Raw genomic sequence first — 136,341 nt, forward strand, 5'->3', positions numbered from 1 at the left:
CAAAGTTTGGAAGCAGAACAGGATCTTTTCAGCTTCTGTCACCAGAATGTCTCTTCTAGGGCTATGGGCACACTAAAATGTAAATATACTGCCTTCAACTTGATTCTGACTTAGGCACACTAGTCGCTTCAAAAGCCTGGTGCAAGGATGTTGTTTCAGCACTCTCTGTCCAGAAAGGAAGGCTTTTAAGCATGAGCCTCAAGAGGACCACCCTTGGCCCCTAAATTGGAACTCCCTCCCCATTGAGGTACATCTGGCAATTTCACTGTATAGTTTAGCTGAATTCCAAAGACTCACCTCTGTACGCTGGCATTCAACATCTGATCTGTATATTTTATGATCCACCTTTTCTGTGATTTTAGCATGTTTCTGATGAAACTGAGGTTATCATACTTTGGACACATAATGACAAGACATGATTCACTAGAGAAGACAATTTGTTGTTGTTATGTGTCTTCAAGTTGACTACAACTTATGGCAATCCTATGAATCAGCGACCTCCAATAGCATGTTAGAACAAATTAAACCAGAACTATCATTAGAAGATAAAATGATGAAACTGAGGTTATCATACTTTGGACACATCATGAGAAGACACGATTCACTAGAAAAGACAATAATGCTGGGAAAAACAGAAGGGAGTAGAAAAAGAGGAAGACCAAACAAGAGATGGATTGATTCCATAAAGGAAGCCACAGACCTGAACTTACAAGATCTGGTGGCTCATGACAGATGCTACTGGAGGTCACTGATTCATAGGATCACTGTAAAATGCCCAGAGAGCTTTGGCTATGGGGGGGGTATACAAATGTAATAAATAAATAAGTAAGCAATAATCGACTTGAAGGCATATAACAACAACAGGTTGTTTTTAACTTTTTGAAGGCTGTATGTTAAATTGTTGTAACCTGCCCTGGGACTTTTTGGTGAAGGAAGGTAATCAATGTTCACCATCATATAGCTGCAGGCCATTTGGGTTGATTGAGGAGCTTGGTCTACTCACAAGGAGCAATCCATTACACCCAAGAGATCTTAGTCTTCAGGTGGGCATTACAGGGAGATTATTTTGAGTCTCCTGTCCAACAGTCAGTGGAAGCTGGTGTCTCTATGTCACCTAGGTTTCAACATCTTGGACAACTCCTTCAGAGCTCTGACTAAAATCTAGAGTGGATTCCACAGTCCCAATTACATGGAGCCCCCACTGCTGACAGCCTCAGGAGCAGAGGTCTTTCTCTGAGCCCTGAACTTGACCTGGCTCCTTAGTTGGTGGTCCTACAGCTTTGGACTAGAGTCAATGGTCATAACAGCACCTACATAGGGTTGCCAGGTTCAAGACCTGAGACTGATCCTGTATCTTTCAGAGAAGAGAAAATTCAGCCAAGTGCAGGTTTTCTTGCAACACTCTAATGAGAAAAACCACAAGGTGGAATTCTCCCTTCCCCCTGCACAACTTTTAAAGATACAGAAGACCTCCTGGAGGCCGGGCCCGGCAACCAAGAGGTCTTCTGTATCTTTAAAAGATGTGCAGGGGGAAGGGAGAATCCCACCTTGTGGTTTGTCCCCTTACAGTGTTGCAAGAACACCTGCACTTGGCTGAATTTTCTCTTCTCTTAAAGATACAGAATCATTCTCAGGCCCTGAGCCTGGCAACCCTACTGCACTCCCAGTTTTCACTCTGACAAGAGACTTGTTGGGAAACAGCACCCAACTCTCAATATTGTAGTTGCCTGGCAGCTCCCCATTCTCATCCAAATCCAGTCCACCAATTGAAATGTGTAAAAAACCTGGATTTCTCTTAAGAATAAATAAATAAATAAATAAATACATACATAAATAAATACATAAATAAATACATAAATAAATAAATAATGATTGTCCAAAGTGTAATAGAGGCCTGGTGTGGATGTGGCAGGGACAGCTTTGCTTTAAATTCAGTCAGAACTAGGGTTGCCAGGTTCAGGGCCTGAGACTGATCCTGTATCTTTAGGAGAAGAGAAAGTCAGCCAAGTGCAGGTGTTCTTGCAACATTGTAATGGGAAAAACCTCCAAGAAGTCTTCTGTATCTTTAAAAGTTGTGCAGGGGGAAGGGAGAATTCCACCTTGTGGTTTTTCCCATTACAGCCATGAACCTGGCAACCCTACACCTAGAGGATCCAACAACCCACACACCCCCTCAGAATAAGAGAGACCTTGTGGAAGGTGGAACCTAGGCATGTGCCTGTGTAGCCCCCCAGTGAGGAAGGAAAAAGGCTTTGAGAAAGCCTGCAAAATCTCCCCTGCCCAAGGGAACTTGATTGCAGGGGGAGGGAGGAAGAACTTGCTCCAGATGGGTCCCCGCAGGCAATAGGAAAGTAATGCCAGTGACGGGAGCTGTGCCATTTGAGGCCACAACAAGGGACCGATTCAGGATGCTTCACAACTGGGTTTGCAAAACTGCACATTTCACATGTTCTCCAATTATAGCTCCAAGGCAAGCATTATGGAATTGTACAGACAGTTGCCATGTTCAACTGAGATGCCTGTGATGAAAAAGGAAATACCTGCCATGGCTGTAGCCTTTGAACTTCCAGCCTGCTTTCACCCTTCATCGCTCTCTGCTTAGATCTAGAGGAATACGTGACATCTAAAGCACGAGCCATGGCTTGGACAGTGGTATAAATCCTGTAGCTGTCAAGAGAGAGGATCCTTTCTAGATCTTCTTGGGGCAACATATCCAGATTCTCTCTCTCTCTGCATCTTGTCCAGCCTTTCACCGACAATGCATGCTTTGAATAGGAACAATTAAAAGCTTTCTCGAGAAACTGCTTCATAGCAAGGAAAAAAGGGAGAAAATCATCATAGTTTGTCTTTTTATTTGTCTTCATAAAGAAGGAAAAAAATCCATGGATGTTTTGGAAGGATAAGGAAGTGTGCATTAATTCAAAGGAGATGTCCCACATGGCTGTTGTGATCCAGACTTTCCCTGCAAAGGATTTTATCACATTGTCAAATAATGGTTGTATCATTAATATTCCCTCTAAAACATGTGCAGTCTCTGCATAGTAAACAAATACACGGACTTGTTTCCACTTGAGGAATGAAAGAGGTTTGATCTTCATTTCATCTGTATTGATTTTTGGGAAGCTTTCTGAGATGGCAACACAAATGCCACTCCTGAGGAGCAGAGGCGTCAAGGTCTTCATGAACCTCTCTCCATTGTCAGTGTCAAAAGCAAGGAGACCAATGAAGGTCCATCTGAAGTGCAGGAGCAGCTTGACAATCCCTGGGTACTGGGCTTCTTCTTTGGGGAACATCCGGTAGAAAAAAGGGAACTGCGTCTTATCATAGAGATCACGAGAGACAAAAGCATAACTGACCTGGAAAGGAAAGGAAGATGGGTGGCTTGCATTGTTTGAATCAAGACCCAAATAGTTATTACCCCAAAATGATTATTAAGGACTGGAAAGATCCTGGCTGAGATTAAGAAGGGAGGTTCCATTAGGGATGGGAAGAAATTCATAAGAATGTATGCATTCATGTAATCAAATTCCTACTTGGGGGATTTTATAGATTTCCAACAAGCTTGAAATCTGGATAGAGATTTCAGAGTCAGCCCCCTCAAGAACAGCCAGTAAATTATTCCGCCTTCCACAGTTGTAGTTTGGAATGTTTGCCTCCCCAGTAGACAGCAGGTCTAACAAAGCATCGTATGTCACCCTTCCATAAAAAAAGTTCTCATGGATGTTGTAGCCCAGGGTGATGTTGGGTAAGAGCTTGAGGTTCTGATAGATCTCCTGAATGGCAAACGAGAAGGAAAGGAGCTGCCAGGACTTTGTTGCTAATTTCCTAAAAGAATATACATATTGCATCACCATCCTGAATTCACTGAATATAAACAAATTAGATTCTTGCTTCTCTGACAATATCTTAGAATCATAGAATACCAGAGTTGGAAGAAACTTATAAGGCCATCGGGTCCAACCCCATTCCCGTGTCCTGCACGGACATACAGTAATATAAACACTGGATTTAATTTCTAGAACTTTGATTACGTTGAGCCAAAGCCACAAGACCAAACACCAAATTTCCCTTGATGGTGTGTGTCTCTGTGTGTGTGTGTGTGTGTGTGCATGCTCGCACAAATTACTGTGGAAGCTTGATTTAACACTGGAAAAATGAGCAACTGAGACAAACAGAAACTAACAGATTTGTCCATCCCTCACAGCAGAAAGTAAGTAGAAAGTTCACCAATGATGTCAGCCAATGGTTTAAGCAAAATGGCCTGGCGGGCTCAGCTTGTACTTCCTGGTGTGCCAGGATTGGCCCATGGACTGCAGCTTGCCCACTCCTGGGATAGGCAATGGCAGTGCATTTTTGCTAAATAGAAGGTGATGGTACTCATATCTTGATAAGTGTTGTGGGTGCCAGTGTTGGGCTGTTGACTAATAGGCATTACTGTCTCTCGTTGTTTTCCATGAAGACTACAAGTCTGGGGAAGTTTGGGAAAGGAAAGGCCTTATCTGCTTTGCTGGCCTGAGAGCCAAGGCCAGACAGGTTGCTATGGTAATGGGAGATAACAGCTGGGAAAGTTGTAACTGCTGTTAGTTCTTTCTTCTTCTGTGTCTTGTCTCTGAAATGGAAGCTTCTCTCCTTGAAGGGGGGAGAACTTTAACATGTAATCTACCTTGAAGCCTTTGGGCCATAATGTCTTCTAATAAAGACTCTTAACTTGATCTAATGCTCATGAGGAGTTTCTTGCTCAACTTAACTCCAAAGTAATGTATGCTGTGTCACGCAAGAACCGCCACCATCAACAGGGTTATGGGCCCAGATCCACAGCGCATTACACAGGAGTAAGTTGCTGGTCTGAACGGCAGACGGAGTTCCAGAGAGGGCAGCTTGATTGATTGTGCCAGACAGAGGTGAGCAGGATGGCTGTAAACATGTCTGGAGGCTTGCCGATGGAACGACTTCATGAAAAGAATTATGGCATTTGGAAGCCAAGGATGCGTGCTTTCCTAGTAAAGGAGGATTTATGGGAAGCTATTGATGGTACGCCCCCTGCACCCCTTACAGCGGCCTGGACACGGAACAATGAGAGGGCACAAGCTTTTATTACTCTAGCTCTATCAGACTCTCAACTACTACACGAGAGAGATGTTACAAACGCCAAACAGATGTGGGACCGGTTGGAAGGCATTCATGTGCAACAGACAGCGGGATCTAAATTGTGTTTGGCACGGAAGCTGTACCAGATGCGCTTCACGGGTGAGTGCGAAATGAGTGAGCATCTCATGGAATTCAGGTGCCTATTTGCTGAGCTGCAGGATCGAGGCATGGAACACTCTGTCCTTCAGAAGACCTATCTGATCCTGGCTTCACTCGCTGAGACTTGGAATAATTTTGTCATGGGCATCGAAGCCATGCCTGAAGGAGGCCTGACCGTTGAATTTATTGAAGAAAAGCTGACCCAGGAATGGCAGCGGAGGCAGGAGGCAAAGAAAAGTGCCGTGCCGAAGGAGGCTGTTGAAAGCAAACAGGATTACAAGCAGCAGCGGCTAAAGGCTTGTTATGGTTGTGGAGCTCGTGGGCATCTCCAGAAAGACTGTGCAGTCAAGAGAAACTCCAGGGACGGAGGTTGGAAACAGGGAAGTGTGAACTTAGTTTGTAAACAGAAGTCTCAAGATTTAGGACCTATTGACTGGATTCTTGACAGCGGGGTGAGCCATATATTAATCACAGACAGGAGTTTGTTTTACACTTCAGAAGATGTGCAGGACTTTGTTTTACTTGCTGATGGATCACGTAAGAACGTGGAAGCTCGAGGACTGGTGAGATTTGATAAACTTGGAATACTGTCAGATTGTTTGTTTGTACCAGAACTGTCTCATAACATGTTATCTGTGAGAAAACTGACCAGTTGTGGATTTTCAGTGTTGTTTGACAAAGACGAATGTTTTGTATTGAGGGGGAATGAAGTGTGCATGCAGGGAAGCCTTAATGATTCACAGTTTGTAATAAAGAGCAGTCAAGCAGAGTGTGCTGTGTTAAACGCTGAGGCACAGACACATCAGGGCTGCGTCCATGAATGGCATCAGAGGCTGGGGCATGCAAACTTTGACACGATAAAGAAAACGCCAATGCATAGTGAAAACATGCGTTTGAGAAATTGTGGACAGTTAATGTTGGATTGTGATGCATGTCATAAAGCGAAAATGACAATTGCACCAATTAACCGGGAGGCTGAGAGAACCACAACAGCTCCCTATCAGCTAGTTCATGTTGATTTATCAGGGCCAATAAATGCTTCACGCGGAGGTGCAAGATTCTTTATGGTAATCGTAGATGACTTTTCAAGATTTTGTCATGTTTTTCTGTTAAAGCATAAAAGTGAAGCTGAGCAGAAGCTGAAACTGTTCATTAAGAGAATTGAAACTCAACATGGCGTTACTGTGAAAGCGATACACTCAGACCAGGTGGGGGGAATTCACAAGCAAAGTATTGAGTGACTCCCTCGAGAATAAGGGAATACGCCAGACTTTCACAGCTCCTTTTAGCCTGTTTTCCAATGGGTCTGCTGAGAGAAAAAATAGGGTGCTTCAGGAAGCAATGAGAGCCATGCTGATGGATTGCAGTTTAGGGAATTCTTTCTGGGCAGAGGCAATTTTGTATGTGAATTATATTCACAACAGGGTGTTTCACAGTGCCATTGGAATGTCTCCTTATGAGAAAATCACTGGTAGAAAGCCTAAAATACAACACGTTCAAAAATTCGGGGCACGTTGCTGGGTCCACATTCCACAGGGAAAACAAAGAGGTAAACTTGCACCCAGAGCACAGCAAGGTTTTGTTTTGGGATTTCAGAATGCATATTTCAGAGTTTGGTGTCCAGAAACACAGCAATTAATCCTGAGCAGAAGCATTAAAGTTGCAGAGAAGCCGTGGGATCAAAGGCAAACTGTCATTCTCACAGGGTCAAGTGACACACAAGCACAAACACAAGCGCAAACATTTAAGCCAAATCTTGACATAAAAGTGGAAGGCACACAAATTCCACTTAGGGATGCTTTAAATGAACTCATTTGTGGGAAACGAAGCTCGAAGAAACGCAAGGTTGAGGAAATGGAAGATCCTGGGCACGCTGTGCCAAGCACAAGCACAAATGGGGGGGCAGAGAGAGCAGAAGTCCTAGTTCCTTTAAGACGTTCTACAAGATCAAACATAGGTAAACCGCCTGAAGGATTTACTGTGGGGGTAATTACCAGCCCAGGTATGCATAAACAAGTTGAGATGGATCCTGAGACACTGTGTTCAGCCGAAATTTGATTGAATAAAGTTTTAGCTAAATGTACAGAGATGTTCTGAAATGTACTGATATGTACTGATATGTAAATTGGATCTGTATGATGCAATGTATTGAAATGTATTACCTTTGTATTGTAGAAATGTATTGCTGAAATGGAAATGTTATAGATGCAATTGAAGGTTTTGCAGTCTTAATGGAAAAAGGGGAATATGTTGGGCTGTTGACTAATAGGCATTACTGTCTCTCGTTGTTTTCCATGAAGACTACAAGTCTGGGGAAGTTTGGGAAAGGAAAGGCCTTATCTGCTTTGCTGGCCTGAGAGCCAAGGCCAGACAGGTTGCTATGGTAATGGGAGATAACAGCTGGGAAAGCTGTAACTGCTGTTAGTTCTTTCTTCTTCTGTGTCTTGTCTCTGAAATGGAAGCTTCTCTCCTTGAAGGGGGGAGAACTTTAACATGTAATCTACCTTGAAGCCTTTGGGCCATAATGTCTTCTAATAAAGACTCTTAACTTGATCTAATGCTCATGAGGAGTTTCTTGCTCAACTTAACTCCAAAGTAATGTATGCTGTGTCACGCAAGAACCGCCACCATCAACAGCCAGCACAAAATCCTTGTCATGGGGAGCCAAAAATAAAAAAGAGGTCATGTTACTCTGTAAATGTGAGTACTGTCACCTTTATAGTTAGTCTTGCCATGCATGTGTGTCTTAAAAGGTGAGAATAACTCTCCTTGGAGACTGGAAAATATTTCTTCTTTATCTTTCCACTCTTGAATTAACATCTCCACATTTCCAGAAGAGTTTGCATTATGGATAGAATCTTTTCCTAATATGCTCATTATATACACACACAATATAAAGATTTCAGCAAAGCAATTTCCTTTATTCAACACATTTTTGTATGTCATTTTTATGAATCTGTGCATTTTAATGCTCACTATGCTAGTATATGCATGGCTGGAGAACTGCATTGCAAACTTCTGAGAGGTGTGAATTTTGAAGGACAGATGTGTTTCAGAAAGTGTGGATTGGGGTACTTTTGCCTTCGCATGTGAACTGAATCCCTCATGATCACAAACACTACAGATCAAGTGATGCCATAGCAGATACATTCACATGCAGATGCACTTTAGCTATGATCACACACAGAGGCTGGAATCACACACCTATCTCTAATAGATGAAATTACATGTAACCCCCTCCCCTAATTCTCACACCAAGGCTCACTGCCTCTCTGGGCTGCCTCCCCTCTGGTTGTTCTCCCTTGTTGATCATTGCTCTGCTGATTCCCTTGCCTCCAGCTGCACAATTAAAGTGGATCTGAGCTCTTTCAAACGAAGAACACCCTCCACTTCCAACCACCATCACGCCCCAAAAACAAAGCGATGTGAAAATGCACCGCAAGCATATCCAAATGAATTCTCAGTAAACAGTAGCCATTCTCTAAACTCCCTTCAAACTTTGTGCAAAATAAAAAAAAAATAGAATGAATGCCCAATGAACAGGTTGTGTGGCTGGGAGTAGCCTATAATAGTTTCTTTCTTTGATTAGTTATGAATGGCCGATACGGTGTTTCATTGCAGAGTGGATTTGGTCTGACTTTACTGCAGAAAAGCTGCCATTTGGCGACATTTACAGATTTAATGGGCACCTGTGGTGGGGAACTACAAGAGACAGCAAAGGGGAATGTGCTCTGGCCTTCTCCATGTGCAAAACCAAGAAAGAACCACCGTAGCCCCAGGCCTATGCCTGTTCACAGGTATTTTATTATTATTATTATTATTATAGTTGAAATAGCTCAAAGTGGACAAATAATAATAATAATAATAATAAAACAATACTAAAGACCATGACAACCCTATGGATTTATCCAGAAAGATTCATAGGCTCGCCATAAGTCATAATTGACTTGAAGGCATATAACAACAATAAGCAATTTAATAAAAACATACCAAAAAACAGTTACAAATTAAAACATTCTAAAAAACAATAGCAGATAAAAATATTCTAAAAACAGCTTCAGATAAAAACATTTTCCATCCAATAATATCTGGGTTGCAGGAACAGTCTCCTTCAGTTATCAAATTCCTGCATAAGGAGGACTGTTTTCAAATTCCCCCCAAAATTCAATAATGTTGGAGACGGATGACATTCACTGGGGAGGATATTCCACAAATGGGGAGCCACCACTGAAATGACTCTGTCACAGGTCATCACCAACCTGGCTTTAGAGAAAAGGGGGTGGATCATATATTAAAGTTTGCAATTGTCCTATCCTGCTATATGTTGCTGTTGGAAAGGGACCTCTCCAGCAGCAGCATCGGAAAAGGCAGGCTAGAAAAGCTATGATGCCTTAGCACTGATGCATCCACTAAGACTCCCCTCCCCCGAAAGGCAGAACAGGACAAGAATTTAGTAGCAGCAGGAAGAGCCCTTATAGTTGGGGATGACTGAAGGTCATGAAATGGTAGCAAGTGAAGCAGGAGTCACTCCACTCGCAGAAAATGACTTACTGTTTAAAACTGATAGAGGGAGACTCATTGAAGACATGTGGATGAAATAAAGCTTTTGTGGGGGAGATGACTCCACCGATGAGGAGGTCTCCTGGCTTATAATAATTGAATGAGTCTATCTCATCTCTCTCCAGAGTCAAGGGGCATTTCGCCTTCAGCATCCCACAGTCTGCATAAGGCAGAAGTAGTAGCAGAAGCAGAAGCAGGAACATTCCCTTGTGGCTGATCCCCTCAACTACTTAGAAGAATCCTTGGATCAAGTCAAACCTTTTTTGCAAGGTTCAGTGGCTTTCCTAGCGCTGATGGAGCCCAGCCAAGACCTCAGTTCTGAAAGGGATGGAAGTCAACCTCTCTCACATATATTCCTCCTCACCTGTCCTTAATCTCAGCCAAAGCTCTCAAAGGCACAAGGAACATTTATTTATGAGTCTTTTCAGGCTCAAATGCAGGACATCACCTCATGTTGCTCTTGATAGTAAGGCTTATTTTTTGTGGACTCAGAGGCCAAATCCCTGAGGCCTTGGTGAGAAGATTTATGAAAAAAATCACTATGACTTTGATAATTATGGGTGGGGGATGCTTTGACAACATCCTGAATGCTTTATGTGGGTCCCTGCACAGATGCATGGCTGGAGAAAAACATGTTTACAAATCCTCCCAGATGTGGCTCCAAACTCTGAGATGGATAACAGTTGGGGAAAGTCAACATGTCATTGCTGATAAAGAAAAGGCAGGATCAAGATTTCTTTTTAGCCTACAAATGTTGGGATATTTTATTTTATTATTTTTATTATTTCGATTTATATACCGCCCTTAGCAAAAGTACCTCTCAGGGCGGTGAACAAACAAAGTAAAATACAATATATCATAATAAAAGACCACAAAAACATATACAAACAAACAACAAAAAACACGACAAAAACGAAATACAGCACAAATTAAAGAAAATACAGATTAAAAGATTAGCCGTCAGCCTCAAGTAACACATCATTGGCTGGCAGCAGTAGCTGGGAGGAACCAGCCACACATATAAAGTCAGAGCACCCTAGCGAGGGAGCCTGCTCCACGAGCTAGAGGGAGCCCCAGCTGACGAAGCGGCAAGGCAAGTTAAGCAGCAGACCGAAAAGAGGGTAAGTAGCTCCCATTTATTCCATTATTTAATTGAAGTAAAACAGCTCAGAGCAATAACTAAAAAGGGCAGCCCAAGGTCACCCTGAGCTAGGAGCCAAATCCTGAAAGAACCTATATCTTACGAGACAGATCCTAGGAGAAGGAAGCGTATAGAAAGCTAGTTTTCAACACCACCCTAGCAGGAAAGCTTCAGGGGACACTGTAAACAAGGTGGAGAGAAACAGTCATTGGCTGGCAGCAGTAGCTGGGAGGAACCAGCCACACATATAAAGTCAGGGCACCCTAGCGAGGGAGCCTGCTCCACGAGCTAGAGGGAGCCCCAGCTGACGAAGCGGCAAGGCGAGTTAAGCAGCAGAGCGAGTTCGGCAGCAGGCCGAGGAGGCCAGGGCCCCCCACTCTGCCCGTCTGTTCCCTGACCTCAACTAAACCGCGGTCTCCAACCCATTGACGTAATAAACCTTAAACAAAACTATGCAGGTAAGAAGCCAGCAGGGGTGTGGGGGCTTTCCAGTGTTTTGCACCGCCTGCAGCATGTACGACTATCTGCCTGTTGGACAGAAGTCGTGGGTGTGCTCTCGGTGCAATGAGCTCCTGGCTCTCCGGGAACGACTTCATTTCCTTGAGGCCAAGGTGGCGGACCTGGAAAAGCTGAGAGAGGCAGAGAGGTGTGTGGAGGAGGCCTTCAGGGACGTTAAAGCTGTGTCCCACTCCAACGATGATAGCTCTTCTGCTGTCATGGAGAATGATGGTCTCGGGGAAGGAGAGCATCCAGCTGAGGAAGAGGGAAACGATCCCTTAGAAGGGACCCATTCCTTGGGGGATGAGCAACTATCCTCTCGTGCCGAGGATATATCTCCAGGGGGTGGAGGGATCCTTGTAGTGGGTGATTCGATCATTAGGAACATAGACAGTGGGGTGTGTGATGGGTGTGTAGACCGCAAGGTGTTTTGCCTGCCTGGTGCGAAGGTTGTGGATATCGCCCGTCGTTTAGATAGTTTGGTAGACAGTGCTGGGAAGGAGTCAGTGGTCGTGGTGCACGTCGGCACCAACGACATGGGGAAATGCAGCCGTGAGGTCCTGGAAGCAAAATTTAGGTTGCTAGGTAGGATGATGAAAGCCAGGACCTCCAAGATGGCTTTCTCTGAAATGCTACCAGTTCCACGTGCAGGACCAGCCAGACAGGCCCAGCTTCGCAGTCTCAATGCGTGGATGAGACGATGGTGTCGGGTGGAAGGGTTCAGATTTGTTAGACACTGGGGAACATTTTGGGACAAGCCGGGCCTGTACAAAAGGGACGGGCTCCACTTGAACCAGAATGGAACCAGACTGCTGGCACTTAAAATTAAAAAGGTAGCAGAGCAGCTTTTAAACTGACTGAGGGGGGAAACCCGACAGGAGCTGAGAAAGGTCCGGTTCGGAATAAACCTCCCCCCTGGGATAAAAACCAAAGAAATGATGAAATTTTAAAAGGGGTAGGCCTAGAAGTAGGCATTGTGAGAGCAGGGGCACAGGATATAAATTCAGAAGAGCAAAATTACCACAGGCCTAACCACAAGTGCCAAAGACACTTGAAGAGAGACACTGCTTACAAGTGCCTGTACGCTAATGGTAGGAGCCTCCGAACCAAGATGGGAGAACTGGAGTGCTTGGTCTTAGAGAAGAGCATTGACATAGTGAGCATAACGGAGACCTGGTGGAATGGAGAAAACCAGTGGGATACGGTTATCCCTGGATATAAACTATATCGGAAGGACAGGGAAGGACGTATTGGTGGCGGAGTCGCTCTATACGTGAAAGAAGGCATTGAATCCAGCAAGCTCGAAACCCCCAAAGAGGCGGACTCCTCCACAGAATCGTTGTGGGTGGTGATACCGTGCCCCAGGAGGGACTTAATACTGGGAACGATCTATCGTCCCCCTGATCAAAATGCTCAGGGAGACCTTGAGATGAGATATGAAATTGAGGAAGCATCCAAACTAGGAAATGTGGTAGTAATGGGTGACTTCAACTACCCGGACATAGACTGGCTGCATATGTGTTCCAGTCATGACAAAGAAGCAAAATTTCTAGATATTCTAAATGACTATTCCCTAGATCAGTTGGTCATGGAACCTACCAGAGGGACGGCAACCCTGGACTTAATCCTCAGTGGGGACCGGGACCTGGTGCGAGATGTAAGTGTTGTTGAACCGATTGGGAGCAGTGACCACAGTGCTATTAAATTAAACATACATGTAACTGGCCAATTGCCAAGAAAATCCAACACGATCACATTTGACTTCAAAAGAGGAAACTTCACAAAAATGGGGGGATTGGTAAAAAGAAAGCTGAAAAACAAAGTCCAGAGAGTCACATCACTCGAAAATGCTTGGAAGTTGTTTAAAAACACTATATTAGAAGCTCAACTGGAGTGCATACCGCAGATCAGAAAAGGTACCGCCAGGGCCAAGAAGATGCCAGCATGGTTAACGAGCAAAGTCAAGGAATCTTTTAGAGGCAAAAAGTCTTCCTTCAGAAAATGGAAGTCTTGTCCGAATGAAGAAAATAAAAAAGAACACAAACTCTGGCAAAAGAAATGCAAGAAGACAATAAGGGATCCTAAAAAAGAATTTGAGGAGCACATTGCTAAGAACATAAAAACCAACAACAAAAAATTCTATAAATACATTCAAAGCAGGAGACAATCTAGGGAGACAATTGGACCCTTGGATGATAAGGGAGTCAAAGGTGTACTAAAGAACGATAAGGAGATTGCAGAGAAGCTAAATGAATTCTTTGCATCTGTCTTCACAGTGGAAGATATAGGGCAGATCCCTGAACCTGAACTAACATTTGCAGGAAGGGATTCTGAGGAACTGAGACAAATAGTGGTAACGAGAGAGGAAGTTCTAAGCTTAATGGACAATATAAAAACTGACAAATCACCGGGCCCGGATGGCATCCACCCGAGAGTTCTCAAAGAACTCAAAGGTGAAATTGCTGATCTGCTAACTAAAATATGTAACTTGTCCCTCGGGTCCTCCTCCGTGCCTGAGGACTGGAAAGTGGAAAATGTAACGCCAATCTTCAAAAAGGGATCCAGAGGGGATCCCGGAAATTACAGGCCAGTTAGCTTAGTTAGCCAGTTAGCAAGGTACCTCACCAAAGGCTTCTGAGGAAGCTTAGCAGTCATGGAATAAGAGGAGAGGTCCTCTTGTGGATAAGGCATTGGTTAAGAAGCAGAAAGCAGAGAGTAGGAATAAACAGACAGTTCTCCCAATGGAGGGCTGTAGAAAGTGGAGTCCCTCAAGGATCGGTATTGGGACCTGTACTTTTCAACTTGTTCATTAATGACCTAGAATTAGGAGTGAGCAGTGAAGTGGCCAAGTTTGCTGACGACACTAAATTGTTCAGGGTTGTTAAAACAAAAAGGGATTGCGAAGAGCTCCAAAAAGACCTCTCCAAACTGAGTGAATGGGCGGAAAAAATGGCAAATGCTATTCAATATAAACAAGTGTAAAATTATGCATATTGTAGCAAAAAATCTGAATTTCACATATACGCTCATGGGGTCTGAACTGGTGGTGACCGACCAGGAGAGAGACCTCGAGGTTGTAGTGGAGAGCACAATGAAAATGTCAACCCAGTGTGCGGAAGCTGTGAAAAAGGCAAATTCCATGCTAGGGATAATTAGGAAAGGTATTGAAAATAAAACAGCCGATATCATAATGCCGTTGTATAAATCTATGGTGCGGCTGCATTTGGAATACTGTGTACAGTTCTGGTCGCCTCATCTCAAAAAGGATATTATAGAGTTGGAAAAGGTTCAGAAGAGGGCAACCAGAATGATCAAGAGGATGGAGCGACTCCCTTACGAGGAAAGGCTGCAGCATTTGGGACTTTTTAGTTTAGAGAAAAGGCGGGTCAGAGGAGACATGATAGAAGTGTATAAAGTTATGCATGGCCTTGAGAAAGTGGATAGAGAAAAGTTCTTCTCCCTCTCTCATAATACTAGAACTCGTGGACATTCAAAGAAGCTGAATGTTGGAAGATTCAGGACAGACAAAAGGAAGTACTTCTTTACTCGGCGCATAGTTAAACTATGGAATTTGCTCCCACAAGATGCAGTAATGGCCACCAGCTTGGATGGCTTTAAAAGAAGATTAGACAAATTCATGGAGGACAGGGCTATCAATGGCTACTAGCCATGGTGGCTGTGCTCTGCCACCCTAGTCAGAGGCAGCATGCTTCTGAAAACCAGTTGCCGGAAGCCTCAGGAGGGGAGAGTGTTCTTGCACTCGGGTCCTGCTTGCGGGCTTCCCCCAGGCACCTGGTTGGCCACTGTGAGAACAGGATGCTGGACTAGATGGGCCACTGGCCTGATCCAGCAGGATCTTCTTATGTTCTTATGTTAAAGGTTAAGAAGATTAAAAGATTAAAATGCCTGGGAGCATAAAAAGGTCTTTACCTGGCACCGAAAAGATAGGAGTGTAGGCGCCAGGCGTACCTCTTTGGGGAGGCTGTTCCACAACTCAGGGGCCACCACAGAAAAGGCCCTAGATCTGGTGACCACCCTCCGGGCTTCCCGATGGGTTGGTACCTGGAGGAGGGCCTTAGATTCTGAACGAAGTGAACGGGTAGGTTCATAGCGAGAGAGGCGTTCCACAAGGTGTTGAGGTCCCACGCCGTGTAAGGCTTTATAGGTCAAAACCAGCACATTGAATCTCGCCCGGAAGCAAATAGGAAGCCAGTGCAGACGCGCCAGAATAGGTGTTATATGCGAAGACTTACTGGTCCTCGTCAATAGTCTGGCAGCCGCGTTCTGCACCAGCTGAAGCTTCCGAACTGTCTTCAAGGGCAGCCCTATGTAGAGAGCATTACAGTAATCTAATCTTGAAGTTACCAGAGCATGAACAAAGGAGGCAAGGTCGTCCCTGTCCAGATAGGGGCGTAGTTGGGCTACCAGATGAAGATGGTAAAATGCATTCTGTGCCACCGAGGCCACTTGGGCCTCGAGAGGCAAGGAAGAGTCGAAAAGAACCCCCAAACTACATACCTGTCCTATCAGGGGGAGTGTAACCCCATCCAGAACAGGGTGAACATCCACCATCTGAGCAGGGAAGGCACTCACCAACAGTGTCTCGGTCTTGTCAGGATTGAATCTCAGTTTATTAGCTCTCATCCAGTCCATTATCGCGGTCAGGCAACGGTTCAGCACATCAACAGACTCACCTGAAGAAGATGAAAAGGAGAAATAGAGCTGCGTGTCATCAGCATAATGATGGCAACGCACTCCAAAACTCCTGATGACCGCACCCAGCGGCTGCATGTAGATGTTGAAAAGCATGGGGGACAAGACCGACCCTTGGGGGACTCCACAATGGAGAGTCCATGGTGTCGAGTGATGTTCCCCAAGCACTACCTTCTGGTGACGATCCGCGAAATAGGAGCGGAACCACTGCCAAGCAGTGCCCCCGACACCCAACTCCGCGAGTCTCCCCAGAAGGATACCATGGTCGATGGTATCAAACGCCGCTGAGAGATCAAGAAGAATCAACAGCGTCACACTCCCCCTGTCCGTCTGCCGACAAAGGTCATCATACAGGGCGACCAAGGCTGTTTCAGTGCCAAAACCGGGCCTAAAACCGGATTGAAACGGATCTAGATAATCGGTTTCATCCAAGAGCGCCTGGAGCTGACTGGCAACCACCCGTTCCAAAACCTTGCCCAAAAAAGGGACATTCACCACCGGTCTATAGTTATTCAAATTATCTGGGTCCAAGGAGGGTTTCTTTAAAAGAGGTCTCACTACTGCCTCCTTGAGGCTACCAGGGACTACTCCCTCCCTCAAGGAGGCATTAACCACTTCCTTGGCCCAACCGGTGGTCCCAGCCCTGCTAGCTTTCACTAGCCAAGATGGGCAAGGATCCAGAACAGACGTGGTTGCCCGAACCATTACAAGCACCTTGTCCACTTCCTCGAGCTGCACCAACTGAAACTCATCCAATAATGAAGGACAAGGCCGTGCTCCGGACACTTCAATAGATTCATCTGTCACAACATCAGAGTCAAGATCCCTGTGGATACATGCGATCTTATCTTGAAAGTGTCCAGCAATTTTGTTGCAGCGGGCTTCCGATGTTTCCGTAGTATCGTGGGGGCCAGAGTGTAAAAGCCCACGCACGACTTTGAAAAGCTCCGCTGGGCGGCATAGAGATGATCTAATAGAGGCAGCAAAATAAAGCTTCTTTGCTGTCCTTACCGCTTTTGTATACAACTTATTGGTGGCACTTACCAAAGCATAATTGTATCCACTGGGAGTTTTCCTCCATCTGCACTCCAGCCTCCTCCTCTCATGTTTCATCGCTCTCAACTCCGGGGTATACCACGGAGCTGTATGAGCTCTACACCGGAGAGGGCGTGCGGGAGCGATCATGTCAATAGCCCGGGTCATTTCCGTATTCCACAGTGCGACCAGGGCCTCGACAGGAGCACCGGTGATATCAGCCGGAAAATCTCCCAGAGCCCTCTGAAAACCTACGGGATCCATCCGGCTCCGGGAGCAGATCAACTTAATAGATCCTCCACCTTTGCGGAGGGAAAGAGCTGCTGTAAGTCTAAATCTCAACAAGCGGTGATCTGTCCATGACAATGGGATAGATGAAAAACACCCTACCACCAGATCACCATCTCCATGTCCAGTGGCGAAGATCAAATCAAGAGTATGTCCCGACACATGCGTTGGGCCGGTAGAAAATTGAGACAGACCCATTGTTGTCATGGAGGCAATGAAGTCCTGAGCTGCGCCAGATAGGACAGCCTCAGCATGGACGTTGAAATCCCCCAGTACCAAAAGTCTAGGGGATCTCAACAGCACCTCCGAGACTACCTCTGTCAGCTCAGCTAAGGAAGCTGTTGGGCAGCAAGGTGGACAGTACACCAACAGTATTCCTAGTCTGTCTCCCTGGCCCAATACAAGGTGGAGAGATTCCAGACCAGTTGCTGTCTGGACAGGGTGCCTGGTGAGAGGGAAAAAACTCCTATAGACCACAGCGACCCCCCCTCCCCGGCCCTCAGATCTACCACAGTGCTGAACCAAATACCCAGGTGGACAAAGCTGGGAAAGAGCAACTCCTCCCTGATCAGCCACCCAGGTCTCGGTTATACATGCCAGGTCGGCATCCTCCTCCAGAATTAAATCATGGACAAGGGAGGTTTTGTTATGTACCGACCTGGCATTCAAAAGCAGCACTTGGAGATCCGAGAGCTGGCTGATAGGACCACCAACAATCCTGTGGATATGAGGAGAACGGGAACAAGGCACAGGCACAATTTGTCTGGGACGAGTTCCCCTTACCTGGCCTGTTCTCCTCCTAACACCATACCTCCCATTACCCATCACTACGTTGATTGGGGCCCCCGAAAGCCCCCCCACGAAGGATGGAATCTTTTCTCCCAGGCACATGTTAAAAATAAACAAATTCACACAGACAAACAATCATACAGATCATTCACCCGACAATAACGCGCACACACACACCCAACAAATAACATTAAAATTAGTTAGTCCTCTTCAGCAGCAATGGCAGTCTCGGGCCTCCCAGCCAAAAACGAGCCGCAGCAATGGCACCAGGACGGCACCACAGCCCCAAGCAGCGACAACAGCGCCCACACACGAGCAGAGAAGCGGCGAAGGCAGCGGAGATATAAGCCGTAGTGGTAGTATCCTGGGCAGCAGCACGTCCTCGGCAGACACACGGTCCCGGCAGCGACAAAAATGCCCCGCACGCAAGCGGGCAGGCGGCGGCAAAGGCGGCGACACGGGCCGCGGCAGCGGAGTCTCCAGCAGCGGCATGCCCCCCGGCAGCGACAACACATGCAAGCGGGCCAACGATGACAACGACGGGCAACAACACGAGCGGGCAAGCGGGCAGGCAACAAACAACAGCGGCGACACAACACCGCCCGGCAGCAGGGCCCAAACCGAAGGCCGCAACAACACACACACACACAACGGCGGCGGCTGTCGGGCAACGCGAAGGCCGAGCAACGAGCCCAAGCCGCGGAAGACAAAGCCACGGAAGGAGAAGCAAGGCACAGCCACGACAACAGCAAGGTAGGTAGTAGATGGTAGATGGTAACCAGGTAACCTCTCTAGTCTCAGTTAAAGATGTTAAAAAGATGTTAAAAAGACAAATGCCAGGAGCTTCAAACACAGGCTCCTCTGCCTAAGCCGCCATCTTCTTGTTATGTGCACAGATGGTCTGTTAGATCTCTGGCGTAAGAGCCAAATTAGGCTTGCCAGGCACCCCCTCCACCCATTTGGCCCATGGAGCTGCTATGGCCAAGCCATGCCCTCTGGACCTACAAACAAGATAATGGGGGGTTTGATGCCCCCCTCAGATCAGAGCTGGAAATGAAAGTCATTCCTATTAAGTATGTCTTCTGAGTAGACCTCCTTAGGCTGACATAACTTCATTATCGGTCATGCACAGCAGTCCTCCTTCATGGAGCTGCTGGCTTTTTTTGAAGACCCCTCTCAAGAAGTGGCTCCTCAGGCTCACCCATTCTCTGTTTGGGGCCAGGGGCACCCACTGACTCCTCCACACCAGCCCAGTAGCAAAGTGAGCAAGCGTATCTGCTGCTAACATGCTCAACAAAGATTGTCAATTGATGCTGCAAGCTCCTTTTTGGCACCAAGCCTCACAGCAGCCAGCTTCCACGTGAGCCCACAGCACAGCCACCATCCAAGGAAGTGGCTTCGCAGGGCAAAGCCCCCTCACATGTGGGCACAGTTGCTCCCCTTCATCCAAGCAAGCCTCCTCCAGTCCTGCTCACCATCATCCCCCTCATCAGGTTCCTCCATCCCCTCATCCAGTTCCTTCTCCCCACCACCACCCTGGCATCCTCCTCCACCTGGACATTCCGTGTCTCCTGTAGGCTACTGGACAGTTTAGTATTCTAGCTTTTCCAGAAAGACAGTAAAGAGTTAACATGTGCAGCAGCTGAAGGACAGCTCACAGAAGAAGCTGCAGCTGGCACAGAGTGAACCATGTGTATAAAGCCTTGGAAAAGAAACCGCAAGGTGTGTGGGGTGTTAGTAGAAGAAAGAGAGTTGAATCATTGAGTACTTTGCCTAAAGAAACAGTAAAGTTCTTTTCTACATGACTCGCTGTAGTTCATTTGGTTTATTCTACCTGGCTGTGGTCATAAGGGTGCGCTGGACATCGGGCATTTAGCTTCAGCATTTACACGCTACGCAACAAGGGTTATGGACCCAGAGTGCCCAGAGAGAGCCAAGATTGCCTAACCGGACTAATCAACGAATAGAGTCAAAGGAGGGCCGCTGGAGAGGACGTATCCGGAGAAATAAACAACTTGTCTGCAAGGATGGCAGTTTCGCTTTCAGCCGGGACGCCTCTCGAACGGCTGACAAAAACAAATTACTTCAGTTGGCATTTGAGAATGCAAGCATTTCTGACAAAGGAGGATTTATGGCAGGTGGTGATACACGAACCCCCATCTGTTTCACCAACAGAGCAATGGATTCGACTGGAGGAAAAGGCGAGATCATTTATAATCTTAGCAGTAGATGATTCCCAGTTACTGCACATACAAGATAAGCCGACAGCAAGGCTTATATGGACTGCTCTTAACGAGGTGCACGTAAGAAAAACAGCAAGCAGTAAAATTCATTTAGCGAGAAAGCTCTACCAAATGAGGCTGACCGATGACATAAAAATCTCAGCACATCTATTAGACATGAAGAAACTGTTTGCTGAGTTGCAAGAAAGGAACGTGATTCACTCACAAATGCAACAAGTGTATATTATCCTCTCTTCATTGAACACTTCATGGGACCCGGTAGTCTGTTCATTGGAAGCCATGTCAGACGAAGCACTGACTGTCCAATATGTATTGGGAAAGCTGATTCAAGAATGGGAAAGGCAGAAGGAAGCAGAGGACAGAGATCGAGAATCTGAGACAAGAGAAAGGAAAGAAAGAAGAACAGAAAGAACCGAGATGAGTACAAGGACTTTTGGAATAAAAGCATGTTATATCTGTGGTTCGCATACGCATCTACAAAGGGACTGTGAGTTGAGATGGAAAGGGCGAGGTAGAAAGCCATCGCAAGTACAGTTAGTGAGCTCTGATAAATGCAAGGACAAAAGCTGTGGAAACAGAGACAATATTGAGCGGGTAGTAGACTCAGGAGCTACTCACAGTATGATCACAGACAGAACATTGTTCAAAACCATGATTCCCACGACAGAGGATGTGGTACTTGCAGATGGTACGCACAGACAGGTACAGGGAAGGGGAACCGTACAATTATGTGTACTAAATACCGTAATGACTGATGTATTATATGTACCTGAATTGGAAAGTCATATATTGTCTGTTACAAAATTGAATTCCATGGGTTATGGGGTAATGTTTGATCATGGGATGTGTATAATAAGGAAAGGGGACAGAGTTTGTTTACAAGGTTATTTAAGGAATTCACTGTTTTATGTAACCTTGAGCCCCATTAGGTATAGTAAGAGAGTAGAAAATAAAGTAACAACACAAAAGGCTAACCGCGAGAGCCCAGAATGTATAACAATGATTGCGAATGAGAAATATCATGAGAGGTGCATTCATCTGTGGCATAGGAAACTAGGCCATGCTTATTTCAGTATAATTAAAAAGACGCCAGATAATAGTGAGGATGTAACGCTCAAGGAGTGCACCAAATACGTAGAATGTGAAGTATGTAACCAGACTAAGGCCACGGTAGCTCCCATACATAAAGAGGCTCAGAGTAACACACACAAACCATATCAAACCATACATGTCGACCTAGCAGGACCATTTCAAAGGTCGCAGGGTGAAGCTCGATATTACCTTGTAATAGTGGATGAGTACACCAGGTTTTGTACTGTCTATTTATTGAACTCTAAAGATGAAGCAGAAGGGAAAATGAAACTATTCATAAAGAAAGTTGAAGTACAACATAACACACACATCCGTCAAATATGCTCAGACCAAGGTGGGGAATTCACTGGTAAATCATTTGAGCAGTATCTGTTACAGAAAGGGATAGAACATGCTTTAACGGCTCCATTTTCTCTGTTTCAGAACGGGATAGCAGAGAGAAAGAATAGAACCCTGCAGGATGCGATAAGAGCCATGTTAAAGGATTCTGAGCTACCAAATGCATTTTGGAGAGAGAGTGTGTTATACGCCAATTACATACAAAACAGGTTATTTCACAGTGCAATACAAATGTCATCATATGAACGACTACATGGCAGGAAACCCAGACTACTACATATTGTAAGGTTCAGAGCAAAGTGCTGGGTGCACATTCCCAAAGGTAAACGAAAAGGGAAACTGGCTCCCAGAGCAGAGAGGGGATACATGCTGGGGTTCCAGAATGCATATTATCGAGTCTGGCTACCAAAGCAAAGAAGGGTTGTGCTCAGTAGAAGTGTCCAAGCCCAGGAACAAGAATGGGATGAAACAGTGTATGTAGAACTGGAACACTCACATAGCAACAACGAAACCATTAAAGGTGAAATAGAGACAGGGATAAAGCAGGAGGAAGAAGCACAGATTCTTGATAGTCCAAACACAAGCAGCAAACAAGAGATAGAGCCCCAGATGACGTTAAGAAGGTCGGAAAGAGCAAACAAAGGAAAACCACCAGAAAGGTTTCATGTTAGTGCTATACAAGCCCAAAACACAAAAGGGTATGAAGGGACTCCAGAAAAGAGTGATCAGCAATTAACAGGAGAAACTGTGTTTTTTGACTGTATAAAACCATATCATTGAAAGTACGAAACATGTACGAAAATGTATAACAAAATGGCTTTATGGAAAAGGTGGGAGCTGTAGGCTACTGGACAGTTTAGTATTCTAGCTTTTCCAGAAAGACAGTAAAGAGTTAACATGTGCAGCAGCTGAAGGACAGCTCACAGAAGAAGCTGCAGCTGGCACAGAGTGAACCATGTGTATAAAGCCTTGGAAAAGAAACCACAAAGTGTGGGGGGTGTTAGTAGAAGAAAGAGAGTTGAATCATTGAGTACTTTGCCTAAAGAAACAGTAAAGTTCTTTTCTACATGACTCGCTGTAGTTCGTTTGGTTTATTCTACCTGGCTGTGGTCATAAGGGTGCGCTGGACATCGGGCATTTAGCTTCGGCATTTACACGCTACGCAACAGAAAGTACTATCAAAATACTGGGAGCTCCTCTCCTTCTTGTTTGCTATTCAGGAGATCAACCAGGATCCCAGACTCTTACCCAACGTCACCCTGGGCTACAGCATCCATGAGAACTTTTTTAAAGGAAGGCTGACGTACGATGCTTTGTTAGACTTGCTGTCTCCTGGGCAGGCAAATGTTCCAAACTACAAGTGTGGAAGACAGAATAAGTTACTGACTGTTCTTGAAGGGGCTGACTCTGAAACCTCTACCCAAATTTCAAGCTTGTTGGGCATCTATAAAATCCCACAGGTAGGAATGGGGAGGGAGTGGGGCATTTGCACCCTCCATGTTATACCCTCCCCACAGAATTAGAAAAGGGAGTGGGGTGGAAGTCCAAAGTGAGACTAGAGACAGACTGCAGCTTTGAGGACTCACACAAGGATATTAGGGCAAGATACACACTGCTCTCAAAACTAGCGAGTCGCAGTTTTGATTCATCCTTCCAGAGCATTTTGCTGGGTGCCCTTTAAAAAGGTGATTACCCAAAATATGACAAGGGACACATTGACCCCAAGAAATATGTTTGCAATAGATGGGACTTAGGGATGGATGAATCTGTCAATCTCAGCTTCTCATTGTTCCATTCTGAAGTTCAGCTCTACACATTTCTTTAGCAATTTGGTTTTTTAAAAAAATACTTGATGAAAATTCATCAGCATAATATATACATTTTTGCACACAAATTTCCCTGAATATCCCTATTACATATTGCATGAATGCATGCATTTTTACAAATTTCTCCTCCATCCCTAAATGGACATCCCTCCTTCGTCATGGCCAGGATCTTTCCAGTCCTTAATAATCATCTTGGGGTAATAAATATTTGGGCCTTGATTCAAAACAGAGCAAGCCACCCATCTTCCTTTCCTTGCCAGGTCAGTTATGCTTTTGTCTCTCCTATTCTGAGTGATAAGACCCAGTTCCCTTTTTTCTATCAGATGGTCCCCAAAGAAGATGCCCAGTACCCAGGGATTGTCAAGCTGCTCCTGCACTTCAGATGGATGTTCACTGGTCTCATTGCTTTTGACACTGACAATGGAGAGAGGTTCATGAAGACCTTGACGCCTCTGCTCCTCAGGAGTGGCATTTGTGTTGCCATCTCAGAAAGCTTCCCAAGACTAAACACAAATGTAGGAAAGATCAATGATGATCCATTCCAAAAGTGGGAACAAGTTCATGTATTTGTTTACTATGCAGAGATTATGCGTATTATACAGGGAATATTAATGATACAATCATTATTTGACAAAGTGATAAAATCCATTGAAGGTCTGGATCACAACAGCTATGTGGGACATCTCTGTGGAATTAATGTACAGTCCGTTATCTTTCCAACACATTCATGGATTTTTTCCCTTCTTTATTGAGAGAAATAAAAGAACAAGGTATGATGATTTTCTGCCCTTCTCTTCTCCTATCATGCATTTTGAGAAGAAAGCTTTAATTGTTCCTATTCAAAGCATGCGTTGTCGGTGAAAGGCTGGACCAGATGCAGAGAGAGAGAGAATCTGGAGATGTTGCCCCAAGAAGAAATTCAAAGGCTACAGCCATGGCAGGTATTTCCTTTTCCCACCAAAGGCTTCACTGTTGAAAATGGCAATCGGATGTACAATTCCAGAATGATTGCCTTGGAATAAGAATCTGAGAAATTGTGGATTTTTGTAGGGAGGTGTAGTTAATGCAAACCCAGTTGGATAACACTCTGAATCACTCCCTCTTTGTGGCTTTAAAGGACACAGCCCCCATCACTGGCATAATTCTGATGTTGCCTGCAGTGGCCCATTTGGTGTAAGTCCCTCCCCCTGCCCCCTACAATGGAGTTCCCTTGGGCAGGGGAGATGACATTGTGCAGGCTCTCCCTGAGCTTTCTTCCCTGCTGACTGGGGGGCTACTATGGCCAGATTGAGTTCAAGGCTCTGAGCAAGGTGCTAGAGATCTGAAGACCTCTGCACCTGAGGCTGTCGGTAGTGGTGACGCCATGTCAGTGGGGTTGTAGAAACCACCCTGGATTTTAGTCAGAGCTTTGGAGCTGTCCAAGGTCCAACATGGAGCCATCAGCCACTACTGGCTAGTGAACAGGAGGCTCAAATGAATCTCCCATACCTGGGCCTGTAGGGGACAGAGCATGGACCCTAGTTGGGACTGTCATACCATTGCTGGAGGTATCCTGGCATTTCCCAAGACAAGCATCATCGGGGAACAGGTGGTGTCAGGGGACAGCGAGGCAGATCTGGGGACATCAGGGGTAAATGGCACCCCAACTTCTTCTGTGCCCTCTGTAAGACGCAGCTCCTAAAGGTGCAGACCCAGTCAGCTGTCAGATGCCATAGTGCCAGCCTGAGGAACAAGTTCTCCTTGGGAGTAATAGGCTGCTGGTGAGGAAGATGCTCCTCCTGAGTAGACCAAACTCCTCAGGCAATGGTCTGCACCTGTGCTATTATTATTATTATTATTATTATTATTATTATTATTATTATTATTATTATTATTATTGAGAGCCAGTGTGGCATAGTGGTTAGTATGTTGAACTACGACACCAGGGTTTGAATCCTCACACAGCCATGAAGCTCACTTGGGCTGGTCACTGACTCTCAGACTCAGAGGAAGGCAATGGTAAACCACCTCTGAATACCACTTACTATGAAAACCCTATTCATAGGGTTATTATTATTATTGTAGTAGTTGTTGTTATTAACATTGATTACCCATTCTTCACCCAAAAGTCCCAGGGCAAGTTACAACAATTTTAAAATACAGCCTTCAAAAAAATTAAAAACAACCTAAAATCACAGAAAAGGGTGGGTCATAAAAATATACATCTCAGGTGTCAAAGGTGCATCTTCAAAATTCAGCTACAACTGTACAATTAAGTGGCCAGACCCACCTCAGTGGGGAGGGAGTTCCAAGTTGGGGGGCAAGGGTGGCCTCTTGAGGCTCATGGTTAAAAGCCTAACACACACACACCCAAAACATTTGGCCAAAAAAAGTGAAGTATGAAAAAAGAGAGATTGGGAACTAAATACTCTGATTCAAAACTGCCTATAGTGTGGACGTGGATAATTTATGAAAAATTAAAAGCATATGGATAATATATACCCATCTATCATAGCTGAATCAGCAAAAATCAATATAACCAGAATATACAAACAAACTTTAAAGTACAATATCAAAACATTTGACCAAACACATTTCTACAAGGTCTTCTTCAGTGGTCAATCAATGCAAAAACACCAAATATACAATACAATTCAGCATAAATCTATGTAACAATACAATTCAGAATCAGTGACCTCCAAGAGCATCTGTCATGAACCACCCTGTTCAGATCTTGTAAGTTCAGGTCTGTGGCTTCCTTTATGGAATCAATCCATCTCTTGTTTGGCCTTACTCTTTTTCTACTCCCTTCTGTTTTTCCAAGCATTATTATCTTTTCTAATGAATCAGGTCTTCTCATGATGTGTCCAAAGTATAACCTCAGCTTCATCATTTTAGCTTCTAGTGACAGTTCTGGTTTAATTTGTTCTAACACCCAATTATTGGTCTTTTTCCATGGTATGTGCAAAGCTCTCCTCCAACACCACATTTCAAACGAGTTGATTTTTCTCTTATCCGCTTTTTTCACTGTCCAACTTTCACATCCATACATAGAGATCAGGAATACCATGGACTGAATGATCCTGACTTTAGTGTTCAGTGATACATCTTGGCATTTGAGGACCTTTTCTACTTCTCTCACAGCTGCCCTCCCCAGTCCTAGCCTTCTTCTGATTTCTTGACTATTGTCTCCATTTTGCTTAATGACTGTGCCGAGGTATTGATAATCCTTGACAAGTTCAAAAAATATTTAAAGACTGGAAATATAATGCAGATCTAAATATAAATAAAACTTTACATTTCATATACAGACTCTCCACTTTAAACTGCAAAAATAAGATCTGTAGGTTTCCTAAATGCCACACCAAAATATAAGATATTATCCAGCTATGTGAGCATGGTGAAACTGCTGGAACCACTTCCTTGCATCAGGTCCTTGTCTTGCTGTTATTTATTACCAGCCCTCCACCCAGAGGTGCTAGGGGAGGTTACAACAATTTTAAAACACATGAAAACAGCTATAAACAACAAAACAACATCACAGAAAACAGAGTGGGTCTACAAAATATTCATCTCAGGTGTCAAAGGCCAGGGTAAAGAGGTGTGTCTTGAGGCCTTTGTGTTGCCCTTTGCTGGACCTTGGACAGTTCCTGGAACCTGCCTTTTGCCTGGCACCTAGGATTTGACTTGGGACCGCTGGCTTTGGTGCCACCTGAAGCAGAACAGCTGCCTTTCTCTGAGGAAACGGAGGCCTCCCACCACTCTTCCCCTCTCCAGTGGTGCAGGGAACACACCAGGAGGGAGACTATGGAACAGAGGAGAAGGAGTGGCTCCCTTCAGGCCGGAGCATTGGCCATTTAAGGCTCTGAATATCTCTCCAAGGCCATGAAGCCTTGGGCAGAGAGGGAAGTGCAGTCATATTGGTTTCAATGTGTCTCATCCTCTATTTTCTGAAAATACAATGTTAGCCAAATTCTGCCCCTTTTTACTTCAAAATCAGGAAAAATTGTGATTGAGTGTGTTTTTCCTTGAAGCCAGCTTAACACTGATTTCAAAACTGTTTAGTAGATCAGCTCATTGCCACTCCAAAGTGCATCCAATGGAAATGCGTTGCTGTAACTTAGGCAGAGACAGTGACTGGCCCCATGCTTTGCTATGCACAGTCCCAAAAGGACTGACATCAGTAGTGGGAAAGGGAGATGTGTACAGCCGTGGGCAGATTTGTTTCAAATTGCGGCCAGACAACATGGTCTCTCTGCTTTTGAAGCGACTAGCGTGCACATATAGTCCTAGAAGAGGTAGTCTGGGGACAGAAGCTTAAAAGGTCCTGGTCTCCTTCCAGACTTTATTGGAGCAAGTTCTGCCTTAGAGCTACCCGTGGTCCTGCTGCCTTGCCTGCTGGATCTGACATCTGACCAGAACATGACAGGTCATGTGCTCATAATGATTAGGATTGATATCTACGTACATTTCTGATGATTTAACATTGTTGCAAAGGTACATTTCCCCATTTTGAATTAAAATGATCTTTTCATCTTAGATAGAGCAGAGGGTTTGTGTTTTTATAGAGGAAGGATGTGTTTCGATATTGAATATTTTATCTACATTTTGATAGCTGTTTATATCTGCTTTTGTTTAATGGTTGCCTTTCTTGGTAATATGAATATCATATTTTACGTGAACTGCTTAATGGATTCTGCTGATTAAGCAGTATACAAATCTCATTGAATAAAAATGTTAGAATGTGGGAACACTTTCATAAAAAGTGTTTACACTTTTATACAAGTGTCCCTTGTATTTATTCTTATGTAGAGAAGATAATACCTGTGTGTTGGGTAAATATTTAAATCAACCTGTACAATTTGATGGTGGGGCGAGAAATTCCGATGTCTCAGTCAATCACATAATAAAAATACAATATTTTACATCACTGCTTATGCAGGTCTAGCCAGAAGTCCATTTAAGTTTAGTGGGACATACTCCCAGGCAAGTGTATACAGGATGGCAGCCTAGGCTTACTTACCTGGGAGTAAGTCCCCTTGGGAATAAGTCTCAATGTAGCAAACATTTTGAAAACCACACACTAGTACTTGCAAACAGCCCAGAGTCAGAGGAGACAAACTCAAAATCAGGCTTAGCACCAGTAGATGACCAGATCAGGCACAGGCCCAAGGGCCCCTGCAGCTCAGAGGGGTCCCTCCTAAATTTATAGGCCTATCCCAGGCTACCAATTATGCCACATGGCCCAACAGTAGCAGGGATCACGGAGTGAGATCTCCACCCTCCCAGGCAACACCCTCCATGCAGCTGGTTACCTGTATTCTAAATGCTGCTGTTTCTGTTTCAGCTCCATCCTTTCCTAAGAACACCCCAGTTTTACAGTTCTTCCACGGACAGAGTGTATTTAGATGAGAATGGGGAACTGGCAGCAGACACGGACATCGTGAACTGGGTGAAGTTTCCCAATGACTGTTCTCAGGGTGAAGTTTGGGAGTTTATACAGACAGGGATCCCCAGACCTACAGTTCACCATCGACCAGGAGGCCATTGTGTGGCCCAAATGGCTCAACCAGGTGGGAGAAAAATCATGTTTTTCATTTCATTGTTATTTCCCATTGCTGAATCTCTAATAAGTGTGCCATGGTCTGTGTGGAGCTGCCTTCAAATGCCTGGCAACTCCAACGTAAAATCATAGAATAGTAGAGTTAGAAGGGGCCTATAAGGCCATCAAGTCCAACCCCCAACCCTCCATGAGTTCTTTAAGATCTAACAGTTGCTCCCAGTGAAAGCGCTGTATGGTTGGTTCAACTGTTTTGGGGAAGCATATTTGAAGGGCATCACTTCCCTTAGTAAGATGAGACGACCAAGAGCGCCCGCAGGCTCTGCGACATAGAATCATAGAATAGTAGAGTTGGAAGGGGCCTAAAAGCCACCAAGTCCAACCCCCTGCTCAATGCAGGAATCCAAATTTAACATTTAAATTTTAAAAAATCCTCATATCTGCAAGCGTGTGAGGCTTCCAGCAGCCTCCTGGCTGGCTGTGTTTTCTAACATGCTCCTAGGAACCAATGTTGTCTACTCTAATTTCACAGCAACATTCTAGGAAAGGTCGGGGAGAGCTTCCTGTGCATGGATGACAGCTGAACCCCTCCCTTGAACCCTTGAAGGAAATTTCACAATCCCCCAATGGCGGATATATCATCCCTCCCCCACCCTTGGTGAATGAAAAACTGTCCCAGCTCTAGTTCAAACACAGGTTGGGGGTGCGGGTGGGGAACCACTTTGCCAGTTATTTATTTATTTCAGGGGTGGTCAGAGGACTTATAGCAAGGGACTTAAATATGACAAATGGGGAAACATGGGGTGCTACAAAAACATTTTGGGGGTCTGGGTAAGGGCCATGGTTAGGTAGATTTGCCTTTCAGTGTAAAATGAATCAAATTTCACCCCCAGCCTTAGTGACAGAGGATCCCATTTCTCTACCCCACACTGGACAGCCTGGCACCCGCACTCTGCACCAGCTGCAACTTCTGCATTGTCTCCAAGGGTTGCCCCATGCAGAGTGTATTGCAACAGTACAATCGTGAGGTTATTGGAGCACAGAGAACTGAGGCCACACTAACCTTGTCCAAGAAATCCTTAGCTAGTGAATCTGCCACAGGTGAATTAGCCACCTGGGCCTTAAGCAACAATGTGGTGGTTTCAGTTTCGCAGGCTTCAATTTAGTTACAAGCTTCAAGTTAAACCTGCAAGTTCTTCTAAACCCTGTATCTTTTCATTTTCATAGATAAATTAGCCCTAACACATTCCCCTTGACTCTCCTTATCTTTTCTCTTAGCCCCTGCCTCCGTCCAGGTGCGTGGAAAGCTGCCAGCCCGGATTTGTCAAGGTGGTTCAGGAAGCAAAGCTACTTTGCTGCTATGACTGTGTTCCCTGCGTGGAAGGGACCATCTCCACTCAGGAAGGTGAGTGACTCCAGCAGAAAGGGGCACCGTTGGGAAGAGCGCGAAGGTCCATTCAGCTATCCAGAGCTTTTAAAAAGGGGACTATAGAACTGTCCCGTGATGTGTGATTATAATTCACATGCAAAATGCATGCAGCATTCCAGGTCCCTCACACTTGTCCTGGAAGCTTTCCCCGTTCACTCTCTCTGTTCATTCCCTCTGTTCACTCTCTCTCTCTCTCTGAGAGCTGGATCGTTTGTATCTCCTCTGGACCCGCTGATGCAGCTGCTCAGTTAGGAGTCAGGAAACAGAGTGAAAACTCCCAGCATGCACAGCTGCTCCTAGTTGCACTCAGCAGCTATCAGGCCACGCCCCTTCCAATCAAGCTACTATGGAGCCCTTCAGAGCACACGGCTTCAGAGCTCTCTTTGCCTTTGTCTGTCTCTTGGTTTCTTTGCATGGTTTTTGGTTTCCTTTGTGTTTGCAGGATATAGAACTGGAGGGCCCATGATCCCTTTTGACTAGTAGCTCAAGTCATAAGCTGACTCGGAAGGCCTGAGTTCAGTCCTTTTTCATTTATTTCAAAACTGTTCCATATATCAAATTGTTGTCATGATGATAGTTTATGGTATCATTTCAAAAACTGCTTGGAACAATAGGCTAGAAGTAAATCAACAGATCCCTGTGGAGCCTGGAGCAGGAATGACTAGAAGACCTTAGGATGATAAAAATGGACCGGCCTAAACCCCCTGACAGGGCGATTGTGAGGTGCAAAGGAAAACCATATCCATTGTGGTGCCCACACTTTCCCCATTGAGATGATATGAGCACCAACTGTGAAGTGTTTTTACCACCATTTGAAGACATACCTGTTTCCCCAGGTTTTCCTGGAACAGAAATATTATTAGCAGATTTTTCCTATAGCATGGACCACGTTGGTAGTTCTTTCTGCAAATGAAAAGCAGTACGGATGGACATAAGTTAGATATTATTATTCTTTGCAGATGCTGATCTTTGCATCAAATGTCCAGAAGATCAACATCCAAACAAGGACTGAGATCGATGTGTCCCCAAGATTATCACCTTCCTGACTTATGAGGAACATTTGGGGATCCTCCTGGCTTCCTTTGCCTTATTCTTGTCATTAACAACTGGCTTTGTTTTAGCAATCTTCATTAAATTCCTCGAAACTCCAATAGTCAAAGCCAACAACAGGGAACTCTCTTTCATCCTACTCATCTCCCTCCTATTTTCCTTTCTGTCTTCCTTCCTCTTCATTGGTCGACCATGGAATGCCACATGTCTTCTCCAACAAACTACCTTCAGCATCATCTTCTCAGTTGCCATCTCTTCTGTGTTGGCAAAAACCATCACTGTGGTGCTGGCCTTCCTGGCCACAAAGCCAGGGAACCGTGTGAGGAGATGGCTGGGGAAGGGTCTGGCCAACTCCATTGTCCCCTGTTCCAGTATCCAAGTTGTCATCTCCACCTTCTGGCTGGGAATGTATCCCCCATTCCCAGATTCCGACATGCTCTCCCAACCTGGACACATCATCCTGAAATGCTACTAAGGGTCTGTCGCCATGTTTTATGGTTCCCTTGGCTACATGGGCTTCCTGGCTGCCATCTGCTTCACAGTGGCTTTCCTAGCCAGGAAGCTGCCTGGGGCCTTCAATGAAGCCAAGCTGATCACCTTCAGCATGCTGGGCTTCTGCAGTGTTTGGGTGTCCTTTGTGCCCACCTACCTGAGCACGAAGGGGAAATACATGGTGGCCGTGCAGGTCTTCTCTATCTTGGCCTCCAGTGCTGGCCTTCTAGGCTGCATCTTCATTCCCAAGTGCTACCTTATTGTCCTGAGGCCTGATCTAAACACAAAGACACATTTAACAATAAAAACAAAAGCAGAAATCTGATTCTTATGAGACAGGTTTTCAGATACATGCAAGGTGAAACATCTTCTGTGTTTCCAACTATGTGAGGAAATTGTGCAGGAGAAATTGTATCTCTGGCTAATTTTGTGATTCCTGGCACTGAGTGACAAGTACATCAAATGTAAAACTGCATGCAGAACTATTTGTTTATAAACATTTTTTGAAAGTAATGAGAGAAATTAGGCAGACATCCTTTTGTAAAACGCTGTAACTCAGATCCAGGAATTGATTAATAAAATAGACTAAGGGCTCCTCCAGATCATGGGTGAACAGGATTTTCTGGGCCCGGTATACTGAACTCACAAGAAAGACATGCATTTGCAAATTTTCATTTGCAGATGTTTATACTCTTTTGCAAAACGAGGGGAGGACCCCAAAATAAATCAGGGGTCATACCCAAGTGATCAAATGCCCTACCTACAGAATATCATCAGGTGAAGCTTTCCCCATAATTGCAATTCCATATTACAAAAGGCATGCTCTGTTTCATATCTGCCTGCCATCTAGCTGTAAAGGTTCTCCTATAATGCCAACTCTAATCCATGCAAAGAAGTTAAATTTCATTAGTCGTGAATGAGTTATGTTGCTGTGAGGCTTTCCTTGCTGCTCTCAGGCTGTGAGACTAGGTGTGGCATTTCAGATAGTGATTTAAGTTTTACAGAAATTCTGCTCTGATGTTCATGCTGGGATAAAGTGAAGATTTATATAGTTCAAAAGCAAGCACTGCATTAATTTGTTGTGGTTATTTATTGATACCTCAAAATAGCTACAGCATTGGGTGGTGGTTGTTTTTTGAGGAAAAATGATTTGAAATCCACACTCAGCCACGAAGCTTACTAGGTGACCTTGGGCCGGTCACTGTCTCTTAGCCTAACCTACCCCACAGGGTTGTTGTGGGGGTTAAATGAGGAGGGGGAGAACCAGGTACGCCACTTTGAGTTCCTTGGAGAAAAAGGTGAGATGTAAATGCAATAAATATTTTTTTAAAATTGAGGGAGTTCTAGAGAGCTTATGAGTTTATTTACCATTATGTGACAGCTTGGTTGGTACTAATAAATTAACAAATGAATATAAGAGATCGAACATATTATCTTGCTCTGGTCCAGGAGGCCCCATGACATGTGGTGGAAAAGGCTAAGGGGATTACAGTGCTGGATGGCAAACAAAAGAAGTGATTGTGTGCAGTAGCTCTGAGACGGAAATGGAGTGCGTTTTCCCTCTCTCTCTCTCTCTCTCTCTCTCTCTCTCACACACACACACACACACACACACACGCCAGAGCAATCTCCATTCACTTTTTAAATCTTTTCATCTGATATTATTTATTATTTATTTATTTAAAATATTTATTTATTTTAAAATATTTCTATCCCACCCTTCTACCCTATAATAGGGCACCCAGGGCTGCTTACAAAAATCAAGCACGTACATCAAGCGACGACCTTGCTTCAGTTATCCATGCTCTGGTAACCTCAAGATTGGACTATTGCAATGCGCTTTACGTGGGGCTAAACGCTGCGGCCCGATTGTTGACTAGGACCAAACGATCCGAACATATAACACCTGTTCTGGCCCGTTTGCACTGGCTGCCTATATGTTTTCGGGCCAGATTCAAAGTGTGGGTTTTGACCTATAAAGCCTTACACAGCGCGGGCCCGCAATACCTGATGGAACGCCTCTCCCGATATGAAACTACCTGTACACTGCGTGCAACATCGAAGGCCCTCCTCCAGGTACCGACTCATAAAGAGGCCCGGAGGATGACGACAAGATCTAGGGCCTTCTCAGTGGTGGCCCCCAAACTATGGAATAGTCTTCCTGACAAGGTGCGCCTGGCGCCAACTTTGCTCTCTTTTCGGCGCCAGGTTAAAACGTACCTCTTTTCCCAGGCATTTTAATATTTTAATATTCTTAGTATATTTATTACATCTTAGTATACTAGAACAATTGTGTAATATGTTTTTAGTCCTTGAATTTTGTTATGTGTGTGGTATTGATATGTGATTTTATTATATTGTATTTTAAATTTATGCTGTTCACCGCCCAGAGAGCCGTTGGCTGTGAGCGGTATAAAAATTGAATTAAATAAATAAATAAATAAATAATAATAATAATAAAATTGTAAACAATAAAATCACAAAAACATTAAAACAAATTAAAATACTTAAAATACATAAAATACAACACACACACACACACACATATAGGGAGTGGTACTAAAGGGGGCTACAAGGGTAAAATTTAATGCAGAAGGCATAAAATCAGTGTCAGACTCCACACTATATGTGATATGTGGGGCATCTGGGCTTATTTAAGCTCACACCATTTTCAAGTCAGCATGTGATGGACTCACGTAAAAGACCCATCTTGCTAAGAGCATGTTGTGAGAGTCATGTGGGGGCATGCATGTTCTCACAGACAGCGTTTATTATTTCTATGAAAATAAATATGTAAGCAATATCCATCACGCAATTTGCAGCACATCATACAGGTGGCGCTGCCAACTATATCGCATCAGTGGAGGAGGGAGGAGGCATCTGGGAGCAGCTCAGGAAAGCCATCGAGGAACATTCCTGACAGGGAGTCTAAAAGAGGAGGGGGAAAACAAGAGGGCTCATCCAATTCTAAAGGGCAGGGGGGAGGTGGGGGTACTTAGCAATGTCTAAACCCCACACACTAAATCATTAGTCCAGCAATGGGGAGCCTTTTTTTGCTCCCAGCCTTTGCACCAGCTTTGATAGCTGTAACATTACACTTACATGTGGCATTACAGTCATGTTATGTGATTGACATTGGGGTTGCCTCACCCACCTGTTAATGTTGGTCCACAGGGTGACAGCAGAAAAGGTTCCTCACCCCTAGTTTAATGAGGTCATCAGGGAAGTTGGCGAGGTCTAAAGTTCCAGGGATTTGTGAGGGATTGTAGGTGGGGTTGGCAAGCAATACAAGCAGGGGAGGAGCCCCTAGTATTAATTATATTTATATTCTGCCCTTCCTCCCACAGCCCTTTCCCACCTGGGACCAGGAAACCTGAAAGTTCATTTAACCCCTTTTCTACCCAGTTGATTGCTTGCAGGTAAGGGCCTGCTGATATCATCATATCAGGACGTCTGTCTGCAGAATATAGGCATCAAGTGTTTAGGGTCATGGCACCTAACCTTTGGAATGCTCAAATATTCGACAGGCACCATCTCTGTTGTCCTTTTGGTGCCTACTGAAGACCTTCCTCTTCCAACAAGCCTTTTAAGTACAGACCTTACCCCACTCTGTGTCTGTGCTGGAATTGTTTTTTTAAGATGTTTAAGATTTAAGATTTTTAAAGATGTTTTAAAAGATGTTTTATAGATGTTTATCTGAGAGCCAGTGTGGTGTAGTGGTTAAGGTGTTGGACTACGACCTGGGAGACCAGGGTTTGATTCCCCACACAGCCATGAAGCTCACTGGGTGATCTTGGGCTAGTCACTGCCTCTCAGCCTCAGAGGGAGGCAATGGTAAACCCCCTCTGAATACCGCTTACCATGAAACCCCTATTCATGGGGATGCCCATAAGGCAGAATTGACTTTAAGGCAGTCCATTTCCATTTTTAGTGTTTTATCACCTATTTGTCACCTTGGGCTCCTTTTAATACAACAATATATTTTCACAAATAAATTACAATGATGCTACTACAAGGACTAAAAAGAACAAATATAAAGCTATTTGCAATCAATCAATCAATGACAATCACTCATGACCGAGTAAGATTGTCTTTCAAAATAAAGTCTTTAACAGCAGGTCCATCGTTCCATGACTAGGGGCTTCTGGATTTCACAGTCTTATCCCCATCGCCAATTGCCACAGGATTTTCGTTTTGTTTTGGAAGTCGCCTGTGCATGAATTTGCTTTATGTGGGGAGATTGGTGCACAACAATCAACACACAATCTTGACAGAAAAAGGCTTTGATCCAATGGCATGGATACCACCACCATCCTCCTTCACAGCCTTTGTAACGTACACATTGTTATCCTCCACCTGTTCTGCCATTGAGGACATTCTTGGATCATTCTTTGCCTAGTTCCTCTCCCTTGACCTCACCGCCATGGGTGACCCTGCTGGGAGTACATGACTCCCGACAGCATCGCTCACAGGGTTCATTGGAACACGGAAGCCCACTCACCACTGCAAGGTGACAATCCAGCGAGTGGATATTTGCATTTGCTTCTTAAGGAATATAAAAAAGCAATTGTTTCCCAAGCACCCTTAATCCAGCTCAGCTAATTTAAAAGCAGTAGGAAAGTTTCACTCTGCTGTAAAGGCATTCTAAAAGCAATATAGGATTCACTAATATGCAAAAAACCTTGCGGTTTAAGAATGTACCTATAGCCCACAGATATTTCTGTCAAACTTTAAAAAGCAGGGAAATTGGGCAGCTATAGTGAATGCACCAGGGGAGCAGGAGACCTGACCTCCTCTCTGAGATATTGTACTGTCCTACAAATTTGTCAGAATGCAAACACAATTTGGGTTGGTCTTTTACAGTCCAATCCACTTGCTGTGTAGCTTGGGAGAATTTGGTAACATGCACCTCTGGGCATATGGTGAGTGGTGGCAACACCTGCCATCTCCAAAGATGGAGAATTATATTTTTGTATGTTTGTTGGTGTTCTTCTTACTTTGCTTCTTTCCTGTGTTACTAATGTTTCTACAGAGAATCTAAACTAGAAAACTTTATTTCCCTCATTATTCATCCTAGAAATCTGTGTCAAATTTATTTTTATTAATTTCAAAGCCTTTTTATTGGTTAATGTCATATGATGGTGAAGATAGCCTTTTTTGTTTCAAACTGGAGGTTATGGTCTATTTCTATTTTGGGTGCATTAACAGTTGGACCTGAAACTGCAGTTTAATGTAAAATCAGACTGATTCCAATATGCTGTTACTTTAGCAATGACTCTAGTTGTTGGAAAAAAAAGGATGCATGTTTTCAGCCTGCTATGTTTAAACCACTTCATTTAAGGCAAGGTGTTCACAATCAATTAAAAACATAGGGCACACCTAGAATTTTGCTAGAATATATTTCACCTTCCACTGTCTTATCTTGTGCAAATTGAGATACTTCTGAGGTCCACTGCAGACTATTTTGCAGAAGTCAGTGCCATTATTTGGAGTTTTTTTAGTATAAATTTTGCAAAGTGTTACTGTACTTCACATATTCATAGAAACAAAAGCAAAAGAAAATGATTTCCTATAAGAAACTTCACTAAAATTGCAAAGTAAATCAGACATATTTAAAGTGACCATCTCAACTATATAAACTGTCTTAATAATGTTGCTTCCTCCCGGCTAAAACAAGATCAGCACAGGACATATCTTCTTTCTATTATTTGGGCTGATTACAGGTGTTGCCACCACTCACCATATGCTCAGAGGCACATGTTACCAAATTCTTCCAAGCTACACAGCAAGTGGATTGGACTGTGAAAGACCAACCCAAATTGTGTTTGCATTTTGAGAACTTTGTAGGGCAGTACAATATCTCAGAGAGGAGTTCAGGTCTCCTGGTCCCCTGGTGCATTCACTATAGCTGCCCAGTTTCCGTGCTTTTTAAAGTTTGGTAGAAATATATGTGGGTTATAGGTACATTCTTAAACCGCAAGGTTTGCTGACAAGGACCAAGCGGTCCGAGCATATAACACCTGTTCTGGCCAGCTTGCACTGGTTGCCAATATGTTTCCGGGCTAGATTCAAAGTGTTGGTATTAACCTATAAAGCCTTATACGGTGCGGGACCATGATACCTTGCGGAACGCCTCTTCCGATATGAACCGGCCCGTGCACTACGTTCTGCTACGAAGGCCCTCCTCACAGGGAGGCCCGGAGGGTGATGACAAGATCTAGGGCCTTCTCAGTGGTGGCCCCCGAACTATGGAACAGTCTCCCCGAGGAAGTACGCCTGGTGCCAACTCTGCTCTCCTTCCGGCGCCAGGTCAAAACCTTCCTATTCTCTGAAGCATTTTAAGTTACACTGATTTACTTTTAAAAATGTTTATTGTATTGGATTGTTGATTGTATTTTAGTATTATTTTGTTATTCATTGTATTTTTATGCTATTTTATGTTCACCGCCCAGAGAGTTATTGCTAGTCGGGCGGTATATAAATTTAATAAATAATAATAATAATAATAATTTTGCCTATTAGTGAATTTCCTTGCTTTTTAATCTGGGAGGTAAGAAATGGGATCCTGCGCAAATTTGCTGAGAACAGTTTGATCATTTGCATGCTTATTGAGTTCAGTGGGATTTACACACACACACCAGGCAATCATGCTTAGGATAGGTGAAACTGACCACAGGGGATGGAGAAGAGAGGAGCAGGAGGGAGGGGTAGAAAGGCAGAGGGGAGGACTGGGATGGGAGCAGGCAGGAGGGGGAGGGGAGAAGAAGGACAGATGTGGTCATTTGCATGTTTATTGAGTTCAGTGGGATTTACTCCTGTGCAATCATGCTTAGGATAAGTAAAACTGACTGGGGGGCAGGGATGGAGGGCTGGAGTGGGCAGGGAAGGCGGAAGAAGGAAGAAGGGAGAAAAAAGGGAGAGGAAAGGGGAAGGAGGGAAAAGGCAGGTCTGATCATTTGTATGCAATCATGATTAGGATAGGTAAAACTGACCAGGCTGGGCCTGCCAACCAAGACGTCTTCTGTATCTTTCACAGTTGGGCAGGGGGAAGGGACAATTCTACCTTGTGGTTTTTCCCATTACAATGTTGCAAGAACACCGGCACTTGGCTGACTGTCTCTTCTCCTAAAGATACAGGATCAGTCTCAGGACCTGAACCTTGTAACCCTACCTCCCACCCAAATTTAAAACAAAGCTGTCCCTGGCCATATCCACACCAGACCTCTATTACACTTTGGACAATCATTATTTATTTATCTATTTATTTAGTGTATTTATATACCACCCCATAGCCGAAGCTCTCTGGGCGGTTTACAATAACTAAAAACATTAAAAACAAATATACAAATTTAAAAACACATCTTTTAAAAACAATTTAAAACAATTTATCATGGCTTCTCTCAAAGAATCCTGGGAAGTGTAGTTAGTGAAGGGTGCTGAGAGTTGCTAGGACATGCCCTGTTCCTCTCACAGACCTTCAATCAGAGTGGCTGACTGTTAACCATTCTCTCAGGGGAATAGGAGTCTCCTCTCAGCACCCTTCACAAACTACACTTCCCAGGATTATCTGAGGGAAGCCAGGACTGTCTCAGGAGAATTCAAAGTCAAAAATTCAATGGGTGTGGCCCTCTGATTAGCCAAGCCCAGCAGCTATGAGGCTTTTAGAACACTGACAGTTGGTCCTTACTGAGCATGCCCCGTGTTATAATAGGCTTCCAGCCAAAATTTCTTAAATTAATTAAAAATCAACCAGGCATTTTTTTAACTTTTAAACTGCAGTAGATGAAGGTCAGAGTATGGGGCAAGGTCAGTATTAGGATTACAGGTACTCTGTGAAAATGGCTGATTTTTAATGAATTTCAACAGATTATGGGAACTCTGGCAGAAAAAAGTCCAAAAGGGCTCTGAGGTTTTTCTCTCTCTTTTTAGACTTTGAACTCTCGATTCTCTCTGACTGTTTTGTGTATCACCATGAAAATTTAAAGTGTTGTTAATCAAGCGTTTCTGAGTTCAGAACTATAAGTTTTGTAAGGTTTTGTTTTGAAATGAGCTGATGGGAAGCATCAGAATGGCATGCGGGGGTATTTTCCATTTAACATTGCGGAATGTGAAAAATCCATGCTGACTATAGTATACAGCCAATCCCATGGCTGTATAAACAGATCCTTAAGACTTTAGAGTAAGAGAATTAGGGCTCAGTCCAACTCACATTTATGCCAGGCTTCGGGGAGTTGGATGTGGTGGATCCCTGGCTCAGCCAGCTGGCCAATCAAGTGGCAGCAGCAACAGGATCCAAACTGAGCATGCCCCAGCCCACCCTCACATCACTCACTCACATGCACAGCACAGCAAGCTGCTGGTTGGTCTCCCGATGTGGGGACTTTGATCTTAGGCGGGGGGGATTGGGTCACACAGCACAGGCTGCAGGGGTGAGACTGTGCTGGGACCATCAATGGGCAAGCTTTTCCACCTGCCTTGCCCCCCACCCCTGTTCTTAGTGACATTTTTCTGGGGACTGCCCTTTACCAGGAAGATAAATGCTTTTGGTTTGCTGTTATTGTTTTTTTAGAAATGTTAGGATTTTGTTCGTTCGATTTTTGTAAATTGTATTGCTTTTATTTGTAGTTGTATTTGTGTGTAAGCTGCCTGGGGGGGCTAATTGGGTGAAAGACGGCCTAGAAATAAAACATAACTCGGAGAAAAGACACCCACACTCACAAACACTGGGCACGTCTCCCACAAAATCCACACCTCCTCTAAAAGGGAGAGCCAACACGGCCTTCATACTAACACCCCTCTCTTTAGTCTGCCTCAACAGCAGGAACAGCAGAAGCACCACTGCTCCAGACAGCCAGCATCAGCCACCCATGTGCACAAGAAGAGCCTGCAAACAAGGTCAGTCTGGGAAGCCCCCCTCCCCGAAGAGGCTCCATCACCTCCACTATGGAAGACTGGGGGGCAGCCTTGGACACCCCTCCTACAAAGGCCGGCCTGGCCCTCCCACTTACCCAGCACTGGACAACCAGACCCTCTGGCTCCAATGGGGAGGGAGAGCCAACACACCCAGCTCCATATGCAGCCTCGTAAAATACTGGCCCAGAGTACCTCAGAACAGGGGAGGCAGCCCCATGGCCACAGTGTTAAGACTGCCAAGGGAAATTGCTGGGTTGAGAGGCCGTCAATCAACAGGCCACACTTCCCTCCTCCCATGCAGGTGATGTCACCAGATCGCCTCTCCCTCGGCCCCCCACTGTGCCTGCTCTTTGCCTTGCAGGTGTCGCCCCGATAATGCTGCAGTAACCGGCACCAGGAGACCTACTCCAGCAGCAGTGCCCGCCATAAGCTGCCAGCGTCCCCATGAATCTTACCCACAAGGAGGGGGAGGGGCCGGCTGGCAATGCAGCCAAGTGCTGAGAAGTGACAACCTGAAGCCCCCCCAGCTCAACTCGGTGCCTGCATGCCCCCTTCCCCCTGATGGTGTCGCCCACCCGTTTCCACAGGTCACCACCCACCTGGAGCAGTGCCCATGATGGAGGCTTCCAGTCCCACTGGAGTGGGGCCCTACAGTCCCTGAGACTCCCTCCACCTGACCGGTCAAGAGGCCTGCACCCCATTATGTCCAATAGTGTTCAGTTCTGTTGCTGCTAACCACTATGGAGTTCATTTTGGGGGTATTCTGCTTCGGAGGGCCATAGGGGAGGATGGCTAATGTGTATGCAGACCACAACCCCCAGGAGGGTGCACTGCTAGTTGAGCTCTGGAGGTGGGATCCGAAGAACCCACACTCCTACAACACACACAGACACACCTTGACCCACACAGAGGAGGGGCAGGCATACACTGGACTAAAGTCCTGGCTCTCCCAAGGCACAGGTGGGTGGGAGAGCTGGGAGGGAGGGGAGATGGGGAGGTGTGGCGGAAGCATGAAGCCTACATGGGGAGGTGGGAGGGGCACTTTGAAGGGAGACTGGCGGATGGGGTACTGAGTTGCTAGGCTACCATGTTTGACCAGCTCTAGGGACTGAGCTGGGCAGGAACATGTGGAAGGTAGCGGGTGAGAGTATCTTTGCATGGGCCGAAGAACTCCCTAGCAAGTTGGCCTTGCCTATCGTTGAAGATGTACTGTGAGGGAGGAGGGTGCACCTCCTGTGAGTATCCATTGGAATCGCAGCTTGTGAGTCACATTGCTCACAGACTGTTATCAACTTTGGCTTGGCACCTGGGAGGCTCTGATTCCCTCTGGGGCCCTGCATGTGAGAGGCATGGGATAGAGGATGCACAGGCACATTCCAGGCACCTACGGAAGGGGGCTGGTAGTACCACTGATAGCGAGCACTCTGCTGTGGGTGGCCGTTGCCTGGCTGGCGGCCACACCGACTCCAGAATGTTATGACAGATGCGAGGGAAGGGCTGTCTGGCCACTGCGCCCCCTCCAAGGAGTGTGAGTCTAACTGGCACGCCGAAGAGAAATCCCTGCTGTACCAGCTGGTGGTGGCTGATGCGACTGCTGTGCTCAGCACCCGGGGAGGGGTCCTGCTGAGGAGCCTTCACCACGGCCAACATCAGTGCTCCAGACAAGGCAGAGTGAACCCAAGAGTCTTGCTGTGAGCATTGAAATGACACCTTCTCCAACACCCACTGGGAGTTCATGTGAAGTGGAGTGCACACCCAGGAGGCCATGGCTCAGGTTCCCACCCCAGAGGTGGAGATCCTTGGCCCAATCGTGGCAGCCAAGACCATCTGTGGACCTGAGAAGGACTCCCTAACAGGTGGGCATGGGTAGTGGTGGATGAGCAGGTGGGCATCATGCAGGGTGGCAGGCTCCCTCCCCTCCTGCAGCTCCCAATGTCCAACCTGCCCCAGAGGTGGGAAGTGATGCCAGCCAAGTGCAGCGGCCCGAGCTGACCCCTCCCACAAAGTGCCAGGGAGCTCCTAGGGATATGCAATCGAGCATTACAGGTGGGGGGGGGCAAGAGATACCACTTGATGCACAAGGAGCAGCTAGACCAAGCGCGCTGTTCCCTGGTGTCAGAAGGAGAAGCAGCGACCATGGATGCGGCAACAGAAGCCCACGGGTGGCGCCCACTGGATGTTGGAACTGCAACACCGGTTGCCTTGGACGGTGGCTGTGTTTTGGGCTCAAGTGGAGGATGGCCATCGTCAGCCTGGCTGCCTCTGGTCGGACAGCGTCATGCAAGTGGCATCTGTATGTGTGCGTGCAGGCTTTGATGGATGGGAGTGTGGCGGCTGCCACTAGGAACTCCTTGGGAGATGCATAATGTTATGTGCAGTTATGTTAATGTTTATTTATACCCCACCTTTCGGCCGCAAGGCCCTCAAAGCGGCTTAATAGAAAAAGTAAACACAAATACACCACCAAGGCAATACATAAAAAGCAATACATTGTACAACAAATTAAATTAAATAGCAAATAACATTATATTAACAAAAATATATATCCAGGAAAGGCATTCTGTCTCGCCTGAGCTTACAACTATTTCAAGGAGTGGTACAGCAGTCCAAAACGGCGACGGCCTGTGGCTCAGGCCAAGAGTAGTACAGCTTAACACTGAAGGTCACCATCTGCATGCCCTGGCCCAGGATGACGATGCCGCCGCTGGTGGGGTGGAAGCAGGGCGGCGACATAGCAATGGTGGCAGCAGAGGTGTCTGCCCTCCTCTGTGCGTTGCAGGAGGCTGTGCGAGGCGAATGGGATGCCCGTGTCCACGCGTGCGCGGCTGAGGGTGTCCGCAGCAGGTACCGGATGGGGCCCCGCTGCCATTGCCGTGGATAAGGAGGAGGAGGGGGTAGCTTGCGGTGCCTGTTCCCAGGGCCGCCCCAGCCTGAGGCATCTGTGTGGATGGGCCTAGTGTTTCTGGGGCATCCATGGTCCTTGATTTCGTGCCTGGCTGCCATCTGTGCCAGGGCTGTGGGGATGTTCCTGTGCTTGGTGCCTTTCAATAAACTGCCTCTAAGTATCTGCCCGGGTGTGGTGAGTGCTCTTTGGGGTGGCGAGTGGCTGCGTGTTCTGGTGGGGGTGCATTGGGGTGTGAGGTGTGGGCATGATTGGTGTCTGTGTGTGGGCTGGCCCTACCATTGGGCAGAGTGAGGTAGCCCCCTCAGATGGCAGCTGTGTAGCTCGCCTGGCCTGCACAGTCTGTCTGGCCTAGTCGCCTTTCCCTGACACATCGCAGACGGTGCCCTTGGGGAAGTGCCCTGATCATGTGAGCAGGAGGAGAAGCATCCAGGCCACAGGCCATACACTCTGTATGTGTAGCTCTGTTCATGTGATGTGTGAAGGGAATCCATCTGGAGGGCACCAGGTTAGGGGAGACTGTATGTTGCATGTGGGGCCACCCTAAAAATTAGGGGGGAAGCTGCATCCAGTACAGAATGTGGCTGCAAGGCTTTTAACTGGGACAGCTCACTGGGAACATCTCTCACTAATATGGAGAGAACTTCACTGGTTGCCACCAGCTGGTTCCCGAGATCCTGCTGCTGACCTTTGAGGCCCTATACGGCTTGAACCAAGGACTTAAGGCAGTGGTGCCTTCAGGTCTGGGCTCTGGGGCAGATGTCCATGGGCCCCAACAGCCCCCCCCATAAGATTCCTTAACCTGTCCCTGCCTCCCTGCTTTTCCTATGGGAAAAGGAGATTCCAGCCTCAACTGACCATCTTTGCTGCCCACATTAGCAGCAGGTACTTTGCCACTGAGCGGGTGTTGAGGAGACAGTGGGCACCCCTGGCCCCAAGCAGAAAAGGGAGGAACCTCAGGAGCTGCTTCTTGACAGAGATCTTCAGAAAAAGCCAGCCAGCTTCATGAAGGACAGCTGCTGTGTGTGAGTGAGAATGAAGTTATGGCCACCTAGGGAGGTCTAACTCAGAAGACACGCGCAGGAGAAATGGCCTTCCTTTCTAGCTCTGCTCTGAGGGGACATCACCTCTACCCCCCCAAAATTTGTAGGGCCGGTGGGCATGGCATGGGCTAGTGGGGGGGAGGGGTCTGGCAGGACTTATTTGGCTCGCACCAGAAATTCCCCATCACTATGGGCTGAAAGGAAATCTTGATCCTGACTTGTGTTTATCGGCAAAGTTAGACATGGTTGCTTTCCCCAACTGTTATCCACATCAGAGTTTGGAGCCACATCTGGAGGTTTTGCAAACATATATTTTTCTCCAGCCATGCATCTGCGTAGGGAGCTGCGTAAAGCATTCCGGATGTTGCAGAAGCATCTTCCCCCTCCCATAATTATCAAAATCATAGTGATTTTTTTTACTATCTTGTTCTCATCAAAGCCCCAGGGATTTGTTCAAAGAGAACCTTTGAGTCCACAAAAATAAGCCTTACAATCAAGAGCAACATGAGGTGACGTCCTGCATTTGAGCCTGAAAAGACTTGCGAATAAATGTCTCTTGTGCCGTTGAGAGCTTGGACTGAGATTTAGGGCAGGTGAGGAGGACGGTGTGTGTGTGAGGTTGACTTCCATCCCTTTCAGAATTGATATCTTGGCTGGGCTCCATCAGCGCTAGGAAAGCCACAGAACCTTGCAAAAATGGTTTGACTTCATCTAAGGATTCTTTTAATTAGTTGAGAGGAGCAGCCACAAGGGAATGGTGTCGCTTTTGTTTCTGCTGCTGCTGCTGCTGTCTTATGCAGACTGTGGGACACTGAAGGCAAAGTGCCCCTTGACTCTGGAGGAAGATCAGATAGACTTGATCAATTATTACAGGCCAGGAGACCACCTCATTAGCGGGGTCATTTCTCCCACAAAAGCTTTATTTCCTCCACATATTTTCAAACAACCTCCCTCTAACAGTTTTAAGCAGTAAGTCAATTTCTGGGGGTGGAGTGATTATTGCTCCACTTGCTACCATTTCATGACTTCCAATTATCCCCAAGTATTAGGGACTTTCCTATTCTTGCTAAATCACTGACTTGTTTTACCTTCAGGGGGAGACTTTGGGGAGGCAAATCCATCATTAATTTTGTAGCTGGCCATTTCCAATGATGCTGCTGGCATGGTCCCTTTCCAACAGTAAAATATAGTAGCACAAGACAATGAGAAACTTTTATAGAAAAATATCCTCCACTTTTCTTTTAAGCCTAGTTGGTGATGACCCATGACAGAGCCTTTTCAGTGGTGGCTCCCCATTTTGAAATGCCCTCCCCAGTGAAGCTCATGCATCTCTAACATTATTGACTTTTGGGAGGAATTTGAAAACATTCCTGTTTATCTAAGTATTTGATAGCTGCAGGAGACTGTTCCTGGCAACCCAAATGCTATTGGATGGATTTTTTCCCCGAAGCCATTTTCAGAATGCTTTTATCTGCTGTTGTTTTTTAGAACGTTTTAATCTGAACTGTTTTTAGTATATTTTTTATTAAATTGTTTAGAATGCTTTATTGTTGTTTTAAAATTGTTTTGTTTTCTGCTCTGGGCTGCTTGTGGAGGAAGGGCAGGACATAACTTTAATAATAATAACAGGAGCAGCAGCAGCAGCAGCAATAATAACACTATCTGTGAACAGATATGGGCCTGGGGCTAAGGAAGTTCTTTCTTGGTTTTGCAAGTGGAGAAGGCCAGAGCACTTTCCTCTTTGCTGCTACTGGTGATTCCCCTCTACAGGTGCCTATTAAGTCAGTAGACGTTGGCAAATAGCAGCTTTTCTGTAGTAAAGTTAGACGAAATCCACTCTGCAATTAAGCACTTCATCAGCTCTTCTTAACTTTTCAAAGAAAGCAACTATTATAGACCACTTCCAGCCAGGCAACCTGTTTATTGAGCACTCACTATAATTTTTATTTTGCACAGAGTTTGAAGGGAGGTTAGAAAACAGCCACTGTTGGCTAAGATTTCATGATGTTGCATTAAGCAATTGCTATCCTACAGTTCAGTGCATTTTCACACCACTTTTCCTTGGTTTTCAGGTGGTGGTGTTTGGAAGTGGGGGGATGGTTGTGCAAGAGCTAAAACCCAATTTACCTGTGCAGCTGGAAGCAAAGGAATCAGCAGATTAATGATCAGCCAGGGAGAACAGCCAGCCAGAAGGGAGGCGGCCCAGAGAGGCAGTGAGCCTTGGTGGGAGAATGGAGGGGGGGGTGTATGTAATTTCATCTATGAGAGATAGGAGGGTGTATGATTTCAGCCTCTGTGTGTATTTGAAGGTGAAATGCATCTGCCTGTGAGTGTAGCTGGTAGGGCATCACTTGATCTGTACTGTGTGATAACTAGGGATTCAGTTCACATTTAAAGGCAAGGTTTCTAATTCACCCTAATTCGCACCCTAATTCAGACAGGGTCTGGCAACCAAGAGGTCTTCTGCATCTTTAAAAGTTGTGCAAGGAGAAGGGAGAATTCCACCTTGTGGTTTTTTGCATTGCAGAGTTGCAAGAACACCTGCACTTGGCCGACTTTCTCTTCTCCTAAAGATACAGGATCAGTCTCAGGCCATGAACCTGGCAACCCTACTCCTAAGTCTTCCTTTGAGCATGGGGGCAAAGAAATATACTCCAGTCTCCAAAGAGAGTTATTCTCTCTCACCTTTTAACACCCACAGGCACGGACAAGACTAGACTACACTGTCTCCCAGTTACTCAATGCTTTTTATTTATTTATTTATTACATTTATATACCGCCCCATAGCCGAAGCTCTCTGGGCGGTTTTGGGGGGACAGTACCCACCTTTACAGAGTAGTTACCTTTTTTTGCTGCCCATGACAACAGCTGTGCCAGGGATGGGGAACTTCCAGACTGTGGGCCGATCTTGGCATGCCAGGGGGTCCAATTTCCCCCCCCAGACATTTTCCTTAGACCATGCCCACCTCCCATCAGCTGACAACACTGGTGAACTTTCTCCTTAGGTTCAGTGGTGAGGGATGGACAAATCTGTCAATTTCCATTTCTCTCAGGTTTTCAGGTTTTCATTTGGGCTTGCGGCTTTGACTCTAGAGCAGTGCTACCTTAAGTAAAGCTGTAGAAATTAAACCAAGAGTTTATCTTGTCAAAGAAGAATCAAATATGTTTATACTCAGTAACCTCAGGATGATGATGTGATCTGTATATTCTTGTAGGAAAACATCCACAAAGTGCTGGCAGATCCTCTCCTTCTTGTTTGCCATCGAGGAGATCAACCAGAATCCCAGGCTCTTACCCAACATCACCCTGGGCTACAGCATCCATCAGAACTTTTTTGACGGAAGGGTGACGTACGATGTTTTGTTAGACCTGCTGTCCGCTGGGGAGGCAAATGTTCCAAACTACAACTGGGGTAGACAGAATAACTTACTGGCAGTTCTTGAAGGGTCTGACTCTGAAATCTCCATCCAGATTTCAAGCTTGTTGACCACCTATAAAATACCCCAGGTAGGAATGGAGAGGGAGTGGGGCATTTACTGACTGAGCTAAATTCCCTTTTCCAATCTCTCCAGAGGATTCGAAAAGGGAGTGGGGTGGGTATCCAAAGTGAGACTGGAGACAGACTGCATGCCTGAGGACTCACACAAGAATATTAGGGCAAGATACACACTGCTCACAAAACTAGTAAGTCCCTATTAGGATTCCCCCTTCCAGAGCATCTTGCTGGCCTTTCTTTTTTTTTAAAGTGATCCCCCAAAATACTGCAAGGGAAGCCCTGTCCTCAGCAAATATGCTTGTAAGAGATGTGTCTTAGGGATGTATGACTCATTTTTGCAATCAAAGTTCAATTCTCCACTTGTCTGCAGCAAGCCATCATAATAATACAAATATTCCTGCACACAAATTTCCCTGATATATAACATATTTTGTTACGCGAATGCATGCATTTTATGAATTTCTCCCTCATCTCTAATGGAGACCTCCCTCCTTCATCATGGCAAGGATCTTTCCAGTCCTTAGTAATCATTTTGGTGTAATAAATATTTGGGCCTTGACCAAAACAAAGCAAGCCACCCATCTTCCTTTCCTTGCCAGGTCAGTTATGCTTTTACATCTCCTGTTCTGAGCGATGAGACGCAGTTCCCTTTTTTCTACCGGATGGTCCCCAAAGAAGATGCCCAGTACCCAGGGATTGTCAAGCTGCTCCTGCACTTCAGGTGGACGTTCATTGGTCTCATTGCTTTTGACACCGACAACGGAGAGAGGTTCATGAAGACCTTGACGCCTCTGCTCCTCAGGAGTGGCATTTGTGTTGCCATCTCAGGAAGCTTCCCACGATTCAACACAAATGAAGTAAAGGTCAATCATTTTCCGTTCCAAAAGTGGGGACAAGTCCATGTGTTTGTTTACTGTGCAGAGACAGCACATGTTTTAGAGGGGATAGTAATAGTACAACTATTATTTGACAAGGTGATAAAATCCATTGCAGGGAAAATCTGGATCACAACCTCTATGTGGGACATCTCCTTTGAATTAATCCACACTTCCTTATCTTTGCAACACATCCAGGGTATTTTTTCCTTCTTTATTGAGACAAATAAACGGACAAAATATGACGATTTACGATATTTTGTCTTTGTTATGAACCAGTTTGGGGAGAAAGCTTTTAATTGTTCCTATTCAAAGCATGCAATGTCAGTGAAAGGCTGGATAAGATGCAGAGAGACAGAGAACCTGGAGATGTTGCCCCAAGATGATCTAGAAAGAGTCCTCTCTCTCGACAGCTACAGGATTTATACCACTGTCCAAGCCATGGCTCATGCTTTAGATGTCGCATATTCATCTAGATCTAAGTGGAGAGCGATGGAAGGTGGAAACAAGCTGGAAGCTGAAATTCTACAGCCATGGCAGGTATTTCCTTTTTTCATCACAGGCATCTCTGCCGAACATGGCTACCTGTTGTACAATTTCAGAATGATTGCCTTGGAATTGGAATTGGAGAAAATGTGGAATGTTGTGGGGAGGTGGTTTTGCAAACCCAGTTGGGAAACACCCTGAATTGACTTCTCTTTGTGGGCTGAAAAGAAACCGCTGCCCCCATCACTGGCACCACTCCCCCTTTGCCTGCAGGGGCCCATACGGAGTAAATCCCTCCCCCCGGTCCTACAATGGAGTTCCTTTGGGCAGGGGAGACGCATTGTGCAGGCTCTCCCAACTGGGGATCTACACTGGGGGACTACACTGACTGGGGGGCTACACTGGCACGTACCTAGCTCCCCTGAGGCACCTCCCTCCTTCCACCAAACTCTCTCTTTTTCCCAAGGGAGTGTGTGGGTCGCTGGATCCTGCAGCCAGGGCTGTGGAGTCAGTACATCAAACCTTCAACTCCGACTCCTCTATTTTTCTACTGTCCAACTCTGACTCCGACTCCAACTCCGACTCCTTCATAAATTGCAAATGTATATAGAATCATAGAATCATAGAGTTGGAAGGGGCCTTGTAGGCCATCGAGTCCAACCCCCTGCTCACAGCAGGAAATTCACAGCTACAGCATCTCCCGCAGATAGCTGTCCAGCCTCTGCTTGAAGACATCCAGCGCAGGGGATCCCACCACCTCCCTAGGCGGTCGCTTCCATTGCCGAACTGCCCTTACTGTCAAGAAGTTCCTTCTAATGTCCAATTAATTTATTAATATTAATATTAACATTAAAATATTTATTTTATTTTTTTATTTTGAAATGGAGTCGGAGTTGGTACATTTCTACCGACTCCGACTCCACCAAAAATTGCTTCCGACTCCAAGACTCTGACTCCACAGTCAGGATTGACTTGAAGGCAGTCCATTATTATTATTACTCTTACTATTGTTGTTGTTGTTGCTTCTACTACCTGCCCTTCACCCAAAGGTCCCAGAGCAGGTTAAGGCAGGATTAAAAAGCTAAAAATAGCCTAAGATCACAGAATCGGGTGGGTCATAAAAATGTACACCGCAGGTGTTAAAAGGCCAGGGTAAAGAGGTGCATCTTCAGAATTCACCTGAAACTGTATGATGAAGTTGCAAGAGGCACCTCGGTGGGGAGGGAGTTCCACAACTTAAGGGCCAAGGGTGGCCTCTTGAGGCTCATGGTTAAAAGCTTCTATTCCTGACAGAGAGTGCTGGAACAATATCCTTGCACCAGGTCCTTCTCTTGTGATCTAGGTGGCTCTTGCGTTGCCCCTTTGCTTGACCTGGGAATGTTCCTGGAATCTGGCTTTTGTATAGCACCTAGGATTTGACTTTGGGCTGCTGTATTTGGTGCCACCTGAAACAGTACAGCTGCCTTTCCCTGAGGAAACAGACCCCCCACCACCACACTTCACCTGTCCAGTGGTGCAGAGAACTCACCAGGAGGGAGACCATGCAAGAGAGGAAGAGGACCATTGGCCATTTAAGGCTCTGAAGGTCTCTCCATGGAGTTTAAGGGTAGAGATGCATGCTGTTGCACCAATTTTAGTGTATCTCCACCTCTGTTTTTTGGAAGCAGGGGCACATGATATTAGCCAAACTGTGCCCCTTTTTACTCCAAAATGAGGGAACTTTGTGATTGGATGTGTTTCTCATTGAAGCCAGCTTAACACTAACTTAACACTGTTTGGTAGATCAACCCATTGCCACTCCAAGGTGTGTCCAATGGAAATGCTTTGCTGTAACTTAGGCAGAGATACTGATTGTCCCCATGCTTTCCTGTGTGCGCAGTCCCGAAAGGACAGATATTAGTACTGGGAAAGGGAGATGTGTACAGCGGTGGGAAGAACTGTTTCAAATTGCTGCCAGACAATATTGTCTCGCTGCTTGTGAAGCAACTAGTGTGCCCATAGCCCTAGAAGAGGTATGCTTCCAAATTTTGTTGGAGCTGTGGTCTTGCTGACTTGCCTGCCGGGTCTGACGTATGACCAGAACATGACAGGCATCTGGGTGGCTCATGTGCTTGTAATGATTTGGTTTGATATTTATATAGATTTCTGATGTTTTAATATTGTTGCAAAGCTGCATTATCTCCTTTTGCATTAAAATTATTTTTTCATCTTATATACAGTAGATGTTTTGTGTTATTGTAAAGAACAGATAAGATGTGTTTCAGTATTGGAGATTTTATCTACATTTTAACAACTGTTTAATGTCTGCTGGTGTTTAATGGTTGCCTTTATATGTATTATGAATATCATATCATGTGAACCACTTAGAGGATTCTGCTGATGAAGCAGTATACAAACCTTGTTAAATGAAAATTTCAAAAAGTAGGAACACTTTTTGAAAAAACAATTCACTTTTTATATATCAGAATTCCTTATATTTATTTTTACGGAGAGTAGATAAGAGCCGTGTGTTGGGAAAATATTTTAAATCAACCTGTACAATTTGATGCTGAGGCAAGAAATTCTGATGTCTCAGCCATACTTAACAAAAATACAATATTTTACAGCACTGCTTATGCAGGTCTAGCCAGAAGTCCTGTTACGTTTAATGGGACATACTCCCAGGTAAGTATATACAGGATGGCAGCCTAGGCTTACTTACCTGGCAGTAAGTCCCATTGGGAGTCTCAATGTAGCAAATGTTTTGAAAAGCATACACCTACTTGCAACCAACCCCAAGAAAACAAAATCAGGTCTGGCACCAGTGGATGGTCAGGCCAGGCACAGGCCCAAGGGCCCCTCTAGTTCAGAAGGGCCCCTCCTAATTTTATAGGCTTACCGCAGGCTGCAAATCATGCCCAATATTAGTATGGATAATGGAGTGGGGGCTCCACACCCCCAGGTAACCCTGCCCCATGCAGCTGGTGTGGGCTTAAATAGAACCTACACCCCCTGCTTTGCCATGTCAGCAGGGGTGGATGCCCCTGCCGCCATCTTGGGTTATGGCAGGTGTGCATATTAACCATATGGAACTGCTATTTAAGCCCACACCAGCTGTGTCAGAGGGGGTGTTGCCTGGGAGCCAAGAGCACACTGAATCCTGGTGCCCAAGGGCCCACTCATGCCTGGTGCCAGCCCTGCACATAATAGGAAGAACTGGATAAGCAGTGTGGCTACCTGTATTCTAAATGCTGCTCTTTCTCTTTCAGCTACACCCTTTCCTAAGAACCCCCCAGTATTCAAATTCGTCAATGGCTGGAGTATATTTGGATGAGAACGGGGAACCCGCAGCCGACTTAGACATTGTGAACTGGGTGGTGTTTCCCAATAGGTCCGTCCTCAGGGTGAAGTTTGGGACTTTTTACAGACAGGGATCTCCAGACCTACAGTTCACCATCAACCAGGAGGCCATTGTGTGGCCCAAATGGCTCAACCAGGTGGGGGGCGGAATCATGTCTCACTTTATTGTATTTCCCATCCCTTCATCTCTAACAAGTGAATCATGCTCTGTTTAAAGCTGCCTTCCAATACCTGTCCACTCAAATGTTCAGCAGTTCTTCAAGTTCTATCAGTGGGTCAGTGGATTCAAGAGTTTGGGGAGAAGAAACTGCTAGGGGATTGCTTCCCTTAGTATCTAGATGACCAAGAGCTCCCCCAGGCCCTGCCGCATATAAACTATAAAAAAAATCCTCATATCTGCAGCAGAGTGAGACTTCCAGCAGCGTTCTGGCTGGCTGAGTTTTCTGAAATGCTCCTAGGAACCAATGTTGTCTACTGTCATTTCACAGCCACATTCTAGGAAAGGGAGGGGAGAGCTTCACGTGCATGGATGACAGCTGACCCCACCCCTCACTTGAACCCTTCAAGGAAAATTCACCATACCCCAACTTCTGAGAATATATCATCTCTCCCTCTCCCCCCACCTTTGATGAATGAAAACAGATTGGATGGAAAAACTGTCCCAGGTCTAGTTCAAACACTGATTTGGGGGGGGGCACCATTTTGCCAGTTATTTATTCATTCATTTCAGGCATGTGCAGGGGACTTAAATATGACAAATTGGGGACCTTTGGGAGGCCACAAAAACCATTTTGCGGTCCGGATAAGGACCATGGTTAGGTAGATTTGCCTTTTAATATAAACTGAAAGCAATTGCTCTCCCAGCCAGTATTAATTTATTTATTTATTGTATTTATACACCGCCCCATAGCCAAAGCTGTCTGGGCGGTTTACAGTAACTAAAAACATTAAAAACAATATACAAATTTAAAACACATCTTTTAAAAACAATTTAAAACACAATCAGGCTTCAAGTTAAACCCACAAGTAGAGATCCCCCTGGGTTCTTCCAAACCCTGCATCTCAAAATTTTCATAGCTAAAGCATCCCCAACACATTTTCCTTGATCCTCCTTGTCTTTATGCTTAGACCCTGCCTCCTTCCAGGTGTGTGGAAAGCTGCCGCCCCGGATTCATCAAGGTGGTTCAAGAAGGAAATCCACTTTGCTGCTACGACTGCCTTCCCTGTGCGGAAGGGACCATGTCCACTGACGAAGGTGGGTGACTCCAGTGGAAAGGGGCGCCTTTGGGCAAAACTTCACTCAGCTATCATGGACTTTCTAAAAGGGGAATATAGAACTGTCCAGTGATGTGTGATTATAATTCACATGCAGAATGCATGCCAGTTCAATAGACTTCTGCATTTTCCTTGTGTGTGCATGCACAGTTTCTTGCGTAAAGTCATATTTCATGACATTTAGAAGCCTGCACAGTTGCAAAAAATCCTCAAAACTGGGCACTGGACAGCACAAACTTATTTATGTATTAAATATGTATCCCGCCCTTCCTCCCAAAGGGAGCCCAGAAAACGAGTGCAGAAGAGTGTTAGCCAAGCTTCACACAAGAGGCACCATGAACTTCAACTTACAATGAGTGTCATAGCGGACATTAAGGGCCTTATTATGGGATCGACTTCTCAGGAAAGGGGTCTCCATGTTCTAGCATTCCTCCCTTCACTCAACATTAGTGAATACTCTGTGGAGACTCATACTGGAGTCTGTGCGGAGCATATTTAGCAGGAGGAGGAGAAATGGGCATGCTTCATCAGGGACTGGCTTGTAGGAGAGCCTGGACTTCTCAGTTTAGTTTTCACGCTTTTATCAGTCGCTTTTTACATCACGGAACATAATACAATTTTTGCATGTTTTTTGTTTCTGTTTGTCGGTTCTTGCAGGAAATAGAACTAGATGGCCCACAATCCCTTTTGACTAGTAGCTCAAGCAAAAGACTGACGGGCCTGAGTTCAGTCCTTAGTTTCATTTATTTTATAACTGTTCCATATATCACATTTTTGTCATGATAATGGCTTATGATGTCAGTTCAAAAGCTGCTTGGAAACCTAGGCTAGAAGTAATTCAATATATATCTGTCCAGCCTGGAGCAGGAATGACTGGGGGACCTTAGGGTGAGAAAATGGATGGGCCTAAACCACCTGGGAGGGCAATTGTGAGGTGCAAAGGAAAACCATACCCATTGTAGTGCCCTTGTTGAGATCATATGAGCACTGTGAAGTGTTTTTACCATCATGTGAAGACATACCTGCTCCCCCAGGTTTTCCTTGAATAGTAACATTATTAGTAGATGTTTTCTTAAGAGCATGAACCAGTTTGGTAGTTCTTTCTGTAAATGAAAAGCAGGACAGATGGACATCAGGAAGATATTACTCTTCTTCTTTGCAGATGCAGATCTTTGCATCAAATGTCCAGAGAGTCAACATCCAAACAAGGACCGAGTTGGATGTGTGCCCAAAATTATCACCTTCCTGGCTTACAAGGAACATTTGGGGATCATTCTGGCTTCCTTTGCCCTTTTCTTGTCCTTAATTACAGGCTTCGTTTTAGCAATCTTCATTCAGTACCTAGACACTCCCATAGTCAAAGCCAACAACCGGGACCTCTCCTACATCCTCCTCGTCTCCCTCCTGCTTTCCTTTTTGTCTTCCTTCCTCTTCATTGGCCGACCAAGGAAAATGACCTGCCTTCTCCGACAAACAGCCTTCAGCATCATCTTCTCAGTTGCCGTCTCTTCGGTCTTGGCCAAAACCATCACTGTGGTGCTGGCTTTTCTGGCGACAAAGCCAGGGAACAGAGCGAGGAGATGGCTGGGGAAGGGTCTGGCCAATTCTATTATCATTTCCTGTTCCAGTGTCCAAGTTGTCATCTGCACCATCTGGCTGGGCATCTCTCCCCCATTCCCAGATTCCGATATGCACTCCCAGCCTGGACACATCATCTTGCAATGTAACGAAGGGTCTGTTGCCATGTTTTATGGTGCCCTTGGCTACATGGGCTTCCTGGCTGTCATCTGTTTCACGGTGGCTTTCCTAGCCAGAAAGCTGCCTGGGGCCTTCAATGAAGCCAAGCTAATCACCTTCAGCATGCTGGTCTTCTGCAGTGTTTGGGTCTCCTTTGTGCCCACCTACCTGAGCACGAAGGGGAAATATATGGTAGCCGTGCAGGTCTTCTCCATCTTGGCCTCCAGTGCTGGCCTTCTGGGCTGCATCTTCATGCCCAAGTGCTACATTATTGTGCTGAGGCCTGATCTAAATACAAAGGCATATTTAACAAAAACAAAAGCAGAAATCTGATTCTTGTTAGACAGATATTCAGAGACATCCCTTAGCAAGTGCAAGGTGAAATCTCTTCTGTGTTCCCAATTATGTGAGACGATTCTGCAGGAGAAATTGTATCTCTAGCTACATTTCTGGTTCCTGGCATTTAGTGACAAGTACTTCGAATGCAAAAATGCATGGAGAATTATTTGTTCATAAATATTTTTGCAAAGTAATTAGAGAAGTTAGACAGATACTCTTTCGTAAAACACTGTAGCTCAGATCCAATAATTGATAAATAAAATAGACTAAGGGCTCCTCCAGATAATGGGTGACAACAGGATTTTCTGGGCCCAGTATACTCTGTGTAGATTGGGCCCTCTGCTGTACTCAGAAAAAAAATTGCATAAGAGTTGCATGCACTTTACGTCTTTTGCAAATGTTTACCCTCTTTTGCAAAAGTTGGAGGGCTCCAAAATAAGTCAGGAGTCATACCAAAGTGATAAATTGCCATACACATAGAATATCAACAAGTGAAACTTTCCCCATAATTGTACTGCCATGCTTGGAAAGGCCTACTCTGTTTCATAACTGCCTGCCACCTAGGTGTGATACATAGAAGAGCCCTTGTCACCTTCAACTCCAACCTTCATTCCGGCAAAGCAGTTGAATTTCATGAGTTGTGAATTACTTATATGACTGCTGGGTTTTCATCTGTTGCTCTTAGGCTGGCAAAACTACATTCAGCGTGAGACCAGGCCTGGTATTTCAGAAGCAGGGGTTAAACGTAATTGAAGTTTTACAACATGTATGCCTAAATAGAGAGCCAGTGTAGTGGTTAAGGCAGCCTTTTTCAACCAGTGTGCCTCCAGATGTTGTTGGACCACAACTGCCATCAGCCTCAGCCAGCATTGCCAACGGTCAGGTAAGATGGGAGTTGTGGTCCAACAACATCTGGAGGCACACTGGTTGGGAAAGGCTGGGTTAAGGTGCTGGACTACGACCTGGGAGACCAGAGTTCGAATCCCCACACAGCCATGAAGCTCACTGGGTGACCTTGGGCCAGTCACTGCCTCTCAGCCTCATGAAAACCCTCTTCATAGGGTCGCCATAAGTGGGAATCGACTTGAAGGCAGTACATTTACATTTATGCATAAACAAATAAATAAATAAATCACAGCAATTCTGATGCTCATGCTGGGATACATTCCAAGTTTTAAATAGTTGAAAAGCAGGCACTTTATTAATGTGTCATGGTTATTGATACCTCCTAACAGGAGGGTAGCGAGACAGTTTTTAATTGGTGGACAGGGACAAAAATTGGGCAGGGCAAAGGGTTGGGGCATCAATCACTATAAGGCAGCATCCTATGTTCATAGTCCAGCAGCTGAGCACTTTGCAGGCAGAGGGTCCCAGGTTCAATCCCCAATGGCAGCATCTCCAGGTCAGGCTGGGTGAGAGTCCTGCCTGAAATCCTGGACAGCCACTGACAGTCAGTGTATTTATTTCATAGAATCATAGAGTTGGAAGGGGCCTATAAGGCCATCAAGTCCAACCCCCTGCTCAATGCAGGGATCCAAATCAAATCATTCCCGACAGATGGCCATCCAGCTGCCTCTTCAAGGCCTCCAGTGTCGGAGAGCCCACTTCCTCTCTAGGTCATTGGTTCCATTGTCGTGTGGCTCTAACAGTTTTTCCTGATGTCCAGTTGAAATCTGGCTTCCTGCAACTTGAGCGCATTATTCCATGTCCTTCACTCTGGGATGTTTGAGAAGAGATCCCCACCCTCCTCTGTGTGACAACCTTTCATGTACTTGAGTACATGAAGAGTGCATTTATTTATTTATTACATTTATACCCCGCCTTTCTTTTTCCATGAATCCCAAGGCGGCTCACATATGGTTCCCAGGCAGTTTCCCATCCAGGCACTGACCAGACCTGACCCTGCTCAGCTTCAGCAGGGTGCTGGGCTCATGTGCCTTCAGACCATAGCCTGGGACAGGGTAGATAAAACTGAGCTAGATGCAGGGCTTAGTCTATGCTTCTCCTTCCCCCCCCCCCACTGCACAAACAGCCAGCACACTGCTGGCCCTCAAGCTAGTCAAGAAATTAGTCCCACAACATACAATTAACAGAAGGTCATGGAGATATTAAAGGAACCAATATTTGTCTTAGTTTCCCATTTCTTTTCTTTTTAAAAAACTACCTGGCTCCTTCTTAAATCCCATATGCCCAACCACACAGAAACTCCAGATCCTATGCCAGCAATTTATTGGGAACCCAACTCTCTGCTGGAGTCCCTCAGCCTTTCCACCCCCACAGCCCAGCACAAAACAAATGACCATCAGCTGGGAGGGCAACTGTGCGTCTCTGTCAGATCTGCTGCCAGAGCTGTTACATATATGCGATTCGAAGGAGTACTTCCCTTTTAAGTGCAAGTGATCCACCATAATGTTCTGTGGGAAAGACTCCAGGAGAGCGAGAGGAAGGCAGGGGAAGATCACCTCCAGCTAGACTACCTCCTCCCCACCCACCACACGGTGATCTACCACACAAGAGTGCAGTCGTCCAGGGTCTCAGGAGGTCTTAGACCCCTTACTTTTTTGGGAGCAGGGTCCCTATGTCTCCAGGATCTTATGAGCCAATCAGCATGAAAGGGGAGTGTGTTGGCCACTGCAGAGAGTCTTCTAACATGCTTCCATGTCCTTTCCTGCTGATTGGAGCCAATCAGAGCGAAAGGAGATATGAGAGCCACTGAGAAGACTCTTCACAGTAGTTAACACACTCCCCTTCCATGCTGATTGGCTTCTAGGGAAGCAGTGAGGAGTGTGGAGGTGACGATGGAGAGCAAGCAAGCGAGTGAGGGGATATGGCATGACTATCATGAGGGGACCCTGCACTTCTGGATTTCCCGCTACACTACTGCAACCACGTGGTAACAATACCAATGTGTTTTGATATGGTACTATTTATAATGGGGTTTTTTTTGTTTTTTTAAATGTCATTGGCTATGACTTATAAGCCACGTCGGTAGGCTTGAGATCCGGAAAGGTGGGATATAAGTGTGTGCAAAAAGCAAAGGAAAAGACCCTTGTTGCACGCTGCGCAAAAATTCCTGACGCTGCCTCGGTGCTCCTTAGAACCAACCCCGGCGTGAAGGGGCGGACGAGCGGCGGGCTCGGCATGGTTCGGCTTCCTCCGGCCCAGCTCAGCAAAGGGAAGCCGAGAGGCTCCCAGCCGCGGGGGAAGAGCCCCGCTGGGCCGCCGACAAGGCGCCCTTCCTTCGGCGAGTGCGGCTCAAGGCCTTCCGTGTCTGCCTACCTGCTCGCCTGGAGGGCCTGGCACTCTCCGACCCCGACGCTCCCCGGCCCGACGCGTGAGAAAATCCTCGGCTCCTTTCCCACGGGGCGGGGCTCCTCCAGGCTGTTCGCTCTCTCTAGGAATCGGCTCTCTCTCTCTCTCTCTCTCTCTCTCTCTCTCAGGACTCTCTAGGCGGGAAAACTCGCTGCTTGCGTTCCTAGAGAGGACACGGGGGTGTGGCCCGTGGCCAGTCACTTCCTCTCGCCTCCCCACACCCCCTCGCCTACCCTCCCGCCCCAATTCTTGGAAGGATTTGGTGAGTGCAAAGCGGGGCAGGTGCGCTTGCACCGGAGGGAGAGGCTGCCCCACCGCAGAGGGAGGGGGCTTGGCACAGAGGCACGCGCGCAAGGTCCCAGGGTCGACCCCCCCCCCCGGCGTGGCAGACAACAGGAGGGCGCAGGCCCAGGAGAAGGAGGCAGGTTTGTGGGCAGCCTTTGTGTGCATTCCGGGCGTGATCGGACTGCCACTCCCATCCGCCCAGGCAGCATGGCCCAACGGTCATGGGAATTGGGGTCCAGCAACGTCTTAAGCACACTCGGGTTGCAAAAAAGAAAAAAGAAAAGTTTGCCAGGCTTCCAGTAATTGTCAGTTTTCTGTCAATTAGAAGCTGCGGGTTGTATCCTGTGCTAGCCCTACCCAGAATAGTCCTATTGAAGTCAGGGAAGAGTAACTTAGGTCCATTCATTTCAGTGGGCCGTTTCTGAGTGGAACTTAGTAGTACGCAACCATGTGCCAATATTTTATGCCCCCCCCCCCAGTATAAATGTATTTTAAAAATCAGAAAGTGGTTTGCAGTCAGGAGGAATTTAAAAAGTCTGGCCTGCAGAGATATTGTCAATAGCTGGCTGTGTTTGAATGAAGCTTTGTTGAAGAGTTTCTGGATTCAGTTCTGAAATTTGGTGAAGGTATCCAATTTTTTTTTGTACTTTCATGTAGAAGGATAAACATTTATTTATTTATTATTTGATTTATATCCTGCCCTTCCTCCCAGCAGCAGCCCAGGGCAGAAACAAAAGCACTAAAAACACTTTAAAACATCATAAAAACAGACTTTAAAATACATTAAAAAAAAACAACTTTAAAAACATTTTTAAAAAAGCTTCAAACATCTTACTACTACTACTACTGATGCTGATGATGATGATGATGATGATAACAATAAAACATTGCTCAGGATAGGGCATCTTTACATGCAGAAGATCTGAGTTCCAATCTCTGGCATTTATTTTATTTATTTAATTACACTTTTAAACCGCCCTATAGCAACAAGCTCTCAGGGCGGTGTACAACAAGATAGAACTGGCATTTCCAGTTCACATCCTGCAGGGAGATGTTGCTGTCCATCAAGCGCATGAACAAATGACCCAGCAGACAAATTCACAGAAGACCTTTCAGGGAAGGGCCGTAGTTCAGCGGTAGAGAATCTGCCTTACATGCAGAAGGTCCCAAGTTAAGTCACCATTGTCTCCAGGGACAACATATACCAAATCAAACCATTTGCTTCATCTACCTTAGTGTTATAGTGACTGGAAGTGGCTCTTCGGGGTTTCAGGCAAGGGGTCTCTGACCCCCCTACCTGGAGATGCTGCTGGAGTTTGAACCTGGGATCTTCTGCATGCAAAGCCATGGCCCCTCCCCCGGCATTCTGTTCTCACAGTGGGCAACCAGATTCATTTATTTATTTATTTATTAAATTTATTAGTTGCCCATCTGGCTGGATAACCAGCCACTCTGGGCGACACAGGGACCCTGCTGCCAAAAACATATAATTTGCATTAAAACCTTAAAATTCCAACAATGTCACTAAAACTTAACCCACCCCAAAGGCCTACCTGAAGAGCCAGGTCTTCAGGTTTCATTAAAACTTATATCCCACCCTTCCAGTAGGAGCCCAGGGCGGCAAACAAAAACACTAAAAACACTCTGAAACATCTTTAAAACAGACATTAACATATATTCACTAATAGGCAAAAAACCTTGCGGTTTAAGAACATACCTATAGCCCACAGCTATTTCTATCAAACTTTAAAAAGCAGGGAAATTGGGCAGCTATAGTGAATGCACCAAGGGAGCAGGAGACCTGACCTTCTCTCTGAGATATTGAACTGCCCTACAAATTTGTCAGAATGCAAACACAATTTAGGTTGGTCTTTTACAGTCCAATCCACTTCCTGTGTAGCTTGGAAAAATTTGGTAACATGTGCCTCTAAACGGCAAACATCATAAAAACATATTAAAACAAATCTTTAAAAAATCTCTTTTTAAAAAGCTGTAAAAACATATTTGAAAAGCAATTCCAATACAGACACAGACTGGGATAAGGTCTCTACTAATATTGGGTGGGTGGGATTTTATCATTTGTGCCAGGGTTTATGCTTGTGCAATGGAACTTCCCCCCTCTCCACCCCCACACATCCCCTAAATCTGTTCTGGGGGTTCCTCCAACCCTCTGTAGCAGATTAAGGGAGCAGAGTGGAGAAGTGTCAGTCCTTGCACTAATGAAGCAAATGCATTTGGATACCTCCCTGAGCCCTTTTACAGCAATAGAAGCAGGTGCAGCCTCTTTATTAGCACGACCTGTGCTGCGAGATTTATTTATTTATTTATTATCATCATTATTTTTACCCCGTCCTTTTTCCAAAACTGGAACTCACGGTGGCTTCCAGATAAAAGCACACATATAATTAAAAACATACAAAAGTCTAGATTAAAATCGAATTAAACTATTTACAGTATTAAAACCATTCATATATACAGTTGAAATAATTCAAACTCAGTTTAAAATAATACAGTTAGACAATAGCAATGCAGCAGCCTTCAAGCCCTGTCCTTAACAGCTTTCAGTTCCAAAGGCTTGTTGGAATAAAGTCTTTACCTGCTGACGGAAGGACTGCAAGGAGGGGGCCATTCTTGCCTTCCTAGGAAGGGAATTCCAAAGCCTTGGGGCAGCCACCAAAAAGGCCCTATCTTGCGTCCCCACTAGTCGTGCTTGTGAGGACGTGGGTATTGAGAGAAGGGCCTCTCCTGAGGATCTCAGGGCCCGGGCAGGCTCATATAGGGAGATATGGTCTGACAGATAGCCTGGACCTAAGCCATATAGGGCTTTATAGGCCATCACCAGCACCTTTGAATTGTGTCTGGAAACAGAGTGGCAACCAGTGGAGCTTTTGTAACAGGGGAGTCATATAGTCCCTGTAACCAGCCCCAGTTAACATTCTGGCTGCAGCTCATTGCACCAACTGAAGTTTCCGAACAGTCTTCAGAAGCAGCCCCACGTAGAGCGCGTTACAGTAATCTAAATGGGATGTAACTAAGGCATGTGTTACCATGGCCAGATCAGACGGCTCAAGGAACGGGCACAGTTGGTTCACTAATTTTAATTGTGCAAAAGCACTCCTGGCCACCGCAGAAACCTGGGCCTCCAAATTTAAAGCTGAGTCCAGGAGCACACCCAAACTGTGAACCTGTGTCTTCAGGGGGAGTGTAACCCCATCCAGCACAGGCTGATTCCCTATTCCCTGATTTGCCCTGATGGTTCTCTGCTTAGATCAACCCGACCTTCTTCAGGAATTTCTTACTGTGAAGGTGTCTCAGGTCTTCCAGAGTCTTTTACAGTGGAGTCCTCAGAGTCAGACCCGTGTGTGTGTCATTGGGTAGCATTGTGTGAGGAAACAGGAAGGCAGGTGCAGCTTGTAGAAGGAAGAGATATACTAAACACATGAAGGATAAATCTTCCTGTTACCTTTGTAGGAAGTGGAAGAGCTCCGGTGTCGCCTTCTGCATTGTCTCCTCATAAAGGAGAAGAAGAAAAAACAATGACAGTGCAGCCTGCCCAGGTAAGTTGGGGGTGGGGATTAGGGTTGCCAGGTTCCTGGCTTGAGACTGATCCTGTCTCTTTAGGAGAAGAGAAAGTCAGCCAAGTGCAGGTGTTCTTGCAATACTGTAATGGGAAAAACCACAAGGTGGAATTCTCCCCTCCCCCTGCACAACTTTTAAAGATACAGAAGACCAGTGCCCCTATGGCACAGGGAGGGCTGGGAGAGATCCTCTGACTGAACCCTGGAGAGCCGCTGCCAGTCAGTAAGACGGACCGATGGTCTAACTCAATATAAGGCAACTTTCTGGAAACTTTCTGGGGAAATCCATGCAAGACCTTCCTTAGCAGCAGCATCTGCCCTCCTTTGTGCCCTGTTGGAGACACGTGGACCAGTTTCCACCAGCAGGCAATTTTTTGAAATGCTGAGCATGATGGGGAAGATGCATGAAGCAAACCTACCCACAGTCCTATCACAGGCTCAGTGCTAGAGCTATATAGGCCAGTGGTGGAGCCTGGCTCTTTGCATGCAGAAGGCCCGAGTTCAGCCTGTAGTTAAAAGGGAGGGTCAGGTAGCAGGTGTAGGGAAAGACCTTTCTACTTTTCCAGAGACTGTGGTGGTGCTCTGCATGGCCTCTATACCCTTAAAGAGGAGGAGTAGTGTTGTTATGTGCCTTCAAGTCGATCGCGACCTATGGTGACCCTGTGAATCAGCGACCTACAAAAGCATCTGTCTTGAACCGCCCTGTTCAGATCTTGTAAGTTCAGGTCTGCGGCTTCCTTGATGGAATCAATCCATCTCTTGTTTGGCCTTTCTCTTTTTCTACTCCCTGCTGTTTTTCCCAGCATTATTGTCTTTTCTAATGAATCAGGTCTTCTCATGCTGTGTCCAAAGTATGATAACCTCAGTTTCATCATTTTAGGTTCTAGTGATAGTTCTGGTTTAATTTGTTCTAACACCCAATTATTTGTTTTTTTCCATGGTATGTGCAAAGCTCTCCTCCAACACCACATTTCAAACGAGTTGATTTTTCTCTTATCCGCTTTTTTCACTGTCCAACTTTCACATCCATACATAGAGATCGGGAATACTGAATGATCCTGTCTTTAGTGTTCAGTGATACATCTTTGCATTTGAGGACCTTTTCTAGTTCTCTCATAGCTGCCCTCCCCAGTCCTAGCCTTCTTCTGATTTCTTGACTATTGTCTCCATTTTGCTTAATGACTGTGCCGAGGTATTGATAATCCTTGACAAGTTCAATGTCCTCGTTGTCAACTTTAAAGTTACATAAATAATCTGTTGTCCTTACTTTAGTCCTCTTGGCATTCAGCTGTAAGCTGGAAGGTGTGTGAGATAGCAATATAGGTATTGGCACAGTAAAGGCAGATCCACACCATACATCTAAAGCAACTCAGCTTGCACGGAAGGCTGCTGTGTCTGCATGGGGAAGAGTAGACAGAGAGAGGAACCTCCATGCTTCCTAGACTGTCCTTCCCCCTTTAACCTGTGTTGATCTTCCTTCCAGAGCTAGACTGATACTCTTAGGCTTGCTGATGTCACTTCCTGTTCCCTCTCTTTTTCCCACACCTCACTCGGAGAGGAGATCTTTTTGGATCTCTCTTCCCTTGAGATGCAGGAGCAAGCATGCCTTGTTGCTTCCCCACTGTAAGTAGCCAGAACTAGGGATCTATCCTATCAACATGTATTTCCTTTACTAAACACCAGCTTTATTTTTTGCTTAAAGCCAGAGTCTCGCTGTGACTGTATCCAGGATAAAGTGTGCTCCTTCAACAGGGATTCTGTTACAATTCAGCTTCTGCCAGCATTCAGCTCCAATGCTAACATAACTGGGAGAAAGGGGGAGGGGAAAAAATCTAATAAATAAATAATAAAGCACATCCAATGCACATTTAAAGCACAAGACTCCCCTCAAAGAATCAGGGGAATTGTACGTTTGTTGAAGTTGATGGGAAGTTGTAGCTCTGCCAGAGGGAAACCATAGTTCCCAGGATTCTTTAAATGTGCACTGGAAGTGATTTAAATGTTGTTGATGTGCCTTAAATGTCCAGTTCCTACATCGTACAGAACAGACCTCCTGATGAGATGGTATCTTCAAGGAAAGCCCTCTCCTTCATCGGTTGGCTATATAAGGGATGAGGTTATCTTTTAGGTACCCTGGTCCCAAGCTGTACAGGACTTGTACCAGCACGTGTGCTTTGAGTGTAACTCATTAGGGAAAAGAAGGCTTTCTTCAGATAATGGAAGTCCTGTCGAACCGAGAACAGAAAGGAACACAAACTTCGACAAAAGAAATGTAAGCCGGCAATATAGGATGTGAAGAAGAATTTGAGGAGTGCATTGCTGTAAAAACATTTTAAGACCACCAACAAAAATTGCTTTCAGTACAAGTTGGGAGAGTGCTGTTGGACTCGGGTGCCGCTTTCGGGCTTCCCATAATGAGCTACTGTGAGAACACAGGAATCTGCCTTATACTGAGTCAGATCCATTGGTCCGTCTAGCTCAGTACTGTCTGCACTGACTGGCAGCAGCTGTCTAGGCTTTCAGGCAGGAGTCTCTCCCAGAAGGTCCTCGGGTTCAGTCCCTGATGGCATATCTCCTATCTTCTGCAGGCGAGGCAGATGTTCTACCACTGAGCTACGGCCCTGTGCATCCTGGGACCAGGATACCTAATAGATGGGCCTTTGAGCGGATCCAGCAGAGCTTTTCATATGTTCTTGTGTTAATGCTTTCTTCTTTTTTCTAGGGTCTGCTGTCCTTTGAGGAGATGTCTGTGGACAAATGTGATAAGCTGGAGAATTGCGGAAATGCGGCCTCTCTGGGTAAGGATCTCTTTGCCCTTATGTGATATTGCTATGGATCTCTGTAAGGATTCCAGAGTGGATAACAATAACCCAGTAAAGCTAAAGTCACGCTGGGGACTGATTTGGCAGTAAAACAACTTGTACGTTCTTTTAATAGACATCAAGAGCCTACTGAAGCCATCCACCATCGCAACTCCCACTGACTTCGTAGAGATAATAAATAACACCAGTGATAAAACAGACTCCTGTGGAAGTCCAAACACCCTCAGTGAGTGATTTTTTTATACAAAGGACAAAACCACCCCAAGTTCTTATACCAACCCAGTGTTCAAGCCTTTGCAATAGGTCCATAGTAACAAGATGTGTTGAGTGGTCTGAGTCAGAGACTCACAGAATCGTAGAGTTGGAAGGGGGCTATCAGGCCAGTGAGTCCAACCCCCTGCTTGATGCAGGAATCCAAATTAAAGCTTCCCTGACAGGTGTCTATCCAGCTGCCTCTTGAATACCTCAAGTGTTGGAGAGCACACCCACCACCTCCTTAGGTCATTGGTTCCGTTGTCGTACCGCTCTTACAGTTAGGAAGTTTTCCCTGATGTTCAGTCAAAATTTGGCTCTCTGTAACTTGAGCCCATTCCATATCCTGCACTCTGGGACGATCAAGAAGAGATCCCGGCCCTCCTCTGTGCGGCAATGAGAGGCACCTGCCTTTTCAGTCCTCCAGGCAAAGATGCTTGCACTCGGGTCCTGCTTGCGGGCTTCCCCCAGGCACCTGGTTGGCCACTGTGAGAACAGGATGCTGGACTAGATGGGCCACTGGCCTGATCCAGCAGGCTCTTCTTATGTTCTTATGTTCTTATCTGGTGCTAAGAAGGTTCTTTTCATCCATGATCTGGTCAAGAACCAGACTTAAATGGGACAAAGAGAGGGCCACATTTAAAGTTGGATTTCCATGCCTGTGTGTGGAGTGCCTCTTGTGTAGGGTGAAAGGTGTAAGGGCACCCCTTGGTGAGAGAGTGAGTACCAGGGTGGCGTATATGCAGTTCCATCTGTCCTTGGGTGGGAGGTAACAACCTTGGGTGCATGTCAGATTGCCGTCAGGATCAGTTCATCGATGTGATAGATGGGTGGCAATTGGTTTTGACATTCTGTGTGGTTCAGTCAGTGAATGGTTTCCATGTCTCCTTGTGATGTTGCAGTACCTTTTTAATGGTGTAAGGAGTGATTGGTGACAGTGGTTTAGTGATTCAGAGGGAGATACTGGAATATTTGGGAGGATGTGTGTAAGGTGTGGGAGTAGAACGGGATGAGTAATACCTCAGTTAACAAAGTACATGCATCCCTGGACATTACTTCTTTAACAGAAACTTGGGTACCAGAGGTAGGAATAACTTGGAAATGATAGGGATAGGTTCCTACACCAGCTCATAGATGGTGGGGGTAGCTTCAGCAGGGGCCTTAAAGTGTGACTACCTAGCACCTACACACACTCTCTCCTTTGAATCGTATTGGATCCTTCCCTCCCCTCCCCAGCCCTGGGAGAAAGCAAGAGATCTCCTTAATGCAAAGCAAACACACAGGATTGTCAGTTTCACCATACCAAAGCAAAGGCAAAGGGGTATCAGTTTTATTGATAGGAAAGCAAAGATACAGTCTGGTCAGTTTCACCCTAAAACAAAGGCACAGGCTTGAAGGTTTATCCATAGCAAAGCAAAATTGGTCAGTTTCATCTTTTAAACTAAGCCTTTCTTAATAGGAGCTTCATTCCTGGAGGACTCCTTAACTGAGGTATTACGTCCATGTATTGGATGAGTAGTAGGCATTGTTGGATTTGTTGGATGTAAAAAATAATTTGGGCATATGTGTTAGTAGGCTGAGTGTTGCATTTTGTGAGTCAGATATGGCGTTGCAAGCAAGAGGCTGAAGAGGGAAGTCCCTGACTCTTAAGATGTTTCTAAACGGGCTGCTATGTTTTTACTTTTGGAAATTTATTGTTTTATACCGTTTTGTTGTTGTTGTGTCTTCAAGTTGATTATGACTTATGGCAACCCTATGAATCAGCGACCTCCAACAGCATCTGTCATGAACCACCCTTTTCAGATCTTGTAAGTTCAGGTCCGTGGCTTCCTTTATGGAATCAATCCATCTCTTGTTTGGTCTTCCTCTTTTTCTACCCCCTTCTGTTTTTCCCAACACGATTGTCTTTTCTAGTGAATCATGACTTCCCATGATGTTTCCAAAGTATGGTAATCTCAGTTTCATCATTTCAGCTTCTAGTGATGGTTCTGGTAACACCCAATTATTTGTCTTTTTCGCAGTCCATGGTATGTGCAAAGCTCTCCTCCAACACCAAATTTCAAATGAGTTGATTTTTCTCTTGTCTGCTTTTTTCACTGTCCAACTTTCACATCCATACATAGAGATCGGGAATACCATGATCTGAATGATCCTGACTTTAGTGTTCATTGATACAGTTTATCACTGTTTATACCTTTTATACAGTTACTGCATTATATTGTAAGTTTTGTACTATAATGTAATTCTTCGGTTTGTTATATTGTGAAGGCCCGTGGGAAAGCTCAGCCTCTTCACCAGCAGAATAGTTGCTTGTAGGCAAGGGGGGGCTTGTGTTCCCCCCACCTTAGTTCTTTCTAGTTTAGCATTCGGCGTCTAAGCATGCAAGGAGATGGGTCAAGGATGGCCTATGTGAGATCAGAGCCACCTGGGGTCTAATCTGGGTTGCTAAGACTGATCCTCTGCCGAAGAGTGCTGTGGGATGCTGGGAAGGTGCCTCGTTAACCAGATAGTGTAGACCTTGCAGCAGTTAATGCCTCACCAGGCAATTAGCCGCTTTGCTTATCAATTATTGTTATGTTGTATGATCCTGGGAAAGAGCCCCATCACTGGAGGGCTAAGTGGTGACTTAATCCTTTGTAGTAATTAGTAGCATGGTGTAGCCTTTTCTAGCAAGTTGCCTTGTTAATCCAAAGATGAATAGAATAGCTGCAATGATTTAATGCTTTACAATAATCAATCAGTTATGTAATCTCCTCTTTGAGCTGGTAAACATGTATCCTATAAAAGTGCTTCTTGTGCCCAATGGGTTGTTCAGAACTGGTCGCACTCTGTGCAAGACGTGCGGTCTGTTCTATGTTGGGTGCACCTGAGGGCTGAAAGTTACCCAATAAACTTTCTCTCCTTTTAAGTAAACTTGCTAAGTCTGCCTCGGAAACCTGAATGCCCATTGACCAGGGCATACATATATACATAACGCATTTGTTATTTTGTAAAGCACTTAGAGACTTTCTTAGTATTAAGCGGTATATAAATATCTGAAATAAATAAGTTAAAAAAATAGCTAACTGGTTTTTATTTTTCCATTGCACTCCTAATAACGATTCTCTTTTTATTCCAGCAGATAATGGACTGGAGAATTCTGATTATAGACAACTGGATCATGTGTCATCAGAACTAACTGTGCATGAATTAGAGGAAGAGACCTTTGATGCTCAAGATGGATCGAGGAGACAGGAAAGAAACCATACAGAGAACTTGAGGAATAAATCCATTGTTCGCCATGTCAATGCCTTCCATGAAATCCCAGTCCAACATGAACATCACAAGGGGGAAAAGAGGCATGAGTGCCCTCTGTGTGGGAAAACATTCAATTCTAAGTCTCACCTTGTTGTACATTGCAGAAACCACACGGGAGAGAAACCATACAAATGCTTGGAGTGTGGAAAGAGCTTCCGTCAGAGTAGAAACCTTACTTCCCATCAACGGATCCACACAGGGGAGAAACCATATAAGTGCATGGAATGTGGAAAGTGCTTTAGTTGGAATTCAAATCTTACTTCACATCAGAGGATCCATACAGGAGAGAAACCATACAAGTGCTTGGAGTGTGGAAAGAACTTCTGTGATAGCACACTTCTTACTAGACATCAAATAATCCACACAGGGGAGAAGCCATTTACATGCTTGGAATGTGGAAAGAGCTTTCGTCAGAGTAGAAACCTTACATTACATCAGAGAATTCACACAGGGGAGAAACCATATAAGTGCTTGGATTGTGGAAAGAACTTCCATCGGAGAACGCATCTTACTTCTCACCAGCGAGTCCACACAGGGGAGAAGCCCTTTAAATGCTCAGAATGTGGAATGAGCTTCAGCTGGAATTCAAATTTTACATCACATTACAGGATCCACACAGGAGAGAAACCACATAAATGCTCAGAGTGTGGAAAGAGCTTTTGTACTACCACACAACTTGCATCTCATCAGAAAACCCACACAGGAGAGAAACCTTTTAAGTGCTTGGAGTGTGGAAAGAGCTTCTGTGATAGCACACTCCTCACTAGGCATCAAATAATCCATACAGGAGAGAAACCATTCAAATGTTTGGAATGTGGAAAGTGCTATAGTCAGAGATCAAGTCTTACTTCACATCGGAGGATCCACAGAGACTCCATGAGACAGAAACCATATAAATGCTTGGAGTGTGGAAAATGCTTCAGTAATAGCACACAACTTATTTTACATCAGAGAACACACACAGGAGAGAAACCTTATAAATGTGTGGAGTGTGGAAAAAGCTTCAGTGATGGCACACTCCTTAATAGGCATCAAACAATCCACAAAGAGGAGAAACCATATAAGTGCTTGGAATGTGGAAAGAGCTTTCGTCAGAGCAGAAACCTTACTTTACATCAGAGAATTCATTCAGGGGAGAAACCATATAAGTGCTTGGAATGTGGAAAGAGCTTCCACCAGAGAACACACCTTACTTCCCATCAACGAATCCACACAGGGGCAAAACCATTTAAATGCTTGGAATGTGGAAAGACCTTTAGCTGGAATTCAAGTCTTACTTCACATCATAGAATCCACACAGGAGAGAAACCCTATAAATGCTTGGAGTGTGAAAAGAGCTTCTGTACTACCTCACAACTTACATCGCATCGGAAAACCCACACAGGAGAAAAACCTTACAAGTGTTTGGAGTGTGGAAAGAGCTTCTGTGACAGCACACTCCTTACTAGACATCAAATAATCCATTCAGGGGAGAAACCATTTAAGTGTTCGGAATGTGGAAAGAGCTACAGTCAGGTTTCAAGCCTTTCTTCTCATCGGAGAATTCACAGATAATCCATCATACAGAAACAGTATAAATGCTTGGAGTGTGGAAAGAGCTTCAGTAATAGCACACAATTTATTTTCCATCAAAGAATCCACACAGAAGAGAAACCTTAGGAATGTTTTGTAATGATGAACATAGATTTTAAAAGTTTGGAGTGTGGAGAGAACTTCAGAAGCAGCTCACTAGAAACCATATAAATGTTTGGAATGTAAAAAGAGTTTCTGGTGGAACACACACACCTTAATTTCTACAGACAAATGTACACAGGGGAGGCAGCATAAAATAATCAGACCACATTAGAAGCTTTATAATACTTCAAACTTTGGTAGACTTTAAATAATTCAAAGATATTAAGAAAGAATTTCTGTGAGTGTGAAGTTTTTGTAACAACCAGCTGGAATGGCAAAATCTGGAGAGGAGGGAACGAAAGTTGCTGTTTTTTTCAGCAGAGTCGATGGAGAGGCCCTGCAGTCCAGTCTCTTCCTCTCCTGCATCCTGATGAAATGACTGTGTAGACAGTTGAAAAAGTGATCCACTGTGGCTGGTCTTTCAGGAGAGCCAGTGGAGAAACCCTGCAGTGCCGTCTCGCTCTTCTGCAACTTGATGAAACTTTGACCGGTCTAGCAGCCATCCAGCTAAAGATGGTTTCAATGGGAGCTCCACTTTGCTTTTTTACTGAACAGCAGCATGCTGGGAAGAACTGCTTCTATGTCTTTTTCCTTAGATCCCTTTTGCTACCTCCAGTGGGGCCATTCTTGCAAATCCTGCCAATAACAGACAGGTCATGGGTTATTCCAGAAGGACAGCACATTGTCCATGCTTTACGTCACAAGTAAGGGATCCTTTTTTGCCTGAGAGCTGCATTCCTTTCTGGGTAACCGTGTGAGGGCTGCATGCCTATTGTGGGTGGGGTCAGAAGTGGGCAGAACAATTAATATAAATGTTACTTTTCATAAGATCCTCCACAGCGCAGAGTGGTAAGCGGCGGTAACGCAGCCGAAGCTCTGCTCACGGCCGGAGTGCTATTCCAACGGAAGGAGGAAGTCGAATCTCCGGTAAAAGGGGTTGAGGTCCACTCAGCCTTCCATCCATCCGTGGTCGGTAAAATCAGTACCCAGCATATGCTGGGGGGTAAAGAAAGGCCGGGGAAGGAACTGGCAATCCCACCCCGTATATACAGTCTGCCTAGTAAACGTCGCAAGATGTCACCCTAAGAGTCAGAAACGACTCGCACTACAAGTGCGGGTACACCTTTACCTTTTACTTTTCATATAGTAGACTAGTTTCTACACGTACTCACACATCTCCGTCCCTATCCTCAATTCAGACAAACGAAAGGTATTATCAAAGTTCATGGACACCTGCTAACCAGGGCAACAACATTTGGGATGCGAAGCAGAGCCATTAACAGGTGCGGTCTGGGGAGAGCCCTGGAAGCTCCTACTAGAAGGAAGTGCAGAATATAAATCAAATAAATAATAAAGCCACATTTTGGTCCCTGGACCTGAGGTTCCCCACCTCTGTTTTAATCTATCTTTTGACCACTGTGGGAGAGCACTAAAATAGCCTGGGCAACTTCTGATTCATGCTTATTTTTAATGTTACATCTATGGAGAAGCAGATAGAAGGAGATGCTCAGTGGTGTGGATTGCAGTGGAGCACTTGTTAAGGATACAATATTTTACATGGTTGTCATGATAGGCTTTCAGTGGACTGAAACAAACATAATCGCCAATCCACGGCATCCTTACTTGGACCTAAGCCATACTGGAACTTGCACCCACAGGGAAGTGCGCATAAGATTGCAGCCTACATGCGTGTTGTATTGGGACACTGAGGTTATCCTACTTTGGAAACATCATGAGAAGACATGATTCATTAGAAAAGATAATCATGCTGGGGAAAACAGAAAGGAGTAGAAAAAGAGGAAGGCCAAACAAGAGATGGATTGATTCCATCAAGGAAGCCACAGACCTGAACTTACAAGATCTGAATAGGGTGTCTCATGACATGCTATTGGAGGTCGCTGATTCATAGGGTCACCATACGTCGTAATCGACTTGAAGGCATATAACAACAAAGAGATTGAGTGAATTTCTAGATTTATGCTCTAATTATCTTTGTATTTGCATTTTAGTTTCTGTTGACCAGCATTTGCCTAAATAAAACTGAACTTGTCTTCATCTTCTGTGATCATTGCTAAGATCCAGTAATGCCTTTGTAGAAAGGCTCAGTGCGATTGTTTAGACTTGAAACAAAGAAAGTGATTTGTAATCTGTAAAAAAAAGTCATGCAGGAAATAAGCTTTGACTGGATGAGAATTGCTACACATGCAAACATACAGTATAACTATTTATTTATTTATTAAATTTATAACCCACCTTTCATCCGGGAAGGTGCCCGGGGACAAACAAAAACACTAAAAGCACTCAAACATCTTGGAACCAAAAGACTTTAAATCATATTAAAATAAACCATATTTAATAACACATTAAAGCAAAACATCTTAAAAACACCTTTTTAAAATAGTATAGAATAAAAAATAGTATAGCATCAACTAGAAGCCAACATGGATTTGTCAAGAACAAACCCTACCAGACTAATCTTATTTCTTTTTTTGATCGGGTAACCTCCCCGGTAGACTGTGGGAATGCTGTAGACATAATATATCTCGACTTCAGCAATGACAAAGTGCCTCATAATATTCTGGTTAGCAAGCTAGCTAAATGTGGGCTGGATGGAACAACTATCAGGTGAATCCACAGTTGGCTACACAATTGTACTCAGAGTGTTTATAAATGGTTCCTTCTCAAACTGGAGGGAGGTAACGGGCGGGGTAGCACAGGGCTTGGTCCTGGGCCTAGTGCTCTTCCACATTTTTTTTAATGACTTGGTTGAGGAGGTGCAAGGAATGCTTATCAAATTTGCAGATGATACAAAACTGGGAGGGATAGCTGATACCTTGGAAGACAGAAACAAAATTCAAAGGGATCTTGTTAGGCTGGAGCATTGGGCTGAAAACAACTTCATAGGGTAATTGCATAAAACTTTGCACTTAAAGGCCTCACATTGCTGCCTGTTACTGGGAGGAAGCAGATGATGGAGTATTTATTCCAGGACCCTTTGTGTGCCTTGGCCTACGTGCGCTCCTGCAGTTAGCTGAGGGTAGTGACCTTGAGTGCCAGGCTGAGACGAGATAACACAGCTTGTCCCAATCAAGCCCTAAGGAACTTCTGTCTCAGCTCATGAGAGCAGTCTGTTTCCCAGCTATGATCTTACCCTGCTTTTCCACACTAGATGTTTCGCACAATTCCTCATCGCAGAGCCATTTTGGTTTAGTCAAACCCAGGACTTCTTGACAGGAAGAAATGACAATAGAAAGCAAAATATCTTTTAATGATATTTTTATGAGTGGGTGGTGCCTTGTAAAAAATAACATGTTTGAATCATTTTTTTTGTGCCGTGAAATATTTTCTGGGGGGGAAAAGTTCCATAGAACGTGGATCCATGCACTATTGCTATCTTTTGATTGCATTCCGATATTCAGATCTTTCCAGAGCCGCTGAAGTGGACTGCCTTCAAGTGGATCCCGACTTATGGCGACCCTATGAATAGGGTTTTCATGGTAAGCGGTGTTCAGATGTGGTATACAATTGCCTTCCTCTGAGGCTGAGAGGCAGTGACAGGCCCGAGGTCACTTCATGGCTGTGTGGGGATTCGAATCCTGGTCTCCCAGGTCGTAGTCCAACACCTTAACCACTAGACCACACTGGCTCTACCACACCACAAAATCACAGGAGGCAAGGCATGGATCTTAAATTGGTATCTTACTGTTTTGTTTTCCATGGGATCTTCCCACAAACAACAAATCACTAAACAACTGCAGGGCAGGCAAAAGGCGGCCAGCAGACCTTGTGATCTGAAATGTGTGGGTGTGCCACCATGCCCTGAAAGATTATTAGCTGGGAGAGCATGTGATTTTTTTCAAATAGGTTTTGATTTGAATTCTAAAGTTTTAGGTCTGAACTGCTTTGCTGCCCTGGGCTCCTTCTTGAGGAAATTATTATTTATTAGATTTATTAGTCGCTTGATACCCAAAGGTCACCAAGCAACTTACACAATGTTCAAGCAAAACAAAGCAGACTATAAAAACATTACAAACAGCAAGATAGCAATACTGCCCCCACAGGAGGCAGGAGAGAAGGCAGCCAAAGGCAGGAAGGAAATCTAATCAGCCCTGAAGGGCGCTGTTGTGTCAAATGAACCTACTGTTCCCATTGCCCTTCTCCTCCTCATACGGTTGGACACAGCCACAGGGAATGCTCAGCTTTTATTCGGTGTAACCGCAGGCTCCAAACGCCCCAGTCCATGCCAGTGATTTCACTCAAGAGCTCCTCTGCAGACACGCAAGTGCAGCCCTTACTTTACTTGTTCAAGCAAGGCTGTTCCTTTCCAGGCAGCTCTTACCTCAGCCTTTATCTGGGGCAGACATGAAGAAGGGGGAAAATAATCCTCTTGCAGTTCCCTTCCTATGTTTCTAGGTAAATAAATGTTGAGGTGAAGGTGTCCCACTGAATGAGGTCTGCTTCCCTGTCTGCACTTACCCTCTCTTCAGGGACTCAGGCTAGCTCCTTCCCATAAGGACCGCAACTCACTGGGCATCCAGGTTCCTCCAGCAGGAGACCTCTCACTCTTACTTGATAGGGACTCTAGCTTGGCCATCTGGCACTAGGCTTCTTCCCTCTTGAGCTCCGTTTATAGGACTTGAAGCATTTTGAAGGTCATTCCACGCATCCAGCTAACGCCAACTATAGGAGTGGAAGCATTTTCATGCCATCTGTAGCTAACGCCAGCTGTTTTCTATCACAGTCCCCTGTGGAATGGTGCCCTGATTCTGCACCCAAATAGGTAGGAAGCAGGGTGGCCCCTTGTGGTCCTTCACAGGCACCGTCTCCTTAAAAGGGTTGGTTAAGGGGTGCAGATAACAGTTGGTATAGCACAGTGGGGAGGACAGCCTGGCTGGGAGTCCAGAGTCTGTGAGTTCAAATCCCTGCTCGTGTCTCCTGGGCGTCAAGGGCCAGCTAAAGATCACCCCCACAGTGAGTGGCTCAGGGGTTATGTGCCCTGCCACCTGTGCAGCCGTGGGCAAGCTGCATAGTCCCAAGGAGCCCAGTTGCCCCCCAGCTGGCACTTGCGGACAAGGAAGGGGCTGGCTTGTGCAGGTGTGGCAAGCTGAGCAGGTCCTAGCCAGCTGGGGAGGACTAGCCTCAGGGGGAGGCAATGGGAAACCCGCTTACCATGAAATCCCTATTCATAGGGTAGCCATAAGTTGGGATCGACTTGAAGGCAGTCCATTTCCAGGGGTACAGAAGACAGCCCAGGATGGGATCGTTCATAATATGAACTACAGCCTGGGATTTGAAAACTCTCTCTCTCTCTCACACACACACACACACACACACACACACAGAGAGAGAGAGAGAGAGAGAGAGAGGGTGGAACTGCTGGAACAATGTGCATTTTATTAGCAAGGACATTTTACAACAAGGTAGTAACAGACGACACAGAAGGTAACAACTGGCACCTTACACAGACTACCCCAAACAAAACGTTCACTATACACACAGCCACCACACAGAGCCTCCAGGCCAGAACTCCAAATACGGACGAAAAGGCAATTTATACTCTCAAGAGTTGGTAACTATGTGGGACTGATGCCTCATCGCTACACATTTAATCATGTTCATCAAACGTTCTGTTATCATTGCTGACGGGCGGGTGGTCCAGGGACGACAACAGCAGACAGAACAGCGTCCATCTTTCTTTCTATGCGGTGTAGTGCCTCCAAAATCTCCTCCTTCCATTTTTCCGTATTGTCCTTCAGCATTTCTGTGTCATTCCTCAGTTTTTTAAATTCTTCACCTTTTTAAACAAAAGAAAGGCATTCCGTTACTATAGCCCACAAAGGGGCAGGCAGGCATTACAGTGAGTGACTTGACGAAGAGTGCTGTAAAGAATACAATTCAATCCCCACCACGGCGGCTTGAAATTTTGTGTAGGCCAAGTCTCCAACTCACCAGTGTGAGAATGTCTAAGGCTGCATACATGCCATACTTTTAAGAAACTTGTAGTTTGTAAGGGTGCTAGGAATTGTACCTCTGCAAGGGGTAAACTAGAGTTCCCAGGATCCTTTGGAGGAAGTCATGTGCTTTGATTCCAGACAATGGTCGCTCTGCTGCAACAAAGTAGGGTGTAGACCTGGACTTCATGCTAATATTGCATGGTGTTAAAAAGATTGACATATGCATTGCACATCAATCAGATGGTATATCTGTACTTTACGGAAATATTTTTTGTTTTGATAAGCATTTCCAGCTGGATGAAAAGATCTCTGCCTTATGTTCGAAAACAGTACAAAATAAACATCTGTCGTGGCAGGGAGTGGGAAATCATACTGTTTTTAAAACTATTTTCAGACAAACATAAAAGGCAATTCATAACAATATGAATCCATACCTTGATAACTGTTTGAATTAGAAGACGTAGTTCAGTAAATTTACTTACTCAGCGTAGAACAAGCAGGGCACTGTTGGCTAACGTACCACTGCTGTACATGACTGTCAGTGGCAGATGCCGATCTACTAGTAACAGAGGTAGGACTAGCGAGAAGATCACCAGGACTACTTGCTGCTTGCTCCAGGGATGCTTCGAGGAGTCCTAGAGGAGGGCAACCCAAAGCAGAGTCAGTCATGGAAGCATCCAGATCCTCTTCCTCCTCCTTTATTTCTTCGAAATCGTTCTGCTGTTCTGGAAGGAAGAGGGCTTTCTCCTGGTGGGAGGAAGGACCGAGGAAAGATGGAAGAGAAGGAGGAATTCTTTTGAGTTCATCTTCAGATATCATTGGATCCTCCTGCTCATGTCCTTCAGCCTCTTCTCGATATCTTGTCAGCCTCCTCTTAGCTTCAACTGAAAAGGCAAATTGTAAGAGGTGTTTCAAAACATGGTTGCTTTTTATAACTCTAAGACACCGTGCAACTACTTCAATCATGCTATACATACAGAGTATTACGATTCTCATATTGTCTATAATTCACACAACACTTAAGCTCTCCACCTAAAGTTTTGCAATGTGAAAGGCGGAATAGCTTTCTTGAAAACAAGCAGGGGGAGTCCTTTCTCCGGTGTGGGGCAGTTGCAGCTTTTGTCTTGCAGCATTGTTCTCTGAACAGCGTTATCAATTTTAGAAAATAAGGTATCAAAAACTCAAAAATCTTCCAAAACTTCTAATGCTCCAAAAGGTTTTACCGCCCTCTCTTGTATGAGAACTCTGGGACAGACGATGAAGCTGAATTCTGGGAGATTCAGACCAGACAAAACAAACTATGGGATTTGCTTCCACAAGAGGCGGTTAGTCTACCAACTTGGATGGCTTTAAAAGATTAGACAAATTCATGGACAAGGAGAAGGCCATCAATGAGTACTTTTATTGTTGTCACTACAGTATTGTGCTTTCAGGCTGTATACTACCTTGCGATATTCTATATGAAAGTGAGGTCCATAAATATTTAAATAAAAACAAACTAGCAAGCTGTTTGAGACCTAAATACCTGAAGAGGCAACTTCCCCACTATCAACCATCTCAGGCCGTACAATAGGCAAGGGAGGCTCTGTTGGTGGGACAGCTTCTGGCTGTTGCTCGATGGGTGTTGGCCTGTGAGAGGGCATTGTCAATGACAGTTCTCCATTTGTGGAATTGCTTTCATTGTCTGTCTCCCACGCATCGACCACTGAAACAGAGAGAGAAAAACCAACATGAGTGGGGGGGGGGGGGAGAAAGGGACTGTCAAATCAAGAAAGCAACCAAATCAACTCCTGTGGACAATCCCAGAATGCAAAATCCCAGAATGCGCATGCCTTCACAGACATGCAAGGGAGGCCAATCCTGCCACAAATCAGACTCTCTTGCAGTCCATGCAGAATTACAATCATGGGAAATGCTTCACCATCACTACTCGCTAATTCTATGTTATGCCACATCAACATGGCAGCCATTTTGTGACTGGTGCCCCCCCAGAACTCTCTTAAAATTTGAAATGTGCCACCTGCTCCAAAAAGGTTGGCGACCTCTGTTCCAGATGTTGCTGAATTGCAACCCTTTCGCAAGTATGGCCAATTGCCAAGGGTGATGGGAGTTTTATTTATTTTTTTATTGAGAGCCAGTGTGGTGTAGTGGTTAGAGTGTTGGACTATGACCTGGGAGACCAGGGTTCTAATCCCCACACAGCCATGAAGCTCACTGGGTGACCTCGGGCCAGTCACTGCCTCTTGGCCTCAGAGGAAGGCAATGGTAAACCACCTCTGAGTAGTGTGGTGTAGTGGTTAGAGTGTTGGACTATGACCTGGGAGACCAGGGTTTGAATCCCCGCACAGTCATGAAGCTCACTGGGTGACCTTGGGCCAGTCACTGCCTCTCGGCCTCAGAGGAAGGCAATGGTATACCCGCTCTGAATACCGCTTACCACGAAAACCCTATTCATACAGTCGCCTTAAGTCGGGATCGACTTGAAGGCAGTACATTTACATTTTATTATTTGATTTAGATCCCACCCTTCCTCCCAGCAGAAGCCAAGGGCGGCAAGAGCCCGGTTGTAGTTCAGCACTGTCTGGAAAGCCAAAGGTTCCCTGCTCCTGATATAGTTAGATCATAACATGGAGAAAGTGATGGTCTTTCTATATTGGCCTTCCCCAACCTTGTATTCCCAAACATGTAGAGGATGCAACTTCCATCAACCCCAGTCCCAGTTTGGTGGAAGCTGCTTTAGACGTACCACCTGGGCCATGAGAGTCTTATATATAAACTTGTTTCATTGACTAAGCGAGAGTACTAAGTGCAAATGCCAAAATTTTTCATCTTGTCAATGTGTCCAATTATTATGGACAAGGTGCTTGGACAGGTACGTGCAACCACCTCGGTACTTGATCCTTGCCCCTCTTGGCTAATAAAAACTAGCAGGGATGGAACAGTTGGCTGGGCCAGGGAAGTGATAAATGCCTCTTTACGAGAGGGAGTGGTCCCTGGCTGTCTGAAAGAGGCGGCGGTGAGACCACTCCTGAAAAAACCTTCCTTGGACCCAGAAAATTTCAGCAGCTACAGACCAGTAGTGAATGTTCCATTCCTGGGCAAGATCTTGGAACGAGTGGTTGCTGGCCAGCTCCAGGCACCATTGGATGAAACCGATTATCTAGATCCATTTCAATCGGGTTTTAGGCCTGGTTTTGGCACTGAGATGGCCTTGGTCACCCTGTCTGATGACCTATGTCGGGAGAGAGACACAGGGAGTGTAACTCTGTTGATTCTCCTTGATCTCTCAGCAGCTTTTGATACCATCGACCATGGTATCCTTCTGGAGAGGCTCGCGGAGTTGGGAGTTGGAGGTACTGCTTGGCTGTGGTTCCGCTCCTACTTGGCTGGCCATCTCCACAAGGTAGTGCTTGGGGAACATTGCTCGACACCGTGGGTTCTCCAATGTGGGGTCCCGCAGGGGTCAGTTTTGTCTCCCATGCTCTTTAACATCTATATGAAGCCGTTGGGTGCGGTCATCAGGAGTTTTGGAGTGCGTTGTCATCAGTACGCTGATGACACGCAACTCTACTTCTCCTTTTCATCATCCTCAGGTGAGGCTGTCGATGTGCTGAACCGTTGCCTGGCCGCGACAATGGACTGGATGAGAACTAACAAACTGAGGCTCAATCCTGACAAGACTGAGATGCTGCTGGTGGATGGTTTCTCCGATCGGATGGTGGATACATACCCTGTCCTGGATGGGGTTACACTCCCCCTGAAGGAGCAGGTCCATAGTCCTCTTAGACTCTTCCCTCTCACTTGAGGCTCATGTAGCCTCGGTGACACAGAATGTGTTCTACCAACTCCGGTTGGTAGCCCAGCTACGTCCCTATTTGAGTAAGAAGGACCTCACATCAGTTGTACATGCTCTGGTAACCTCGCGTTTGGACTACTGCAACGCGCTCTACGTAGGGCTACCTTTGAAGACAGTTCGGAAGCTACAGCTAGTGCAAAATGCGGCAGCCAGATTGCTAACAAGGACCAAGCGGTCCGAGCATATAACACCTGTTCTGGCTTGCCTGCACTGGCTCCCAATATGCTTCCGGGCCAGATTCAAAGTGTTGGTATTGACCTATAAAGCCTTATACGGCACGGGACCACGATATCTGTCGGAACGCCTCTCCCGATATGAACCGGCCCGTACACTACGGTCTACTACGAAGGCCCTCCTCCGGGTTCCGTCTCATAAGGAGGCCTGGAGGGCGGTGACAAGATCTAGGGCCTTCTCAGTGGTGGCCCCCAAATTGTGGAACAGTCTCCCTGAGGAGGTGCGCTTGGCGCCGACACTACTATCCTTTCGGTGCCAAGTTAAAACCTTCCTCTTTTCCGAGGCATTTTAATTTAAGTTAACTTAATTTTAAATGTGTTGTAACTGATTTTAGATTATGTTGTTTTTACATGCTCTGTTGTATTATATTGTGTGATTTTATTGTACTCTTGTGTTCACCGCCCAGAGAGCTATTGCTAGTCGGGCGGTATAAAAGTGTAATAAATAATAAGAATTATTATTATTATTATTTAAAAATCCAGCTTAAAAAAAAACCTTGAACGATCAATATGAAAAGGTAAGCAGAAGACCCTGCAAATACAAAGATTTTTCTGTTAAAACTCACCGGGCTTTTTGCGTTCTCCAAAGGGCGGCTTCCCGGCCGCAATCCAGATCAAATTTACTTCTTTATAGAAGGGAGGAGGGTGCTTGACTCGGACTTGTCCGGTGGCCGCCTCTATGCCCTGATTGAAAAAGTCGATCTTCAGACGCTTCCATTTCGCACGGAGTTGACACGTGGATCTAACGTACCCCATGGCAAGCATATCATCCTGCAAGGCTCTCCAGTATTTCTCGTTAGTAGCTGTACTACTACTCATAAACACCTTGATGCCAGGGCTGCGTGCTATTATAGAGAGCATTTTTTGGGCTTCGTCTCTTGTCCATCTATGATAACATGCAAGAGTGAGACATTGCATTGACCATGTATATAATAAATTGACAAGCTATGTCTGTAGCAAACTTAATTGGTTTGGGGAGTCTGGTAGGTTAACTTCTGTGCACTTCCCCCAGAAACCAAGACAGTATATATACTCTAGCACTGACCTACACCCTGTATTCATCTCTTGTCCATCTGCAGTAACATGCAAGAGTGAGACACTCTCTCTAGCAAAACTAATTGGTTTGGGGAATCCTGTTGGTTAATCATTGCACACTTATTTTATTTATTTATTATTTGATTTATATCCCGCCCTTCCTCCCAGCAGGAGCCCAAGGCGGCAAACCAAAGCACTAAAAGCACTTTAAAACATCATAAAAACAAACTTTAAAACACATTAGAACAAAACAACTTTAAAAACATTTAAAAAAAAAAAAAAAAAAGCTTCCCACAGCATATATACTCTAGCACTGACCTACAGACTTTCTTGATCCTTGTGAACCACTGAGATGCTTAATGCTGGGAGGAAGGGCGGGATATAAATCTAATAAATAAAATAATTAACTAATTAATAACTATAATAATAATAATAATGTGAGGAAGTATGTGATATAAATCTAATTAACTAATTAACTACTACTACTACTAATAATAATAATAATTGGAATCAAAAAATCACAGTGGAGGCCAAACTTCAGAGTCAGCTGAACAAGAGAATACCACACAGAGAAATCATGCACGTCTGTGCACGTATCACAAAAGAACATGCATGTGAACTGCAGTCTTGTACGTATTTGCCTGTTATCTATGGGGTTGTTTTAAAACCAGCAACAGGTGCCAGTTGAGCTGTTTGATCCGACAGAAGACAAAGTTTGAGTTTCTCAGTCCACAAATCTGTACATAACCCCTTTGGAAACAAAATTCCTCAAGCACCCCTAGACCTGATGCTTTTTCCACACTCCAGACATCATTTATCTCCTGTGTGGGCTTCCATATGGATAGCAAGTGTTGTGCTTGTAAATCACCTTTTCCAACATGCAGGACACTCTTTCCTCTCCTCTCCCTTAGGAGTTTTTTCAGCTCGTAAGTGGGCTGGACTTTCATAGAAGTTGCTCTCCAGACGAGCAATGGATTTATTATTCATCTCACTGTTTTTATCTTGCTCTTGCTTCTTCATTCCTTCTTGATTCCAGACATCCTCTTCAACATCTGGACACTTATGGCTTTCTCCAAACACTGGCTGCGCTTTGCTTTCGTTAGCCATCTCCCACACATCCCCTCCTAAAATAAAGCAAACATTTACTATTGTTTATTCAACAAAAGCGAATCGCTTCCTACGTAGCATCTCAAAGCAATTTCACAATAAAAACAACTGCATTACAAAAACAGTAAAAATCATGTACATTTTGAATGCAGTGCTTCAAAAATTCCATTACTTCCAGTGATGCTACCGGTAAATGATGTTGCAAGTCGTTAACATTCATACGTACAATAAGCTTCCAATAAGTGGCAAAAAAAAAAAAAAAAAAAGGATCTGGTGTCTCAATATCCTTGAAGGCTCACAAATGGTGTTCAGGTTTCTCATAGATGGCAATCTTTTACTATTTTGTTTGTTAGATTTATAGCCCGCCCTTCCTCCCAGTAGGAGCCCAGGTCGGCAAATGTTCCAAATGTTATTGCAGTAAATTGGTAAGACACACATCTTTTAAAGATTGACAGCCTTGCAGCAATTAACAAAATATATTAATAAAGCTTTGGATCTAAAGCTCATGTTTGCATCCTCAAAAATGGACAAAATGTTGTTTATAAAATAAAAATATATTTTTTTTAAAAAATGGACAAAATGAAAACTGTGGAATAACTTGTATAGAAGTTATTAAGAAGTTATTAGGAATTGTATAGAAGTTATTAGGAATTCCATATTAGGAATTTCTTTGAAAACATTCATCTAAAAGGCCCTTACAAATGGGCATTCCCATCACAGAGGGCAATGGGTACCCCAATGACCACAAACATGCCAACATTCTGGAGCCAGACTGGAGATCATACAGGATACCGGAACCAGAGCCATGAATCATTTGTGACAAACTTCTCACCAAGGCAGAAATTGATTTTGTCGACTGGCTAGTCCAACGTTTCCCCATTTTTGCTCACTCACAGCACAACCAAGCTCCGTGTTTCGGATAGTTTTTAAACCTGTAAGAGGCCCTGTTCTCAGTTTAAGCAGCTTTCTGCAGAGTTCTGATACTAGGCCCTGGCCTCTTGTGTTAAAAGTATAGTCTCAAGCCAGGATGAAATTTCTATAAAAATCCCACAAATTGCACTAATTCCACAGCATAGGGGCAACAGCAAAAAAAGGCCTATTGTGGGGGTCACTGACCTAAGATATTCTCTAGGGTGCACTGCCACTATAGCAGAACTGATGGTAAGTGATATTACAGGTCTGTACAGTAGTATAACACAATGGGGAGAGCCTGGCTGTGAGTCCAGAGTCTGTGAGTTCAAATCCCCGCTCGTGTCTCCTGGGTGTCAAGGGCCAGCTAAAGATCACCCCCACGGGGAGTGGCTCAGGGGTTACGCGCCCTGCCACCTGTGCAGCCGTGGGCAAGCTGCAGAGTCGCAAGGAGCCCAGTTGCCCCCCAGCTGGCAGTTGCAGACAAGGAAGGGGCTGGCTTGTGCAGGTGTGGCAAGCTGAGCAGGCCCTGGGCAGCTGGGGAGGACTAGCCTCAGAGGGAGACAATGGGAAACCCCCTCTGAATACCGCTTACCATGAAAACCCTGTGAATACAACCAAAAAAAGGATTCATAGGGTTGCCATAAGTTGGAATCGACTTGAGGGCATATAACAACATACAGGGATAGGTGGTCCCTTTCAGGTAACTTGGTCCTGATTTGTTATCTGTTAACAAAGAGACATTAAAAATGGCCTGGTAGCTGATCGGCAGCTGCTGTAGTCCCCTCAGCACAGGTGTAAGATGGGCACATTCAGGTGCTTCACATTTACTGATGAACTTTATGATTTTATAGTTTTTACTGTTGAAGTTATGTGCCTTCAAGTGAATTATGACTTATGGTGACCCTATGAATCAGTGACCTCCAAGAGCATCTGTCATGAACCACCCTGTTCAGATCTTGTAAGTTCAGGTCTGTGGCTTCCTTTATGGAATCAATCCATCTCTTGTTTGGCCTTCTGCTTTTTCTACTCCCTTCTGGTTTTCCCCGCATTATTGACTTTTCTAGTGAATCATGTCTTCTCATGATGTGTCCAAAGTATGATAACCTCAGTTTCATCATTTTAGCTTCTAGTGACAGTTCTGGTTTCATTTGTTCTAACACCCAATTATTGGTCTTTTTCGCAGTCCATGGTATGTGCAAAGCTCTCCTCCAGCACCACATTTCAAAGGAGTTGATTTTTCTCTTATCCACCTTTTTCACTTTCCAACTTTCATATCCATACATGGAGATCATTCATGGTCTGAATGATCCTGACTTTTTGTTGTGTTTTTAGGTTGTATACCGCCTTGCAATATTTTATACGAAAGTATGGTATTTAAATATTGCTTCCAAGTACCTAAAGGAGCGACTTCCCCACTATCAACCATCTCGAGCTCTATGATTGGCAAGGGGGGCCCTGTTGGCAGTGCTGCTTCAAGCTGCTGCCCGAAGGATGTTGGCCTGTGACAGGGCACTCTTGGTGACGGCTCCCCATTTATGGAATTGCTTTCATTGTCTGTCTCGAACACGTCCACCACTGAAATCGAGAGAGAAACCGATGTGAGTGGGGTGTGGAAGAAAGGGGGGCTGTGAAATTAGGGAACAAACCAAATCAACTGCTGTGGAGAATCCAAGGATAGAAATCTGCCTCTGGCTGGACACGTTTTCAAAGACTTGCTGGGAGAGTCAATCCTGTCAATCATGAGACTGTACCGATTCACTTGCAAGTCCATATAGGATTAAATTGAGAATACTTTTTAGCCAGGGCAATCCTTAGCTAGGAGAGCTGAAACTGGTGATAAATGAAACCTAGGGAAGCTGCTAAAACTAGTACCATGAAGCCAATGTGTCTCTCTCCTGGCCCTGGTGCAATCCCCAACTCAGCCAATTGTCTTCTCTCTCTGGGCTTTCTTCTTCCCAGGGCTGTGCAATGACGGCAAAGGCTGCGCGGCTGCTCTGCCAGAAGATATGTTGCCTACATACATCCCCCTCTCTGTTCATTTGCTTCATGCCTCCATCCTGAACACAATAGCAAGCCTCAGCTAGCAGGAAGAATCTGCCTGAAAATCCCTTCCCTCAGTAGCCAAACTTCAGATTCTCTTCCCCCAATGCTGTCTCTCTTTCTTTCACTTACACTCTCTCTCATGCACACACATATATATACAGCTGTCCCTCTGCAGGTTCATGTGATGCCCCTGTATGTATAATGCTGTAAATATGGTAGGTGTGGGTATATGGTAAGTCGACTGAGTGAGAGGGGGGAGTACATGGGCTGGAATGCTGCAGAATGTATTATGATTGGCTGAGCGTTTGAGTGTCTGAAGGTATAAATGAGAGGATGACAGATTAGTGAGAGTTCAGTTGGTGGGAGTTCTGAGGGAGGTTGGAGTTGGTTTTGTGGGTTGGATTGGATTAGGCTGGTAGTGAGGCAGGTTATTGATGACTAGAAACATAAAGAGAAAAGCATCTGATGAAACCATACTCTTGTTAACTATACCTTTAAGTAATCTTGTTATTCCTGAGTATATAAATAAATATTTCTTGGTTTACCAGAACGCCTGATCCTTGGCTGGGGATATCACAGACCAGAAGGGTGGGCAGGGCATATACCAAGGTTGGGAAACAGTATCAATGGTGGCAGCGGTGAAGAGATAGTGTAACATCATCAGGTATCCAGAGCAACCCAGGGCTGTAATCTTTATAGGCCCAAAGATACAGGGGGGTTGTGGCCTGCAAGTGCACCCAGACACAAAGCAGCAATAAGCCAGGAGGAGACTAAGGCACAGTCTTAAGGCAATATTGTTTTACAGGGAGTGACTGGGGTGCTGCCTAGCAGTGGGATCTTGAGAGATCTTTGCTACAGCCGGTGAGAGAACCATTTAAAGACCAGGACCCTGAGGTGGGACCTTGACAAAGTAGTGACCACAGGTGGGATCCTGGCAGGTGGCGCCTGAGGTGGGATCCTGACAGGAAGGGGCCTGACAGTTCACTCACAGTTTCCAAAACCTATTGCCAGCATTATGATCAGGAGAAGGGCCTACAGAGCTAATCCCATGCCTCCCAGCAGTGTTTTCTTTTAAATGTGATACACTGTCCACCCACCCCATCTGAAGGACCCAGGCAGGAAAAATAAACAGCGCAAGGGGGCACTCAAAAAAAGTCTCCATAAGTACAGTAGCTGGGCTCCAGAAGCACAAGATGGGAGCCTATGGAGGCTGATGCATAACAGCAAACAGGGCTCTGCCCAAACTTAGCCACCACCTCCTGCATTCTTACTTATAACCAGGAGTGGTACTGCCTGTCAACTTCCTCTTTCTCAATCTGTGTTCTACCTAACAGGGGGGAGTTTGGGTACAAAACTAGACTTAGATGCTTCTGACTCTGTTTGGAGCTCTCTGCCGTCTGTCCCAGAAGCCACCAGTGATGATGGAAATGTGCCCATCTGCACTTCTTGCAAAACCAATGAAGAATCTTTTCATGGTTGCGTATATACAAATCCCAAGAAGACGGAAATGTAAAGGAAAAGGATGAGCACGGAAGATAAGGAGTAGCTATGAGCAGAAGAGAGCGATTATTGTGAATGTATGAGCCACTGACTGCAAATAAAAACAATTGTTTTTATGGCAGGTTAAAGATCATGATCATCCAGCTCTTCAACAACAATAAGGTAGAAGACATGAACCTTGTTATAGATAAGACTGTAGGTCAGGAGTAGGAAACCTGTGACCTTGCAGCTTGCATCACTGCTAGTAAGCATGACTAATGGCCAGGTATGATGGAAGTTGCAGTTCAGCACCATTTGAAGGACCAAAGGTTCCCCATACCCAATACTAGAAGGATCATCAAATGGAGAAAATGGGAGTCGTTCTATATCAGCCTTCCCCAACCTGGTGCTCTTCATATGTTTTTGAGCTACAACTTACATCAAGCCCAGGATGAAGGCTGCCTCAGATACACTTCCGGGGCCAGGAGAGTCTCATACAAATTCATTGACTTCGTTCGATGACTGAGAGGGAGTACTAACTGCAAATACCAAAACATTTGTTTTGGTCAATGTGTCCATTCATGGCAAGATGCTAGAATGACAAATATGAAAAAGGAACCAGAAGACCCTACAAAGGTTTTTCTGTTAAAACTCACCGGGCTTTTTGCGTTCTCCAAAGGGTGGCTTCCCGGCCGCAATCCAGATCAAATTTACTTCTTTATAGAAGGGAGGAGGGTGCTTGACTCGGACTTGTCCGGTGGCCGCCTCTATGCCCTGATTGAAAAAGTCGATCTTCAGACGCTTCCATTTTGCGCGGAGTTGACACGTGGATCTAACGTACCCCATGGCAAGCATATCATCCTGCAAGGCTCTCCAGTATTTCTCGTTAGTAGCTGTACTACTACTCATAAACACCTTGATGCCGGGGCTGCGTGCTATTATAGAGAGCATTTTTTGGGCTTCGTCTCTTGTCCATCTATGATAACATGCAAGAGTGAGACATTGCATTGACCATGTATATAATAAATTGACAAGACAAGCTATGTCTGTAGCAAACTTAATTGGTTTGGGGAGTCTGGTAGGTTAACTTCTGTGCACTTCCCCCAGAAACCAAGACAGTATATATACTCTAGCACTGACCTACACCCTGTATTGGAAAAAGGGTCTGTCAAATATATGCAATCCCCTAACTACCCCCTTTATGGTAGAATGAGTCAGACAGCATGACCTTGGCTGGCACACATCTTAATCTTGGGTTTATGACCTAATAGGAGTGCTGTGCCAACCTGCAGTGAAGGAGCTCCCAATAACAGGTAGCTTATCAATATTGTTATGACTACAGAAGATGAAGTCACTGGGGGGTGTTGGACTGACATAGTAAACACCCAGCAAGTGCTACATGGCAGTACCAACTATTGGACAGGAGTCTCTGCCTGGTTAAAAGCACAGAGGCTCAGAGCAAGGGAACACAAGCCATTGGACATCAGATACTGAACACTGATAATGCAGTGTCCTGAAGGCTCCCTTCCCTGTATTAGGGGATGGGGCCTTCCCCAGTCATTGAATCAGGTTGTATGTTATCTGCTGTATGTTGTTGTTGTTATATGCCTTCAAGTTGATTACGACTTATGGCGATACTATGAATCAGCGAACTCCAATAGCATGTTATAAATCACCCTGATCTTGCAAGTTCAGGTCCATGGCTTCCTTTATGGAATCAATCCATCTCTTGTTTGGTCTTCCTCTTTTTCGACTCCCTTATTTTGAGGCTGCTCTCGTTAGGCGGCATAGCTGATGATGCTGGAGGTGCTCCTTCAGATAGGCTGGGCCGAAACCGTGTAGGGATTTAAAGGTCGAAACCAACAACTGGAATTGGGCCCAGAAATCAACTGGTAGCCAGTGCAACTCTCTGAGCACTGGAGTTACGTGATCTCGCCGGCGGCTGCCTTTAATCAGGCGAGCCGCCACATTCTGTACCAGTTGCAGCTTCCAGACCGTTTTCAAGGGTAACCCCACGTACAGCGCATTACAGTTGTCAAGGCGAGAGGAGACCAGGGCATGTACCACCGATGGGAGCAGATGATTGGGAAGGTAGGGGTGCAGCTTCCATATCAGATGGAGTTGATACAGTGCTGCCCGGCTTCCATGGACAGTTGGGAGTCAAGAATGACCCCAAGGCTGCGGACCTGGTCTTTTAGGGGCAGTTGTACCCCATTGAGCACCAGGTCCAAGTCCCCTAACCTTCCCTTGTCTCCCACGAACAGTACCTCGGTTTTGTCAGGGTTTAGCTTCAGTTTATTCCTTCCCATCCAGGCACTCACCGAGTCCAGGCACTTGGACAGGGTTTCTACAGCCAACCTCGGTGAAGATTTAAATGAGAGATAGAACTGTGTGTCATCTGCATATTGGTGACACTGCAGCCCAAATCTCCTGATGATTGCCCCCAGCGGCTTTGTATAGATGTTAAATGGCATCGGGGAGAGGATGGAGCCCTGCGGCACCCCACAGGTGAGAGGCCAAGGATCCGAAACCTCATCCCCCAATGCCACTCTCTGGTACCTATCAGAGAGGAAGGAGCGGAACCACTGCAAAACAGTGCCCTCTATGCCTAACCTTATGGTTATGGTGACCCTATGAATCAGTGACCTCCAATAGCATAAACCACCCTGTTCAGATCTTTTCAGCTCAGGTCTGTGGCTTCCTTGATGGAATCAATCCATCTCTTGTTTGGCCTTCCTCTTTTTCTACTCCCTTCTTCCCCCCCCCCAGCATTACTATCTTTTCTAATGAATTATATCTTTTCATTATGTCTCCAAAGTATGATAACCTCAGTTTCATCATTTTAGCTTCTAGTGATAGTTCTGGTTTAATTTGTACATCATAACCCACCAAAACCATGTAAGAAGCCTTTGGCAACAGATTCCTCAAGCGTCCCTGGAAATAAGCAGGTTGCCCTGACCTGAATCTCTTGCCACATTCCAGACATGGTTTCTCTCCTGTGTGGGCTATTGCATGGATAGCACAGTGGGGAGGAGAGCCTGGCTGGGAGTCCAGAGTCTGTGAGTTCAAATCCCTGCTCCTGTCTCCTGGGTGTCAAGGGCCAGCTAAAGATCACCCCTACAGGGAGTGGCTCAGGGGTTACGTGCCCTGCCACCTGTGCGGCCTTGGGCAAGTTGCATAGTCCCAAGGAGCCCAGTTGCCCCCCAGCTGGCACTTGCAGACAAGGAAGGGGCCGGCTTGTGCAGCTGTGGCAACCTGAGCAGGCCCTAGCCAGCTGTGGAGGACTAGCCGCAGAGGGAGGCAATGGGAAAACCCCTCTGAATACCGCTTACCATGAAAACCCTATTCATAGGGTCGCCATAAGTCAGGATCGACTTGAAGGCAGTCCATTTCCATTTAGGTGTTGATTTAGAAAGCAAACCTTTTTCCACATGCAGGGCACTCTTTTCTTCCCTCTCTCCTATGAGTTTTCTGGGCTTGTAACTGGGCTGGGATTTCATGAAAGTCACTATCCAGACAAGCAATGGAGTTGTTATTCCTCTTGCTTATATCTTGTTCCTGCTTCTCCATCCCATCTTGATTCCAGACATCCTCTTCCATGCCTGGGCACTCACTGGGTCCCCCAAATACTGGATGTGGCTTGCTTTCGTTGTCTGTCTCCCACACATCCCCTCCTGAAACAAAGAGAGAAAGTAAGCATTACTATTATTTACTTAATTGCTATGTGCTATATCAGCTGTGTAGTCATTTCTATACTGCTTTATCTTTAAGTGGTGTACAGAAGATAAAACAGCGAATATTATAAAAACATACAATAAAACCACAATACAAACGCATACATAATACAAATCAACAAGTAAATATTAAAACACTTCTCCACTCAACATCTCTCAAACCTCCTGGTTCTCACTCAGGGTTCCACACACACAAATCACCCCCAAAGTCTCACAAGCTTCCCAAAAATGGTGAACAGAAGGATGCGGGGGCAGCTGGAAGATTTGTTGCAAGATTTTATATGGAAGTGCAGTCTATAAATATTTTCATTAAACAAACTGCTTGAGATCAAGTACCTAAAGCGGCGATTTCCCCACTATCAACCAGCTCAGGCCCTACAATCGGCAAGGGGGCCCCTGTTGGCAGTGCTGCTTCCGGCTGCTGCCCGAAGGATGTTGGCCTGTAACAGGGCATTCTTGGTGACGGCTCCCCATTTGTGGAATTGCTTTCATTGTCTGTCTCCCAAACGTCCACCACTGAAATTGAGAGAGAAACCAACGTGAGTCAGATAAAAAAAAAAGGGGGCTGTGAAATTTGGGAACAAAACAAATCAATTTCTATGGAGAATGCCAGAACACAAAAGCTGCCTCCAAGTGCGCATGCCTTCAAAATCTTGCTGGGAAGGCCAATCCTTCCAAATGTTAGACTCTCCTGATTAACTTACAGTTCCATATAGAATTACATTGAGAATACTGTTTAGACAGGATAGCCGCTAGCTAGGAGTGAATCTGGCGATAACTGATAGAGCTCTTAAAACTAATAGCATGAAGCCAATGAGTCTCTCCCCTGGCCCTGATCCAGCCACCAACTCAGCTGATTGGCTCTCCTCTCTGTGCTTTCTTCTTCCCAGGCCAGCGGGAGACTATGGGGCTGTGCAATTAATGCAAACGTTGCACGGCTGCTCTGCCAGGAAATGTTTAACCCACGTACTTCCCCTTTGCCTCTCTAGATGCTTTTGTCCCCTGCCGACCCCCCTCCTCGCAGTGCCATTTTAATTCATGGCTCGATCAGGAAGGAGGCCACTCAGTTTCCAAAACTTGTCTCCAGAACGTTGATCAGGAGCAGGGTCTGCAGAGCGAATTAGACGGTTGGACTCACTGTGATAAGCTCATTTTCTGCAGAGGATGTAGCGGGTTCGCTCCACTAGGCAGGATTATGTAAACGGAGGACAACCCAAGTGGATGGGAAGCCCACTCTCAGTTCACAAGTGCCACAGCTTAACAGAATAGTACCCAAGAATGCGAAGGCAACAATAAAAACAGTAGACATAGAAACAAAAGCATAGAGGAAGTACAAATAAGCTGCAGATGCCCTCCACTCCGGCCTTCAACTGGCTAGTTGCACAGTACTAAAAGCAGCATCCCCTGCAGAAGTTGAACTTATCACAGGAAGGCCCAAATTCTCTGCAGTGGAGGGGATCCTCAGATGGAATATACCAAAGTGATTCCCGTCAGGTGGGCACACTGGAGCCTCAACAGATGCGTACGTAGTTAGCTCGCAGTGCCTCATAAAGGTTTGATGTTGGAGATATAGGGTTGTATTCACCTAAGCCCTATCCCAAGTAATCCATTAAAATCAATGAACCTAAGTTAGAAATGTCTATTACTTTATTTATTTATTTTATCACATTTATATACTGCCCCATAGCCAAAGCTCTCTGGGCGGTTCACAAAAATTAAAAACAGACTGAACATTAAAACAAATATTTATTTTATTTATTTTAATATTTTTATTTATTTATTAAATTTATATCCTGCCTTTCCTCCCAGAAGGAGCCCAGGGTGGCAAACAAAATACTAAAAACACTCTAGAATCATAGAACAGTAGACTTGGAAGGGGCCTAAAAGGCCATCAAGTCCAACCCCTAGCTCAATGAAGGAATCGAAATCAAAGCATTTTAGCTTCTAGTGATATGGTTTAATTTGTTCTAACACCCAATTATTTGTCTTTTTCGCAGTCCATGGTATCTGCAAAGCTCTCCTCCAACACCACATTTCAAATGAGCTGATTTTTCTCTTATCCGCCTTTTTCACTGTCCAACTTTCATATCCATACATAGAGATCGGGAATACCATGGTCTGAATGATCCTGACTTTCGTGTTCAGTGAACATTTTTGCATTTGAGGACCTTTTCTAGTTCTCTCACAGCTGCCCTCCCCAGTCCTAGCCTTCTTCTTCTTTCTTGACTATTGTCTCCATTTTGGTTAACGACTGCGCCAAAGTATTGATAATCCTTGACAAGTTCAATGTCCTCGTTGTCAACTTTAAAGTTACATAACATTACATAAATAAAGCCGTATGAACAGAATATCCGTCTTATGATATGTGTAGTAATTCCATTCACTTTAAAATTTTAGCTGTTTAGGTCAAACTGGCATTCTGTTGCGCTTAGAATGCTTCCAACTATTGATATTACAGCCACACTCACACAGTTCCGGAAAACCCTTTTGAAATCTCCATGAACTCCTGAGGTAATATTTATATATTAAAGCATGCCTTCTAGAGGAGCCAACAGGCTCTCTTGCTGTTGCCCTTGGAAATGGTCCCCCTGCCCTTCAGGGCCATGGAGACAGAGCTCTCTAAAGAGAAGCATTCTGATCCTACTGATCTAGTGGATTCAGGGGGGGAAAGAGCGGGAAAATCTTCAGCTAGAGAACTCCCTCGCCTCTGCCCAGAAAACGAACTGCCTTTGTCAGCTGCTGAAGGAGAAGGAGCCTAACTTCTCCACGGAGATCGTCCTGAAACTCTTCCTCACTGGACATCTCTCCACTTTTGTTTCTGAGGGGAGATAGATCTGACACGTTTAACCTCCGTGTTGACACAATTTGAGGGGATCTCCTTGTATGGCCCATGACCTCCGGCCACTTTGCAGCTTTGACAGTACATAAGGGCTAACCCCCCCATACACAAAAAACTCCTTTCAAACTGAACATCCACTGGGCTCCGCTTTCATTTCACACTTCAGTTGAACCAATGGTGTAACAAAATGGCCACCCTGCTAGTTAGGCTGTTTCTGTGATGCTTCTACAGAAGAGTCAGCCTGCTGGCAGGGGAAACAGCAGAGCCTGGGATTTCCTTCTTGTCAGAACTGCCCTCACAGATAAGCCCTTTTTAGCAGACAGATTGAGCTAGTTTCTCTACTATGCTGGTGAACTGGCCTTTCAGGAAGGGGCCTGGGATGACATCACATGTCAGAGCCAGAGCTGAGGAGGCAAAGGAAATTTCCCGCCGTTTTGCCTCACGGAGCTGGTGGCTAAATAAAGTCATTTTTTCTTCTTAGGGGAGGCAATGAGGCTTCCTACCCTTTTCTGGGCTGTGCCTCAGAGAAAAGTAAGCATCTGGTGCTGGTCCTAGCCGAGGACCCTGGTCATGACCTTATGAATCCAGCAGCAGAATTTGGTCTTTAGGCCTGTGCCGTCATGACTGGGGACAGTGGGGACTCCAGCTGATCGAGGCCACCAGGGCTGTGGAGTCGGAGTCGTGGAGTCGGAGTGGGGAGCAATTTTGGGTGGAGTCGGAGTTGGAGTGGGGAGCAATTTTGGGTGGAGTCGGAGTCGGTAGAAATGTACCGTCTCTGACTTCCAAATACATTTTGATTGACAAGAAGCAATTTTGGGTGGAGTCAGAGTGTAGAAAAATAGAGGAGTTGGACTCAAGAGTCGGAGTTGGAGTCAGACAGTGGAAAAATAGAGGAGCCGGTGTCGGAGTCGAAGGTTTGGTGTACCGACTCCACAGCCCTGGAGGCCACCCACCATTTCCTTCACATTTGCTTCTGCTGCCTTGGCCTTTGGTACAACACTGTTCATCAACATTAGGTCTCGAGATGTTGTTGGAATACAACTTCCATCATCCTTGGCTGTTGGCTAAGTTGGCTGGGATTGATGGGAGTTAGGTCCCCAGATTTATTTATTTATTTTATTTGTATCCCGCCCTTCCTCCCAGCAGGAGCCCAGGGCGGCAAACAAAGCGCTAAAAACACTATAAAAACATCATAAAAACAGATCTTAAAATACATTAAAACAAAACAGTGTTAAAAACATTACAAAAAAAACTTTAAAAAAGGGTTAAAACATTATTAAAAAACATATTGAGCAATTCTAACACAGACACAGACTGAGATAGGTCTCAACCGAAAAGGCTTGTTGAAAGGGGAAAGTGTTCAAAAGGCGCCGAAAAGATAGCAGAGATGGCGCCTGCCTAATATTCAGATGTTGCTGGACTACAAGGCTGGAGTATGTTGCTCTACGATACTCGTACAAGGCGGACATGCGTCTGCTTGCAATGGCTGCCCAGCCACCATCATCCAACCATTTCTCCTGGGACTTGGCCCAGTCCCCATGGCTCTGGGGAGACACTCACACCACTGAAACCGGAGTGGGTGCACCCCGGGCTCTGCATCTCCATCCTGGTAATTCAAAGTCTGGTGGGGTTGCTGATCCTCACCAGCTCATCCACTACTTGGGTTTGCCTGTCCCTGGCAGAAACTAACTTTCCTGAGGAGGCAGACACGCCACCATGGGCAAACTGGACTCCCTTTGCCTCCGCAGAAAAGTCCATTGACAGGATACGACTGCACATTCTCCTTTCACAATGGAGGCAAAATCCATCACAGACAGAACTGAGAGCCCTCCCACTAGAGAGGGTCACCAACTTCCATAATCCTGCCAAGTGACGTATGTGTGAGGGATAACCCATCCAAGGATCCTCTCCTCAACTGCAGGAAAATCCAGGGATACCAAGAAGCCTTCAGCCCCCCACAGCTTTCTTTTAGATGCTATCCACGGCCTTCGCACCCTATTTGAAGGAAGCAGGCAAGAGAAATAAATAGCGAAAGGTGGCATTCAAAAAAGGCTCCAAATGTTCAGTTTAGCCAAGCTCCAGAAGCACAAGATGGTGAGCAATGGAGGACATGGCATAAGAGCAAACAGGGCTCTACCCCAACTTAGCCAGACCCCATTTGCTTGCCTTTTTACTTATAACCCATCCAAAGGTGGCACTGCCTGTCAACTTTCTCCTCCTCAATCTCCTCCCCAATCTAAGTGCCGCCCTCGTACAACTCAGAAGGAAGGAGGAAGGGGTCTAGACTATCACTAGTTGGATCTGGTTCCACCTACAGTGTTGAGCTACCTGCCTTCTGCCCCATCAGTCTCAGTGGGCACCAGCCACCACAGGCGGTGGAAGCGTCCCCATCTCCGCTTCTTGCAGACCCAGTGAAGAGTAAAACAAAGAGCCTTTTCCACAGCTGCATATATAAAACCCAAGAAGACTGACATTCAAAGGAAGCGGGCAGAAGAGAGTGATTACTGTGAACGTGTGAATCCCCTACCATGTAAATATTGATTGATTGATTGATTGATTGATTGATTGCACTTGTATATCGCCCCATAGCCGAAGCGCTCTGGGCAGTTTACAGCAATCAAAAACATTAAAACAAATATACAATTTAAAACACATATTTTTAAAACAATTTAAAACACAATTTTAAAATTTGAAACAATATAAAAACAATTTGAAACACATGCTAAAATGCCTGGGAGAAGAGGAAAGTCTTGACCTGGGCCCGAAAAGATAACAGGGTTGGCACCAGGCACATCTCATCAGGAAGATCATTCCATAATTTGGGGGATAGCACTGAGAAGGCCCTCTCCCTTGTTGCCACCCTACGAGCTTCCCTTGGAGTAGGCACCCGGAGGAGGGCCTTTGATCTTGAACATAGTGTATGGGTGGGTTCATATCAGGAGAGGCGTTCCATCAGGTATTGTGGTCCCAAGCCATGTAAGGCTTTATAGGTTAAAGCCAGCACCTTGAATTGAGCTCGGAAACATACAGGCAGCCAATGCAAGTGGGTCAGAATCGGTTTTATATGTTCGGACCGTCTGGTCCCTGTTACCAATCTGGCCGCTGCATTTTGCACAAGCTGCAGTTTCTGAACCATCTTCAAAGGCAGCCCCACGTAGAGTGCATTGCAGTAATCTAATTTGGAGGTTACCAGAGCATGGACAACTGAAGCCAGGTTTTCCCTGTCCAGATAGGGACGTAGTTGGGCCACCAACCAAAGTTGGTAGAAGGCACTCTGTGCCACTGAGGTTACCTAAGCCTCAAGTGACAGAGATGGTTCTAGAGAACCCCCAAGCTACGAACCTGCTCCTTCAGGGGGAGTGCAACCCCATCCAGGACAGGTTGGACATCCACCATCTGGTCAGAAGAACCACCCACTAGCAACATCTCAGTCTTGTCTGGATTGAGCCTCAGTTTATTAGCCCTCATCCAGTCCATTGTCGCAGCCAGGCACCGGTTCAGCACATTGACAGCCTCACCTGAAGAAGATGAAAAGGAGAAATAGAGCTGCGTGTCATCAGCATACTGATGGCAATGCACTCCAAAGCTCTGGATGACCGCACCCAACGGTTTCACATAGATGTTGAACAGCATACAATTTTAAGGGCAAATTAATAAACACCATGAAGCCCCTTGACAACAGTGAGGCAGACATGGATCTTGTTACGAATATTAATATAGATCAGGAGTGGGAAACCTTTACCCTTCCAGATGTTAGCCCTGCTTGCTTAGGGCTGATGGGACCCAGGTGTGGTGGAAGTTGTAGTTCAGCAACATCTGCAGCGCCAGAGATTCCCCACTCCTGATATACATTAATCATCATATGGAGAAAGTGATGGTCTTTCTGGTCTTTTCAGTATCAGCCTTCCCCAATCTGCTGTCCTCCAAATGGGGGTTCCCTCGTATCAACTCCAGGACCCAGGATGTCAAAGGCTGCCTTAGATATACCACATGGGCCATGAGAGTCTTCTACGACTTCATCTGCTGGATTGGATGACAGATAGTGTAGTAACTGTAAATGGCAAAACATTTACATTGTTCGACATGTCCATTCAAGGCAAGATGCTAGAATGACAAATATGAAAAAGGAACCAGAAGACCCTACAAATAGGCAAATTTTTGTTTAAAACTCACCTGGCTTTTTGCGTTCTCCAAAGGGCGGCTTCCCAGCTGCAATCCAGATCAAATTTACTTCTTTATAGAAGGGCGGGGGGTGCTTGACTCGGACTTGTCCGGTGGCCACCTCTATGCCCTGATTGAAAAAGTCGATCTTCAGACGCTTCCATTTTGCACGGAGTTGACACGTGGATCTAATGTATCCCTCGGCAAGCATATCATCCTGCAAGGCTCTCCAGTATTTCTCATTAGTAGCTGAACTACTGCTCAGAAACACCTTGATGCCGGGGCTGTGTGCTATTATAGAGAGCATTTTTTGGGTTTCTTCTCTTGTCCATCTATGATAACATGCAAGAGTGAGACATTGTATTGATCAACATGACAAATGCTCTTTCTCTCTCCCATAGAACTACGTGGTTTAAGGTTTGTTAACCTTTGTGCGCTCCCTCAGAAACTAACTGATATACTCTATACTCTAGCACGGCCCTATGGCCCTCCTTGATCCCCAACATCACCAGGTAGGGCTGAGGCAGACCCTGCCTCAGACCATTGAGGACCACCATCAATCAGGGCAGAGAAGATGTGGCTAAACCTGTTGCCTCCAGCTGATGTTGGGACAGCAGTTCCCATCAGCCCCAGCCAGCATAGTCAATCATCAGGAACAATGGGAGTTGTAGTCTAACAACATCTGGAGGGCCAGAGAGTTAGCCACTCTTCAGGCAGACAGCACCGAGTAAAATCAACCAATCATCTGACATGGTAAAAGCACTTCCTAGGTCATGTGCATATTTATCTGTTATATATGGGTTGTTTATACTTTCTAATTTTTTTTAAAAAAAAGACCAACAGATTAGTTTATCATGTAATTTGCTTAGAAACCATTTTGGCAATTAAGCGGTATATAAATTACTTCATTATCATCATCATCATCATTATTATGAGCAGCTCAACCTGAGATGAAACAGAGCTTGAGAACATCCTAATCTATAAATCATTATAAAAAAAACCCTTCGGAAACAAATTCCTCAAGCAGGCTGCCCTGACCTGAATCTGCTTCCACACTCCAGACACGGCATCTCTCCTGTGCGGGTTTTCGTATGTATATTCAGTGCTGATTTACGCGCAAGCCTTTTTCCACACGTAGGACATTCCTTCCGTTTCTCTCTCTTATGAGCTTTCGGATGGAGTGGAAGTTCATAGAAGCTGCCGCCCAGAAAAGCCATAGACTTGTCATTCCTCCTTTTATTTTTATTGCCTTCCTGTTCCTGGGTTCCACCCCAATTCCCAATGTCCACCTCGGTGCAGTTATCACCTTCCTCAAATAAAGGATGTGCTTGGCGTTTGCTGTCTGCCTCCCACACATCCCTGCCTGGAACACGGAGAAGATTAACATGAGCACAAAGAAGAAACTGTCTTTCACATCAGGGAACAAAGAAAATGAATTGTGGACAATCCAAGAATATAAAAGCCAGCTCTGACCGGACATTATTATCATCATTTATTTCATTTGTTAATTCAAGTGTTCTCTAACGGACTTACAACAGATTTAAAATGCATACAGAAGTTTAGAAAAAGAATCACAGATATTTTTTTTTAAAAAATTCCATCAATAAAATCTAATGCTCCTGAATACAGCAAAAGCCAAACACAGACATACATAATAGCCAATAAAAACTTAGAAACCCACCAAGTAACCAAAAAAAATTTGGGACAGCACACATAAAGGGCTAAAGGCGCAAGTGAAGAAAAATATATTTCCCTGGCATTGAGAGATGGAATAGGTTCAGAGGAGGGCAACGAGGATGATCAGGGAACTGGAAACAAAGCCCTATGAGGAGAGACTGAAAGAACTGGGCATGTTTAGCCTGGAGAAGAGAAGACTGAGGGGAGATATGATAGCACTCTTCAAGTACATGAAAGGTTGTCACATAGAGGAGGGCCAGGATCTCTTCTCGATCGTCCCAGAGTGCAGGACACGGAATAATGGCCTCAAGTTGCAGAAAGCCAGATTTTGACTAAACATAGGAAAAATTGCAGGAAGCAAAGAGGATGATCACGGAAGGTATGGTACGCAATTGTTAAGGCAAAGCTTAAGCAAAAAAAGAGAAAAGAAATAGTAGTACTTATTAGGAATATACGCACACACACCCTAAGGTAAATAAAAACATTTTTATGGCGTATTAATAAACCTCATAAAGTCGCTTGGCAAGATCAAGATAAACACAGGAGGGAACATGAACCTCGTTATGGATAATGATAATGGGAAAGAAACGATATAGACAGAACCAATTCAGGACATAGTGCCCTTTAGATGTTTTGGATTCCAACACCCATCAGACTAAAAAGACTTATGGAGATAATATCACAGTCAAGAAGAAACCGATTCATTTTTAGTGACTCCCAAGATTCTAAAATTAAGAAAAAAATAGCCGAGAGCTGCTCAAGAATATATGCAGATCATAACCCTTATGGCGACTCTATGAATCAAAGACCTCCAACAGCGTCTGTTGTGAACCACCCTATTCAGATCTTGTAAGGTGAGATCTGAGGCTTCCTTTATGGAATCAATCCATCTCCTGTTTGGCCTTCCTCTTTTTCTACTCCCTTCTGTTTTCTCCAGCATTATTGTCTTTTCTAATGAATCAGGTCTTCTCATGATGTGTCCAAAGTATGATAACCTGTTTCATCATTTTAGTTTCTAGTGATGCTGTTATGTGCCTTCAAGTCAATCACAACTTATGGCGACCCTATGAATCAGCGACCTCCAAGAGCATCTGTTATAAACCACCCTCTTCAGATCTTAAGTTCAGGTCTGTGGCTTCCTTTATGGAATCAATCCATCTCTTATTTGGCCTTCCTCTTTTTCTTCTCCCTTCTGTTTTTCCCAGCATTATTGTCTTTTCTAGTGAATCATGTCTTCTCACTATGTGTCCAAAATACGATAACCTCAGTTTCAGAAATGGCGCACACAAAAAGTCTCAACGTTTAAAGACCTTTGAATTACACACCTGAACGTCTTTTAAAAAACATCTTAACACTACAGAAGTTTCAAAGATAATAATCTGGAGAAGCAAGTAAGGTATATAATAGAAGAGGCAAATTAATAAATATAATTGCATAGGAGGAATAAGGAGAGGCAAACGTATATGAAAGAAATGGAAGAAGAGGATCAGTTGCATGAATGTAGTTGATATCAGAAGCCCATTGGGACAGGAATGGTCTTCACCATCAGTGGTAGAACTGGCAGGGAAGGGACTTATTTCACAGGGACACAGGTGAGAAGACTCTGTCTGGACCTAGAAACAAACTGGGAGCCCGTGAACATCAAACAAGGGTGTGAACAACATGCTCCAGACGGTGGCTCTTCAACAGCAATCCGGGCAGCAGCATTTTGCACCAAACACTCTTCAAGGGGAGCCCCACACAGAGCATTTTGCAACAGCCCAACCTACATGCTGCCAAATTATGTCTTTAACAGTGACTGGGAACTCTGAGGTTCTTTGAGGAATCCAGTGGGTGACTAGAGACATTTCAATGAGATGTTTTAAAAGGCCAGCCTCTGTTCTGAAGTAGATGGGGCTGGACTGTGGAATCCCACCAACTAACTGAGGAAGACCCATCATTTTTAGGCAGTGTCAATATATGTACAGACATATGTATATCATAGAATCATAGAATAGTAGAGTTGGAAGGGGCCTATAAGGCCATGAAGTCCAACCCCCTGCTCAATGCAGGAATCCAAATCAAAGCATTCCTGACAGAGGGCTGTCCAGCTGCCTCAATGCACAGACTCAATATATCTAAAGATGTACCTGTCATCACCTCCTGGACATACGGGGTGTCCTTTTCTTCAAGCCAGGAGATGAGGTCAGATTTAGGCATCGGAGGCCCTTCTCCAAAGCATAACAAAAAGAAAAAAGAAAAGCTATTATTTTTGGAACTTGTAGCTACAAAGCTATGCAGTAATTCCAAGTTACCATCTATATGCACCACCCCCATCCAAGAAGAGGAACAGAACGAAGTCAAACAGGGACATGGCAGCTGGGGGGAGTCCATGGTGGGATCTGTAATCGACTATCTGCAGTCCGCTGCTTGCCCAGTTAGGACTGAAATACCGGCTGTGAAACGGTGTCATGGAGGAGAAGCCAGTTCTGTTCCCCTTGCAGCTGCACCTCCAAAGGAGAGCCAGGAAGCATTGTTCAGCACCTGGGTCTGGTGCTCTTTCCTATAGGCATGGCACAATGTAAACAGCCCCCAAATCCTTGCCAGGCCAGAAGAAATTAGCTTAGGATCATAAGAACAAGAGCCTGGCTGGATCAGGCCAAAGGGGGCCCAACTAGTCTTGCATGCTGTTCTCACAGTGGGCAACCAGATGCCCCAACGGGAAGTGGGGAAGGAGGGTTCGAGTGCAAGAGGGCTCCCCACTCTTGCGGTTTCCAGAAACAGGTGCTTAGGGGCATTCTGCTTCTTAACTATTGGCCACCGGTAGCCTTAACTTCCATGAATTTGTCTAAACCTCTTCTAAAGCCATCCAAGTTGCTGGCCACCTCTGCTTCCTGTGGGAGCAAACTCTACAGTTTTAACTAGGCATTGCATAAAGAAGACTTTTCTTTTGGCTGTCCCTGAATCTTCCAACATTCGGCTTCACTGGTTGTCCACGAGTCCTAGTGTTACAAGAGCGCGAGAAAAAGCTTTTCTCTGTCTAATTCCTCCATGCCTTTCTCCATGTCTTCTCCACAGAGCCCTGATCAGGCCAACGGGAGCCCATCTGGGCTAGCATCCTGTTCTCACAGTGGCCAACCAGATGCCGCAATGGGAAGTATCACGGCCACATCCTTCCACTTTGGTGACATCCTAACTGGTAAGCAATGAGAACAACAAGGCATCTACCAAGAAAGGGAAAAGGGGTCCTTACCTAGAGAAGCCACGTTCCGGTAATTCTCCAGCATGACTTCCTTGTACAGAGTTCTTTGGCCAGGATCCAGAAGAGCCCACTCCTTCTTTGAGAAGTACACGGCTACCTCCTCAAAGGACACTAAACCCTTTGGGAGGGGGGGGAAGAGAAAGAGAGAAGATGAGGAACCGCTCATTTTCTTCACCAAAGCAAAAGGTGGATTGTGTCGGGTGTCTTAGGAAAATAGGAGATTTGGATAACTTCTGCCCTTGCTATTTTCGCAGGCAGAGCTGCTGTTGCTTTGCATTCCAGTGAAGTAAGCCAGCATCCCTTGCTTCCAGAGTAGCTTACATATAATCAATAAAAAAAAAGGCAGCCATCCCGTGTCAGGTACTGGTTAGAGTACTGGACTAGGACCCAGAAAACTAGGGTTCAAATCCTCATTTCAGCCATGAAGCTCACTGGGTGACCTTGGGCCAGTCACAGCCTCTCAGCCTAAGCTACCTCACAAGGTTGTTGTGAAGTTAAAAACTGTTGTGAAGATAAAAACTGTTTTGTTGTGCTCTTTGTACTGGAATGCTGTTATCAATTTGTTATGTTATTTTATTTATTTATTTAGCTCATTTATACCCCACCTTTTTTCATCATAGAAACCCAAGGCGGCTTACATATGGTTCTCAGGCAGTCTCCCATCCAGGCACTGACCAGACCTAACCCTGCTTAGCTTCAGCAGGGTATTAATCGATATGAATCATATTAATTAATTAATCCTATCATATTAATTGATAAGTTCTAATTGATTGATAGCCTGTTTTATGAAGACTTTAAAAGTGATAATGTTTAGTTAATCAATTGGAGTTATTGTTGGATTGTTATGTCTTGAAATGATTTGAAACAACTGTTGTTTTCGAAATGATTGTTACTGATGTAGTGATTTGCATTTTTGTGCTATAGTAAGCCACTTTGAGCATATTTACATGGAAAAGTGGGATATAAATTCAAGTAATAAATAACAACAACAACAATAATAAGACAACCCCTGCCTGAAAGGGGGAATTAATCCATTTGCACAGTCCCACCTCTGAAGCAAGTGGGAGGAACAACCCACTCTGGATAACTGCCGCCACTCAATGAGATTCATCTCCTTACCTGGGCTGAGTGCAGAGCAGCTCTTTCCGCTTCACCACAAAAAGGAGAGGAACTGGACTCCGTCAGCAAGGTTTGTTTCCTGCCTGTGAGGGTGACTGAAGAAAAAAAAAAGAGGCAGACAGATGCCAGGACGTATTGCATCTAATATATAATATAATGCCACTTCCTTGTACGAGAACCATGTCACCCTACTTGCCTTGGGGCAAATTCAATTCAAGGTAGTGGATTTGACCTGGAAACTCTCGAGAGGACTCGGCCCAAAACTTCCCTCACTGCCAACTCTTTCCCACTCTTAGTCTTGGGAGAGTCCCACCGCCCCACTTCTCCATTACCTTCCCCCTCCCAAAATCTCTTGTGCTCTGGAAGGAGGAAGTCCTCACGGGCAGCTCCTGGTGACTGGTGGTGAAGGGCTCCTCAACTGTCTCTCTCCCCATCAAAACAGACACACACACACACAAGCACACACTTGCCTGCCTCCCCTTCTCCACCCAAACCTCCTTTGGACACCTTCAGATTCCTTTTTGTTATGTTGCCCCTAGAATGAGACTTGCCAGGACTCAACGCCAAGGGCCTGGGCGATGGCACAGAGAAGCCAACCTTGGAAAGAGGAGCTCTTATGCGGGAAATGAACTCACCAGAGGGTGCGCGACTCAAAGGAAGAGCCACAGCTCCGTGGCAGACCTTTTCCTCTGCACGCAGAAGGTCCTAGCCCCAATCCCAACAGCAGGGCTGGGAAAGACCCACCTATCTGGGCCCCAGGACAGCTGCTGAGCTAGATGGATTAGCGGTCTGAATCAGTATGAAGGCAGCTTCCTATGTTCCTGGGGAAAGTGGGAATGTCGAGTTGGAATAGATGGCCTGACAGGCCCCTTTCACCTCTGCTGATTCTGTGCCGTACTTCACGCTGTTCTGAGTCAGACTGTGGAAAGCAACCTCCTCACTCATGGAACCAGACAAGGTACAGTCCCAGCACACGTCAAAAGCCCCTACCTGCCAATCCCTCCTGGAGAAATTGCTCTTCCTCTTCTTTCAGCCAGGAGACGAGGGGAGGCAGAGGAATCAGCGGTCCTTCTTCAAGGGAAAAGCCAGAAGACATGTCAGTGTAAGAGCAAACGTTAAGAACAGCCCTGCTGGATCAGGAAAGTGCCTGTTCTCACTGTGGCCAACCAGATGCCTGCAAGCTGGACCTGAGTGCAAAGAGCACTTTCCTCTCCTGCCATTTCCAGCAACTAGGGGCAGGGCAGAACATAGCCATCGTGGCTAGTAGCTGCTGATAGGCTTTTTCCTCCATGAATCTGTCTGATCCTCTTTAAAGCCATCTACGCTGGTGGCCATCGCTGCCTCCTGTGGGAGCAGATTCCAGGGATCGCTGTGAGAAACGGGGAACCGCCAACGTATTTATGTCGACACTGTTATTTTTTTATTTTTAATTTCTATATTTTGAGTCCTTTTTGTATCACTCCACCATACATGTATGCATATGCAAGATCTTCTCCTCTTCTGGTGCGATCAGACTCCCGCTCGAGCTGATCGTGCCAGAGGAGGGGAAGATCTTCTCCTCTTCTGGCGCAATCAGACTCCCGCTCGAGCTGATCGTGCCAGAGGAGGGGAAGATCTTCTCCTCTTCTGGCGCAATCAGACTCCCGCACTCAAGCTGATCGCGCCCGAGGAGGGGAACATCTTCTCCTCTTCTGGTGCAATCAGACTCCCGCTCGAGCTGATCGTGCCAGAGGAGGGGAAGATCTTCTCCTCTTCTGGCGCAATCAGACTCCCGCTCGAGCTGATCGTGCCAGAGGAGGGGAAGATCTCCTCTTCTGGCACAATCAGTCTCCCGCTCGAGCTGATCGTGCCAGAGGAGGTGAAGATCTTCTCCTCTTCTGGCGCAATCAGACTCCCGCTCGAGCTGATCGTGCCAGAGGAGGGGAAGATCTTCTCCTCTTCTGGCGCAATCAGACTCCCGCTCGAGCTGATCGTGCCAGAGGAGGGGAAGATCTGATCTTCTCCTCTGGTGCGATCAGTGGGTTAGGTTCCAGACCCCCCGCGCTACAGCTGATCCGCTTTCCGGCAGTTTTTTGCTTTCCGGTGGGGGTCTGGAACCTAACCTGCCATATGAGTGGTGCTCTACTGTATATATATGCATATTGCACTTTACAAATTTTAAATTGTACGCTATGCATTTTAATTTACTGTAATGTTTTGTGCTTTTATTGTGTATAATTTTATTAAGTACGTGTGTGATTTTATGGTAAGCCACCCTGAGCGCCCCAATGTAGGGTAGAAGGGTGGGATAGAAATATTTTAAATAAATAAATAAAATCTAAAGGAAGCGCACTGTCCATCTGGCACCATCTGTCTGGTGTCTGTTGCTTGGTCACCTCGGACTGAAATGCCGGATGGGAAATGGCGCTGTGTTAGGAGAAGCCAGGGGCCTTCTGCTCACAGTCCTTTGTGTGGGGGTAAGAGCGTGAGGCGGGACTGCTTGTTAACAAGCCCTGATTGGACAGCAGATGTGGCGGTTGGCTTGGTGGGCGTGTCCCTGCAATGAAGCAATTTAAAAGAGAAACCTTTATTTATGCCCACCGACACCACCCTGGTTGAATGCATGTTTCTTGCTGGGAAGAACTGGGGCTAGGGCTTTCTATTTGTTGTGGAGTATTGCTCAATCGATTGCTCAGTTGTATGTTTGAGATGTTTTCATTAGTTTGTCGTTTATTTCTATTGATTGGCTACTTAACGTTGATTTACTTTTGTAACTGCTAAAACTACATTGCTTTTTCGACGTCAGCCGCCTTCAGCAAAGTTGCTATGGAAAGAGGGCATACAAATAAACGACGAGGATGGCTCATTTATTTATTTATTAGATTTATATCCCAGCCTTCCTCCCAGCAGGAGCCCAGGGCAACAAACAAAAGCACTTTAACGCATCGTAAAAACAGACTTCAAAATATCTTAAAACCAAACATCTTTTAAACACGTTAAACATCCTTTAAAACATATTAAAACAAAACGTCTTTAGAAAACATTTTCAAAAAAGCTTTAAAAGCATTTTTTTTTAAAGAAAGGTTTAAAAACATATTAAAAAGCAATTCCAACACAGATGCAGACTGGGATAAAGTCTCTACTTAAAAGATGATGAATGTCAAAGGAAAAGTTATTAGCTGCCTTAAGAACATAAGAACATAAGAACAGCCTGCTGGATCAGGCCAGTGGCCCATCTAGTCCAGCATCCTGTTCTCACAGTGGCCAACCAGGTGTCTGGGGGAAGCCCGCAAGCAGGACCCGAGTGCAAGAACACTCTCCCCTCCTGAGGCTTCCGGCAACTGGTTTTCAGAAGCATGCTGCCTCTGACTAGGGTGGCACAGCACAGCCATCAAGGCTAGTAGCCATTGATAGCCCTGTCCTCCATGAATTTGTCTAATCTTCTTTTAAAGCCATCCAAGCTGGTGGCCATTACTGCATCTTGTGGGAGCAAATTCCATAGTTTAACTATGCGCTGAGTAAAGAAGTACTTCCTTTTGTCTGTCCTGAATCTTCCAACATCTTGCTGGGTGAGCAGGCATAAAGCCCCTCTGGGTGAGAGCCAGAGTGGGAACAACTGGATTACCCCAGGACGATAGATGAGGTGGGGTCCTTGGATGTTGAATATTGAGTCTAAGACCCAGACTGTTAGGTACAGGTGGGGGGGAAATGTTGGAAGTGGGGCAAGAGCAACTCCTGTTTTGTTCTTTTCTTTGTGCTCCAGAAGGGAGATAGAGTGAGGGTCCTCCAGATGGACAGGCTTGTTTACCTTTTACCTGTGATGCTCTGACTGACTTCCTTCTGTCGCTAGACTGTGATGTCTTTAGGGAAGCTTACCTGCCCCTCCTCCTTCTGCCCTTTCCACTCCTTTGTCCTCCGAATGTCCGGGAGAGGGGAGACATCCCTTTGTCTCTGCTCTCTCTCCGAGCATGGGGCTGACTCCTACACCTGGGAGTTATGCCTCCAACTTAGCTAGCTAGTTTAGAACTAGGTTTGCCTTTTCTATCTACTATGTATTTCTATAAATAAAGTAGCTTTTCTTATTTTACTAAGTCTCCAGTCTCAGTGATGCTGATGCAGGGTAAAAGACTGCTTCCTTAGGCAAACGCACGCACACGCTGGCACACTCGCGTTTCAACATCCGCAGTTAACTCTCTGCTGCTGTGGTGCTGCTTTTAAATGAAATTAAGCAACACAACTACACACAGCACAACAACAAAAAATCAGTCTGAACAACATGGTATAAACAGATACAGAAAAGGAAAGCTAACTTAATAGCTTGAACCAGGGGTTCCCAAACCACTAGTGGTCTGCGAGCTTCATTCAGGTGGCCCACTGCATACCTGCATTAAATATTCTCATTGGTTTTTACGTACAATTTAATGGCTTCCTTATTTCTTGTATTCCACCGTGTTGTTCATTCAGGTGGCCCATTCACATTGATATTGAATATTCACATTGATTTTTAATTGCTGTCTTTATTTCTCTTATTTTACTGCGTTACAGTTTGAATCTCATGAAAAGCATACTGTAGTACAACACCACAATACAGGAGATAAAAGGAAGCCATTAAGAAAGCATACAGCCTCTAGCACAGCCCACGACAATTGCAAGAAGCAGAAAAACCATTAAGACCCTCAGCAGTTTTCAAGTGGTCCGTGGGGTGGGGAAAGTTTGGGAACTGCTGCTCTGGGGGACACCTTTCTCCAACCTGGGTGCCTTCCAAATATTTCGGACTACAACTCCTATCCGCACCCCAGCCAACCTGGCCAATAGTCAGGCATGATGGGAGTTGTAGTCCAGTAACTCCCCCGAAGTTGGGGAAAGGCTGCCCTAGATCTATCGAGGGCAAAAGGGATCCTTACCTGGAGGGGACGCTTCCCCAACATTCTCCAGCATGACTACCCTGGCACAGAGCCCTTTGGCCTGGGCCCAGCAGAGCCCACTCGTCGTCTTCCTCTTCCTCTGGGAAATGCACAGCCACCTCCTCAAAGGGTGTGGAAACCTGAAAGAAAAAGAACACAGTTCTCATCACACACAACAAAACCTTAAAAAAACACAGCTAACCATGCTGGTACCTTAAGAAACACACACAGGGCATCACCTTCCCCAGTTAGCTGCCTCCGTTCGGCTTGCATCCGATGACTGAGTTTGGCTTAGTAACGGAAGTCTCAAAAATGGGGTCCAATCCCAACAGTCTGCTGGGACTGGAACAGAGTAACCTGTGTCTGAGAGTGACTCCAAGCATGGAATATTGGGTGTTGGCAAAGACAGAGAGTGATCCACTTTAAATTCACTTGTTCAAACTATTTCTTGGACATTTGTTTTTCTTAATAATGTTATTTAGTTTATTTTTTGTAAATCGTATTGCTTTTATTGATGTATTTTTAAACTTGTGTTTATTTTTCTTTGTAAGCCGCCTTGAGAGCCTTTGGCCAAAAGGCAGGGTATAAATAAATTTAATACATGAATGAATGAATGAATGAATGAATGAATGAATGGTTTCTTTAGGAGGACCACTAAAAAATCCCTTCACTTGTGCCCTTTGAGGGAAGACCGTAGCTTAGAGGTGTCTACAGAAGGTCCTATGTCCAACCCCTGCTGTCCAGGTAGACCCTTTGCCTGACACCTGTGGGTGCTGCTGCCAGTCAGTGTCGACAGTACTGAGCTAGATAGATCAGTGAGTCTGACTCAGTATAAGGCAGCTTTCAATGTTCCTCCTTTCTGGGATTTGAAGGTAGTGCTTGGCTTTATGGCTATTGTTTTACTTTCCGTATGGATTATTTTACAGCTGTGTATGGTTCATCTTTATGCACACCCCTTTGAAAGGCTAATGACTAAGTGGTATGTCAATGCCTTGAATAAATAAAATTAATACTCCCGGGTCATCCTGCAAAGGGCTATACTCCAAGCTTCTTCCTGTAAAGCTGGGATGTTGTGTCTGCAATGTCTCATGCTTCTGAATGCCAGTTGCTGGGAATTGCAAGCAGGTAGAGCGTTGCTGCCGCACTCAGGCCTTGCTTGCCGGCTTCCCTTTGGGGTGCCCTGGGCTCCTGCTGGGAGGAAGGGCAGCATATAAATCCAATAATAAATAAATAAATTGGCCGCTGTGAGAACAGGGATACTGGACCACACTGAGCCCCCTTTGTCCTGACCCAGCAGCCAGGCTCTTTTTATGCCCTTTATCTACTCGGAATCTCCATTTCCCATTGTTAGAGCGCAAGAAGCATAAGGTTTTGTGCTTTGATTTGGATTCCTCCATTGAGCAGGGCCTTGGTGGCCTTGTAGGCCCCTTCCAACTCTACTGTTCTATGATTCTATGAAGTGCCTGCACACAAGGGAATGGCAGGAAACACTGTAATTCCTTGCATCCCCATCAGTGGAGGCTGGTCCATCAGCACAAGTGGGGCACTGCCCTACCAAGTCCATTCCAGGGAGGAACGGGAGGGTCAGAGCTAGAATGAGTTGGCTCGCCTCGCTTTCACGGAGAAATCAACGACAAAACTTGCACATTGCAAGAGGGATTTCCAACAGGGACAAGTTCCTGAAAATATTGTACCCGTTCATAACATGTTCCTCACAAACAGCATGGTTGTGACCCTCCATCTCGATACGCACGAATACGGAATGCATAATAGGTATTTCTGGAACGGCTTTCCCTTAATTTTCACCATACTAAGAAACAATGTAGTAACTGGATTGCCAGGACCTATTTATACTTACAGCTATCCTCTCACTTTTTTTTAACCAAACCTTTTCTTTCCATGGCTGTTTCCTATATTTGCCACAAAAGGTTTGGGGTGGGGCTGTTCATTTTATATTTGGCCTGTCCAGGGGTATAGTCGTCCAGGGTCTCAAGGGTCTTAGACCCCTTACTTTTTTAGAAGCAGGGTCCCAGCAGAATCCCTTTGTCTCTAGCTCCTATGACCCAACCATCATGAGCCACTGAGAAGTCTTCTAACATGCTTCCTTGTCCAATCAGAAACGAGGTGAGTCAGCCTCTGAGAAGACTCTTCTCAGTAGTTAACAGACTCCTCTTTCATGCTCGTTGACTGCTAGCAACATCTGTTGTGGTGGGTGAAGGCATTAACAAGGATGTTTCTCAAATCATCAGCAAAAAAAAAAGGAGGGGGAGGGGAGGAGGCGTGGCCATGACTATCATGGAGGTCCCTTGCACTTCTGAATTTGCCACTATACTACTGGGCCTGTCCAAGATATTTGGCAGGTCAGGTATTGGGTTTGAAGTACCACTGGAATGTAAATACCTGTATTTCTATTTTCCTGACATAGGATCAGTACTGTATCGGTTTATTGTCTTAAAACTAAATAAAAATCTTTTAAAAAAAGAAAAAGAATTAATTGGCTCTGGTTCTGCCTACTGTCAGCCTCCTTGTCTTCCACTCTACCAGCCATCAATAGCCTATTGAATATAATTACTGGCATCTTTGGACAGGGGATGGACACTGCAGCATTGCAGCCCGGTAAGAACCAAGCAGGTGACCCTTCTTAAAAATTTCAGTTTGCTTTATGCTGCAATCCTGTGTTCCAAACTATGATCTTCCATCTCAGCACCCATCTAACATGTTGAGATTATGACACACGGTGGTTGCAACTCTCTCACACACACACCACCTGCACCCGCAAGATGGGAATTAGCAGCAACGTTACAAAGTTTCTACAAGCCATTTTCTCACAGTCTAATCCTGCAACTGTGCCCTGCTCATTGTTATCGGGGCCATATGTGCACATCCCTTTGTGTAGAACCCCCAGCCATGGGAGCAGTCTGCCATGACAAACGAGGTATTGTTCCTAAACACCACCAGACAGGGAGGCTGCATTCATTCATATAAACAGGGAGGGAAATATTCTCATACCACCCTTCGGTTTCTCGGTTTGTTTGCATAACAAATTAAAATTGTGTTTTAAAATTGTGTTTTAAATTGTATATTTGTTTTAATGTTTTTGATTGCTGTAAATTGCCCAGAGAGCTTCGGCTATGGGACGATATACAAGTGCAATCAATCAATAAGGAAGCTGTAGTTTAAAAAAAATCCTTGAGGAAACGAAATAGTTGTCACATGGTATCCAACAAGCACAACATTACTGAAGAAAGGGACTTCAAAAATATGGTTATCCTATATTTCACAAGTGATTCAATAAAGGAAGCCACAGACCTGAACTTACAAGATCTGAACAGGGTGGTTCACGACAGATGCTCTTGGAGGTCACTGATTCATAGGGTCGCCATAACTTGTAATCGACTTGAAGGCACATAACAACAACATATTTCATAAGAACATAATTAGAGTCTTCTGGATCAGACCAGTGGACCATGTAGTCCACCCTCCTGTTCTCACAGTGGCCAACCAGTTGCCCACAGAAAATCCACAGGCAGAACCTGAACGCAAGGCCATTCTGACCTCTGCGGTTTCCAACAGCTGGTATTGGGAAGCATACTGCATCCACCTATGAAGGCAGAGCATAGCCATCATGATCAGTAGTCATTGATAGCCATATCCTCTGTGCATTTGCCCAATCCTCTTTTAAAGCCATCCAAGTTGGTGGCCACCGCTGCCTCCTGTGGGAGGGAGTTCCATAGTTTAACTATGCGCTGCATGAAGAAGCACTTTCTTTTGTCCGTCCTGAATCTTCCAACATTCAGCTTCATTGGGAGTCCACGACTTCTACTGTTACGAGAGTGGGAGAAAAGATTTCTCTGTCCGCTTTCTCAGTACCATGCATAATTTTATACACTTCTATCATGCCACCTCTGACTCGCCTTTTCTCTTAACTAAAGAGGCCCAAACGCTGCAATCTTTCCTCATAGGGGTGCTGCTCCATCCTCTTTTCCCTCCCTACGGACCTGCACAGCACTCCCAACGATTTATGAACCCGACACTTGAGTAAGTTTTGTTTAGATATAGATTTTCTTTATTCTGCTGTGTCAATTCCTACAACAACAACAAACACAAACCAACAAACATATATTTACAAAATAAAATAAGATGCCGGGCCTCTAAATGAGATGGAATTTGCTGCCTCAGAGCGAGGGAACTTCCTGAAGCCAACTTGGATGGCTTTAAAGGGCTTAAGGATTCTAGAGATATATGGATAAAGCTATGTGTCCTGAAGATGGAGGATTTTTTTTCTCTTTAAAGCAGATTATCCAACTGCACCATTCCCTATCAACAAAACATCTTTAAAAACGCTATCGCTACTGAGAATGTTTTTGACACAAACCCAGCCGTACAATATGCTCAACATCCAAGGTCCTCCTCCAGGTGCCTACTCCGAGGAAAGCTCAGAGGATGGCAACAAGGGAGAGGGCCTTCTCAGTGGTGGCCCCCAAATTATGGAATGATTTCATTGACGAGGTGTGCCTGGCACCAACACTGTTATCTTTTCAGTGCCAGCTCAAGACTTTCCTCTTCTCCCAGGCATTTTAGCATGTGTTTTTCAAATTGCTTTTTAAAAATGTGTTTTTAACTTTGTACATTTGTTTTTAATGTTTTTGTTGTAAACCGCCCAGACAGCTTTGGCTATGGGGCGGTCTACAAACGTAATTAATTAATACTGAGAGAGTCCTCTTCCCATCGAGACCTGCCTGCCCTCTTCTTCACTCTCTCCCTGACGTTTGGCGTTGCAACCGCCAGCTCCCATTCAAAATCTCCTGGGTTACGCCCTGCGCTGATGCCGCCACCCTGCGGGAGCGCATCTGTGCGCTTCGCACCAAAAACAAGACCCCAGGCTTGAGTCCCCACCTGAGGCTGGGAGAGGCCCTCTGTCTGGAACCAGTCTGTGTCGCCAGCGCCCAGGGAGATGCACCCCCGGCCTGGCCCGCTTTGCAAAGGGGTCCGCTGCACCCGGAGACAGAGGACGCGATCTTCGTCGGGAGGACGAGCCTGGGAAGACCGGGGCGGTTTCCAGGCACTGCACTGAAGAGCAGAGAAAGAAACCTCCAGGGGTGGATGGGGAGGAAGCCCCCATTTGGGGCAGGCAGGCAGGCAGGCAGGCAGCCCAACCACCCCAAACCCTGCCCTTTCTTCCTTAGCCTTTCTCCTCCTCCCCCCCCTCTCGCCGGCTCGGCTTCCCTCCCCTGGGCGATCCCGCCCCAAGGATCCCTCCCTTGCCCTCGAGGGCTCCCCTGCGCCCCCGACGCCCTTTGCACTCACCCGCCGGCCTGGCGCAGGGGGCGGCGCCGTAGCGGCCGCGCGTGGGAAAATCCAGCGTTCCTTTCCCACGCGGGGGCGGGCCCGGAAGCGGGCGCTCGCACAGGCTTTTCTAGGAAGGCCGCCTCGCTCGCTTCTTTAACCCTGAGTAGCTGGGAAAGGGGAATCCCCCCCCCAGCATTTTGTGTTTGTTTTTTTTTAAAAAAAGAGGGTGGGACCTTGCTACTCTCTTGGGGTTAAAAAGCTGCCACACAAACGCACACCCATTTCCTTGGGGATGCTGGAGGGACATGAAATGGAGGCGGCGGCGGGGACAGTGATGGTTCCTCACTGGAAGACCGATGGGGGGGGGAAGCACAGGCAGGCAGGCAGGCAGGCAGGTAGGTAGGCAGGTTAGCAGCTATGTATTCACTTATTTTCATTATGACTTACTTCGCAGGAGCAGAGCAACGCAGGAAAGTGCATTCTACCGAGTCAGGCCATTGGTCCATCTAGCTCAGTATTGTCTACACTGACTGGCAGCAGCTCTCCAGCGTTTCAGGCAGGGAGTCTCTCCTAGCACTACCTGGAGACGCAACCGTGGGGGATTGAACCTGGGACCTTCTGCATGCAAAGCAGATGTTCTACCACTGACCTACAGCCCTTCCCCATATAACTAACAGGCTGCATCCAACTGTTGATAATCGTTGACAAGTTCAATGTCCTCATTGTCAACTTTTGTTGTTGTTGTTATGTGCCTTCAAGTCGATTACTACTTATGGCGACCCTGTGAATCAGCGACCTCCAAGAGCATCTGTCATGAACCACCCTGTTCAGATCTTGTAAGTTCAGGTCTGTGGCTTCCTTGATGCAATCAATCCATCTCTTGTTTGGTCTTCCACTTTTTCTACCTGCGGTTTTTCCCAGCATTATTCTCTTTTCTAGGGAATCGGGTCTTCTCATTATGTGTCCGAAGTATGATAACCTGTTTCATCATTTTAGCTTCTAGTGACAGTTCTGGTTTCATTTGTTCTAACACCCAATTATTTGTCTTTTTCTCAGTCCATGATTGAAAAGATGGCGGCTTAGGTGGAGGAGCTTACATCTGGAGCTCCTACCATTTAGTTATTTTAACATCTTTTAACATCTTTTAATATTGATTTTTAACATCTACTTCAACATCGTGGGCTTTATGGATGTATGTGGGTGGATGAATGTTTTTTTGGTGCTGCCCACTTCTCCTTTGCCTTCGGTAAACTTGGAGCAGTGACTGTAGATGAAAGTGGCTGGATTTGGACCGGGAGACCTAGAAACTGAAGCCGGGGATGAGCGAGGCCTTTTACCTTCTTGCCGGTATCGTGCTACCTTGTGCTGCGGCCTGTGCCTTCTACTGCCGTTGTTGTGGCTGTGCTCTCTGCCGCGGCTTGTGTGGGTCCTGCTTGCCTGCTGTCGCCTGCTGACGTCGCCTTTGCTGCGGCTTATGTGGGTCCTGCAGCTGTTGCCTGCTAACGTTGCCTCTGCTGATTCTATCGCTGCTGTGTGCTGTGGTCTTGTGTTGTCTCCTCCATCGTCGTTCCGCCGCTGCTGGATGCTTCTTCCTTGCTGTGGTTCGGCCGCTCTTACTGCTCGTCGGGGCCGTGGCTGGTCGTTGCTGGGCGGCGTGTTTCCACTCTACCGCCGCTGCGGCCTGCGGCGTTTTTTGCCGCGGTTCGAGCTTCCATCGTCGCCGCCGCGGCTGTGCCTTCGGCTGCTGCTATTGCTGTGTTTGTCTTCTGTCGTGCTTGTTGCCGCTGCGGCTTCTTTTTTGTTGCAGCTGGTGGTTCTCTTTGTCGTTGCTCGGCCTGGTTTTCTTTCCGTCCCCGCCGTTGCGGTTTATGCTTTTATTGGTGGCCCTTGCCTCCTTGCCACCATTATTGTCTGGATTTCCGAGGGTGGCATTGTTGTGGGAAGAAGAGAGATTCTGGAGTCGACATTCGTGTGCACAGAGTATGGGACTATGTCTGACGTGTTGGTTTGAATTGGAGGTGTGAATGTGCATATGAGTGTGTGTTGTGAGTGAGTGTGTATGTTTGCATTTATAAATTGGTTGCACATATAAGTGGATAGTTTGTGATTTAAACTATTTCATTTTTACTGCAGTCCTAAAGGAGTGGCTGGTAGTCTCCGGGGTGTATGGGGTGGGTCTTGCTTGTATTATTGTCTTAGGTAGGCCTGTCCATTAGGCTGTAGGGATAGGGGCATGTGTAAACCAAGGGGGGATGGAACAGAGAAGGATGGGGGCCAAGTTAAACCAAGTTCGGGCGGCAGGCGCTGGACTGATGCTAAGGGCAAACCACGTCAATCCAGAAGAACAGGGGATAGATGCGTAATACCCATCCCCTGTTCTGGGTCCGCCCAAAACCAGAAGTTAACTGGGGGACGCAGGATTCCTACCGACCTTCGATGGCTGTTATGTAACGCCAGGTCTGTGACACAAAAAACATCTGTCATCCATGATATGATACTGGATGAGTGCACAGACCTGGTATGTATTACGGAGACCTGGCTGGACGAGGCCTCAGCTCCCACTCTTGAGGCCATGTGTCCGCCAGGTTTCCGCTATGCACAGCAACCAAGGGTGGGAAGGCGGGGAGGGGGAGTGGCAGTCATCTATTGGGAGTCCTTGATGTTCACCAGGCCTCCGCTCCCAAGGACCAAGTTTGTTGATTGCATGTACTGGAGGTTGGGCCCGAAGGGCAGTTTGGGGATCCTGCTTGTGTACCGCCCGCCCTGCTGCACGGCAGACTCCCTGACCGAGGTGCTGGAAGTGGTCTCGGATGTGCGAACGTTGACCCCAGAACTTTTAGTGCTGGGGGATTTTAACGTACACGCTGAGACCACTCTCATTGGAGCCCCTCGGGATTTCCTGGAAACCATGGCTTCCTGGGAACTGCACCTTAGTAACACTGAGCCCACCCATGTAGCCGGTCATGCTCTCGACCTTGTATTTGTCCTGGGAGTGGTGGGGAGTGTTCTGAAGTTGGGGGCCTTTTCTTTTACCCCCGTGTCATGGTCAGATCACTATCTGGTGAATTTTAACTTCTTGATGCCACACACCCTCCGCAGGGGTAAAGGACCTATTAGAATGGTCCGCCCCAGACGCCTGATGGATCCGGATGGATTCCTGACTGCGCTTGGGGATTTGGAACCTGCTGAAGGTCGTCCGGTCGAAACCCTGGTGACGGAGTGGAACGAGGGAATCACCAGGGCACTAGACCGGGTGGCTCCGAAACGTCCTCTCCCCCTGAACAGAACTCAGACAGCACCGTGGTATACACCTCGGTTGCGAAGTCTGAGACAGGAGGTGAGACGACTAGAACGCCGGTGGCGGAAATCCCACTCTGAAGATGCTCGAACACAGGTTAGAGCAGCAATAGCTGCCTACCAGGTGGCAATAAAGGCAACAAAGAAAGATTTCTTTGCTGCCTCTATTGCATCCGCAGAGTGCTGTCCCAGGAAGCTGTTCCAAGTGGTCCGAAGCCTGGTCGGTCCAGTCGCTCAGGAACCCTTGGAGCATTCAAAGGCTTCCTGTGACAAATTGGCTAGGCACTTTGCCGATAAAGTCGAACATCTGAAGAACTCGATTCCGTACGCTGTGGATGCAGTAGAGGATCCAGAGTTGACCAGTTGTAATCCGGTTCAGTGGGATTGGTTTCGGCCTCTTCCTTCTGAGGATGTGGACAAGGCACTTTCAACGGTGAAGCCTACCACCTGTCTGACTGATCCTTGCCCATCATGGTTCCTTATGAACTGCAAGGAAAAATTGGGCGAAGGGATTAGTGCGGTGGTAAATGCATCCTTGAAGGAGGGTGTAATGCCACCGGCCCTCCAGGAGGCAATTATAAAACCTATTCTAAAAAAGTCCTCCTTGGATCCCCAAATTTTGAACAACTTTTGCCCCATTTCGAATTTGCCATTTTTGGGCAAGGTCATTGAGCGAGTGGTGGCTAACCAGTTGTCAGCACACTTGGATGAAACGGATTATTTAGATCCATACCAATCGGGTTTCAGGACTGGACATGGTACTGAAACAGCCTTGGTCGCTCTGGTAGATGATATGAGGAGGGCACTAGACAGGGGAGAATTCACCTTTCTTGTCCTCCTGGATCTCTCAGCGGCTTTTCATACCGTCAACCACGGTATCCTGTTAGATCGCCTGGAGGGATTGGGAATAGGAGGCACTGTTTTACAGTGGTTCCGTTCCTTTCTGTCTGACAGACATCAACAGGTAGCATTGGGGGATGAGGTTTCAGACCCTTGGCCCCTCACTTGTGGAGTGCCACAGGGTTCTATCCTCTCTCCCATGCTATTTAACATCTATGTAAAACCGCTGGGAGCTATCATCAGGAGTTTTGGGCTGCGATGTCACCAATATGCTGATGACACGCAGCTCTATCTCTCCTTTAAATCTTCACCGGAGTTGGCTGCAGAGACCTTGTCCAAGTGCCTGGAATCCGTGAGTGGGTGGATGGGAAGAAACAGGCTGAAGCTCAATCCTGATAAGACCGAGGTGCTACTTGTGGGTGACAGGGGAAAGTTGGGTGTTGCTGACCTGAATCTTAATGGGGTAAGATTACCCCTGAGGGATCAGGTCCGCAGCCTCGGGGTTGTTCTTGATTCCAAGCTGTCCATGGAGGCTCAGATTTCGGCAGTGAGCCGGGCAGCTTGGTATCAACTACACCTCATACGGAGGTTGCAACCCTACCTCCCTATTCATCAGCTCCCACTGGTGGTACATGCCCTGGTCACTTCTCGATTAGACTACTGCAATGCGCTCTACATGGGGTTACCCTTGAAAACGGTCCAGAAACTACAACTGGTGCAGAATGCGGCGGCACGCCTGCTTACAAACAGCCGCCGCCGTGATCACATCACGCCGGTGTTAATTCATCTACATTGGCTTCCAGTTGTTTTCCGGGCCCAATTCAAGGTGTTGGTCTTAACCTTTAAATCCCTATACGGTCTCGGCCCAGTTTACCTGAAGGAGCACCTCCAGTACCACTAACTAAGCCGCCCAACCAGATCAGCCACACAGGGCCTTCTCTCCGTCCCACCAACGAAAACAGCTAGGTTGGTGGGGACTAGAGAGAGGGCATTCTCAGTGGCGGCCCCCACTCTCTGGAACTCCCTCCCGTTCGATCTTCGCCATGCCCCTTCCCTAGATACATTTCGCCAAGCCTTGAAAACATGGCTCTTTGGACAGGCCTTTGGGATCCCCGGGGTGGGCTAATTTCTTTATATTGTTTTAAAACTGTCTATTGATGGCCCTAAACTGTTCTGTACTGGTGCTTTTAAAATGATTATTGTTGACTGCACTGTATTTTATTATGTATTTATATTGTATTTGAACTTTAATGTTGTACGTCGCCTAGAGTGGTTTCGGCCAGATAGGCGACACAAAAATTAAATTTATTTATTTATTTATTTATATGGTATGCACAAAGCTCTCCTCCAACACCACATTTCAAAGGAGTTGATTTTTCTCTTACCCACTTTTTTCACTGTCCAACTTTCACATTCATACACAGAGATCAAGAATACCATGGTCTGAATGATCCTGACTTTGGTGTTCAGTGATACATCTTTGCATTTTCTACTTCTCTCATAGCTGTCCTCCGCAGTCCTAACCTGATTTCTTGACTATTGTCTCCATTTTGGTTTATGACTTTGCCGAGGTATTGATAATCCTTAACAAGTTCAATGTCCTCGTTGTGAACATATGATTAGTGTCTGGACTTTTTTCTTTTTAAAAAAATAATAATAGACTCAGAGCGGGGCAGATTTCCATCAGGACTGCAACACAGGGAAGGTTTAGCTTTTTCCTCTCTGGCTCACCTATCACGACCTTGTCAAAAAGCACCCATCCCAGATGGAAAAAAACTTGGTGGTACCTTCGGCCCAAGAGAGGAGTAGCTCCCTCCACTCAGCGTCATCTGCATGGATCCAAAATACTCTAGGTGCCAAATGAATATATCATTCCTGCTGATCTCAGAGGCTTGTGTGTAGTTTGTGTTTCTGGTCTCTGGCATCCAGTGACTTACACATGAGCCACCTGATTTGCAGTGACAGGTGGTTACGCCATATCAATGGGGCAGTGGAATCCACTCCAGGTTTTAGTCAGTACCTTCGACAGAGGTGACGTGTATGTGTGGTATGGAAAGGAAGTGTCCTGCAATTGATGGAAGAGGAGGGGAGGCTGGCAAAAATATTTGTTTATTTATTTATTTTTATTTCTAAGATTCCGTATACACCTTTCACCATAAGGCCCCAAGGCAGGTTACAACAATCCCAGAGTATATTGTCATCACTTCACTGCAAAAAGTCTGGCCTTTGGAGGGAAGTGGGTTTGTTGCGCAATCAACTCCCAATCTATAGCAGTGCAACCTGAATTTGCCAGTTTATGATTGAATCCCACCCAAAAAATAGTGACAGCCCAGACGTGCCCCTTTTGAAGTGTTGCCTTCAGAATAGTCATGTGTAGGATTGCATTGAAAGCCATTGTGTATGACTTGATAAAGGACCTGTTAAGCTATGAGAGAACTAGAAAAGGTCCTCAAATGCAAAGATGTATCACTGAACACTAAAGTCAGGATCATTCAAACCATGGTATTTCTGATCTCTGTATGGATGTGAAAGCTGGACAGTGAAAAAAAGCAGATAAGAGAAAAATCAACTCATTCGAAATGTGGTGTTGGAGAAGAGCTTTGCGGATACCATGGACTGCAAAAAAGGCAAATAATTGGGTGTTAGAACAAATTAAACCAGAACTCTCCAGAGAAGCTAAAATGGTGAAACTGAGGTTATCATACTTTGGACACATAATGAGAAGACCTGATTCACTAGAGAAGACCATAATGCTGGGAAAAACAGAAGGGAGTAGAAAAAGAGGAAGGCCAAACAAGAGATTATTTATTATTATTATTATTATTATTATTGTTATTATTATTATTATTATTATTATTATTTTGTTACATTTATATACCGCCCATAGCAAGTAGCTCTCAGGGCAGTAAACAGAATAGGATAAAATACATACATCATAATAATAAAATCACAAAACATATAAGACACAATGAAAGCAAAATACAATTAAACAAAATATAAGATGATAAAGGATTAGTATTACAAGATTAAAATGATTAAAATGCCTGGGAGCATAAGAAGGTCTTTACCTGGCACCGGAAAGATAATAATGTAGGCGCCAGGCGTACCTCTTCGGGGAGGCTATTCCACAACATCAAGGAAGCCACAGACCTGAACTTACAGGATCTGAACAGGGTGATTCATGACAGATGCTCTTGGAGGTCACTGATTCATAGGGTTGCCATAAGTCGTAGTCAACCTGAAGGTACATAACAACAACAAGATCAGAAGAGCCCTGAAGCTAGTCCACAGTCGCCAGCCAAATGTGTTGGCTATTAAACCGAGAAAGCAGAGGTTAAATTTCCACAAGTGAGCTTCGTGACTTAGAAGTGAAAGTTGGCAGAGCTCGAGCCATCTTCAAGGACACGTTGCTAAGCAACCTAGGCTCGGGCAGCTGGCCTTATCTATATAGAGGGCCAGCAGACACTTGTGAGTGTGGGGGTCGAGGAGTTTGTACAGAGAGAGCTTGTGATATATTGTCAGTAAAGTGACTCTTAAAACTTATTGCTTGTCCGGCTCATTGCTTCAACTGGCATCTAGCCTGTCACTATACTGTTCTGCATCCTGGGCATCTGCTTGCGCCAGATACAACATCCAACAAGTGGTAGCAGAGGATGGTTACCTGGTGCTGATGGTTACCTGGTGCTGATGGTTACCTGGTGCTGAGGATTGCAGAAAAGCGGCAGAGAAAAGCCAGAACTGCAGACCAGCGAGTAAAACAGCAGAGAGACGGAGAAACCAAAAGCTGAGCTGAAAGCTGTGAGAGAGCCATGGGGAAAAAAAAAAAACCTGACTGAAGGACAGAGGTGAGAATCTCTAATTACAATGGCGGTGAACTGTGAAAAGTGAAAGTATGTCTGTTACGTTATCGGCCGGGATTCCCTTGGAAAGGCTGACAGGGAAAAATTATGGCACTTGGAAACAGAGAATGCAGGCTTTTCTAGTGAAAGAAGACCTGTGGAAAGCTATCGCAGAAGACCCACCCGCCGGGGTGCCTATTCCAGCAGATTGGAGAAGGCTGGATGAGAGGGCAAAGGCGTTAATTGTTCTTGCTATTGATGATTCTCAATTACTGCACGTGCGTGATGCAACAACGGCAAAGGAAACCTGGGAAACTTTAAGAAATATTCATGTGAAAAAGACTGCCAGTTCTAAAATATATCTTGCCAGAAGATTGTATCAGATGCGCTTATCTGGAGATACAACCATGTCAGAGCATTTGTTGGAAATAAACAGACTGTTTACTGAGTTGTCAGAACGTGAAATTGAACATTCTCAAACGCAAAAAGTGTATATCACATTAGCTTCACTAGATTCAAGTTATGATAGTCTGGTGAGCTCTTTGGAAGCAATGGATGATGCTAATCTCAATATGGATTATATTGAAGGCAAACTTTTACAAGAATTCCAAAGGAGGCAGGAAATGGCAAAGCAGGAAAAGACTGAGTCTAAACACAACGTGGAAAAACAGAACAACAAAGCTGCACAAGAGAGACTGTATGGACAAAAGGCATGTTATTTTTGTGGTTCCAAGCAACATCTTCAAAGGAATTGTGAAGCAAGAAGAAGAGAAAGAGGAAGAAAACCATGTGTACAGGTGATCTATGCTAGTAAGAATAAGCAATGTATTAACAATGAGCAGGGAAATAACTGTAAAGATTTATGGGCAATTGACAGTGGGGCAACAAATAGTATAATCAAAGATAAATCAATGTTTCATACATTTTGTGACGTAGAGGATCATGTAATAATGGCCGATGGATCTAAGAAACAGATCAAAAGTAGGGGTACAGTGAAATTAGCAGGTTTCAATACCATTATGACAGATGTGCTGTTTGTTCCTGATATCAAATGTAACATTATGGCTGTGTCGAAACTCAATGAAATGGGGTTCAATGTAATGTTCAAAAGGGGTTCAGTGCATGTAATGAGAGGAGAAAAAATATTCATGAAAGGAATAGTGAGGAACTCATTGTTCTTCTTACACGTGAAACAAACAAATCATGTACTCATGTGTGCTAATAAGAAACCCCATAATAATTGTGTTCATTTATGGCACAGAAAACTAGGCCATATAGGATATGAAAATGTGGTGAAAACAACAGAGAACAGTAATGATGTGACATTGAGAAACTGTGAAAAATATGTAGACTGCCACGTGTGTAAACAAACTAGGGCAGTTGTGGCTGCAAAGAACAAAGAAGCAATGCCCAGTACAAATGCACCTTATCAATTAATACACGTGGACTTAGTGGGGCCATTTCAACCTACTCAGGGGGGTGCAAGATATTTCCTGACAATAGTTGATGATTTTTCAAAATTCTGCACTGTTTATTTACTAAAAGCTAAAAGTGAAGCTGCAGAGAAACTGAAAAGATTTATTACAAAAATTGAAGTGCAGTTTGGTGTCAAAATACAGAGAATAAGATCAGATCAAGGAGGAGAGTTCTTAGGACACTCTTTTACTGAATACTTGGATAAAAGAGGAATAAAACAGGAGTTAACAGCCCCTTATAGTCCTCATCAGAACGGGTTAGCTGAACGCTGGAACAGGTTGCTTCAGGACTCAATAAGATCAATGCTATGTGACTCCTCTTTAACACAAGGTTTCTGGGGAGAGTGTGTTCTGTATTCAGCTTACATTCAAAACAGAATATTCCATAAGGCCACTGGAATGTCTCCTTATCAGAAATTGTATGACAGAAAACCCAGATTAAAACATTTGATTAGGTTTGGAGCAGAATGCTGGGTACATGTTCCCAAAAATAAAAGGACAGGGAAGCTGCAAAGGAGAGCAGACAAAGGGTACATGCTGGGATTTGAAAACACGTATTACAGAATATGGCTGCCAAAACAAAGGTCTGTAGTGTTAAGCAGAAGCGTGCAAGCAATAGAGCAGGATTGGGAAGAGAAAACATATGTGGAGTTGGGAAACACTGAAGGTAATAATGAACAAGAACAGGCAGACACAGTACCTATAAAACAAGAAGAAACAGGCAGCAGTAGTGAATCAAGTTCTAGCTCTGAGAGAGAAACAGAGGAATCGCCTGACACAGACACAGACACTAAGGCAGAAATACAACCACGCAGATCAGAGAGAACAACCAAAGGTATTCCACCTGTTAGATTTAAAATAAATTCCATTAAACATATAGACTTCAGTAACTGGAAAAAGTGGGATGATGGAAATCATGAAGAGTAATGAAATATAATGAAAATGATGCTGAGATTGCAAGAGAGTAACTGTATTACAAACGAAAGTGATGAAAACTGAAATAAAAGGAAATGTATCAGAAGAATAAAACCAAATGATGTAATGACATGTAAAATGTAACACATACAAATGGAAGAGAAATGTAACTGGCTGAATGTGGAAATTTAAGGTGGGGGATTGTTGGCTATTAAACCGAGAAAGCAGAGGTTAAATTTCCACAAGTGAGCTACGTGACTTAGAAGCGAAAGTTGGCAGAGCTCGAGCCATCTTCAAGGACACGTTGCTAAGCAACCTAGGCTCGGGCAGCTGGCCTTATCTATATAGAGGGCCAGCAGACACTTGTGAGTGTGGGGGTCGAGGAGTTTGTACAGACAGAGCTTGTGATATATTGTCAGTAAAGTGACTCTTAAAACTTATTGCTTGTCCGGCTCATTGCTTCAACTGGCATCTAGCCTGTCACTATACTGTTCTGCATCCTGGGCATCTGCTTGCGCCAGATCCAACATCCATCAGGATGCCGCAAAGGGAAGCCAGAAAGCAGGACCTGAGTGCAACGGCAACACTCTCTCCACTTGTTTGGAACGTAATGTCAGAGCGTAGAGGAAAGGAAGGCTGGGCAACCACATAAGAGCAATGGCCCATGTTCTCACAGTGGCCAACCAGATGCTTATGAGCAGCCCACAAACAGGACCTGAGTGCAAGAGCATTCTCCCCACCTGCATTTTCAGGCAACTGGGATTCAGAGGCATGGTGCTTCCAGCTGTGGAGGAAGAACATAGCCATCAATGATTAGTAGCCACTGATAGCCACATCCTCCATGAAATTGTCCAATTTTCTTTTAAAGCCATCCAAGCCAGTGCCCATCACTGCCTCCTGTGGGAGGGAGTTCCATAGTTTAACTATGCTTTGCATGAAGAAGGACTTTCTTTTGTCTGTCCTGAATCTTCCAACATTCAGCTTAATTGAACTCCCACAAGTTCTAATGTTATGAGAGAGAGAGAAAGTTTCTCTATCCACTTTCTCCACACTATGCGTAATTTTACACGCTTCTACGATGTCACCTCTGACTTGCCTGTTCTCTAAACTAAAAAGCCTGAAATGATGAACCTCACCCTGGGTAAATGATTATTCATTGGCGATCACTCGTGGCCGAGTAAGATTGTCTTCCAAGATAAGGTCTTTCACAGTGGGTCTGTAAGTGACTGTGGAGGCCAATCCTGGATCCACACAGCCTCCCACAGTAAGGACATCGGTTTCCAGATTGATTTGCTTGGAAGACGCCTGTGCGTGAATTTGTTTTATATGGGGAGATCGGCGCACGACGATCAACACACGATCTTGACAGAAAAAGGCTCTGATCCAATGGCATGGATACCAAGACGATTGGAAGTCTTTTATCTGATGCAGCCTTCATCCGCCTTCACAGCCGTTGTAATGCACACATTGTTATCCTCCGCCTGTTCCCTATGTCTCCAAGCATCCTACAGTCAGCATGAAAAGGGAGTGTGTTAGTCACTGAGAAGAGTCTTCTAATAGGCTTCCTTGCCTTTCCTGCTGATTGGAGCCAATCAGAGTGAAAGGAGGTGAGTCAACCACTGAGAAGACTCTTCTCACAGCCCCAAACAGTTACTGCTTCCTCAGGGAAACCAAAATCCCCTCCCTTCCTGCATGTATGTCCAGGGCACTCTCCTATGACCACTGCTGGTATGTTTGATCAAAAATCTGATTCTAGCAGGAGGCTCCAAGGCTGAGGCTTGGCAAGCTTTCACTCAGATTAAGCCTTGCTGGCATCTTGTAGCTGATCAACAGAGGAACCGGACTGCAGTGGTGTTGGAATGAGACAGAGTTAGCTACCTGAACCAGCGGGGGGAGGGGTTCCTGGACAGAAAAAGCAGGCTCCTTTGCCCTCCCTCCGTGTGGTGAGGCCACCTCAGCTCTCACTCAGAGAGATGTCTGTGTATGTCAGTTGCAAATGAGCCTCACCTTGTCCTGCTCTCCTTTCCAGGGGCCTTAACAAATTTGTTGCAAGGAGCTGTGTAGCTCTGCTGCCTTCCAGTAAGTGGGGAGTGCCACAGGCAGGCAGAGAAAAATAGGACGATGGGAGTGACCCCCCCTGCAATGGCCTGCAGAGCAAACATCTTTTCCCAGGAAAAGATGGTGGTCAAGCAGGAACAGTGGCCAAAAAGGGGTCACCGGAGACGAGGGCCTTTTACCAATGAGTCAAGCTCAGTCTTGCTCAGTATAGTGTACAACGGACTGACAGTGGCTGCCCAGGGTTTCAGGCAACCCTGCCTGGAGAGCAAACCTGGGATTTTTGCACGCAGAGCAGTTGTCCTGCCACTGAGCTCTTCCCCTAAAGAAAGATCCCAGTCCTCATGGTTCCAAATACAGGGCTGTTTGCAACATGAGCCTCTGAAGCTGCCTTCAGTCAGACCATTGGTCCATTCAGCTGTATTTTAAAATTCCGTAACCCACCCTGGGACCTACTGCTGAAGGACAGGCAATAACAATAACAATAATAATAATAATAATAATAATAATAATAGTCATAGTCATAGTCGTCGTCGTAGTAGTGCACTGACTATCAGCAGCTCTCTAGAGTTCCAGGCAAGGCTCTTTCCCAGCCATATTTGGAGATGTTGGACCCTGAGACTGCCACCAAGTTATGGCCTTCCCCAAAAAACAAATAGCATGTGTAGTGGTTAGAGAGTTGGGCTACAACCTGGGAGACCAGGGTTCAAATTCCCACCAAGACATGAAGCTCACTGGGTGACCTTGGGCCAGTCACTGCCTCTCAGCCTCAGAGGAAGGCAATGGTGAACCTCCTCTGAATATCGCTTACCATGAAAACCTATTCATGGGAATTGACTTGAAGGCAGTATATTTACATTTTTACCAGAGAGGTAGCAGTGCACAGAAATTCAGGAAGATGAGCTTGGTAACACCACCGAGAGTATCTGGATTAAAATTAATGGGGCAAGTAATAAAAGGAATGTGGTGCTCGGAGTCTACTACCGACCACCCAATCAAGGAGAAGATGAGAATGTAACTTTTGAAAAGCAAATTGCCAATGTTTCAAGGAGGCATGATGTAGTAGTAATGGGGGACTTCAATTATCCCGATATCTGTTGGGAGACAAATTCTGCCAAACACGACCCCTCCAAGAAATTCCTGACTTGTGTTGGAGATAACTTCCTCCTACAGAAAGTGGAGGAAGCAACCAGAGGATCAGCTATCCTGGACTTGATTCTAACCAGTAGAGGTGATTTGGTGGATGAAGTGGCAGTTATGGGAACTCTGGGGGAAAGTGACCACACCATATTTGAGTTCTTGATTTTAACAGAAGCGAAAGCTGATAGTAGCCATACATGCACCCTGGACTTCAGGAAAGCTGATTTTAATAAACTCAGAACAATTGTAAGTACAGTTCCATGGCAAGCCACCCTATTGAGAAAAGGAGTCCAAGATGGGTGGGAGTTTCTAAAAAAGGAAATTCTAAAAGCGCAATGGCAAGCAATTCCAACAAGGAAAAAAGGGGGAAAACAGCAGAAGAAGCCAATGTGGCTCCACCAAAAGCTTAGAGATGACCTGAAAACAAAACAGGACACACGCAGGAAGTGGAAGGAAGGCCAGGCCACAAAGGAAGAGTACAGGCAGGTATCATGGAATTGCCGGGATGGTGTCAGGAAGGCTAAAGCTGAGAATGAGCTGAGGCTAGTGAGGGATGCTAAAAGCAACAAAAAAGCTTTCTTCAGGTATGTCCATAGTAAAACACAGAAAAAACAAACGGTGGCATAGCTACTCAATGAGGATGGCAAAATGATAACAGATGACAAAGAAAAGGCAGAAGTGCTCAATTCCTACTTTGGCTCAGTCTTCTCCCAAAAACGGGTCTATGACCATCCCAGGAAACATGAAGTAGAAGGGGCAGGATTGGAGCTTGAGATTCATAGAAAAATGATCAAGGAATACCTAATCACTTTGAACAAGTTCAAATTGGAAGGGCCCGATAAAATGCATCCTAAAGTATTGAAGGAACTGGCTGAAGAACTCTCAGAAATCATGGAGGACTGGTGAAGTGCCGGATGACTGGGGGAGAGCTAATGTTGTCCCTATCTTCAAAAAGGGCAAGAAGGAGGAACTGGGGAACTACAGACCAGACAGCCTAACATCAATCCCTGGAAAAATTCTGGAGCACATTATACTGCAGTCAATCTGTAAGCACCTTGAAAACAATGCAGTGATTACTAGAAGCCAACATGGACTTATGAAGAACAAATCTTGCCAAACTAATCTCATGTCATTTTTTGATCGGGTAACCTCCCTTGTAGACTGTGGGAATGTTGTGGACATAATATATCTCGACTTCAGCAAAGCTTTTGACAAAGTGCCCCATGATATTCTGATTAGCAAGCTAGCTAAATGTGAGCTGGATGGAACAACTCTCAGGTGGATCCACAGTTGGCTCCAGAATCGTACTCAAAGAGTGCTTATCAATGGTTCCTTTTCAAACTGGGTGGAAGTAACGAGTGGGGTACCACAGGGCTCGGTCCTTGGCCCAGTGCTCTTCAACATTTTTATTAATGACTTGGATGAGGAGGTACAGAGCATGCTTATCAAATTTGCAGATGATACAAAGTTGGGGGGGCATAGCTAATATCGTGGAAGACAGAAACAAAATTCAAAGGGACCTTGATAGGCTGGAGCATTGAGCTGAAAACAACAGAATGAAATTCAACAGGGATAAATGCAAAGTTCTACACTTAGGAAAAAGAAATCAAATGCACAGTTATAAGATGGGAGATACTTGGCTCAGCAGTACGGCATGTGAGAAGGATCTTGGAATTGTTGTTGATCACAAGCTGAATATGAGCCAGCAGTGTGATGCGGCTGCAAAAAAGGCAAATGCTATATTAGGCTGCATTAACAGAAGTATAGTTTCCAAATCTCGTGAAGTACTAGTTCCCCTCTATTCAACACTGGTTTGGCCTCATCTTGAATACTGCGTCCAGTTCTTTTCTCTGCACTTCAATAAGGATGCAAACAAACTGGAACAGGTTCAGAGGAGGGCAACAAAGATGATCAGGGGACTGGAAACAAAGCCCTATTAGGAGAGACTGAAAGAACTGGACATGTTTAGCCTAGAGAAGAGAAGACTGAAGGGAGATAGGATAGAACTCTTCAAGTACATGAAAAGTAGTGATATAGAGGAGGGCCGGGATCTCTTCTCGATCGTCCCAGAGTGCAGGACACAGAATAATGGGCTCAAGTTGCAGGAAGCCCTGATTTCGACTGAACATCAGGGCTGGCTTGTACAGCTGTGGCAAGCTGAGCAGGCCCTAGTGATGGGAAACCCCCTCTGAATACCGCTTAGCATGAACACCCTATTCAGAGGGTAGCCCTAAGTCGGGATTGACTTGAAGGCAGCCCATTTCCATTTCCATTAAGCCTAGAACTTCACCTCTTGTCACCAGTGTTTGTTAGTCAGTTCAGGCAAAGGGATCTGCCCCACATATGGTGGGGGTGGCTCACTTCTAGTTCCCCTCTCTCCCTCTGGCCTCCTGCACTCTCATCCTCCTTCTCTCTCTCCCCCACCCCCACCTGTTGTGCCAGGACTCCAGCTGCTCCTGGGTGGAGAGGGGTGACATTTGGCCCACCACCACCATAGTGGGCATCCCCCAGCATTTCCACTCTTCCCCTCCTGGGGTCCGCTTTTATTTATTTATTTATTTACTTACTTATTTATTAGATTTATATCCCGCCCTTCCTCCCAGTGGGAGCCCAGGGTGGCAGATAAAAGCAGTAAAAACACTCTAAAGCATCATAAAAACAGACATTAACATATATTGCAACAAAACATCCTTAAAAACATTAATTAATTTATTATTTATTTATTTATTACATTTGTATACTGCCGCATAGCCAAAGCTCTCTGGGCAGTTTACAACAATTAAAAATATTAAAAACAAATATACAAATTTAAAAACATTTTTTAAAAACAATTTAAAAACACATGCTAAAATGGCTGGAAGAAGAGGAAAGTCTTAACCTGACGCCGAAAAGATAACAGTGTTGGCGCCAGGTGCACCTCGTCAGGAAGATCATTCCATAATTTGGGGGCCACCACTGAGAAGGCCCCCTCCCTTGTTGCCAGACTCCCAGCTTCCCTCGCAGTAAGCGCCTTGGATGTTGAGCATAGTGTACAGGTGGGTTCGTGTCGGGAGAGGCATTCCATCAGGTATTGTGGTCCCAAGCCATGTAAGGCTTTATATGTTTAAACCAGCACGTTGAATCGATCTCGGAAACATACAGGCAGCCAATGCAAGTGGGCCAGAATCAGTTTCATATGTTCGGACAGTCTGGTCCCTGTTATCAATCTGGCTGCTACATTTTGCACGAGCTGCAGTTTCTGAACCGTCTTCAAAGGCAGCCCCACGTAGAGCGCATTGCAGTAATCTAACTTGGAGGTTACCAGAGCATGGACAACTGAAGCCAGGTTATCCCTGTCCAGATAGGGGCATAGCTGGGCCAACAACTGAAGTTGGTAGAAGGCACTCTGTGCCACCAAGGCTACCTGAGCCTCAAGTGACAGGGATAGTTCTAGGAGAACCCCCAAGCTACGAACCTGCTCCTTCAGGGGGAGTGCAACCCCATCCAGGACAGGTTGGACATCCACCATCCAGTTAGAATAACCACCCACTAACTGTTGGATGTGTAGATGGTTCCCAGTGGATGTGCCAGGAAGCAGGACAGAATAGTGACAGGCTGGACCCGTTGAAAGCAATCAGCCAGACAAGCACTAGGTTTTAAGAGTCACTTTACTGACAAGAAGGTTTTTCTGAATACAGTTACTAGCAAGCTCTCTTCCATCAAAACTCCTTTTCCCCCACACTCGACCGGTGACTTCATGCCAAATATATACTGATAAGGCAGCAGCTGCCAGGGCCTCGGTTGCTTGGCAACATGTCCTTGGGATTGGCACGAACACCTACTTTCGCTCTCCTGGCCTTGTAGCTCCCTTATGGAAATTTAACTCTTTAACAGAACTTTAACAGAACTTTAACAGCCAACAAGCCCCCACCTAAATTTCCATAAGCAGCATTTTACATTTTTCACAATTTTGCTTTCTTTTTTTCATTACATTCATATTTACATTTCTTGCATTCACTTATATCATTTTTCTCCACATGATACATTTTTTTCCTGTTTACATCAACATCAGTTATATTTCATTTTATTCAGCATCACCTTTTATTACAGTCATTTCAGCATTCACATTCAATCCTCATGAAATCCATCATCCCATTTTTTCCAGTTACTAAAGTCTAGACCTTTAATGGAGTTTATACGAAATCTGACTGGTGGAATTCCTTTGGTAGTTCTTTCTGACCTACGTATTTTTATTTCTTTCTTTGTATCCTCTGTGCCTGGTGTTTCCTCTGTGTCTTTATCAGAGCTAGAACTGGTGGAGTCAGTTTCACTACTGCTGTCTTTTTCTTCTTGTTTTACTGGTATTATGACAGCCTGTTCTTGTGCATTGCTAACATCAGTGTGTCCCAAATCCACGTATGTTTTCTCTTCCCAATCTTCCCAATCCTGCTCTATTGCTTGCACACTTCTGCTTAAAACTACAGACCTTTGTTTTGGCATCCAGACTCTGTAGTATGTGTTTTCAAATCCCAGCATGAACCCTTTGTCTGCTCTCTTTTGCAGCTTCCCTGATCTTTTACTTTTAGGAATGTGCACCCAGCATGTTGCACCAAACCGAATCAAATGTTGTAATCTGGGTTTTCTTTCATACAATTTCTCATAAGGAGACATTCCAATAGCCTTATGGAATAACCTGTTCTGAATGTAAGCTGCATAAAGAACACACTCTCTCCAAAAACCATTGTGCAAAGAAGTATCACATAACATTGCTCTCATCAAGTCCTGAAGCAACCTGTTCCAGCATTTGGCTAACCCGTTCTGATGTGGAGTAAATGGGTCTGTTAACTCCTGTTTAATCCCCTTTTTCTCTAAGTATTCCGTTAATGAGTGTCCAGTGAACTCTCCCCCTTGGTCTGATCTCATTCGCTGTATCTTAATACCAAACTGCACTTCAATCTTTGTTATAAACCGTTTCAGTTTCTCTGCAGCTTCGCTTTTAGCTTTCAGTAAATAAACAGTGCAGTATCTCGAAAAATCATCCACTATAGTCAAGAAGTATTTTGCACCCCCCTGTGTTGGTTGAAATGGCCCCACTAAATCCACGTGTATCAACTGATAAGGTGCATTTGTACTAGGCATGGCTTCTGTGTTCTTTGCTGCTATAACTGCTTTGGTTTGCTGACACACATTGCAAGCTACATATTTACCACAGCTTTTTAATGTAACATCATTACTGTTCTCAGTTGCTTTCACCACATTTTCATATCCTATATGTCCCAGTTTTCTGTGCCATAAATGTACAAAATTATTATGGGGTTTCTCATTGGCACACATGAGCACATGATTTGTTTGTTGCAAGTGTAAGAAGAACAACGAGTTCTTTACTATTCCTTTCATGAATATTTTGTTCCCTTTCATGACTTGACATGAGCCCCTTTGAAACAACACATTGAACCCCATTTCATTAAGTTTAGAAACTGACATTATGTTACTTTCAATGTCTGGAACAAACAGCACGTCTGTCATAATAGTGTTAAAAACTGCTAATTTCACTGTACCCCTTCCTTTAATAAGTTTCTTAGTTCCATCAGCCATTATCACATGATCCTCTACGTCACAAAATGTATGAAACATTGTTTTATCTTTGATTATGCTATTTGTAGCCCCACTGTCTAGAGCCCATAAATCATTACATTTATTTCCCTGCTCATTGTTAATACATTGCTTATTCTTACTAGCATAGATCACCTGTACACATGGTTTTCTTCCTCTTTCTCTTTTTCTTGCTTCACAATTCCTTTGAAGATGTTGCCTGGAACCACAAAAATAACATGCCTTTTGTCCATAAAGTCTTTCCTCTGTTGCTTTGTTGTTTAGCTTTCCCAAGTGTTTAGACTCAGTCTTTTCTTGCTTTGCCATTTCCTGCCTTCTTTGATATTCTTGCAAAAGTTTGCCCTCTATATAGTCCATGGTCAGATTAGCATCTGCATTGCTTCCATCGAACTCACCAGAGCGTCATAACTCGAATCCAGAGACGATAACACAATATACACACGCTGCATTTGAGAATGTTCCACTTCACGTTCTGCCAGTTCAGCAAATAGTCTATTCATCTCTAATAAATGCTCTGCCATCGTTGTATTTCCAGATAAGCTCATTTGGTACAATCTTCTCGCTAGATATATTTTACTACTAGCAGTCTTTTTCACATGAATATTTTTCAAAGTTTCCCAAGTTATCTTAGCTGTTGCTGCGTCACGCACGTGCAGTAATTGAGAATCATCAATAGCAAGAACTATTAACGCCTTTGCCCTTTCATCCAGCCTTCTCCAATCTGCTGGAATTGGCACCACGGCAGGTGGGTCTTCTGCGATGACTTGCCAAACGTCTTCTTTCACTAGAAACGCCTGCATTCTCTGTTTCCAACTAGCATAATTTTTCTGAGTCAGCCTTTCAAGAGGCAGCCCAGCCGATAACAACACAGACATTCTCTTTCACTTTCACGCTTCACCGCCTTTGTAATTAGAGCTTCTCACCGTCGTCCTACTTGTCAGTTTTTCCCACGGCTCTCTCACAGCTTTCAGCTCAGCTTTTGGTTTCGCTGCTATTGCTTTTCTCTCGCCTGTCCTCTCTGCTCCTATTTTCTGGCTTTTCTCTCAGGAACGAAGCATCAGGAACTTGTCACAGGAACCATCCTCTGCTACCACTTGTTGGATGTGTAGATGGTTCCCAGTGGATGTGCCAGGAAGCAGGACAGAATAGTGACAGGCTGGACCCGTTGAAAGCAATCAGCCAGACAAGCACTAGGTTTTAAGAGTCACTTTACTGACAAGAAGGTTTTTCTGAATACAGTTACTAGCAAGCTCTCTTCCATCAAAACTCCTTTTCCCCCACACTCGACCGGTGACTTCATGCCAAATATATACTGATAAGGCAGCAGCTGCCAGGACCTCGGTTGCTTGGCAACATGTCCTTGGGATTGGCATGAACACCTACTTTCGCTCTCCTGGCCTTGTAGCTCCCTTATGGAAATTTAACTCTTTAACAGAACTTTAACAGAACTTTAACAGCCAACACTAACTGCATCTCAGTCTTGTCTGGATTGAGCCTCAGTTTATTAGCCCTCATCCAGTCCATTGTCACAGCCAGGCACGTTGACAGCCTCAGCACATTGACAGCCTCACCTGAAGAAGATGAAAAGGAGAAATAGAGCTGCATGTCATCAGCATACTGATGGCAACGCACTCCAAAGCTCCGGATGACCGCACCCAACGGTTTCATGTAGATGTTGAACAGCATGGGGGACAGAACTGACCCCTGCGGAACCCCATAC

At 45.4% G+C, this 136,341-nt stretch overlaps 2 protein-coding genes across 2 annotated transcripts; one reads left to right on the forward strand and one right to left on the reverse strand.

The window, feature by feature from the left end:
- Positions 1 to 60,191: 60,191 nt before the first annotated feature.
- On the forward strand, positions 60,192 to 73,944 carry LOC133381743 (zinc finger protein 345-like). Its single transcript, XM_061621143.1, has 5 exons — positions 60,192 to 60,260; positions 63,755 to 63,840; positions 66,584 to 66,659; positions 66,799 to 66,909; positions 70,054 to 73,944. Exons 2-5 carry the CDS (start codon positions 63,820 to 63,822, stop codon positions 71,784 to 71,786), a joined length of 1,941 nt encoding a protein of 646 aa, XP_061477127.1. The 5' UTR covers positions 60,192 to 60,260; positions 63,755 to 63,819; the 3' UTR covers positions 71,787 to 73,944.
- Positions 73,945 to 74,261: 317 nt separating this feature from the next.
- LOC133381742 (uncharacterized) lies at positions 74,262 to 115,559 on the reverse strand. Its single transcript, XM_061621142.1, has 18 exons — positions 115,487 to 115,559; positions 115,076 to 115,249; positions 110,180 to 110,319; positions 106,287 to 106,367; positions 105,297 to 105,391; positions 104,169 to 104,295; positions 103,066 to 103,143; positions 100,298 to 100,622; positions 99,272 to 99,591; positions 92,596 to 92,775; positions 91,947 to 92,199; positions 89,182 to 89,501; positions 86,399 to 86,578; positions 83,853 to 84,108; positions 82,516 to 82,835; positions 79,386 to 79,565; positions 78,343 to 78,744; positions 74,262 to 77,700 (listed from the first exon to the last, which is right to left on the reverse strand). The coding sequence occupies exons 3-18, from the start codon at positions 110,211 to 110,213 to the stop codon at positions 77,540 to 77,542; spliced, it is 3,312 nt and encodes a 1,103-aa protein (XP_061477126.1). The 5' UTR covers positions 110,214 to 110,319; positions 115,076 to 115,249; positions 115,487 to 115,559; the 3' UTR covers positions 74,262 to 77,539.
- Between the last annotated feature and the right edge of the window lie 20,782 nt (positions 115,560 to 136,341).

The sequence above is a fragment of the Rhineura floridana genome, chromosome 3 (genome assembly GCF_030035675.1).
Source record: "Rhineura floridana isolate rRhiFlo1 chromosome 3, rRhiFlo1.hap2, whole genome shotgun sequence".
Lineage (NCBI taxonomy): Eukaryota > Metazoa > Chordata > Lepidosauria > Squamata > Rhineuridae > Rhineura > Rhineura floridana.

What these genes read in the sequence shown, in the direction of transcription:
- LOC133381742 (XM_061621142.1), bottom strand. Translation starts at nt 110,213, where the DNA reads ATGCTGGAGAATGTTGGGGAAGCGTCCCCTCCAG. An exon ending in TCTCCAGGAGGGATTGGCAG is followed by an intron (nt 105,392 to 106,286) that starts GTAGGGGCTTTT and finishes TTTTTTCTTCAG; the next exon opens with TCACCCTCACAGGCAGGAAA. An exon ending in TGGAGAACGCAAAAAGCCAG is followed by an intron (nt 92,776 to 99,271) that starts GTGAGTTTTAAA and finishes TCTCAATTTCAG; the next exon opens with TGGTGGACGTTTGGGAGACA.
- LOC133381743 (XM_061621143.1), top strand. Translation starts at nt 63,820, where the DNA reads ATGACAGTGCAGCCTGCCCAG. An exon ending in TGACAGTGCAGCCTGCCCAG is followed by an intron (nt 63,841 to 66,583) that starts GTAAGTTGGGGG and finishes TCTTTTTTCTAG; the next exon opens with GGTCTGCTGTCCTTTGAGGA. An exon ending in CGGAAATGCGGCCTCTCTGG is followed by an intron (nt 66,660 to 66,798) that starts GTAAGGATCTCT and finishes TTCTTTTAATAG; the next exon opens with ACATCAAGAGCCTACTGAAG.